Here is a 140,178-nt window from a genome sequence, read left to right on the forward strand (position 1 = left end):
AGAGACAGAGAGAGAGAAAGAGAGAATGAGTGGAGGAGGGGCAGAGAGAGAGGGAGACACAGAATCTGACACAGGCTCCAGGCTCTGAGCTGTCAGCACAGAGCCCAATGCAGGGCTGGAACCCATGAACTGTCAGATCATGACCTGAGCTGAAGACTGGAGCTTAACCAACTGAGCCACCCAAGCACCCCTAACTTGTGCTTTCTTTTTTGGAGGCTTATATATTATTCATTCAATTTCTTTAATAGATTCAAGGCTATACTGATTATAAATTTCTCCTTGTGTAAGCTTCAGCACTTTTCTGTATTTCTATTTTGGCCCATTTCATCTAAATTATCAAATTTATGGGGCACCTGGGTGACTCATTTGGTTAAGTGTCTTACTTCAGCTCAGGTCATGATCTCACAGTTCTTGAGTTCAAGCCCTGCATCAGGCTCTGTGCTAACAGCTCAGAGCCTGGAGTCTGCTTCCGATTCTGTGTCTCCCTCTCTCTCTCTGCCGCTCCCCTGCTTTTGCTCTGTCTCTACTATCTCAAAAATAAATAAACATATAAAATTTTTTTAATTATCAAATTTGTAAGTATACAGTTTGTTGGAGTTTTTCTTGATTATAATTTTGATGTCCAGGCATCAGAAAATTTTAATTTAAATCCATATAGTTTTTTAGTGTCCTTTTAAAAAGAATTTTTTTTAAGTTTATTTATTTATTTTGAGAGAGACAGAGACAATGCTAGTGCGGAGGGGCAAAGAGAGAGGGAGACAGAGAATCCCAAGCAAGCTCTGTGCTGACAGTGCAGAACCTGACACTGGGCTTGAACGCATGAATCCTTGAGATCATGATCTGAGCCAAAACCAAGTGTCAGACATTTAACCAACTGAGCCACCCAGGAACCCCTTTATCCTCTTTTTGTGTATTGCTATATCCTAGATAAATTTCTTGGTCAATTATTTTACTTTCCATTATTCCACATGGGAATATTAGTATGTGTGGTGAGTGGGATTAGATTTTGGAAAGCAATCATCACATATCCGGTATTAAATAAATTCTGGGCAGGGAGTTATGTCAAAATGAAAGGCTGACATTGTTCCTTGCGGGAATGGTTACAAGTGAACACAGCAGGGTACTGATATAGTAGGATCCAGAAACATCTTTATAAATTAGCCAATCCATGAGAATTTCCCTTGTGCTGAGTTGGGGCTAGGGGCATGGGGAAAACAGGGACTGAAAACGGTGACTGGTGGTTGGGAAGCAGAAGTTAACAGACCATCCTTGCACTGTATCCTGAGTTTTCCCTTAACCATTCTTAGAAACCAGAGCAGGCCAGGGCACAGCTAGAGGGGATGCAAGATCACCTCATCGGAGCACAGAACTTGACTTCTTTGAGCCTCTGTTAAGAGGTCTAGGAGGTAAGGAATAGGGAGATTCCATTCTTGTTTTGTCTTCAGACTTCAAGAGGTCAGCATCTAAGATTTGTGCCTGAGTTTGTAGATCCTTAATTGCTCCAATCTAGTGTTTTCAAGTTTTTCATGTTGTGAAGATTATTGGAATTCACATCCATGTACATATAACCTCCTGCATTTGTACTAGTTTCTTAACACATTTCTAGAAGTATACTTCTGGTTCAGCAGTATACACATATTAATTGCTATTGCCAGGCACGTTTCTGGGTCATGAAGGCAATTGCAAGTCAAATTTAATCTCTTATTCTCTTGTCGCTATTCTTTGGCTCTAACTGGACAGTACTATATTTCTCTGGGAATTATGGGTGGCTGCTGGGGCAGTGGCAGAGAATCTCACAGACCAAGTCAAAGAGGCTAAGATGCTACTCCCAAATACAGGCAGTGCAAACACTTTACATTGATGGTAGACCAGATGCCTGCCACTCCACTTGACAAGCATTTACATGGAATCTAATCTGGCAAGGAATCCTGCACATCAGGATGCGAGACTGAGGTTTGATGAAGCAGTCTAGAGGATGGGAGTAAGTACTGGGGATTGGGAGTATTTTTCACATGATAAGGCATTTGGCTGATGAAAACACTCAGGACCCAAAGGTAATGAAGCAAGTCACTACTCCACCATGAATTATATTATAAATCTGCTTTATTGCATTGGAAGAGAGCAAGGAGAAGAACACATGACAGGGACACAAACCCTGTTTTTCATAGAGCTGATCACTTATGCTTTCACAAGCACTGTGAGGGAAGGCCTCACTACTTGAGAGATGGGGAATTCATGGGCCCGTGGAAGCAAGAAGAAGTTGCTGTGTCCTGGAGTAGGACCCAGGCAGTGACCTTTGGATGGTGAGCAGTGGAAGCTCAGGTGGAGCAGGTATAGGCAGTGATGAGAAATGAAGGCACTCAGCAGTTTCTGCTCAGAGTCAGAGAGTAAGAAACCAGAGACCGGAGAGGAGAAGCAGCCTGAGAGAGGGCAATCCAGTTGCAGATGGGACAACGTGGGACCAAGAGCTGATGGCAGGACTTAGTGCTTGTAGCTCTTCCTGCTGGAGGATGAGGTGGTGGTGTATTTGATGGTGGAACTGCTGCCCCCAGAGGAGCTGAAGCCACCCCCAATGCCTCTGCCGCTGCTGGAACTGAAGCCAGCTCCCAGGCTGTGGCCGCTGCCATAGGAGTAGCCGCTGCCTCCGCCCAGGCCTGCACCACTGCCCACACCGCTGGCACTGCCATAGCCGCCAGCGCTGCCATAGCCTCCGGAGACGGTGGACTGCACCACAGCTGTGAAGGGGAGGGAGACAAGGACACATAGGACACAGTGAGCTCATTCTGCCAGTCTGAGTCTCATCAGAAGGGCTAAGGGCAAGGGAGAGGGGCAAGCCGAGTACTTACAGATGTTGACTTGTCCAACACCTTCCCCACTCAGCCTAGGAAGGGAGAAAACACAGGGACCGTGAGACCTCAGACAGCCACCACTGGACCAGAGTGGGAAGCCTCGATGTGAGGATAACCCATGAGCAAACTGCCTTTTAAGATTCTCTGAGAGTCATGATTGTGGCCATAACTAGAATGCCTTCAACTTGTGCTCATGGCCAGACATCATGGACATGTATTCAGAGGTTTGAGGAGCTTGTGTGAGTTACTCACCTGCACTCCTCGCCCTCCAGCAGCTTCCTGTAGGTGGCAATCTCCACGTCCAGGGCTAGCTTGACATTCATCAGCTCCTGGTACTCCTTCAGCAGCCGGGCCATGTCCTGCTTGGCCTTCTGCAGAGCATCCTCCAGATCAGCCAGCTTGTTCTTGGCATCCTTGAGGGCCATCTCCCCACGCTGTTCAGCATCAGCAATAGCGGACTGCAGGTTGGCACACTAGAGCAAGAAGATAAGCAGAAGGAACTCGTAATGTAGTTCTCCAGGAGAGTAGCCATACTTCTTTCTAGTGAGGAACAGTTCCAGAGCCCAGATACGATGGTAAGGGACTTCTACCACATTTTTTCCCAGTCTTTGCCTGTTCTGCACAATTTATGTAGTCTGGGAGCCACATGAGGACATATATGCCTTTTTTAAACCACCTTCTCTGAGCGCTGGGTGGGAGACCCTATACTGGACCAAATACCAGCATAGTTGAAAGAAATGGACCCACTCAGTTTGTTTTGAGTGCTGTCTCCAAAGCCAGACCAGAACCTTTTCTCATGATTCATGTGGATGCCCCCTAATTTATACAAAATTACCAACATCTTCACTTAAGGCTATGAGTTTCATTTCTGGCCATTGAGATCTTGTCCTCCTCACTCCTAAGGTCTTCTAACATGCTTGGGCAACACCGATCTTCATCCTGGGTCACTGCTCAACTTCTGTTTCAATTCGATGTTGAGCAGATTTAGAACAATCTTGCCCCCCCCCACTTTGGACCTCCCCTTTTCTTTCCCCACTTGTTTCTTGTATTCCTAAACCAAGCATTCTCCTTAAGTAATCTCTTTCAAAAGTCCCGGGATGATCTTTCTACACTCTGACTAATTGGGATTGCTCTTGTCATGCGGTTGTGTCATTCTGTAGGGTTAGCACTCATCTGTCCTCATATGTGGGAACTCACTGAGGGTGGGAGCCACATGCACCCCTCTCTTTGCTCTTCCCCCAATTCCCAGCATTTCCCAAATGGTGGCTGATGGCTGCCTGGTGGTTGAGTGAGGAAGCGATGCTTGTCTTCTCCAGAAGCCCCCACCGTACCTGCTTCTTGACATGGTCGATCTCGGATCTCAGCCTCTGGATCATGCGGTTGATCTCAGCAATCTCCTGCTTGGTGTTGCGCAGATCATCCCCGTGTCTACCTGCGGTGACCTGCAGCTCTTCATACTGGAGTCCAGAGGGAGAGAAGGTGGTGCATGTGGGTTTTCACATGCTAATGGTGACCTGACTTCTCAATCTGGCATTTAACACACCCAGAGCTAGTGACTTCTCACCAAGGCATTTTAGAGAAAGTTGACGGGGCAAGGTCACTGAATACTGTACACTGATCACAGCCCCTCTTTTTCATGCAATGCTGGCTGCCTAGTTCAGTTGGAGGCCAGCAATGTTCTGTATTATGCTTCCAAGGGAGCCAACTCAGGGTGAAGACAAAAGCAAGGATCCCTATCTATGTAGCTAGCCTCCTGCAGCGGGGTTCTTTGACTTACTCAATAAGCACATAAATTCTGTGAATGCCTGCTCTGTGAGTGCAGGGTTCACACCTGTGAGAAATCATCAGCTTCCTTGAGGTGATTTTCCCAGCGAAGGGGGTAGGCTTGCTGGTGTCTAGGAAGAGGACACAGGCAATCCTGGGCACCTGTCAACTCAAGGCTCACCTTGCTCTGGTACCAGGACTCAGCCTCAGCCCGGCTCTTCTGAGCGATCTCCTCATATTGGGCTTTGACTTCAGCGATGATGCTGTCCAGGTCCAGGTTACGGTTGTTGTCCATGGACAGGACCACGGAAGTGTCTGAGATGTGGGTTTGCATCTGAGCCAGTTCCTGCAGAGCATAAGGTCATCAGATCATCTTTCCCTTTGCCTTACAGACGTACCCCACTCCGGGATCCTCCACCCTTGGCAGAGCCCCATCACAACAAAAAAAGAGGAGTGGGGATGCTTACTGCTTCATACAAGGCTCTGGTGAAGTTGATCTCATCCATGAGAGCATCTACCTTGGCTTGCAATTCAACCTTATTCATGTAGGCAGCATCCACATCCTGGGGAACAAGCCAACACCTTGGAGTCAGCTGAGCCTTCCTTCCCAGTCTGAACACCTTTTAGTCTCCCCATCTACTCCCCTCTTGGATGTGTGCAGGGGCCAAGAGTCCTTTCTTTCTAGAAAGGAACATGAACCCCTGATCTTCAGCAGCTCACCTTCTTTAGAGTCACAAATTCATTCTCTGCTGCTGTGCGCTTGTTGATTTCATCTTCGTATCTAGACACAGAAGAGGGTAAGACATAATTGAGCCAGTGGCAAGGATGATACAGAAAAAGTGTCCTGGAATCCCAACTTTCCATAAAAGAGATATACCCAAAAAGAGCTTCCTGCCAGTGAGCCACAAAAATGATTTTTGGGGGTCCCTAAATTGTTTTTATCTTTTTCTCTCCCCATGCACCTCTATGGCCTTTTTGCTATTTTGGGTTGTTTTCGGCAACAATTGTGAGTTTCATTTCCATGAACATGTTTTGCTATGGAATCAGGCCCACATCTTGACCTAGTCACCCAATAGTCTTGATGTGTGCACTTCAGGGAATGGAGCCCTTTCTGTCCTTGTGCTCACTTGTTCTTGAAGTCCTCCACCATGTCCTGCATGCCCCTGAGCTCTGTGTCCAGGCGGCCCCTCTCCCCCAGGATGCTGTCCAGCTGTCTCCTGAGGTTGTTGATGTACTGCTCAAACAAGGGCTCCAGGTTCTGCCTCACGGTCTTGGTGCCCTGCTCCTGGAGCAGAGTCCACTTGGTGTCCAGGACCTTGTTCTGTTGTTCCAGGAATCGCACCTGGAAGAAGACAAGATTGTTATTTGCCAGAGAAAGCCCGGGAGAAAGAGATGTAACCTGACAGGTGCCCACGCACTTTGGGTAGTCGCCCAGGTTGGGCTATTACAGACCATGTACAGAGGGTCAGGCTGACAGTGTTGCACCCCCAACCCTATTTCGTTCCAACCTCACTGGTCTTAGTGTGAAATTCTTCCATGGACCTATGACATCTTCTCACCAACTAAGCTATTCGGCCCATCAGCGTCTTTCGACATTTCTTCTCTTTTTATTGAAAAGCACAACCACACATCTAGTTAAAAATATTTCTGGGGTGCCTGGGTGGCTCATTCAGTCAAGCTTCTGATTTTTGATTTTGGCTCAGGTCATCATCTCTGTGTTGTGAGATCTAGCCCCTGTCAGGCTCTGTGCTGTCTCTCTACCTGTAACCCTCTCCTGTTCTCTCTTTCAGTTTCTCTCTCTCTCTCTCTCTCTCTCTCTCAAAATACTTAAATAGACATTTAAAAACATAGTATTTCTCTGTTACAAAGTGGAAAGTTATATTTAAATTGTACCTCAGGTAAAGGACTGTTAAATGTGCAGAAACTAGTGATTTAATCCAATTCAGTTAATTAGTGGATTCCATTAACTTCTGCTTTAGTGCATGATTGCCCTGTATAACAAATGCCCTAATGGTCATGCTCTATTTCTACACATTTTGCATTTCTATATTTATGTAAAGTTTGTGAGACTTTTGTTCTAATTCAGCCAGAAATCTTTTTCTTATTTCTATCTTTATCTAAATATTTCTGACCCTTTTTTAAAATTCATTCAGAAATCTTTTTCTTTTCTTTCACCTTTTTCCTCATGTCCAGAGCCCTAGAACAGTTTTCCACTGGAATTATTATTTAATCTCTTAGAATATTCAGCAGGTAAAGCTGACCGATTCTATTCTCTCATTGCCTTATTTTGCTTCATGGATAACAGAAGTTGAGTATTGTTCCCTGGCTGGGTTGAAGGACAATTAAGAGACCCAGTGGTTTCAAGTGATTTCCATCGCCTTCTGCCTGTTGTCAACATGGAGGCCATCTGACATCCCAGGGGAGAGCTCCTCTGAGTCCCCTTCTCCCTCCCTCCTGAATCTCACCCCAGTAGGATATTCATTGATTGTCTAGTCTGGGGAGCCTGCCATCCCAGTGGAGGCAGGTCTTCCTGGCTCACCTTGTCGATGAAGGAGGCGAATTTGTTGTTGAGGGTCTTGATCTGCTCCCGCTCCTCAGTCCTCACCCGCTGGATGGTGGGGTCGATTTGCAGGTTCAGAGGAGTGAGGAGGTTCTGGTTGATGGTGACCTCTTGGATGCCTCCAGGGGGGCACACAGGGAAGCCAGAGCCCCCATAGCCACCAGCAAAACCAGCTCCACCACCGAGCCCAAAGCCACCACCAGCTGCGGCACCAAAACCAAATCCACTGGCAGCTCCACCTCCATAGCCAAAGCCACCTCCAACTCGGCCACCATATCCGCCACTGATGGCACAGCTGCCCCCTCCGATGGAGATCCTCTTGGAGCCGCCCAGGCTATAGAGGCTCCTGCTCCCAAAGCCAGCTCCTCCACACACTCCACCGAGGCCACCAGTGCCCCTGGAGCGGGACACAGAGACACTGCTGAAGCCAGAGCGGCAGACCCCTGGGACTCTGGCTGAGCTGGTGCTGAAGCCACGGTGGCTGACGCTTTGGCTCCTCACGGTGGATTTGCTAGACATGATTGCTGAAGAGGGAAGGCTGAAGAAAGCGTGAGAGGCTGGAGGGTAGAGCTGAGAGGAGCAGATCTGTGAGATGAGCCTCCCGGCAGCAGTTTATATATGGTGAAAATGGGCTGGGCTCCGTCCTGGAAGGTGAGCTTGCAGATTGGGAAGGGCTGATCTTTACAAATAGTGAGATCACTCCCAGCCTCTTAAAGGTATGAAATATGAAGATTGCTTCTTTGGCTTCCTTTAGTCATGGAGAAATTCTCCTGCCTTCCAGCCTTGATGATCCCAACACAATAAGGCTGCGTATGAATTCACTGAAGTCAGGAATTAGTCATGTTCTCAAACAAAGGAGACAAGGAGCTGATCTGTGATAATTGTCCCTTCCTTCTGCTTACTCAGACACTCCTCTGTGTGCCCCCTTCCCACACAGGTTTTCTCCTCTACCAGCAACACCCTTCCCATCAGGTTGCGACTGTCTGAGTTCTTATAGGCATTTGCCCAGAGGCCTGAGCAAGAAGTGGCCTGCAGTGTTTTTTCACCATGTTTGTACCTGTCTCTCTGGAGCTTCTGGCTGTTCCTCCTGATGGCCTGGGCATGGAAATGGTGGCTATATTGGGGACATAACTCCCTTTGAAAGGCAAAGGAACTGGAGAGTTGAGTTTTTACACTGCCAGATGAGCATTTTGTCTCTGTCCTGTGTGATAAGCTGCCCAACTGGCAGTTTCCTGAAAGGACAGGAGACATCACCAAGGGCCACTCTGCCCAGAGGCCTGACCTCTGCACCCGTCTCCCCAATGCTTGGTCTTCCACTGATCTGATTATTATGCAAAATTTTCTCTCCAACTGGAATCCATAGACACCTTTTCTGTCCTGTTTTGAAATGTTCACTTAGAGCTTAACTTAAGGAATTGAAAGTGAGTAAGGACAAAAATCATTGAGGAATCACTGAATTTTGATTCCAACAGACTTTGACGTTTCTTAGGAATCAAGAAGCAGACTCCTTAATGGGGTGTGTACAGAAAGTTGAGGGGCATATAGAAACAGTGAATCATACAAATGTGTCCTTACATGTGTGATGATGTCACAAGTAAATTCAAAATTTATATTTCTTTTTTTTTTTTCAAAATTTATATTTCTAATCTCAGCACTTGCAGTCTGAACTGGCTACACACCTCAGAGGGAAATAAGGCTGTGAAATGAGTGTGGTATTTGGTCTGGAGAGGAATGAGGTCCACAGAGTAAGCACTGAGCACAAGGAGTGTTGAGAGCAATTGCGGGCATTCTGTGAGAAACACAGGGTGAAATGGCAACCAGCAGAGAAAGGAGAAACTCACACATTGAGATGACCTGAGTAAATCTCCTGGTGCTATCTTATAAATGTCCCATCTCCCCAGTGTTTTGGGGTGCACAATATCAAAGGAGGTGCTATCAGAGCATCTTTCAGGAAAGAGATACCTTCTCAAGATGATGGAAATGGCTCCCTTCTCTCCACCCTGGTTGCACAATGGCTGACCAAGAAATGTGCTTCCACCCAGTTCTGGGAAAGATGTGTTCCTTCCCATGGTGCAGTGTTCTGATCTGCTCTACTCTCTTGGGATAAAGGCTTTAGGCTTGGCATAGATGATGCCAGGAAGGGTAGGAAGGGTTGGCAAGTCAGGTGGCAGTAGCATGCATTTTGCCCAATATTTATGTCTAGAGCTGCTTTCACACTGTAATGGTGTAGTTGGGTTGTTGCCACTGAGAATGTATGGCTTGCAAATACTAAAAGATCTACTTTTTAGTAGTACTAATAGTAGATCTATTTGGCCCTTTAAAGAAAAAGTTGTTCAACCCCTGGTTAAGAGCATGGGCTCTAGGGGTGCCTGGGTGGCTCCGTCATTTAAGCGTCTGACTTTGGCTCAGGTCATGATCTCATGGTTTGTGAGTTCAAGCCCCACACCAGGCTCTATGCTGATAGCTCAGAGCCTGGAGTATGCTTCAGATTCTGTGTCTCCCTTTCTCTCTGCCCCTCTGCACTTTGTCTATCTCTCAAAAATGAATAAACATTAAAAATTTTTTTTTAAAAAAGAGCATGAGCTCTGGAGACAGAGTGCTCAGGTTCATAACTAGGTTCCTATGTGTTTTTGAAAACTTTCATTTTTCAGCTGTAACCTGGGGGCGAACATAGTACCTACTTCACAGTGTTGTGAGGATTATAGGAAGTAACATAAAGGCGTTAGCACAGTGCCTGCACAGAATTTCTCAATGAAGATGAGCTAATACCATTATTATAATGGAAGTATGAAGAAGCTTGATGAGTTCAGGAACTCATGAGAATCTTCAAGAACTGAAACACAGATGCAGCTGTGTGTGTGGCAGAGGGGGCGGGGATAAAAAAAATGATAACAGCATTGCAGATTTGTGTCATATTGGTAAGGATCTGGAAGTCACAGGTGGAGTTTGCACTTCTTCCTAGAAGCCACTCAGAGCCATGGAAACCAGAAGAGCAACAGTAGCAGAAGTATGATTTACAAGCTTGTTGGTACTCAGAGCAGCAGGACAGGGGAAAGCTCTGCTCCAGGGTGGAAGCAGCTCCTTACCCAAATGGCTGGAAGGAAACTGTGGCCAGAGAAAAGGAGGATCTGGGTCTTTGGTGGGAGCCCAGCAAGCTGCCTTCTCTGTCCTATGGAGTCAGTCTCCTCTGAGCCACCTGCTGTTGGGTCGGTCCTCTTCTGTCCTCAGGGTTGTGAACGCAGGGACAGGCTGCTATCAAGCAGCACATGTGACCAGATCAGTGCCTCCTTTGGTACTGACTATATAGCTTTTCCAGCGTAGGAGCAGACTCATCTCTGAATATGGGGTATAATTCAATTGCAGCAGGAACTTTACATTCAACTATTTAGCCTGTCAGAGGATGGTTTAACTTGAACATATTATCAACTTCCCAGCTTGCCATGTGCACCAGATAGCACCAGCAGTATAAAGTACTATGTTTCATTTCCCAACACAAGTATTTCTCCTATTTACAGATTGATAAGACATTCTATATTATATTATATTATATTATATTCTCTCTAATATATCTAAAGATCTCTTTCCCAAAAATTGTCATCACTACCTGTCAGGGAATAATGCCCCGGGAATCAATTCTGGTGACCCTGACCATGAGTGATGTCAGCTAGAGAAAGATTCATGAGAGCTGCCACAGGTTCCTATGACAGTGAGGTGGGCGAGTTAGACAGAAGGGACCCCATGGTGAGTCCCCTTGTGATTTTACTCTTTTCTTATCCCACCACACTCAAAATGTCAAGTTTGTACTTGATTCATTTGCCCTGGATTCTTTATATCTTTGGTTGCAGGGAGGTGTCCTGTGTTCTGGAACCCACTTTTAGACTGCCGCCCTGGGTCTAAGCTGTGCTTTTTTTCTCCTCTAGAGTCCTGTCCTCTGCCCTCTCCTCTTGCTTCCACTCTCAGGAGAGGGCTGTGTTCATAGGTAGTGGGGACCCACAGGGTGGTTAGAAATGGATTTCTTCAATGAAACCTCCCCAGTGTTCCTGAATCATGTCCCATGGTGAAGCTCAGGGGAGTTATATTTTCCCAGAGAAGCAGGGTGGAGAAGGCCAGACCTTCATAACAAGAGTCAAACAAAGGGTGATAGTTCACGCAACTATGTGAGAGAAACTAAAGCAAGCAACCTGAGTAACGCCGATGACAGTCAGCCTCCTCCCCAGCAGGCTGCTGAACCCAGCCTCTTCTTTCTGCCAGGACAGCCTCCCTTCTGTGGTGCCTTCTGATCCTCATGGAATGAAGAAGGCCTTTGTTCTGGGGCCCAGGGGTTAACTTGTACTCCTTGCATTTTTCCCAGCATGGAGGAAGGCAAGAGGGAAGTCCTGGAGATGGAGCCCATGCAAAGTCTGCCTTGTCTTTCTGACTCCTTGGGTGGAGAGCTGGCAGATGAGACTGAGGGATACAATATTGTCATAATCCATCAGAAGTTTAATACTAAGTGCCTAATCCTGCAAGCCTCAGTGCAGAATGATGCTGTTCAGAGGGAATCCCACAGACTCAGTCCCATACCTACAGAGGACCCACTGAAAAAAACACATGCAGCCACATGCATAAAGATTGTAGGCAGTAGCACCAAAGTTGGAGTAGAGAGTGCAGCCTTCTAGGATATACACAGAGGTTCAGACAGTATTGAAACTTTCAAAATTGTATTACTTAGTTACTAGGCTGTTGTGAACATACAGTATGCACTAAACTGTAGGACTTCCCTTGTATTTCTCAAGGTTCATACACACGATTTTGGCAGAGAACACAGTGACAGGATCATATATCAGCAAAGGCAGAATGTCTAGTTAATGATGAATACATTGGGTAATTAATTTATCCCCAATTCAGGATAATTTGGAGTAATTCTGACCCAAAAAACTCATCTCAAAATCAGCCGAGTCTTAGTGTGAATATGCTAGAGAGCAAACATAGCTCAAACATTCTCCTCTGAGATTTCTTGGCATTTAGTGGCAACTTCATCTGTTAATCCTTTGTAATCTCACTTTAAGCCTAGGGTTGGGATTAGTGACAGATCAATATTCTGGCACAAGTCCATGGAATTTATGAGGCAAAGGAGACCTCAAGGGGATCTGATAAATTTAACTTCCTTCCCATTTTCCTCTGCCCTTTCCTCAGCTGCTTCCAGAAACAGCCTGGATTTTTCCAAAAGGACAAAGAAGAACATTCAATATGGAATGCTTGGACCCTGTGGCAGAAACTGTTGATTGGGTAAATTAGATTCCATTCCCAATTCCCTTCTTTCTCTCCCATATCCACTATAGAAAACTTGAAGGGTGGAATATTCTTTCTTGTAAAATGTTTTTAAATTAATTGAGGCATAATTTACATACAGTGAAATGCACTGATCTTAAGTGTGGAGTTCAATCAAATTTGACAAATTCATGCACTTTCATAATCCATACAATATCAAGATAGAGAACATTTCCATTATTCTAGGACATTCCCTTGTGTCCTTTTTCCTATAATCCCGCTGTCCTGGGCAATCACTATTTTTAGATTTTTTCCACCTTGGATGAATGTGTTTATTTTAGAACTTTAAATAAATGGAACCAAACAGTATGCACTTTAAAAATACATATATTTATTTGTTATTATTTTATATATTTATATGTCATTTATATGTGTGCATCTGGATTTTTTAATCAGCAAAATGTTTCTGAGATTCATCCACGTTGTTGTGATAGTTCATTGCTAATTAATAGTTCGTTCTTTTTTATTGCTGAGTGATGCGCCATTGTATGAATATACCACAGTTTCTTTAGCCATTCTGACTGATAGGTTCCTAAACTATTTCCAGTTTATTACCATCTATAAAACAGTTAGCAACATACTCATGAGGCTTTGTGTGGACATATGTTTTCATTTTACATAAATAAATGGCTACAAATAGAATTGCTGCATCAAGAGGGAATGTACAGCCAGCCCAGCCAGGCACATCTCACATGTACCCTTCCCCTACTCCTTCCCCCCTGACATGGTAAATACATTTTAGTTTTCCAAAATGATTGTACCATTCTTAAAAATATACTGTAATTTTTTAGAGGAGTTTTAGGTTCACAGCAAAATTGAGCAGAAAGTACAGAGTTCCCATGTACTCCCTGAGCCCTCGCAGACTTAGCCTCCCTCACTATCAACATCCTTCACCAGAGGGGTACGTTTGCTACAGCTGGTGAATCTATGCTGCTATAAACATTAAGTGCAGGTTTTTGTATGGACATAAATTTTCAGCTCATTTGGGTAAGTACTGCAGAGGGTGATTGTTGGATAATACAGTTAAGAGTGTGTTTAATTTTGTAAGAAACCGCCAAACTGTCTCCAACATGGCTGTATCATTTTGTATTCCCGTTAACAATGAATGGAATTCTTGTTGCTCCACATCCTCCTCAGCATTTGGTGTTGTCAGAGTATTGAATTTTCACTATTCTAAAAGGTGCGTGGTGGTATCTCATTGTTTTAATTTGCATTTCCTTAATGACATATGGTAGGGGCATCTTTTCATATGCTTATTTACCATTTGTGTATCTTATTTACCATCTGTATCTGAGCTGTCTGTTAAGATCTTTAGTTTATTTTTTAATTGGTTATTAGTTTTCTTATTGTTGGGTTTTAAGAGCTCTTCATATTTCAGACAACAGTCTTTTTTTTTATTGGATATGTCTTTTGCAAATATTTTCTCACAGTCTGTGGCTTGACTTCTCATTCTCTTGTCAGTGTCTTTGCAGAGCAATAGTTTTTAATTTTAATGAAGTCCAATTGATCAATTCTTGCTTTCATGAATCATGCCTTTGGTGTTGTATCTAAAAAGTCATTGCCAAGATTATCTAGATTTTCTCCTATTTTATCTTTTAGGGTTTTATAGTTTTGCATTTACATTTTAGTTTATGATGCATTTTGAGTTAATTTTTGTGAAAAACATAAGGTCTATATCTAGATTCACTTTTTGCTTATGGATGTCCAGTTGTTCCATCACCATTTGTTGAAAAGTCTGACTCTCCATTGTATATTGCCTTTGTTGCTTTGTCGAAGACCTGTTGACTTTATTTGTACAAGTATACTTCTGGGATCTTTGTTCTATTCTGTTGATCTATTTATCTATTCCTTCACCAATAACACATGGTCTTCATTACCATAGCTTTATAGTAAGTCTTAAAGTTGGATGGTGTCCGTCCTCCAACTTTGTTTTTCTCCTTCAATATTATGTTGACAACTCCAGTTCTTTTGCCTCTTCATGTAAACTTTAGAATCAGTTTGTCAATATCCAAAAATGACTTGTGATTTTGATTGAGATTTCATTGAATCTATACATTAGGTTAGGAAGAACTGATACCTTGAAATTTTTGAGTCTTTCTATTCATGAACATGGAATGTCTCTTCATTTATTTAGTTTTTTGACTTTGTTCATTAGAATTTTGTAGTTTTCCTCATATAGATCTTGTATACATTTTGCTAGATTTATTCCTAAGTAGTTCAGTTTTGGAGGTGCTAATGTAAATGGAGTTTGGTTTTTCATTTCAAATTTCAGTTATTCATTGCATATCCTACAATCTTTCTATAATCACTTATTAATTCCAGGATTATTTTTTGTCAGTTCATTTGAATTTTCACATAAACAATTAAGTCTCCTGTGAACAAAGATAGTTTCATTTCTTCCTAGTCTATATACCTTTTATTTGCTTTTCTTGTCTTATTACATTAGCTAGGAACTCCAGTGCAATGTTGAAAAGGAGTGGTGAGAAAGGACATCTTTGCCTTGTTCCTGATCTTAGTGGAAAAGCTTCTAGTTTCTCACCATTAACTGTGATGTTAGTTGTAGATTTTTTGTAGATGTTCTTTATCAAGTTGAGGAAGTTACTCTCTATTTCTAGCTTGCTGAGAGTTTTTAATCTTAAATGGTGGAGGATTCTGTCAAATGCTTTTTCTGCATCTACTGACATTATCATGTGATTTTCTTCTATAGTCTGTTGATGTGATGAATTACAGTCCTTGATTTTTGGATAATTATCCAGCCTTACATATCTAGAATAAGTCCCACTTGCTTATGGTCTATAATTCTTTTTGTTATAATCCAACTTGTTAATATTTTTCTGAGGATTTTTGAATCCATGTTTATGAGAGATTTTGATTTATAGTTTTCCTATTTTGTAATGTCTTTGTCTGGTTTTGATATGAAGACAATGCTGGCCTCATAGAATGAGTTAGGAAGTATTCTTTCTGCTTCTTTCTACTGGAAGACACTGTGGAGAATTGGTATAATTTCTTCCTTAAAAGTTTCATAGAATTCACTAGTGAACCCATCTGGGCCTGATGTTTTTATTTTGGAAGATTATGAATTGTTGATTCAGTTACTTTAATAGGTAGATGCTTATTGACATTGTCTATTTCTTCTTATGTGAATTTTGGCAGGTTGTGTCTTTCAAGAAATTGGTCCATTTCATCTGGGTTATAAAATTTGTGGACATAGGGTTGTTCATAGTATTCTTTTATTATCTTTTTAATGTCCATGGGATCCATAGTGATGTCCACTCATTCATTTCTGATATTAGTAACTTGTGTCTTTTCTCTTTTTTTTCTCCTTAGTTAGGCTGGCTGGAGCATATTAATTTTATTGAACTTTTCAAAGAACGAGATTTTGGTTTCATTGAGTTTTTTTGTATTAATTTGTTGCTTTTACTTCATTTATTTCTGCTATAGTTTTTATTATTTATTTTCTTCTGCTTATTTTGAAATTAATTTGCTCTTCTTTTTCTACTTTCTACAGGTAGAAGCTTAGATTATTGATTTTTAGATGGTTCTTCTTTTCTAACATATGCATTCAGTTCTATAGATTTCTTTCTATGCACTGCTTTTGCAGCATCCCACAAATTTGGTAAGTTGTATTTTTATTTTCACTTAGTTCAAATTATTTTTAAAATTTCTCCTGATATTTCTTCTTTGACTTTTGTGTTATTTAGAAGTGTGTTGTTTAATTTCCTCATAATTGGGGATTTTTCAGTTATTTTTCTGTCATTCATTTCTGATTTACTTCCACTGTGGTTTGAAAGCATAGATTGTATGATTTCTATTCTTTCTATCCTGCCAATGTTTCATGTAAGCTTGAGAAGAATGTGTATTCTGCTGCTGTTGGATGAAGTATTTGATAGATGTCAATTATATCCAGATGACTGATGGTGCTATTGAGTTCAATTATGTCCTTACTGATTTTCTGCCTACTAGATCTCTCAATTAATAATAGAGGGTTGTTAAAGTCAACAATTACAATAGTAGAGTCATCTGTTTCTCCGTGTCATTTATCAGTTTTTGCTTCATGTATTTTGATGCTCTGTTGTTGGGTGCATACACATTAAGGATTGTAATATCTTCTTGGGGAATTTATCCCTTTATCTCCTCTTCTCTCTGCCCCTCTCCCTGCTTGCATTCTCCCCCCCTCAAAATAAATAAACAAACATTTTAAATAAATAAATAAATAAACAATCATTTTCTCTTTCACATATAGGACAATATAATACAGCTAAAATTGAGTTTTGTTTATGATCTGAATTAAGACTCATGATACATTTTTTTTGCCATATGGAGAGTCAACTGACTTTGTAGTATTTGTTGTGCAAAACCACTCTTTCCTGATTGCACTGCAATGGCAACATTGTCCTAAATCAAGTGAGTCCCTATGTGGTTTGTTTCTAGATTCCATATATTGTTCCACTGGTCCATTTTTCAGTCATTTTCACAACACTACACTCTTATTTAGTATATTTTTATAAAAGTCTCAATATCTGTAACTATAAGAACTTTGTCTTTTTCAGGTTTTTTTTTTTTTTACTATTTTAGATTTTTTTCATTTCCATACAAATTTTAGAATAGGTTTATCAATTTCCCCAAAATACCAGCTGAAATTTGATTGAAATTGCTTTGTTTTTTGTTTGTTTGTTTTATTTAAATTCAAGTTAGTTAACATACAGTGTAGTCTTGGTTTCAGGAGTAGAACCCAGTGATTCATCTCTTACATACGAAACCCAGTGCTCATCCCCTAAAGTGCCCTCCTTAGTGCCCATCACCCATTTAACCCATCCCTCTACCCACCTTCCTTCCAGAAACCCTCAGTTTGTTTTCTGTATTTAAGAGTCTTTTATGGTTTGCCTCCCTCTCTGTTTTTATCTTATTTTCCTTTGCATTCCCATTTGTTCATCTGTTGTGTTTCTCAAATTCCACATATGAGTGAAGTCATAAGATATCTGTCTTTCTCTGAATGACTTATTTCTCTTAGCATAATACCCTCTAGTTCTATCCATGTTGTTGCAAATGGCAAGATTTTATTCTTTTTCATTGCTGAGTAGTATTCCATTGCGCATGCGCACACACACACACACACACACACACACACACACACACATATATATATATATCTCACATCTTCTTTATCCATTCATCAATTGATGGACATTTGTGCTCTTTCCATAATTTCACTATTGTTGATTTTGAATCCATAGTTAAATTAGGGTAAATTGACACATTTACAATAATGAGTTTTCCAATCCATGAATACTGTATATACCTTGCTTTATTAGTTTTTAGTAATTTTCAATAAGGTTTTGTAGTTTTCTGTGTATAAGTTTTGCATATCTTTATTCTTATGTAACAGATATTTTTGATGCTACTAAAAATGGGATCTTCTAAATTTTGTTTTCTAATTGTTTCTTGCTAATATATAGAAATACAATTGATTTTATATTAATTTTCTGGTAACCTTGATAAATTCACTCATTAATTCTAATAGCTTGAAGAATCTTTTGATTTTCTGCATATATAACCATGTAATATGCGAATAAGTGCAGTGTTGGTGTTAGTGTTGTTTTTGTTGTTGTTTTTCACTCCAATATTTAAGATGTTTATTTCCTTGTCTTGCCTTATTGCACTGGCTATGATCACCAGTATAATGTTGAATAATTGTGGTGATCATAGCTATCCTTGTCTCCTTCCTAGTGTCAATGAGAAAGTTTTGATCATTCAGTATTAAGTATAACATTTGCTGTCTGTTTTGTATATGTTCATGGGGCAAAGGAGACCATTTGATTTCTCTTTTTATTCTGTTAATGTTAATGTTATACATTATATAATTGTGGTGGGTTTTTTAAATGTTGAGCCACCCTTATTATAATGACCTTTGACAGCTTCTAAGCCCCCTATACATCCATCTTCCCCTTTTCCCACATCTGAGAAAACTGATAAGAAAGAAGTCTTGATGTTCTTTCCCTTTTTTGTGACTAGTGGGAACTTCAAGCCATATGTGGGAATCCTCAGCCTGGCATAACGCCTAGCCACCATAAAAACCCTACTCCATCTCCATTCCTTGCTCTTTCAAGCCATATTTGAGCCAGTTTAGGAAGCCTTCCCTTCTCTCCCTCAGAAAGCCTTATTATGTGAGTAATATATTTTCATGCCATCCTGGTGTGTATGTGTATTGTCATAAGTATCAATAGTTGAATCAAATTTTGAGTGGAGATCCATCCTGCCTCGGTAGGGTGGCTATAATAATTGGTACTGTGAGCAGGATGTCTAGATGATGACTGTTACCACTGAGGTCCTTCTTTTCTTGCTTTGTCTCGCAGTATAGCTCTGCCATCTACTTGTAACCATACAGTTTGAGCTATTGCATTTTATCTAGTGGTTCTTTGAGTTGTGTTGCTGCCTGTTTTCAGACTTGCACTTTGAGCTGTATTGCTTTGTGTTACATCTACTGAGTTCTAGGCATCTGTTATAGACTTAACTGACCTATGAAGAAGTTTCAATAATCATCATTTAAAGACAGGAGTATGGGACTGGGGATGACCTCCTTAAAATGGCATTAGGTCATGCACTCAGCTCAGACTTATCTGTGTGTCTCATATTGAATTGTGTTCTCAATTCTCCCATAAACAATGACTGACACTAACATTAAGGGAATGACTCTTACCCTGTGATCATTAGTGTGTGTCTCAAGCAGGTATTAGTCTCCATTCTGTGAAGTGCTCAAGGGAAAGATCAATATATGGTCCCATCAAGGACCTGTGCAATATATGGTCCCATCAGGTGATCACCCATGTGGAGAAAGAACAGTTACTATATGGCATGCTGAGGCCAGATTCTGAAAGGCAGATGGTTTACTAGGACCCTGCAAAATGCCTTTGCTGCTGTTGCTGCTTCCCATGCCCTTATTGCCGAAAAAGGTCCTCATCCTTAGGTCCATATAGGGGTACACACATATGTTATAGCTGTGACACAACTGTGATTCAACTATTTCCATGAGGGAATCCCCTCTGGAGGAATAAATTTATAGACATGAGGAAGGTAGAGAAAAAATCCCTCTCCCCCAAGTACATCAAATAAGCACAGTGAAGAAAAAGAGAGAGAGAGAATGGGAGGGAGAAAGAAAAAGAAGGAGGAAAGGAGGGAGGGAGGGAAGGAAGGAAGGAAGGCAGGAAGGAAGGGAGGGAGGGAAGGAGGGAGGGAGGGAGGAAGGAAGGGAGGGAGGGAAGGAGGGAGGGAGAGAAGAAGAAGAAAAAGCAAAAGAAGTAGAAGATGAAAGAAAGAATGGAATGTAAGAAAGAAATCTGGAAACAGGGAAGAAACAAAGAACTGAAACAAAATCTGATGCCATTGGAAATTCAAAACTTACTAAGAGAATTTATGCATCAAAAAGATTTTTTTAATTAAAAAAAAATTTTTTTTCAATATACGAAATTTATTGTCAAATTGGTTTCCATACAACACCCAGTGCTCATCCCAAGAGGTGCCCTCCTCAATACCTATCACCCACCCTCCCCTCCCTCCCACCCCCCATCAACCCTCAGTTTGTTCTCAGTTTTTAAGAGTCTCTTATGCTTTGGCTCTCTCCCACTCTAACCTCTTTTTTTTTTTCCTTCCCCTCCCCCATGGGTTTCTGTTAAGTTTCTCAGGATCCACACAAGAGTGAAAACATATGGTATCTGTCTTTCTCTGTATGGCTTATTTCACTTAGCATGACACTCTCCAGTTCCATCCACGTTGCTACAAAGGGCCATATTTCATTCTTTCTCATTGCCACGTAGTACTCCATTGTGTATATAAACCACAATTTATCCATTCATCAGTTGATGGACATTTAGGCTCTTTCCATAATCTGGCTATTGTTGAGAGTGCTGCTATAAACATTGGGGTACAAGTGCCCCTATGCATCAGTACTCCTATATCCCTTGGGTAAATTCCTAGCAGTGCTACCGCTGGGTCATAGGGTAGGTCTATTTTTAATTTTTTGATTAATTTTTTCTGTTTTTATGTTTTCCAGAGTGGCTGCACCAATTTGCATTCCCACCAACAGTGCAAGAGGATTCCCAAAAAAGATTTTTAAAAAGGGCATGGATTGGCTTTGTGCCTCTATCATGTAGGTTCTAAATTAGCTTTAACATCTGAAATACACCAATTGGCAAATCTTCATGACCTTAATCCATACTGGAAGTCAAATTACACTTATGCCTCATATCTCACTAAATTTAAACAAGGTACCCCTGTAATCATGGGAGAGTTATTGAACCCAAAATAGAGAACAGATAGGCATGCCTCACGTTAATTAATCAGAGCTACTGACTTGCCTAAATTTCATCTATAGCCCCCTAAAACATCTCACAGTGGTCATGCACATTCAAACAAACTAAAACTAAATTAAGCCCTTGACACTTACACATTGGCTTGACAAAATGGGGCTCCATAGACCTTCCCCTCTATGCTCCAATGTAAATTAGAACAAGTCCTTCAAAGAGTGAAAACCATTATATGGGATCTGTTTAGAGAAGAGGGATTATGCTTACTCGTTCTCCATTCAAAAATCCAATTTGGCTTGGTTTTAAAGTTGGAAAGAATAAAGTTACCCCATAGTGGATTACCACAACCTTAATGTCATGGCCACACCCATTAAGGCCCCCTACTAATATTAATGAAATTGCTGACTCTATCCAATCAGCAACTGGTAAAGACTTTGCTTTCATGGATTTGGCCAACAATATTCTGTTCAATACCCATTCCCACAGCCTTTCATTCACAGTTTGCCTTCACCCCTGAAGGGGGACAACACATCTTTAACTCAGATGCTCAGGGAATGCCTCCTTAACCCTGCATTGCACACAATCTTTGCAGGCAAGATCTTAAATGTATGTGACTTTCTCTAGGAGCACAAGTATGATATTACACTGATGAATCCTCCTCTGAAAAAATCACTGGACACATGCATTCAGGACATGCAAATACGAAGCAGCTCACAAAAAAAAAGAGGATGGGCCACTGCTCCACACATAGTGCAAGTTCCTGCCATCTCAGTTAAATACTTCAAATTATCTGGTAATACAAAGGCCACATGGACACTGTCAAGAAATAGCTATTGACCCTTTTAGCACCTACAATACTGGAACAGGCCTAATGTCTTTTAGGCTTTTTTGAGTTCTGAAGGCAACATATTCCTTATTTACAAATCTCACTTAAGCCCATTTCTGCTATTACTTACAAATCAGCCCACCCTGAATCAGGCCCCTCCCAACAAAAGGCTCTAAAATCTGTCCAAATTGCAATACAATGGACATTACCATTTATGCCCTTCAGAGACTCCTTCATTTTAGAGGCTTTAGCAACCTCCTCTTCTGCCTCTTGCAGTCTCTGGACCACTCATGATGGCCACTTTGCCTTCAAGGTCATTCCATTCTCCCCATGAATCATCAGAGGAGCCAATCACATCTGGACAGACTGCCCCTCATGGGGTCTCTAAGCTGGTTGTAAGCCTTGAAAAAACAATTCTGCACGACAGCTTATATTATAAAAGCATTTTTTATTTGAACACACTCTGGAGGTAGTCAGAGCAAGAACAAAATTTGGGCTTAGGATGGGGACCCTGTTCTGAAAGATTTAGATACCAGAAAACTTTGGATTCTTCTCACATCAAGGACCATGCTATAGAGACCTAGAGGCTGATTTGAAGCAGAACATAGAATCATGACATGGGAGACTAGAGACTGGGGAGTGGACCCTTCCAGAAACCAAAGAATGCAGTTCTGCAATATGCTTGCTCTAGACTACGCTCCAGAAAAAGAAAAATTTTGGCTTGGCAACCACCTGGAAGAGGCGGTCACCACAGGTCTGGTGGCTGCACTTGAGAGGCAGTGACTTGCGGCAGGCTCTTAGCTCTTGAAGCTCTTCCGGGAAGAAGAGGTGGTGGAGACAAACTTGACACTGGAGCTGCTGCCCCCACCACTGCCAAAGCCCACCCCCAGGCTTCGGCCACTGCCTGCACTGAAGCCAGAGCCCCCCACACTGAGCCCACCACCGAGGCCAACGCCTCCACTGCTGCTGGAGTAGTAGCTCCCACCGCCACCTCCTCCAAGACCACCGCCAAGACCACCGCCAAGACCACCGCCAAGACCTCCACCAAGGCCACTGCCAAAGCCACTGCCGCCTCCGTAGCCAGAGGACACGCTGTTTGTGATGACAGCTGCAGAGAAATGGGAGAGAACTTGGTAAGACCAGCTGGCTTGATTGATCCTACACGTCCAAATTATTTGATACTGCTAATGTTAGCACTGTACCTGGCCCCTTTCACAAAGTAGCAAATGAAGGCCCAGAACTAATCCATTTAGTTAAGTCCCTAACAGACAGTTGGTGAGCATAGAAGGCAAGGGATGGTGCTAAGTCTTCAGCAGGTAAGGACAACAACAGGGAAAGGTTACAAGATGTGTAGGATATAGGGCCATACCCTTTAAGAAACAAGACATGTGCCATGTTGGTTCATGTCTCAGTCTGTGTTCTTTCCCCTCTACCACCTGCTTCCCACTAAGTGTATTAAATACATCATATATTGGGATGGGAGTTACTAGTATCTAGAAATAGTAGGATTTTGACTTGGTGCAAAATAGCCCACGTTATCATCATTGTTAATGTCTGTTCAACTTTACTTACAGATGTTGACTGGTCCAACTCCTTCTCCACTCAGTCTAAAAGGAGAAAAACTAAAGTCAGAGTTTTAAACTCCCCAAAAGACAGTAGTAGTCCATGTGGATAATTCCCATAGTCATGTTTAGAGCTTGTTTTACAAACAAGGAGACTGCATGCCCAAAAGCTGCTTAAATCAGAGAAAGAGATAGCCCTCTAGAGTGACTTCCAATGAAGAGGTGTTGACCTAAAAACAGGTTATGGGAGGAAGATTGTAATTCACATTCTCCTCCACCCATTATACAGAAACTATGAGTAAGAGGCTGTGGGAAATATGAATATATATGAAGCAGTTTTGGCCTGGTAGGAGCTGACATTCTCTGAGGGGACTTGGCATGGACAGAAATACTTCTAACAGGAAGGACACAGTGGATAGTGTCCGAAGATTGCAGAAAACGGGGTAGTTTGAGAATCCAAATGCAAGTGAATTCAAGTCAGCTGGAGTAATTATGAAACGCTTCCTGAAGAAAAGATACTTGAAGAATGAGGAAGATATTTGTTGAGTTGCTTAGCTGTTTGAAAGAGAGGAATCAGGGGCGCCTGGGTGGCTCAGTCGGTTAAGCGTCCGACTTCAGCTCAGGTCACGATCTCGCGGTCCGTGAGTTCGAGCCCCGCGTCAGGCTCTGGGCTGATGGCTCAGAGCCTGGAGCCTGCTTCTGATTCTGTGTCTCCCTCTCTCTCTGCCCCTCCCCCGTTCATGCCCTGTCTCTCTCTGTCTCAAAAATAAATAAACATTAAAAAAAAATTAAAAAAAAAAAAAGAAAGAGAGGAATCTGATGCTGGGAACAGGGTCAGAAACATTGTATAGGTCAGCTGTATGCCTTGGTGTCAGATTGAAACTGGATTAGTGAAGAATAATTATCATGCACAAGACAGTGGTCACTTGTTTGTGTGATTTACACCCCGTAGTGGAGGAGAAGCTTCATATTATCAAATGTGAGGCCATCCTGAGCCTGTGAAGTGAGTCATTATGTTGCCCACCTGCACTCCTCGCCCTCCAGCAGCTTCCTGTAGGTGGCAATCTCCACATCCAGGGCCAGCTTGGTGTTCATGAGCTCCTGGTACTCCCTGAGCAGCCGGGCCATGTCCTGCTTGGCCTTTTGCAGAGCATCCTCCAGCTCAGCCAGCTTGTGCTTGGCGTCCTTGAGGGCCAGCTCCCCGCGTTGCTCAGCATCAGCAATGGCATTCTGCAGATTGGCACACTACGGAGGGAAAGAAGAGAGTGGGGACTCTTTAGTAGCTGAGCTAGGCCTGAGGTATCTCATTCTGAGATTCCAGGGAGAAGCCAGTACATTTGTCCTGGTCATTGTGGATTGTAGAACATTGAAATGCTGGTACTTCTCCCAGTTCTGTGTGCGTGTGTGTGTGTGTGTGTGTTTATAAAAAGTAAAACAAAACCAAACAGAGGTCTCCCAACCTCTCCCTACCTGCTTCTTGACATTGTCAATCTCAGCTCTAAGCCTCTGGATCATCCGGTTCATCTCAGAGATCTCTTGCTTGGTGTTGCGGAGATCATCCCCGTGCCGGCCTGCTGTCTGCTGCAGCTCTTCATACTGATGCCACCAGAAAAGAGGAAAGATCCCAATCATATGAGGGCGGAAACATTTTCCCAAAGCTCACAGGTAGGAGCTACCAAGGTGGCAAGTAGTGTAGTTGTCTGGGCCCTGGTGCTAGTTTCAGCTTTGTCCAGGTGGACCTGGTCTTAGATCATTTTCCCTTTAGCGCCTTTGCTTTCATAGAGACATAGGTGTGGGATTCAGAATGAGATTCTCCTTAAGGTTCTTGAATTTATATGGAAAATACATGCATAATTGTTCCCACAAGTCATGCAAAGAGGCCTCAGCAGGTTTCAGAAGCCCCACCCTTAGCATTTTGTCAATGACCTGGAATCCTAGACATGTGTCCATCCCCTCACTCAGGATATATTCACCACAGCACCCACCTTGGTCTGGTACCAGGACTCAGCTTCTGTCCGACTGCGGTTAGCAATCTCCTCATATTGGGCTTTGACCTCAGAGATGATGCTGTCCAGGTCCAGATTCCGGTTGTTGTCCATGGACAGGACCACAGAAGTGTCTGAGACATGTGTCTGCATCTGGGACAGCTCCTGTGGGGAGATTTGAAGTCAGCATTAATATCAGGTCCATTCAAATCTTCCATTCATTGTGGTATGTCAGCTTGAGAAAAGAAATAAAACACCTACATCAAAAATTTAGATAAGTTAATAAACAATCCAAATCATTACTCCATCTACTTAAAAAAAAACTTTAACAACTCTGAACCTCCAATAAACCCGCATCATGTAACTTCTCAGACTCACATCTTCTTGGGTCATACTTTATTTTAAAAGAATCTAGCTGTGTGGTCTGCATGCTGGGAGAAAACAGAGAGGGGGTGGCACTCCTGCAAGGGGAGGTGGCCAGAAAAAGAATACTTGTACCTCTAATAACTCACTCTAAACCTCACTCTGCAAAATGACTGTTGAAGAGGTCTTTTGCTTTAAATTTGACTTTCTTTTTTTAAAGTGTTGGCTTCATAAGTAACAAAGTGTGAGTAGTACCAAGGGGGGAAGGAGAGACAGAGATGTGTCCACAGCCTAGGAATCACTGAGGTCAATCCTGGAGCCCCTAATTTTTGGTGATGTCCCCCATGTCTCTGGGTCCCAAATAGGGGGCATTTCCTACCGCCTCAAAGAACATCTTCATGAAGTTGATCTCGTCCATTAGGGCATCGACCTTGGCCTCTAGCTCCACCTTATTCATGTAGGCAGCATCCACATCCTAGAGAAACAGGGATGGTTGGCACCACACCCGATTTTTACCCTGACATAAATGAATGACACCATAAGACAGCATAGCCATAGGCTATAGGCTGTCTTCTACCCACGCACCTTCTTCAGCATCACAAACTCATTCTCAGCAGTGGTACGCTTGTTGATTTCATCTTCATACCTGGTGGTAAAAAGGATAGGAAGTGCTGATCAGGAGATGAGGGACAGGTAAGGCCTGGGGTCTTTACTGCATGAAGACAACTGTGAGCCTGCCTTCCCTCTAGGAAGTGTCTTCTCGCATCATGAGGGCAGAGAGTGGGGGAGCACTGGTAGTCTGAACCCCTGGGCAAAGTCCTCACCCATAAGGATATCGGTTTTTCTGTAACTGCCTACCAGATAATCTTTATATTATTGCTACAATTCAGTGGTATCAGGAATATTCCTGGAAAGAAGCTGTGCTGTTTCTCCCCAACTCCACCTCTAGTCAATTTCCCTACTGCTTTTTTTTTTTTCAGCTTTCATGGCCTTGTGAAAAAACAAACCAAAAACTACCAACCCAGCTGCTTGTTCACAAGGACTAAAGAAATTATTTGAGCCACTTATGTTGGGTTATGTCCTCAGTTCCTGCTTTGGGGGCCACCCATCAGAAAGCCCATGTTGTATCCTTCCAGTGTCCTGGGGAGAAAAGCCCCAAAGAGCAAGGATTACATGATGTTTATTTCGCCAGGTGGTACCAAGGGCACTGAGCTTGCTGCTTTGGCTGGTGGCTATGTGCCTTACCAATGGACTGAACTTGGGCCTGGTACTTTCTAAACATGGGCTGGATTTTTTCCCTAGTACTTCAGGTGTCCATAGAAAGGTATACACATCTAGCCCGTGGGGAAAGCATAAGTGGCAGGCAGTCTGGTTATGAAGTGCATGTGGTGCCAAGAAGACACCACCCGCCCCATCTCTTCTCCCCACAACCCACTTGTTCTTGAAGTCCTCCACCAGGTCCTGCATGTTCCTCAGCTCTGAGTCCAGGCGGCCCCTCTCCCCCAGGATGCTGTCCAGCTGTCTCCTGAGGTTGTTGATGTACTGCTCAAACAAGGGCTCCAGGTTCTGCCTCACGGTCTTGGTGCCCTGCTCCTGGAGCAGAGTCCACTTGGTGTCCAGGACCTTGTTCTGTTGTTCCAGGAACCGCACCTGGAGAAGGCAGAGTGTGAAGGTGGAGAAACTTGAATTTTGTGTCTCGATGGTCAATTCACCAGTTTTCCTCCCATTTCATGCTGCCCTCCCCCCCCCTCACCAGGCACCGCCATGCCTGGCCCTGGGCCCCAGGAGGGGAGGTCCAGAGTGAGGTGTCCAGAGTGAGGTGTTCTATGGGAGACAGGACACACAGCCTGCACCGTGGGCACAGCTGGGTGGTGCATGGCCTGGTGCAGGGGTGGCTGTGAAGGTACTCAGATGAGTGCCCGATGAACTCATCTACTTTTCTATTCAATCAGCCCTGTTACGTGAGGCATAGAATTCATCTCTCTGTCCCGCAGGAATCAAGGAGCCCTTTCGGGGTAATCTCTGAAGAGCGAAGAAATAGAAGCAATAAGACCCGCTCTTCTATGCTGCCAGTCTAAGAAAATGGGCCACAAATCCAGCACACAGAAAAAACCATAACAGACACCTATGCAGGTATTTGCACAAAGTCAGAAAACCTCCCTTCTTCCCCCTTTCTTTGGCATTTATATATACACTCATATTGTTTTTTTCAAAAAGGACCCCGGCTCACCTTGTCGATGAAGGAGGCGAACTTGTTGTTGAGGGTCTTGATCTGCTCCCGCTCCTCAGTCCTCACCCGCTGGATGGTGGGGTCGATTTGCAGGTTGAGGGGAGTCAGGAGACTCTGGTTGACGGTGACCTCTTGGATGCCTCCGGGGGGGCACACAGGGAAGCCAGGGCCACCAAAGCCACCTCCAAAGCCAGCGCCGCCACCGAGCCCAAAGCCGCCACCGGCTCCGCCGCCAAAACCAAATCCACTCCCGGCTCCACCTCCGAAGCCATAGCCGCCTCCAGCACCTGCACCAAATCGGTTCCTGAAGCTGCCACCACTAGTGCTGATGGAGATCCTCTTGGAGCCTCCCAGGTTGTAGAGGCTCCGGCTGCCATAGCCACCTGCTCCACAAGCACCCCCTAGGCTGACCCTGCCGAAGCCGCCACCGCCACCCCCGGACCGGGACACGGAGGTGAAACTGGTGCGGGAGACAGACGGGGTAATGGCAGAGGCAGCGCTAAAGCTACGGCCGCCCCCACTCCGGAAGGATACACTCGACTGGCGAGACATGATGGCTTGTTCCTGGCGGAGCAAGAGTACCGGGCACTGGGGGTCGGGAAGTGCTGACGAGAACAGAGCTCAGCAGGACGCAGAAGGCTGCTCTGTTACCCAGGAACTTCAATCCCCCCTTTTTATCCTCTAGGACTGGGTTGGGCGGGAGAACTGTCGAGCTGTGAATGATGAAGTGGGCTGGGCATGCCTGGGGGGCAGCTGTGAGCTCACCGTCACACCTGCACAGTGGTGTGGGGTGCAAACGTTTGCTTCCTGGCAGGCTGTGCTCAGTTAGGAATAACCTTGCCTTGCAGCGCTGATGTCTTGGCAGAAAGCTGGCGATGCTGCCAGCCAGTCTCTCTTCGCCATGGGGGCCCGGGGCTGTGAGCACCAAGAAGGGCACCAGAAAGTAGGGGGGCATTTGGCCGCTATCCTAAGGGGTGCTTACAGGACCAGGGATACTGTCAACCATCTCAGCACGGTGTACACAGTTCACGAACTGGAGGAAAGTGAGTCCCCACTGGCAGGGAACTGCTTTTTTTACTCTTTTAGGCAGGAGGTTGCTGCAGGGATTTGGGCAGTTGGAAGGGCATCTGTGGCCTCAGAGCTCAGCTACGTGCTAGAGGGGAAAATAGACTTCTGTCCTTTGCTGCACAATTTGCTTTCTTGGGGGAGGCCAAGTTAGCATCCCAGAGCCCACAGGGCAGGTTCTCTGGCAACGTCTGCACCAGAAAGGCTCCCCAAGCCCCAGGCTCCAGAAACAGAGAATGTAGGGTGTCCTCAGCCCCTGGTCTAGACCTCTTTGCGCCTGCAGGGGCAGGCCTGTCGCTCCATAGCTCCTCCTGATTCGAGATTTTCTGTGGCTTTGACCTTTCCCCTTGCTCTTCGGCCTGGGCAGGACCCCATGAGGGTTTAGCAAACCCAAGGGGCCCATGAAATCCCTCACAAGAGGTCCCTAGACTCAGCCTGGCAGGCACGTCTCTCTTCAGAGGGAGCTGCTCTGCCCGTCCCCCTCCCCTCAGCCCCCCAGGTGTGTTCCAGCAAGCCCTCAGTTATTCCACTAGGGAAGAAATGAGTCATCGTATCTGTTGATACAGGCTGAAGGCTGCCACAAACACATACCTGCAGGAGCTTCTAATCTCATCAGGAACATGTTGAGAATCTGTCGGCCTGTTATAACGGCGAACCACCCCGTTGCAAGCAGCGGGGACTACTGTGGTTTCTCTAAGCGCCAGCCCAAAGTTTCCTTGAGGGCCAGGGGAACAGAAAATGGAATCCCACGGCTATGGATTGTCCTGCCAGATAGGCCAGGCGGAGCAGATTTGGGGTGGGGGGGGGCAGGCATAGCTGTCTGCCACAGTCACTTTAGACAGGACCCCTGCAAGCCCCCTCTGCTGTGCTTGTCCAGGGGGGCTGTGGCACCGCATGGAGCAGAGGGGGTCTGCTTAGGCTTAGCAAGTGTCTATCTTAAACCACACCCTTCCTTTTGGCCGCAGACCTGAGTGGGATCACCTCTCGGCCTCCTCCAAATAGAAGCAGGACTCTGAGTCAGCACAACACTGGGTGATTAAGAGCTGGGGCAGGGTGGGGGGCACCCCTGGGCTGGGGCTGGAAGTCGGGGATGGACTGAGAGCCTCAGGGCTGAGGGGCTACATTCGCAGGAGTAAAGGAAGGAGGACCCAGCCCAGGCTCAAGAATCTCTAGTTCGCTACAGGGAAGCCGGAGCTGTGGGAAAATAACTCTGAGCTGCTGGGAATCAGCTAAGATGTGCTAGTTCACCAGAGGGCTGTGATGAGCAAGCAGTGGACAGGTAAATCCAGACAGACAGACCGATGGCCAGAGCTCGCCTCACAGGTCTTGGGCAATGAGGTTTGGGTTGCCTCCCCTGCCTGGAGAATTCCTGAGACTCTCAGAGATTAATTTTACTGAGCTCGCCAATTTCACACATTGTTGCCTCTTGGGGAACGGATGTGAATGTCTTGGGGACCCGGAGACATACTGGGGGACTACTCCCAGCAGCTGATAGATCAGGCCCAAGCGGACAGCGGGTGTCTGGGGAGATCACCATCAGGGTATGCACCCACCCCCACCCCCACCCCGCCCCACACAGGTTCTGGGTACAGTCTCCGCTGCCCTCAGGGCAGCCCCACCCCTCCTGAGACACTGGAGCATTCTCTTCTCCCCATCCCTCCTCCTCTGGGCTTTGTTGAGGAAAAAGAAGGCCTCGGTGGAATAGGAATGCATTCTGGCCAGTCTGAGAATCTCTAGAGTGTGCCAACCTCGGATTCAATGCCAGGGACCAAGGGTGTGTGGGTGGCGAGTAACTGTGGCAGGGAGAGTTTGGGTGCCTGACTTGGGGTGGGGGAGGGTGGGGGAAGCAGCACTTTTCGGTCCAAGCTTTGTGGGAGCCCTCCCCTAAGCAGGTAGGCAACCCCTCCTGCTGTGCCAGACCCGGAAAGCTATAAATAAGGGGGGAGCCAGGCACCAGGAGCAGCTCAGTGTGGGAGAGTCCCAGGCCGGCTAGCATTTCACCCTGGCAGGAAGAGAGGGATTACACGGAGCTCACCAAGCTTCTCTGCTGGGCACCCACAGAGCGAGTTACCAAGTATTGGCAGCACACGTCTCTTAGCTTTTCCCATCAGCAGACGACAAATACAGGGCTAAATGTGCCGCAGTGGATGGCCCTGTTGGCCTCCCTGCAGAGGGAGGCAGAACACACTAGCCTCCATCACGGAGGTGTGAGGGGACGTCACATCTGGGCAGCATTTCCTAAACAGGACATGCCCCACAGAGCGGGCAGGGAGAAGCATAAGTCCAGGTGTCCACGGGCAAGGACTAGGCTAAATCCCACGATTCCAGCCCAGGGCCCCATCCGTGGAGCCCCACCGCAATGTGGAAGAGACAATGTGAGGAGTAGAACATACATGGAACAGAAGATGGTTTGCACACACCCTCGAGGTCTCCCCAAGCTAGACACTCCCCAGGGTTAGGGAACACACCTGGCTCACCTTCACCTTGCCACCACACGATCTGCCCAGCCTTACACACTGGAGGTGCTCAGCAAACAGTTTTTGAATGGAACTGACAGGCATAAGGCATCTTCTCCTTCCACTCCTTCCCCAGATCTTTGTGTGAGGCTCTCCCTTGCCCCGTGCCAAGTCCCAGAGTCCTGTCCACCTGCGTCTATCCCCAGGTCCATGTTCAGAAGGTGGGTCTCTTGTCCCCTTCAGCCTCTGAGGACAGAGCTCATGACTCTTCATCCCATGGACTTTGCTCCATTCCTGTCCCACCACCCCAGCCCTGAGAGCACCTGAGCTCACTAGCAGCCCCTGTGCCCTGCCCCAGCCTCCACGTCCCCCTCTGGGAGAAAGAGAAAGTTGCAGTGTCCTTCTTGCCTTTGCTTTTGCAGACTTTCTATCCCATGCCTGTTCAGCACAAAAAGTGGGGAGCCATAGTTAGGGCATGAATCATCCTATTCACTGGGCAGTGTTTGGCAGCCCCATCTGGGAGCGCAGAACCAGATCCGGCGGGATGGGGACTTCGTGCCAGCCCCAGCACCTCCTCACAAAGCCCTGCCTCAGGGAGGAACTGAGGGAAGAATTTTCCTGCCTCCACCCAAGGTCAGCGGAATCCTGCCTGCACCCCAACTGTGGGTCCCAGCTTTGATCTCAGCTGGATTCTCAGGATTGCAGGGCCATAGAGGACTGGGGAGCCCAACACCCCACCCCTCCCTCCTGTGGCCCCGTGTGCCCGCACTTCCTCATGCTGCTGCAAGCGCCACCCCACCTCTCAGGGACTGTCACCCCCCACATCTGCAAACAGACCTGGGTAGGGATGCGAATGTCCACAAGCAAGCGCTCCATCTTGGCTCAGGTGGGTTTTGGAGGTAGGGCCCTGTTGCTGTTATTTGGGTCATGGTGACGAGTGGGCCCTTGGGGTTGACTCTTCCTGTGCAAGGGTTTCACACAAATTGTGAGCTGCAGCATGGGTGGAGAAGCCTATGCGCCCACTGTGGGCCCCGTTTTGGTCCTCAGGCAGCCCTGGAACTGCTGGGACCCTGGACATCCGGGCCCAGCCTTGCACTGCAGTTCCCCCCGCGATGCTGGGAGAAAACAGGGTCTGCACAGGCAGTAGGAAGGGGACTGCATGAGCTGGAGCTGTGATTGCGAGCTGACTAGGGTTGGCAGGAAGGGTGGGGCAGACATGCAGGGGGCCCTGGGGAGCAGGCGATGGGCGCCTGTGGGACTGAGCTCTGAGCTGCCCTCTGACAGGCCCCTGCAAGCCTGGGGAATGCTCTTTGCTCATTTGAAGGGTGTTTTGCCAATGGCATACCAAAGCCTTTGAAAATCCCCCTGGGTTGATTGAAACTCTGGGCTGGAAATCAACAAATACTTTAATTAGTCAGAGGGACTTAAAAAGGATATACAGCAAAACGCTCTGTGCTTTGCTTTCTCATGGAGGGTGGTTTTATTTTTTATTTTTTTAAATAAACACTTCTGTAGGCCTTCCCACATGCAAGGCACTGTCCTACGAACTTGGCATCTGTACATCTGAAATGGTGAAGAAGCAAAGAAGGGCTTTCACCACTTTCTTGGCATTTGCTTTGGTACTTACACGTGGGTGTGAGTGTGCCTGGTACTCTGGAAAACCGCAGTAACTTCTCTATGGAGGAGAGGCAGGGACACGACTCGCTGATAGCAGGCTTCTCTCCTGACTGGGTCCGAGACTGCAAGGAGACTCTCTTGCATCCCTAACCTGCCCTGTCCCTTTTCTCCCTGCTCTTTCCTACACGCACCCCCCCCCCCCCGCCCCGCTCCGCCTCCACAGCTGCCAGGAGGGGAGGGAAGGCGGAGACAGAGGCTGGAGCTGTCCTCTGGAGGTTCTGCCTGGTACACTGCCTCCTCGTCCTGCCCTAGGGCAAGGTATGGGGACAGAGTCTGGTTTCCATTTGCCACCCCCAGCCCCCCACCGCCGCTCCCAGCTGTGACCTAGCTAGCTATAATCACATGGAGTGAGTGGGCCCAGACAATGAGGTTGGGGAAGAGGGAGAAGAAAACCCAGGGCCATCTCAGGAAACACTGGGTGTTGGGACATTCCTGGAGGCACACCGATTCCTGCCCAGCCCAGCCATACCCTCTGCATGTTCATAGATCCTGTCTTCACACCCCATAGGCACACAAACTGTGGGCCTTGCTCACCACCCGCTGGGACTGACAGTCACTGTTGAGTGCTCGTGAAAAGAGGTTAGCTTTTTCCAAGAGAGACACAGTGTCCCAGGCAACTGGGAAAACACTTGTACCAACCATTTACTAATTTCTTCATTCACCACAAGTGCTTTGAGCAGTTGTGGGGGACCATGCACTGGGCTGCCACCGTGGGGGTGCAGCAGTGAAGAGGACAGGCCCGTGGGGGAGACCCAGGGTCTGAGGACAAGGCTGGGTCTCCCCAATCTCCTTGCCAGGCTGAGGACGGTGACCTATATCATCGCCTGGGGACAGTGGGTGGTCGTCAAGGGCTGGAGGGAGACTAGCCTGTGAGCCAAAGTCAGTGCCAAGGCCCTTTTAGCCAAGGTGTCTGCCTGTTACAGGCTTGGTCCCTCCAGGCTGTGGGTGCCGGTGCCAGATGGAGAGAGGAGCAATTGATGGAAACCCCTTTCTTCCTGCCCCTCTCCCATCCCTCTTCCCACCAATAGAAGGATTGAGAATCACATGTGAGCGTTGGCCTGTGTCTAAACCACATCATGCCCTCAGCTGGCTGTCTCCTCAAATCCATACCCTCTGGAGGAGTTGCCAAGGGCTCCTTTGTCCCTCATCCCACCCAGTCTCTGGGTTCCTGTGGTCATTCAGCCTCAACTCTGCTGTCCAGTCAGGTGGATCCATTCACACCCCTACCCCAGGGCCCGGCTTTCATGCTAAGAGGGGCTGTTACACTGAGTGTTGCCTCTATCTTTGTCTCTGTCTCTCTGTCTCTGTCTCAGACTCTGTCTTGGTTTCTCTGCCACAAAACACGAGGCAAAGACCCAGAGGCCTCTCAGGCAGTCTGTTCCAAATGGGTGTCTGACAATGGCTAGCTGGGTGCCTCTCTGAAATTGGACTTTCCATGATCCCCAAACAACCCAGAACATGGGCTGAGTCAGTGCCCAGGGTACGTTTTGTGGTGTGGTAGAAGACAGTAACAACAGGCACACTTATATAGCACTGGCTGAAGGCCAAGCACAGTTCTGGATGTAGTAACTCATTTAATTCTTACACCCTCATTAGGTGGGCCTATTATTGTCCTCATTTTACAAATGAGGAAATTGAGGCCCAGAGAGGTTAAGTAGCTGGTAAGTGATAGAGCCTAGATAAGAACCCAGGCAGATATGACTCCAAAAGCCCTTGTCTTCACCATTATGGACATTCAGGTTGTTGGCTCATGACCCCGACTTGACCTGAGGAGGCCTTCGGCAGTGGCTCTGGTCTCCAGCCAGCCTGTGAGGGCAGCAAACACAGGGGGCCTTAGATGCCATTCAGCAGTCAGCATGTGTCAGTATCCTGCAGCAGTCTTGGGGGAGAGGAGACTCTAACCTTGACTAGGGATAGAAGGGTGGATCCTTGTGGATACCCCTCCCCTCTCTGGACTGCCAGACCTGGGGTGAGGCAGCTGGGACTCTGGGGCAAGACTGCAGTGGATTGGGGTCATCCTACACCATGTCCCTGGGGAGATGAATCTTAGGGATTACCTACTATCACTCCTCTCCCTATGTCCCTGGCACCAGACATGGGGCAAAGGCCCAGATATCTCTGCAGCAGCCTATCCCAGATGGCTGAGTTGTGTCTGAAAACCACTTATCCAATGCTGCATGTGTGGCCCAGTGTCTTTGTTCGGGCTTCAGCTTTTCCTTCTATTGCTCATCTTTCCCACCCTTGAAGCTCCCTACACCAGGATACCAAAACAGGGCCCCCCAGAACTTTGCTCTGGATGAGCAGAGGCCACAAAGAGGAGCGGATAAGAGGGAACGACCCAGCCTGAGGGTTATTTGGCATTTTTGAGTCTTTGGGATGGGCTGGGCTACCAAGTGGACTCATAGGGAGTAGACCAGCTCCTTCAATGGGACCACCCCACTCAGAAAAGAGATGAACCCCATCTCACTCGGATATGTGGCCTCATTTCTTTTGGTGACATTGGGTCTGATTTCCTCCAGCTCTTCTTTGAAATAAATAGCTATCAGAGTCTCACGGTGTGCCTGAACTTGTGCTAAGATTGAACGTGCATTGTTTTATTTACTACTTGCGTTACCATGGGTAATAAGGCTATTATCATCCCTGTTTTCTGAACCTCAGAAACTAATTGTGTCTTGTCTAAGGTCATACAGCTAGTAAGTGTCAAACCTGAGATTGGATCCCCAGTCTGGCTGTTCCTAGAGCCCATGTTCTCAACCAGCACACAAGCCAAGCACCTGAGGAGCCAAACACCTCCGTGATCTCCATCAGCAGCCCACACACCAAAGCCTCCTCAAATAAACATACCACCTAAATGAAAACAGCGTGCTTCTCTGCACACCAGCTCTGAGACCAGTCTGCTGTGCCATTACCTCTTTCCAATCAGATCACAGTCTTTAAGCCCCAAGCCCTGCTCATGCAGAAATTCTCGAAGCATCACTAGGGCCATCAACACCATGATACCCCCACAGGTGGGACTTCCTGACTCTTTGTATCTATGAGGCCTGAGTGTTCTCCACTTATCCATCAGCCTTCCCAGACAGGGTATGTGCCAAGGAGTGAACAAAAGCTCCATTCACGATGACCCCTCCTCCCCCACCATGCCCTACTTTTCTCCTCAGCAGTCCAGGAACCCAACCGGTTTGAGTCTGCCCTAAGGGTTTGTCCCACCCATCGACCTCCTTACTCTCCAGATCTCCTTGGAAAGGGCAGCCTCACCATTCAGGGCTAAGGAGACACTCGGTGGCAATCGATGCTTCACTGCCAAAATGTCATGACCTATCCAGCCTCTTGGGCAGTCCCCAGCTTCCAGCTAACCTGGGCATCCCTGAGGGCTGGGGCTCCTCACTCTGGCACCAGCCACGGCCTCCTGCAGGTTGGCACGCTGCCTTCCACAGAGAACAATAACGTGTTATGGTCTGCAAGACCTCAGACATAACATGGCTCCATTGTTCTGAATCTGGAAAATGATCTCACATTATTAACCCTGAGAATCAAGTTATCCCCAGTCACTTGGTAAAATGTTGCCTTCCTTTGCTCAAGAACACACAGAAGCTTTCTAATGACTTTGTTCTTGCCTCCTTATTCCTCTGATCCCCCTACCTCATCATCCCTACTACCATCTGTGGTGGGCTCAGGTTATGCTATATGGCAAAGAAAATTAAATTAAATTAAAGCTGCAGAAAAAAATAAGCCTGTTAATCAGCTGCCCTTAAAATTGGGAAATTACCCTACGTTATCTAGGTGGGCTCAACATAATCCCAAGGGTCCCTAAATGTGGAGGAAGGAGGTAGAGGGGAGGTCTGAGTGACGTCAGGCAAGAAGAGCCTGACCACTGTTGTCATCTGTGAAGAAGAGAGAACAGAACCTGTGAGCCAAGGAAGGTAGGTGGTCTCCAAAAGCTGCAAAATGCAAGGAAGTGAATTCTGCCCTAGAGCCTCCAGAAGAAACGCAGCCCTGCCCACACCTTGATTTTAGCCCAGCGATACCCCTTTCCAACTCTAACCTCCAGAACTGTGAGATAATAAGTTTGTGTTATTTCCACCAATGAGTTTCTGATAATTTGTTACAACAACAACAACAACAGGAAACAAATACACTGTCTATATCCAGATCAGCTTTGGCCAAGGAACCTACTCTTTGTCCTCCACACCACACCCAGGTAACCCTCTCCTCCACCTTGTCCTGCCTCCTCCACCTAGTCCTGCCTATCCCTCCCGCTTCCCGGGTTCCGCTCCTCACAGCCCACCTCCAAAAGTGTCCATGGCAGAGAGGACCACCTTAGGTCTCATGTCTTTGCCCTCTCCATATGTTGTGCCACCAGGAACAATGTCCACGGAGCAACAGTGAACAGGCTACATTCAGCATCCACTGTGGTTCCTCTGCCAAATACATGTTTTTTTCTGCTCCAGGGTTTGTATGCATTCTAGGGTTTTGTCCACTGCTCTCAGGTGAAGAGTTCACTCTGGATGGGTCCCTGTGTCTATCTTCCTCAGTACTGACTTTCCCTCCCAATCCCTCCACATTTCCTTGCCCCGAGGTATAGCAGGAGCAGTGCTGGCTCTTGACAGTTGCAGGTTCTCACTCATTGGCTGAGGGTAGGAAGAACCTGGGCTGAATTAGACCCATACTTTGGTTACTATTTGATTGAGTGTGAACCATGAAGTTCATGTCTGCTCCATCCTGGAGCCTGGCCTCTGGTAGGGGAGAGGAAGGGAAGCAGTGGGCAGTGGGGTGGGGTGGGGGGCAAGGTTGCTTGGTAAAGAGCACTCCACTTTGCCAGGTTGTTTTCAGGGGATTGGTCTTTGGTCTTGGCAGTTCAGTGTCCTCATTTCCTGGTCACCTGAATTCACCCATTGCAGCTTTTGTTCACCTTGGGTTCTCACCCCATCAACTGCCACCAGCTATAGGTCGTCACGCTGGTGTGGCCAACAAAGGCAAGGTGGGAATTCATAGGCAAGAGTCTCTGACAGTTGGTGAGGAATGTATCTGTCCTGGAATGTGACATCACAACTGATGTCCTCCCTGAGGACCTTGGCCTGCTGGACAAATGCTGACATTTACCAATGGTCCAGTTCCTTATGAGGGAGGCAGGGAAAATGGCCCCACTCTTTCCCAGACAGTCCCCAGAGGGACATTCCCCAAACAGAATGGGTTCTGTCAATCTTCCCAAAGCCCCATAGTCTTCTTAGTTGGCAGAAAACAGAGAGTACCCTTTGTATTAGGATTTGGATGAAGATTCTACTCCTTGAGAATGGGGCATGCCTAATAGGTTTATCTCATAATGACCTCAGCTGGGAGTGCAAGCTACAGACTGTCCTTCACCTGAAAATAGCTCTGGCTCCTTAGGAATTCTGCCCTCCCCATCACCTTGCACCCTCTTGAGGATTCCACAGCCTGTGTGCTCTCCACATTCCTCCAGGGAGATGAGTGTGGCTGGCTCACAGCTCTCCCACTGATGGGGGACAGCCTCAGATGGAAGTAGAAGGAACAGAGTAAGTGATGTCTTGGGTTTTCTCCCTGAGGAAACCCATGCAGCATGAGTGTCCTACCACCCAAACATGGGGTTCAGATTGCCAAACTGGGCCCCACCTCATGAGTCAGTTGGGCAGACACCTCCAAAGGCCTCCAGCACCATCAATTACCTGCCTCAGTCTGGTGTGGGGATCCAACCTGGACCTCAGGCTGGACAGCAGGGTGGCCATGTTCTTTATTCTTACACACTCCACTCTAGGCTGTGGCTGTTTTCAATAGACCAGAATCCCCAGATGTCTGAGGCAGGGTCTCCATCATAACATCTCCTAAGGGCTGAGGGAAGGAGCACCTTCTGTCAGGTTCCACAGAGCCTCACTCTACTTGCTCTCATTCATTCCCAACAACCAGAGTTGGCCTCACCTGGCCTGTGGAGCATCTCCCCTCAGGCACGCAGCTGGGCCTTGGGAACACGGGCCACGAGTCCCCTAGTAGACCCTCTCCACAGCTTCCTCTGAGAACATGGCAGTCTCATCTCTCTCACCTTGCCTCATTGAAGGGTCATACTGTACTTGCTGGGAGGAGCCAGAGGGCGTGCCCTTCCCCAGCCCTACTGGAGACCAGTGAGAAGACCACTCTCCTCTGCCCTGGGGTCCATGTTCAGACAGTTTCCATTAGAAGAAAGCCCTTCCTCACTGTGAGTTGAAATCGCCTCCCCGCAACATATGCTTCTTGGCTGTGGTTCTGCTCTATGGAGTGACACAGAAGAAGCTCAAATTTCTCTTTCCCTCTGGCAAATTTTTCCATATTTGGGGACACTTCTGAGTCGCTACCCCTTCTCTGATTCAGAGGACACTGACTCCCAAGGAGAAAAATGTGGTGCCATCCCAAGCTGTCTACACTGCTGCAGCTTGCCCGATGGTGCACTTCTCATAGCCCTCGGGAGCTGGCTCAGCCCTGGCAGCCAACCCAGACCTATGCTGGGATTGCAGGCCTCTCCAACCAGTACCTGTTTGTCCCTCTCTAAAATGAATATGACTCCTTAAGTATTTCCCCAACTGCAGCCATTCAAGTGTTATGCCAGGATTTTGCTCATATCTACAAACGACCTAGACTGTTATTCTCTATAATATTTTTTCTTTAGATTAGCTTGCAAGTTTACCTAATATATTTATTTTATAAGGGGACTTTTTCACTGTTGAATGACATCTTTTCTAATACACATCGAAATAATGTCAGTACTATAAAACAGGCTATGACAAAGGCTGGAATGATTTTGTGCACCAACAGGGCTGGCCTCTCTGTTTTGGGAAGCAGCCTTTCACATGTTTGCAGGGAGGGAGCTATGCTCCAGGGTCCTTCCTGCTCATCTCATCCCCTTCCTCAAGCCTCTGCCCCAGACTAGCTTCCTAACGTGCCTCTCGTTTCCAACTTCTGGGTTGTCCAAAACAGGAATAGCCCCTTCCCTCTGTTTTCTGGCTCCCTGCTTTCATTCTCCACCACGAGACTGAGACCTTGCTCACTGCTTTCAAGTCTCTTCTCCCATGAAGTGAGGAGACCCCTCCATGGCACTTAGGACAGGGCTGGGGCAAGGGGCTGATTTATGTCTTCAGAACGTCCAGCTGCAAACCTGGACCAACAGGTACACCTGATCCAGAGTCAGGGAGGTGGCAAGGCCATTTCTGTAATTATACCATCGGGTGTCTAGAAACCACAAATGAGCACTTAGAAAGCCAAATTACAGTCCTTACAGGGAAGGATGGTGAGTACAGCAAGCAGCAGCCTCTGGCCAGGCAGTCAAAACAACTGGGGCTGTGGCCGATTCAGCCCAGGTGTATTCTGGGGAAGAGAGCGGTGGCTTAGGCACCTGATCTTACCCTGCCCCTATGATAGGTAGCACCTTCCTAGAGATGCTGAGAACCACTGTCACTAATCTCAGGCAGGACCCAGGAGAAATTCCTGAGAAGCTTCTCCTCTGGAGGCATTTGCCCCCTCCCCAGCACACCAGGCTTATGATCATGGCCACACCGGCTACACCCCAAGGACAACCTTGACCATGTGGACATCTGGGCCTGTGCATGGCCTTGAACATATCTGGCAGTCCTGCCAGTTCACAGTGCTGGCTCCAGCCTCACCCTTGGCCCTCCCACACCCATATCATTGGCTCCATACAGAGTCCCCAGCTTCTCTGGAACACCTCTCCCAATACCAGCATCTCTGAACTTCCCCTTGAAGGCAGAGCCAACCCCTGGAACAAAACCAAGAGGGGTCAGTGAGATTTCCTCTGCCTCCTCTCCAGCACACGTGCTCCATCCAAGTAGGAGAGAATGTGGGGGCCACTTGTGATTTGTGACCCAAATGAGTTTCATAGTCTCTCTGGCCCTGAGTTTTTTATTTCTATAAAATGAAGGTGCTAGTAGAGTTGTTGATGAGGATTTAATAAGGAAATGTCCTTAAAGAAGCTAGTTCATAGTCTGGTACCCAGGAAGTCCTCCACAGGCAATAGCCATTATCATTATTCCTACCTCCAAAGTTTCTCTCTCTGCCTCTTTCCCATCTCCTTGACAGGCCAGGTGCCGCCCCTTTGCTTCACCTTCCTGTCCTTTGACACCCACGGCTTGGCGTAGGTGCCTAAGTCTGCCCCAGTTGGTGTCCCAAATGTAGGTCCTGTGTCCAGAAGCACCCTGACCCTAGGCGAAGGGGAGCCCTGCCTGGGACCCTTCTTTAGCGGGCCCTGCTTTGGTCCCTTCCACACTTCCAGAACAAGAAGTCTCTAGGGTCACTGGGACAAGCTTATCTGGAGCCACACTCTTCTTTCAGGCAACTGAACCCCCAGAATCCCCTACCCACTGCCCCCAGCCCACACCCACGCCTGTATGGTCCTCTTCTTCTGGAGGTCCATCCTCTGGAGCACAGACTGCCTTGCTGGTGGGTGCCCTTCCAGGCTGTCTGCAGTTGTAAGCCAGGGTTTGTGTGAGGTCCTTGCAGTGAGGACGGAGCCAAGGGTCAGAAGAGAAGGGCAGGCTGGGGAGGGGAGGAGTAGGAGGGGTCTCTCTGTACTGCCACATTCAGACCTGGAACTCTTAGGAGTCCAAGAATATTCCAGTTGAGCCTGGCCTGCTGGTCAGTCTGTTGGGGACCCAAAGCCTGGATGTCTCAGCCAGCACAGGATCACCTCCACCAGCTTCTGTACTGCTAGCCATGGTGTGTGGCAGGGAGGGAGCTACCTCTGGTGCTTGGGGCTCTCAAGAGGTCAGACAGTGAGCCTGCTGACTGTATTCTCCTTGGTATTTCAGATCTGTGAGCTAAAGATTGGGATGCAGAGAAGTTACTGGGGTCTACCCCTGCAACAGCAGAAGCAAAGCTGAGGTGTCCAAATATCCAGACCCTTTCTCAAAGACTAATATAAACTACTTACTTAATCAGATGTTCTCATTGTTTTTTCTTAGGCATTTCATAGTATTCTCCCCATATTCCATGTCATTTTCTGACAATACCTTTCTGAAAGTCCTGGACCCATGCATCTGGGAATAAGTTGCTAACTGGGATAATTACACGAATGTGTGAATTTGAGCACAAATGCATAAATTACAAATATGCTTATCTATATAAAGTCAAGGGGACCTGATTTTTCCATCTGCTAGTGACCATAGGCAAGGTCCTTAATACCTCTAGCCCTCAGGTTCCTCATCTGATAGATCTCTAGATAAATTCTAAAAACATTTCCACCTCTAAAACTTTGGTGTTGGGGCGCCTGGGTGGCTCAGTTGATTGAGCGGCCGACTTCGGCTCAGGTCACGATCTCGCGGTCCGTGAGTTCGAGCCCTGCGTCAGGCTCTGTGCTGACAGCTCAGAGCCTGGAGCCTGTTTCTGATTCTGTGTCTCCCTCTCTCTGACCCTCCCCCGTTCATGCTCTGTCTCTCTCTGTCTCAAAAATAAACGTTAAAAAAATTTAAAAAAAATCTATTAAAAAAAAAAGAAAAAAAGAAAACTTTGGTGTTTACCTTCTTGCTCTTCCTTCCTTATTCTGCAGTCACACCAGGGCAATCATCTCCTTCCCAAAGTGTCCTTCACATTCCTGCCCCTAAAACCCAACTTCATCCAGGAAGCCACCATTGCACTCGTCATGTAAGAAGACCCACCTCGGCAGGTGCAAGTGTGTTTCTCATTCAACACACAAGGAAACTGAGGACAAAGTGAGGCAATGACCTAGAGACAGAACAAAAAACCCTTCCACCTCTGGGGTCCACAACCCTCAGGGCCACCATTATGGCTTGTGCAAGTTATTGTTTCTGTGAGCATCAGTGTCTCCCTTCCATCACAAGACCTCTGAGGGCCAGAATCTTAATCCCACCCTCCCTGCCCTGCACCAGCCCTCCCACACAATCCCTGTGCCAGATGGGATCTCAGTGTTTTAGTCAGGGCTCTTCAGAGAAACAGAATAGGAGATGGATGGATGGATGGATAGACAGATAGACATATTCAGCATAAGGAATTGGCTCACATGGTTAGGAAGGCTGAGAAATCTCAAGCTCTGTAGTTGGCAAGACCAAGGCGAGCGTGGTTCCAGTGGGCGTTTAAAGGTCTGAGAACCAGGATAGCTGACATGCCAGTTCTGATCTGAGGGACAAGACCAATGTCCCAGCTCAAATAGTCAAGCCAGCAAAGTTCCTTCTAACTCAGCATTTCTGTTCCATTTGTGTACTCAATTGATTGGATGAGGCCCATCCACACGGGGGAGGACCATCTGCTTTACTCAATCTACAGATTCAAATGTTAATCTCATCTAGAAACACCCTCACTGACACACCTGGAATAATGTTTGAGCAAATGTCTGGCACCCCATAGCCCAGTCAAGTTGACACATAAAATTAACCATCACACTCAGTAAATGTCTATTTGGTGCAACAAAGAAAAACTCCTTCTTGATTCCTGCCAAAAACCCACTGTCCCTTTTGAAGACTCCCTTTATTCTTGTCTCTGCACTGTGTTGTGCTGGAACAAGTTCAGCTGCCTTACAACAGCCAACTGTTACAGTTTTAAAAATTTTGTGGGCTGCTTGTTACATATAGCCAGATTTCGAATTAAATTATCTGAACTTACAATTAAATAAGTTAAATTAAGAACAAAGGTAAGAGGGGCGCCTGGGTGGCTCAGTCGGTTAAGTATCCGACTTTGGCTCAGGTCATGATCTCGCGGTTCACAAATTCGAGCCCCATATCGCACTCTGTACTGACAGTTCAGAACCTGGAGCCTGCTTCAGATTCTGTGTCTCCCTCCCTCACTGCCTCTCCCCCACTCACACTCTGTCTCTCTCTCTCTCAAAAATAAATAAGCATTAATTTAAAAAAAAAAGAACAAGGTAAGAAATGCTTCAGACTTGTAACCTCCTAATTATTTTACTATTACCTAAACTCTAGAGCTTACTTACGTCTCCTGAATCTGTATGATGGAAATACTATACAATGATTTGCTGGTGCACATCTCTGTGACTCTGTAATCAATGACATCATGTTGGTAACTTGAAATCACCATTGTGGGAATATTTACACCCAAGGAATCACCAAACACCACATATGAGAGCTTCATTCATTGTTCTATTTTTATACTTTTAAAATTAGATATAGCTGACATGTAACATTAGTTTCGAATGTACAACATAATCGCCAAACATCTGAATATATTTTGAAGCAATTTACTGGTTTGTTGATTGTGTAAAGCTACCCTGTTCATCACAATTGTCACTAGCCCCATGTGGCGTCTGAGCACTTGAAATGTGGCTAGCCCAGATATGGATGTATTGTAAATGTTAAATCACACTGGATTAGAAAGACTTAGCATGGAAAAAATGTAAAATATGTCATTTACAATTCTTACATTGAATATATGTTGAAATGATAATATTTTTATATATTGGGTTAAGTATATTATTAGAATGGATTTTGGCTGTTTTTTTTTAATGTGGCTACTAGAAAATTTTAAATTATATGTATGGCTTGCATCGCACTTCTGTGGACAGCCCTGGTCTAGATTTAAGTATTGGAAAAAATGTTGTGTGGATTAAACTTAAAAGTGTATCATCTCTGTAGCCATTACATTGTGAACGGCAAAAAAAACCAAAACAAAACAAAAAAAAAACCCTGACAGCATAACCTTCTGGTATTCAAAAACTATTATTTGATTCTCTGAAATAATCACTCATATCTTTGAGGAAAGAGTGAGGCTCCAGCATTCATCTTCATTGCTGTGTTTTCATCCCAACCAATAAACTGAAAATAGGCACCAGAGTTCATGTGGGGGCTACATTTGCTCGTCAGTTGCAACCACAGGCTAGCTGTGGACGTGGAGCTTTGCAAAAACCAATTGAAAGCATTTTGCAAGAGTCAGTGGCTTTCTAGAGTTTACCATAAAGAATATTTTATTATTATTGTAAATATTATCAGTGAAACTTGTGATAAGCCTACGTACAGCAGCATCTGGCTGGCTCAGTGGGTGGAACACGTGACTCTTGATCTTGGGATTGTAAGTTCGGGCCCCACATTGGGTATAGAGATTACTGAATGCAATAAAATCTTAAAAAACAAAACAAAACAAAAAAACCTAAGTACATACATATGTACATATATGCGTGTGTATATATATGTGTGTGTATATATTTATGTGCACATATTTTTTTTTCAAAGAGCTAATAAAGTTTTTATCAGCACACGGCTGATAAAACTCTCCAACCTTTCTGCTTCCGCTAGCCCACTTCCCGGGCCCTGCCTTCTGCATTACTGCCAGATTTTCTACCTGCCCCCCCAACCTTCATTTCTGAATTTGCAGGCTTCAGAGATGTGGACTAGAGGCCCCGCCCGACTTTGTTCCTCTCAAGATACCTTTTTTCAGTGTGTTCTCCTCTTACCCATCGTGGCTGGCATCTCAGTTTCTGGACCCCAGCCCTGAATGGTCAGTCACAGTGCCACCAAAATCCTGTTCCTGGGCTGGACATTTAGTGGGAGCCCTGCCTGCACTCTTGCCCTGAGACTCTAGAGGCAGGAAATCATCTTGGGCAGTGACTCCCAACACCACTACAGGGATGTAAGATGGCAACAGCCGTTCCCAGTCCCATGGAAGATGGGTCTGAAGTGAGGCGGAGGGGTGGCTGAGCCACAGAGAGGGGCATGGTGCAGGTGGATGGTGTTCAGAGTGCTGGGGACACGGCTCTGCACATTTCTTGTACCCTCGTATCAAAAACAGTGAGTTCAACTTAGAGCAATTCTGTCCTAGATGCTGCACAAGAAAACATTGCCCCTCCCATGCTCTGCCTGCCAAGGAACCCAGAAGGACACATCGGCCAAGACTACTAAGAGGCGATGGGCACCTGAGGGTAAGACTAGCAATCCTGTTTAGGGTAAACCACAAACAGCAACATATACATGTCAGGGGTGAGGCATGGCTTCAGGAGATTCCGGGGGGGTGGGGGGTGGGTGTTGGTTCAAGGACAGTGCAGGGGCCAAAGCTCCATTATGGTGGGGAGACACTGAGTGGGTAGCCATGGGCTCTGAATATCAGGGTTAGCTCCCTGAAGGAAGTAGAGTTCAGAAACATGGGCTCAAACACAAGAGTCTGGGGTACAAAGTAAAGACAGGGAGACAGGCACTCTTGCTGCTGGGAAATCAAAATGGGATCGGAGTCCCCAGGGAAACCCTAAACGTTACTGGTGGTTTCCTAGGTAGTGATCATTGTCTCAATAACAGTAATGAGAATAATTAATAATAATAATAGCAGCTAACATTTATTGTGGGGCCGGCATTTTACGTCTCAACTGCAAGGGTGTCAGGGGATAATTGTTCTTCTTCCCTTTGTGTAGAAGAGGAAACAGACGAGCGAGGACAATGAACTAGCTGTGGAGCGCAGCGTTTCTGAATGGCGCCCGGGACTGGAGCCCTGGCCCCGCACCCCCACACGGCCATGGCATTGCCTCTGCAGTGCTGTCACCTGCACCGCTCTGAACTCCCATGCTGCGTTTCTACAGGCTTCCCCTTCATGGTTCCTTTTGATGATTTTCTAAATGTGCAGTTGACAGAGCGGTTTTATTCTTGTTTAGATGACGACACTGAGACACAAAGAGGCAGCTTGAAGCACTTTTCACTAGTCCGGAGCTAATGGAGAAAAAGAAGGGCAATGCAGCAGGTTTTCATGTGGCTAACTTTATTTAGTCTAAAGGATTGAACTTACTTCCGAGAGGTGTCCTTCCTACTGTGAAATTGTCCTTTTCCTTTATGAAATGATGAAGGGAGTGGATGCTATGTGTTGCTTTCCTTTATGTCCCATTTTGGCAAAATGAAAGGCTGTTAGCCCTCGCCTCTGATTTGCAATCCTAATTGATGGTGCGCTGTCAGGGTCCGGCTCTGCTGTCCTGGAGCCCCAGGGCTTGCTGGGTGCTCTCTCACGGCACACCTCTTCCAGGCTGGGGCATTTACTCAGGTGCACTTTTGCCGCTAAGTATGAAGGATACTCACAGAGCAGTGCCCAACCTGCCTTCCACCAGTTGGGAAGATGCCCTCCATTACCCCTGCCTCCGGAGGAAGGGGTCTCAGAGAGGACGATGGGCCTGGCTGATCTGCCAGCTGAGAATGTGCAGAGGGAACACCCTGGGTGTTCTGGCTTCAGAGAGTGCAGTGTCCCCATCAACCCTCTTTCAAATCTGCCTCAGCCTGCCTGGGGCCCCTTCTCCCACACCCCACTAATGTTCCACTTGCTTGCTTGGGGGCGGATGGGGGGGAATCAAGCAGAGATCTTCCCACCCTTGGCCCATGTGTCCTAAAAGCCACGATACATCCACCTTTTCTTTCTTTTGAGGATTTTCCATGGCAGCCTGGAGGCTCTTCTCTCCTGATTTGGCTAGATTCCAAGACAATCAGGAGCTATTTGAGGGGCGTCTGGGTGGCTCAGTCGGTTGAGTGTCCGACTTCTACTCAGATCATGATCTTAGTTTGTGGGTTCGAGCCCCGCGTCGGGCTCTGTGCTGACAGCTCAGAGCCTGAAGCCTGCTTCAGATTCTGTGCCTCCCTCTCTCTCTGCCCCTCCCCAACTGGTACTCTGTCTCTTTCTCTCAAAAATAAATAAACGTTAAAAAACTTTTTTTAAAGAGCTATTTGAACAACAACAAAAAAATCAGGACCACGTGAGGGGAGCAAGTTCCTAGAGGATAAATGTTTTCTATCTCTTGCAAATGGAAATTATCTTTGGGTTACCTGTGCTTCTGAATACCTGTGTCATGGCTCATTCTTCATTTTTGTTTTTTTTTTAATTTTTTAAAATATTTATTTATTGTTGGGAGAGAAAGGGACACAGCATGAGCAGGGGTGGGGCAGAGAGAGAGGGAGACACAGACTCCAAAGCAGGCTCCAGGCTCTGAGCTGTCAGCAGAGAGCCCGATGTGGGGCTCGAACCCACGAACTGTGAGACCATGACCTGAGCCAAAGTCGGATGCTTAACCGACTGAGCCCCCCGGACATCCCTCATTCTTCATTTTTGGATGGCTTTTTCTCCCTCCTCCACTAGCACTGGGGAGAGATAGTGACTGTATTCCAGTCTAGAATGGGGGACTGTATTCCAGTCTAGAATGGGGGACCAAGAAATAGCTGAGGCAGAGGGAGAGACTGGAAAAATATTTTTCTTCCCTCAAGCTGTACTGTGATAAGCCCACAGCCGACTGAGGGAACATTAGAGAATCGGGCCAGCAAGGTTGGGTGATGGGACCTGAGAATCTCCAACCCTGAGAAGGCCGGCCACTGAGGGAGCTAGACAAGAAACCATCTTTGCTGCGCACTTGACAGGGAGCCGAGGTCCTGTGTCCTTGAGGGGACGGTGGTCAGACTCAAAGCAGAACTTTTCTAAGGCCAGGTTGTGAGACACGAAGACTCCGGAGTCTGCTCAGAAGGTGCCATAGAAGAGCAGAGATGCCTTTACCTGGAGTGGTTGCAGAAGTGGTGGCTGTCTTCAGCCGGCTGGACAGGCTAACGTGCCATTGTCTGGAGAAAGGACAGTGCCCGGAAGAGCCCACTTACCTGACAGGGGCCACCTCCTTCGTGCTCCTCCAGATTCTTCCTGCTGGTCTAGGATTTCATTTTGATACTTCTGCTCCCACAGCCCAGCCAGCTTCTCAGGATAAAGTGCCCACCCCAGTCTGCCTCAGCTCCATTCCCTTCAAAAGTAGCCTTCCCCGCACGCTGGGTCCACACTAGCCCACCTTCATCACCTGCTTGAGGCTCCCCCCTTGCCCCGTCCTGCTCCTTCTCCAGGGCCAATGCTACCAGCTTCCCTGGCCACCTCTGGCACGGGAGACCAGGGCTTCAAGGGGAGCTGGATCTATGTGCTGCTCTGACAGCCCCCCCAAACATTGAGGGGATCAGTCTCTATAACTGGCAGGTGACAACGTGGCCACAGCCTCACTGGGGAAATCTGAGATAGGTTACGTGGCAATTCATAGGCGTAAAAGGAACCTAGCCCGGTGCCTAGGACATGGAGGTATCAGTCTTCAGATGATGGAACATGATGGAAGTTCCAGCAAACAATGGGCAGGGAACCCACAGGACATCAGGGAAGGGTGGGAACGCACAGCAGCTGGGTGGGCAGAGGCAGATGGTTCCCACACCGGGAGGCAGGGCGGTGATGTGGAAACAGTGTGGGCTTTGGAGAGACAGACCTCATGGAATCCTGGCCCCGTGTGCTGGCTCTGTGACCCTGGCTGCAGCAGGTCTCTGTCTTAGGGAAAACAACACCCACCTCAGAAAAGTGACTCAGGAGGCGTGCCCAGCTCTGGAGATTCTGGTCCACAGTAGGTGCCCCATAAACATCGGTTTCTAATCCCTCTTCTCAGACCCCTGTTTGGTACTCTGGACCCAAAGCATAGGAAAGGGCTGGGGTACTGAGGCTACACAGAAGGAGAGAAGGAACAGAGTAGTGATCAAGCCAAGAGGGCTCAGCCCCCTTGGTGGGCACCCCAGGTTCTATGTGGGACCCCTTTTGTTCTCCTCGCCTTCCAAAGATGGCCTGAGGGTGCCAACCTCCACATCTATGGCCAACTTGACCCACGACAGTCCCTTGCAGTCCCCCAGCTGGGCTGCTGCTATATCTGGCTTGGCTTGCTGCAGAGTCCCCTCCAGTGGGATGTCCCAAGGGCCTGCTCCCATCAGTGGCCATGGTGGCAGCCGGGAGTCAGAGTCCCATGGAGAGGGGGGTGGTTAGTCCACCAGCCTGTGCTCAGTGCAAGTGGTGTGCTAGGCACAAGAGTGCAGAGGTTAGGACCACTCAGGCTTTGGGGGAGGTGATGGAAAGGACAAGTAAGGTGGGTTGGGGACTTTATTCATTTGCACCGGCTTTTCCTCCACCTGTATCCTTCCTGAGTGGCTGCTCCTGTCTGTAGGACTAGAAGCTTCCTGAATGCAGGAACTGTAACTTTGCTTTCTTTTTTCTGCATCCACTCCACAGAGCATCACATAGCTGTGAGGAGAGGGAGGCAGAACAGTGGCACAGATCCAGAGGCAAGATGTGAGGCTCATTGCAACACTTTTACACACCTGTAACCGGCTCCCTTTCCTGCCCCTCACCCTCTGTTGGTGCCCCATAACCCCTGCCACCCTGTCCCTCTGCACATGGCCATGTCTTACCTGACACAAGTCTGGGCTATTAGGTGTAAATTTCCTCATTGCCCCACCCCCATGTCCCTTTCAGAGCTCATGCTGCCATCTTAATGTGTTGACCCCATCTCTACTCCCTCTTTCTCAGACCTTGCTACATTTACTAGAGTTTGGACCTCTTTCTCCACTGATTACATTCTCAGCTCTGGACGCTCATTAGAATCCCTTCCGCAACTTTTGAGAGATGCCGCGAATGCTTGGGCCCCACTCCAGTAGACCACCATAACTGGTTTGGGATAGTGGCTGAGACATCAGTATTTTAAGTTCCTAGGTTATTTAAAAAAATTTTTTTTAATGTTTATTTATTTTTGAGAGAGAGAAAGAGTGCGAGTGGGGGAGGGGCAGAGGGAGTGGGAAACAGAATTGGAAGTGAGCTCCAGGCTCTGAGTTGTCAGCACAGAGCCCGACACATGCCTCGAACTTATGAATGGTGAGATCATGAGCTGAGCAGAAGTCAGTCGCTTAACTGGCCGAGCCACCCAGGCGCCCCTCCCAGGTTATTTTTGAGCCTTTGTGAAGAACCACTGCTTTTGGCAACTGTGATCAAATGACCACCTAGACTCATGTGACTTCATGGCCACCCTGCCTGTAAGTCATTAGCATTATTCCATTTCCTCAGAGCCCTGCTTGTATCCCAAGTCATCCAGCAACTCTTACCTGGTCTGTCGCTCACAGCCAGCTGAGATCCCTCACTCCAGCACCTGCCAAGCTCCATAACTTGAGTCTCTACTAACTTGGGCCTTGGTAGGTGCTCCTGACTGTCTCCTGCAGGAAGCTCCTCTCAGCCTGCAGCACCTTGATCTGCTGCTTTAGAAAATGAACTCAAAACCTAGGATAACCCTGCCCACACAGGAGACCCCCATGAGCCAAAGGGCACAAAGGGATATGGGAGAGTTCTTCACTTCCTTTCCAAATCTGGATGAGAAACCAGCAGGATCTAGAGAAGCAGCCTCCATCCCCCCCCCCCCAAACCCGCCCCAGCCCCATTTGAGAATCTAGAATTCTTCTAAGCCTCTCAGCTGGAAAGGTCTTTCTGCTATCCCAGAACCTCAGTTCTTACTGCTGCAAAGGTAGCAGAGGCAGCAGGTGTATGTGGATCCTCTGCTGAGGGACAGTTCTGAAAGACAGTGTCTCTACCCAGTTCTGAAAATACACACACACACACACACACACATACACACACACACACACACACACACACACACACACACACACACAAGCTTCACCATGTTGACCAGTGAAGCAAACTTGCTGCTGAGTCTTGATCTGTTCATCCTCCTCCACCCACATGGTGGTGTTGACTTCCAAGTTGAGAGAGGTGAGAGGCTGAAGCTGATGGCCACCTCCTGGGTAGCAGGGGTTTGAGGCTGGCCCTGGTGGCCTTGGGCTAAGCCCCAACCACTACTCTAAAGTTCTGTCTGCCAACCCAGCCCATTCATCCCTTTCTCCAATCCCTCTACCTCCAATTTTGTAAGCTCTTCAAGCCCCCAAGGACTTCCTGACTGAGGTTTGGCAGCTCATGCTGGTCGCTGGGGGTAGGGGGGTTGTCTGTCTTCCTTACACCTCTCCTCACCCCAGGGTAGACAGCCATCTGGGTGGGAGCCAACTGTACAGTCACTAAAATTTATAGCCTACCCTGACTCCCAACTCACTTCACCCAAGTCCAGTCTCAGGCTCCAAAAACTTGTTCCCCATCTGGGCATCCTACAGGCCCCAAGTGTGGGGTCCCTATAAGCTTCACCCTTTCTGAGCGACCCCTCTCCCAAAAGGCCAGGCCTCTGAGCAACGAGGAAAGAGTTGAACAGATACAGACACCTGACTGCCAAACCCCTACCTTCCCTCTAGGAAAGAACCAGTTCTTAGATGGAGGCCAGGGTCCCAGTCGGGAGCAGGACTATGTCTGTCAGTAGACACAGGTAATTCTTTTGCTGAAAGCCACAAACCACACTGCACACACCCCCTTCCTCTATTCCTCCTTTCTTCTCTCCCTCTTTTTCTCCCTCCCTCCTCCCAAAGTCAGCCCATGCTTTATTCCCCTGCAGCTCCAACACTGCCTAGCCCCTGGGCCACGTGTGCTCTGAGAACTCCTTTTCCTGCTCCGCAGAAAAAATTAACATAAAACTGTGGGCTGCACAGGTAATATGCAGTGTGTACTGTGTGTGTGTCTGTGTGTGCCTGTGTGGTCCCTGCTCCAGTGAGTACCCAAGGAACTGAGTATGTGCACACACCTTGACTACTCAGACACCAAGCCATCAGATTGTGCTGTTTATTGACGATGCGATAGGAGGGTTCTAAGAAGAAAGGGAATGCAGAGGGCCTCCTCTTCTCTGCTTCTGGACACAGGAGAGTGAAGAGAGATGCTGAGTTGTACTGGGTCCCGCTCAGAGTGAGCCATGAGATGGAGCCAAGGTGGGGTGGGGACTGGCTTCTCTTGGTTGTTGTCCTTCAGTCCTCCTTGTCTTGAACACAGAACCAGCCACTAGCCTAGGCAGGAGCTGGGACAAAGGCCCCAGTGTGAGAGCTGGGGCTCGGTGTGAGCTCCAGGGAGCCAGACAGAGTATTTAGCGACTGAGCTGGAAGCTGTTGTAGAGGGCAGAAGTCTGGGAGCCTGGAGCCGAGTTGATGGCATAGGTGGGGGACCTCAGCCAAGGAAAGCAGTGCCAGGCATATGTCAGGAGGAATTTCCCCAGGTTTAGTCATCCACACCTGTCCAGGCTCAGGAAGACACAGGCTGGGAGAAGTGGGTGGCCAAGGCCAGCACTGGAGGTACAAGAGCAGGGCTGGGTAGAGATGGGGCTGCTGGTGGGCTGGGGAAGAGCGTGTGTGGGAGACAGCTGGGGATGCACGGGTGGCAGGAGGGCATCGGACGGCCCTCTCTACCTGCTGGCTTTCTTGGAGGACGCGCTCTGGCTGGAGCCCTTCCCCAGGGTATCCTTGTAGTCGCTGGTGCTGCCCCGGCTCCTGCCCTCCCCACCGCGGACACTGCACACGCCCGAGATGCAGCTGCTGCTGTTGGCCACGTAGCCGCCGCTGACAGAGCTGGGCCGGAGGCCATAGCCACTGCTGCCGCTGGTGCTGCTGATGATGGCTGTAGAGGGAGAGCAGGGTCAGCTCCCCTCAGGGGGCAGAACCAGAGGACGTTACCCTTCCCTGGGACAGAGGGGCCTCTTGGGACGATGGGTTAGGTGAGGGCTTTGGTTATAGCCACATGCAGTTTGGATAAGGAGGAAGCAGTCCTGGGCTGGGATCCAGGAGACCTGATTGCTGGCCATGCCTCTGCCATCTGGCTGTTTGGGCTGTTGGGGCTGTAACCCCAACCCAGGGAAAATACCCCAAAGACAGCTTCCCCCATGTCCTTCCCTTGCCTTGTGCAGCTTAGACTGGCTGATTCTTAACTCCCAGAGGCCCATCCCTTTGGTACCAGCACACCCACCTATGTTCTGGATATACCCCTCCCCCTTCTATTAGCCTTTTTGCTCAACTTCCCAGCCTCCAACCTCTGCCTCTGGCTAGCTGTCCCACAGATGGCATCTTTTGGAAGCTCTGGTTTAATTCTTAGTCCTACTGAGAAATCCAGAGATCCAATACTGTCAGCTTGCTTAGCCTCAGAGGTTCCCCCTTCCCTGATCCCCTCAGCCCCCTCTATTTCCCCAGCCCAGGGCTGGTCACAACTTGCAGCTCTGGTGTCCCGGGCCTCACACACACTCATCCTTTGTTTCCCCTTCCCTATAGCGATAGCCGTCCTAGCTGCCATCCCCTGGGAATGGGGAGACAGAGGGATAAGGAGGAAGCAGTCCTGGGCTGGGAGCCAGGAGACCTGATTGCTGGCCATGCCTCTGCCATCTGGCTGTTTGATTTCAAGGTTTTTTGCTCTCTGATCCTTAGGTGCTCATGTATACACACAGTGGGGGGACTAAGGCCCTTTCTGGTCTGCAGATTCTACAGCTTTAGGTCCAAGCATACAAGTACTTACAGATGCTGACAGGGGAGGGAAATTCTCCTGACATCCTGTTAGGGAGAGAAATAAAATAAGACCAAGCAGCCATCCAACCCACAATCTATTGTCCTCAAAGCCAGTGTCCCCAACAGCCTGACGTGGGTTTCTGAACCCAGTGGGCACCTGTGGAAATTCCAGGGCTTCTTTGGAACAAGCAGAGCTTGGAAAGCTCTGGGCGCTGCCGCTGAATCTTTGGGGTAACCGGGCAACAACCCAAGTCAAACTGCAGTCAGCACAAGGTGCACACGTAAGGTGTCATGCACACTTCCCAAGGTCAGGCCCAGGCACTGAGTCTTTCCTGTCTGCTGAGAACAGTGGGGGAATGGGAATGGCTGCCCTGGGACATCTCTGACAAGTTCATCTTATACCTGGACAGATAAGGAAAGTGGAACTAGACGGTCTAACATAGTAATGGGTTTGGGTTCTGGGGTTTTTGGTTTTGGTTTTGGTTTTGGTTTTGGTTTTGGTTTTGGTTTTGGTGGGGGAGCTGGGTGGTGTACTAAGTACACCAGGCTCGAAGGAGCTAATCCCGGAAGCACAGCGCCTGGCATGAAGTGAGCGCTCACTCCAGGGCAGGTGTTATTAATTACTGTTATTATTCCCATCATTGCCACCCCTTCACCACCAAGAACGCATCTTATTCTGGAGAGTGTGCTAAGCTTTCCGCTTTCATCCTTCTCAAATCCCCGGGGCTCTCCTGCCAGAGCACCCACACACACACACCTGCATTCCTCGCTCTCCAGAAGCTTGCGGTAGGTGGCGATCTCCATGTCCAGGGCCAGCTTCAGGCTCATGAGCTCCTGGTACTCCCGCAGCATCCGGGCCAGCTCCTCCTTGGCCTGGTGCAGGGCGGACTCCAGCTCGTCCAGCTTGGCCCGGGCATCCTTCAGGGCACTGTCGCCCCGCTGCTCGGCATCGGCGATGGCCGTCTCCAGGTTGGAAGCCTAAACAGGGAGTTAGAGAAGTTCAAAAACTGGAAGGGGTAATTCGAGTCATCCAAATCCAAATCTCACTAGCACTTGCTGATTCCCGGGGAGGGATGCCCACCTCCACCCTTCACACCTCCCATTCCTCTTCTAGGCCGGGGCCCTTCCTGGAGCTGGCTATCTCCACTCGTGTTTAGGCATTGGTAGTGATGAAAAATAGCACGTCCTCCCCTCCTGCGATCGTGGCCAATTCAGTACCACGTCGGTTCATCGCAAAAACATTTACTTGGCCACCCATGTGCCAAGGATACAAAATGAATAAGAATGTGATTGGCTTTCTGCTCTGGAACTGTTTAAAGTCTGGGAGGAGAGACCATTGGAATATGGTGTTGTAGATACAATGATAGTGGCCACCCAGGGGCATAGGACCACCGACAAGGAGTGCAGGGAAGTAGATTTCCCAGAACCAACTATTATTTCCCAAGTGCTTACCATATGTCTGGTACTGCACTCAGCCCTTTATATGCATTTTATGTACCTAAGCCCACGTAGTCCTGTGCAGAAGGGATAATGAACTTGTCCCACATCACAGAGCCACTAAGTGTTAGAGCCCAGGGGGAGATGGAAAGATCACTAGACTGGGAGCCACAGTTGATTCCGATCACAGCTCTGCCACTTGCCAGCTTGCAACCCTCTTAACTTCTCTGAGCCTCAATCTCATCTGCAACAATGGGTAACGTTTGCCTCATAGAGTCTTTGGGACGATTCAATGTGATAAAATGATAGGAGCTGCTGCTATTGTTATTATACAAATGCATCTTGTCTTCTCACCTTAAAGCTGAGACTGCAGCCTATATTCTTGGGAGTGGTTCCAAGCAAGGCCTTAATAAAGCACTTTAATGAGTGCTGTCTGAGCCCACTTATCAATCATTTAATCCAAAAATGTTTATTAAGCTTCTACTATGTGCCAGGCACTATGCTCCATGCTGGGAAAACAATGGGGAACAAAGCAGCCAGCTCCCTGCCTTCTTCCAGTCTAGTGGAAGACGGGACAGGCTGGTATCAGGCAATTGTCAAACAGTGACAAGACAAGAGAAGTACAGGTGCCAGCAGAGCATGTGAATAAGAAAGAGGGAACAGGGGTGTGGGCCTAGTCCATTCTGGAGAATGAGAGTAGGCTTCCTGTGGGAGAGGCTTTGAAGCAGAGGTCCTTGGGGTGAGTAGGAGATGAGATGCCTCAGGGATGTCTGCTCTAAGTACTCAAGACAGTGACCTCACTGTCTCCTTTCTTCTCGTGGGCAGAGATTTGGGAGGCTGATATCCTTGGCCAACTCATCCCCCCTTCAATTTTGCCCTCCTGCCCTGGGCCATCAGTAGCCAGTCCCCTCACCTGCTTCTTCACATTCTCAATCTCTGAGCGGATTCTCTGGATGAGCCGGGTGAGCTCCGAGATTTCGTTCTTGGTGTTTTTGAGGTCATCCCCATGCCGGCCAGCTGCCAGCTGCAGCTCCTGGAACTGGGGACCCCAAAGTACAGAGCTATAGGTAAGCATGATGCATGTGTCATGGGAGTACAGGATGTCTGGGATTGGTGATGTCATGGGGGAAGGGCATGTTGGACACTTAACTGGACACGGTCGCTGTTCTGGGAGTGTTCGGGCCCAGCCCTCATGCCTGCTGGAGTTGCCCTCCCTGGTCCTGCCTCAGCCCAGCTCACCTTGGTCTGGTACAGGGCCTCAGCCTCAGCCTTGCTCTTCAAGGCAATCTCCTCATACTGGGCGCGGACCTCGTCAATGATGCTGTCCAAGTTCAGGTCCCGGTTGTTATCCATGGACAGGATGACGGACATGTCGCTGATGTGGGACTGGATCTGAGCGATCTCCTACATGGGAAACAGGGCTGGTCTCAGAACTTGACTATAGGAGGCCAACACCACCCCTCACCCACCGCCACCAAGCAAGGTTAGCAAATCCAGGAGACGCTAACTTAGAGGCTCTGAACCAAGGCTGTTGCTCCCTGGGCAAAGTGAGCTCCCTTCAGGCCCCAGACAGACTCCCACCACCATGAAGCCAGGACCTGGACTATTTCCTTCCCACCCAGAGGGTGCAGATTAGGAGCTTCTTAGGGCTAAAATGGGAGATGAATGGCCAACCAGGGGGCCTCCCTGAGAGAGGGGAGCCTCCTCTAGCCCCCAGAACAGAGTTTTACCCGCTGGCTGCCCTCAGAGGGGTGGGTGGAGAGACAGACTTACGGCTTCATAGAGGCACTTGAAAAACTTGATCTCCTGATCCATGGAGTCCACCTTGGCCTGGAGCTCCTCCTTATTGGCATAAGCTGCATCCACGTCCTGAAAGATGCCCCCACCATCCCTCGGTCACTACCAAGAAGAAAACACCAACCCCAGCCTGGGTGCCCTGCACATGGAAATAGCTTCCCTCTTCTCTCTGAGAGGCTCATGGGAAAGGACAGGAACGAACAGAAGGGCCAGTCCTGCCCCATCCTGAGAATCTATGCTCTCAGCAGGAATGGGGCTCCCCTCTGAGGAAGGGAGCCCCAGCCAGACAGCTGGAACCCCAGCCATCAGTCATCCTTCTGACGTCTGAGTCAAGCCCCATGGTCTCTGGGGAGCCCCCGTGTGTCATCCTCTGCTGTTCTTTGTTGTGGACAAACCCTGTCCACGTGAAACACTCAGGAAGGCCATTATTGTCTCTGCCTTTTCATTCCTTCTCTGGGTAGTCCATTGTGGTTTTCCCTGGCCCCCCTCATTATTTTGCAATTGCCTCTCTTTCACCAAGAGCAGAGCACACTGGTAGGCTCAGCCTTCCCTGGTCCCAGGCCAGCCCCGGACTCAAGGCCTGCCTTCCCCCTCACCTTCTTGAGCAACACAAACTCATTCTCTGCAGCTGTCCTCCTGTTGATTTCTTCCTCATACCTGCAGGAAAGCCAGGGCTCAGCTGGTCAATGCGTCTCACTTAGAACCCTCTCACGGAGAACCCTCATCCCTCAAGGAAGACTCTGAACAAGAGGCAGTGTGCCCATTTGAGGGGACAGATGCTAATGGGCCACAGAGTATTGGGCTGCTGGGGCTGCCAGGCAAGGGAGGCTTCCTGGAGGAGGGGACACGGTAACCAAGTTTGAAAAAAGGAGATTGTTGAAGATCTAGGTACAAAAATGAGGGAGGAACACGTGGACCAAATGCTCTGTGAGAAATCTCAGAGGGAGCAAGGAGCAAATTTGAAAATTTGAATCAAGCCTTTCAAATGAATGGGGGTGTTTCCTTAGTTACTCCTCTTGGCTATTCGGGGAGGTGGATGGGTGTAAGTCCCCTTTACCAGTGAAGACCCAGGAGCTCTGAGTGGCTTACCCAAGGTTTCCCTCACCCAACCAGACATAATCCTTTGACCACCGTCCAGCTACCTGGACATCTGTCCTATGTGCCAGATCAGAGGCTGGAGAATCAAGTTCCAGAGTTTTGTGGGAGTAATTCTGCCTGGTATGACAAGGAACATTGCCCCTCACCTCCAACACCTTTCAGCTGGGGTAGCTGCCACTCCTGCAGAGGGAGCTCAAAGGGAAAGGGGCAGCTGTCCAGCTGCAGCGAGATCCCTTCCCCACTCACTTCTTCTTGTAGTCCTCCACCACGTCCCGCACGCTGCGCAGCTCCGAGTCCAGCCGCACCCTGTCCCCGGACAGCGTCTCCAGCTGCTTCCGCAGGTTGCTGATGTAGCCCTCGAGGATGGGCTCCAGGTTGTTCTTGCAGTTGTTCAGGTCCAGCTGCTGTAGCAGCTCCCACTTGGTCTCCAGCACCTGGTTCTGCTGTTCCAGGAACCGCACCTGGGACCCAAAGAGCAGAAACTGTTGAGCCCCCCGTGGAAACAGTCACACCTGTCTTTCACAAGGCACTGTGCAAAGCACTCTGCCTGCATTTTCTCCTTTTCTCCTCATGACAGCTGCATGAGGTGGGCAAATCGTGAACCCCACTTAATGGAGAGGAAACTGAGCCATAGAGAATGTAGCCTCTTTCCAAGGTCCAATGGTTTGGTAAGTGAGGGAGCCCAGACATGTGTCCCTGTAACTCATGCACCCAGTCGCTCAGAACCCACTATGGCCAAACCGACTCAGGGCAGGTGTGTGCCTAAAAAATACTAGGACAGAGTCAGGCTGCGTCCATCTTTGGAAAGCTTGACCTTGCTGAAGATGGGAGTCTGTCCTTCATTTTATAACATGTCAAGTTCAACAAGGCTCAAAGGGCTTCCAGGTAATCTAAATGTCTGCATCAGGCTCCAGCTCTTTCACTGCCCATGTCCTCCTCCCTCAGCCCTAGTTATGCCCCTGAGAACCATCTTCCACAGGGCAAAAATGGCATATGGGGCATGATGGGCAGTACTCCCATGCCACTGTGGATTCGCTGGGCCAGGAAACTGACCAGAGGGAGGGGATTTACTTATTGCTCGCTTGTGTGGTTTGGGGCAGTACAATTTTTTAAATGTGACTTAATCCACATGAGCACAGCCAGTGTCTAAACTTTTTTTTTTTAATGTTTATTTATTTTTGAGACCGAGAGAGACAGAGCATGAACAGGGGAGGGTCAGAGAGAGGGAGACACAGAATCTGAAACAGGCTCCAGGCTCTGAGCTGTCAGCACAGAGCCCGACGCGGGGCTCGAACTCACGGACCACGAGATCATGACCTGAGCCGAAGTCGGCCGCTTAACCAACTGAGCCACCCAGGCACCCCAAGCACAGCCAGTGTCTAAATAAGATTGTGTTCCTTATCGTCATAAACACAGGACCTCAGAAAACCATCAGGGATTCAGTGTCGAGATGAGATCAGCCACCAAACTGCTTGCCCCCAGCAGATTATCCAGTCTTGCTTTGGTTTAACCAATCCTGACTCTTTCATGTAAATTCTTAAGACTAAGCATTAACCACAGAGTAAAGCCTACACCCAGGACACCACAATTCACATCCGGACCACACACTGGCTAATCGGGACCACTGATAAGATATACCCGTATTTTCTGGCTCCCTGGCGTTAGGCGACTGTGCTCCTCTGGACACTGAAGTTATTTGGAAACTGTCCAGGCCTTTGAGTTGGCTTCTCCCTCACTTCAGACAAACCACCTTTGTTCAGAGGTGACCGTCTTCATGAAGAAGGTAACTCTTCTTTCCATGTCTCCAGACTTTGCCCCTTAATGGGGTTTGACCAGCCCAGCCAAAGGTCAGTCCATTCCCATGTGACCCCCAAGCCCCAAACCTCAGAGCCCTTTGATCTTCCAAATGTGAAATGGTTTGGAGGAATAAAGAGCCACAGAGACAGTGCTGGCCCCTGAGGTGAGCAAGGGATCCTCTGAGCAGGCGTCTAGAGCTGGGGGACGGGAGTAGGCTCCGATGGCCACTGACCATTTCAACCATAGGCTTTGTTCTGGGCTGACCCGTCCTTGGTGCCTAACTGCCACATAGCCAGTGTAGCCCCCCATCCCCAGTACAGTCTCACTTTCCTTCCTTCCCATCCCCGCCCCAGATGCCAAACCCTGGCATGGCATTTATCTCCATGCTTTTGCTGACTCATAGAATGGGAGTAATAATTGCTCATCTACCAAAAGTCAGGGGCTTATCTGGACTGCATGATGCCTTGAGGCCTATTCCAGACCTGTGGTTCCTCCTCTTCTCAACACCCCTCCCTGATCTCTCTGAAGATAAAAATGATAGTAACAATAACCACCATTTGGGAGTACGTGTGCGGCACTGTACCAAGATCTTCACAAGCATTTTCTTTTATAAACCTGGTGACAAACCCCGAGAGGTAGGCTATTATCTGCATTGCAAAGATGACATAGAGGCAGAGATAAATAACTCTCTACATGGCTGGCTCTGTGGCTGGCTTAGCCAAGACAGCTGGAAAGTGATGGGGCCAGAGTAGAAGCCAGGTCTGACCTCAGAGCAGTGTGGAGACATCTTTCCCACTGCACTCTTCTGCCTCTGGCTCTCCTTAGCCAACTAAAAAAAAAAAAAATTCCCATGGCCGAGCCACCCCGGAATGACCACACTCTGATGCTTCTGATCCATCAGTCAAATGACTAGTGGAGGAGATCTGCTCGCAATGGATGGGAAAAAGACAAGCTTTCCTGGTTGCTCTGGGGCAGATTCCCTCTCACTGGCTTTCCCCACACACAGCCTGCATGGACCCCAGGCTTAGCAATGGCACCAAGCCGACCCTTGAGTAAGAAGCAGGGATCTTCCCTTTGGAGCTCCTGCCAGTACCCCCCATGAGCCTCTGCCAGCAGAGACAGACCTACCTCTGTCTTCTCTTAGGAAAGATTATGCAAGGAACCTTAAACAAGTCACCGTGATGAAAGAAAACACCTGTTTTGTGCCTCCTCATAGCTAACCTGAGGAGAATCAGTCTGGAGACATGGAAAGAAGAGTCACCTTCTTCATGAAGACGGTCACCTCTGAACAAAGGTGGTTTGTCTAAAGTGAGGGAGAAGCCAGCTCAAAGGCCTGGACAGTTTCCAAATAACTTCAGTGTCCAGAGGAGCACAGTCCCCTAACCCCAGGGAGCCAGAAAATACAGGTATATCTTATCAGTGGTCCCGATTAGCCAGTGTGTGGTCCGGATGTGAATTGTGGTGTCCTGGGTGTAGGCTTTACTCTGTGGTTAATGCTTAGTCTTAAAAATTTAAATGAAAGAGTCAGGATTGGTTAAACCAGAGAATCCCTTCTCTGTAACAAAAGCTCATGTTCTAAGAAGAGAAGAGAAGTTAGACCCACCTTGTCGATGAAGGAGGCGAACTTGTTGTTCAGAGCCTTGATCTGCTCCCGCTCTTGGGCGCGCACTTTCTGGATCTCAGGGTCCAGCTCCACGTTGAGGGGGGCCAGGAGGCTCTCGTTGACAGTGACCTGATGGATGCCTCCAGGTGGGCACACAGTTGAACACACGGGCCCCAGGGCCACACTGCCAAACATGCTGCCAGCAAAGCCACTGGCCCGGCCCCGGCCAAATCCATAACCACTCTTCCCGCTGCCGCTGGCCATGTTGAGGGAGATGTTCCGGATGCCCCCCAGGCTGTAGAGGCTCCGGCTTCCGAAGCCCCCACTGAGCCCTTTGCCCCCTGCCCGGTAGGAGGACGAGCTGCCCCCTGAGAGCACTGCTGAGCAGCCGCTGAAACCCCCCTTGGCGGCAGCCCCTGACTTGCAGGTGAACTGGCGGTTCATGCTGCTGGTGGAGATGGAGGTCAGATGCAGGAAGGGTGAAGGCCAAGTCCCACACGGGCTCTGCAGCTTGCAGTGAGGACTGGCAGGGCACCCTTCCTTATATGTGCTTGGCATTGGGGCTCGTGGATGGGCAGTCAAGAGCTTAATTCATGGGTTTGGCTTGCCTGGGAGCAAGAAGTCATTTTCTCTATGCTGAGCTAGAGATCAAGCCCTCCCCACCTCTGAAACAACATGAAACCTTCAAATTGCTGGGCTTGCAAGCCTTGCTCATGTAATTTGGGTTTTAGCTAATTAACCTGCTGTTATAGGGTAATTTGCCCCAGGCCCCAGCCTCTCCAGGGGGATGTCACTGGCACTTCACCATCCTGACTAAACTTCTCTGGGTTATGGGCTTTCTCCTGGGGGCTCAGGGAGCTGGAAGGGGATGGGCTTTCCTGGACAGAGTAGGCTCCTGGGTAGAGTGTCTGGGGGCTCCAACCATAGGTGTGTCCTCGTCTTTACCGGAAAGAGACCATTCATTCTGGTCTCCTGGAGACACACCCCACTGATGGCCTCTTCCTCTAACCCAGAGAGGACAGTGGCCCTATGTACTGGGGTGTGAAGGATGGAGTGACCCTCATGAGGACATGAGGGGTCATATGCTTCCATCAGTTCTCCAGGAAATGGGGTCTCCGCACTTCATGACTCTCAAGCTCCAATAAGGCAGGCTGGAGGCTGTGCAAGGCACAATTGATGTCTAGTAACAGACACTGGACAGAATGAAGAAAAGGAGGAGGGAGTTGGAGCAGGTGGCTGAAAATTCAGGGAGTCAACTCAGAGGAGGCAGGGAGATGGCAGAGAGAGGCTCACCAGGGCCTGGAGGCTTCAAGGAAGGACTCCTGGGTGGTCCGTTGGCTCATTTCTGTCTTGTGTATCTGTTAGTAAGAGCAGGAACAAGCTGAGGACAGGAACCATCTGTTTAGAGTTCAAGTGGAGGAACTGCTGTCCAGGTGAAACTGAACTCCTATGCGTCTCTTCAGACCCACACAAGCCCAGTGAGTACCTTGCTGTCCTGCTCCAGCCTGCGATCCTTGCCCCAGACTCTGCCTGCTGTCCCTGCCATCTCAGATGCCTGACTCTTGACCCGGGCCCCAGTCCTCCCCTGTGAATGCCATTGCTGCCAAGACCCCTGTTCTGCCTGTGTCCGGCTCTGTCCCCAGAGATTGCCTTTACCCAATGATCTCTATTGGGACCCCAAGGTGGGCCGTGACTCTTGGCTGGGTGAAGCCACTGGAGAGAGAAAAATCTGGAACCAAGCTGGTGTGGGGCTCTCTCACTCTGTTTAGGAGTTGGCCTGGAATCCATTCCCTCTTCCTCCCCCATACTCCTCCTTACCCACCCCGCTGCCATTTTGTCTTCCTGGCTTACCAGAACTTTTCTCTTCCTCCCTTCTCTCTTTCCCACCTTGTGTCTCCGGCATCCATCCATCTTTCCCTCTTCCCCTTTCACCACCTCTGCTCTATTGTTCCCTCTCCCAGAGGTCTTCCTGGGTCATCCAGCCCATATCTGAGCTCCCCTTTATCTCCCTAACCCTTAGCATGTTCTTAGTGTGTTCTGGAAGGACAGTGGCTCTGTGGGCAGCCCCCATGAGGTCCCTCTGAAGGCTGTGTCACGTCATCTCAGTTTTCCTTTGTAAGGAAAGTAGAAGGTTCTCCAGATCAGAGACCACCTAGCTACTCCTCCCGCCCTCCCCTATCCTTCCTTTTCTCCCTTCGGTAAACCTCTATCTCTATTGAGAGCTTCTGTGTGCCAGGCATGTGCCCAGTGTAGGGGACATGGGGGCTTGTGGTCTAACGTTAAAGGCCTTTCCCAGCTCTTGGAACCTGTCCTAACACGATGTCCCCTCGATGGCTGGCTGTGTGTTTCTGTGACATGCATTGCAGCTCACCAATCCAACCTTCAATGTCCCTGCAGCTGCTGCCCTGCCTTGTCCTCTCTCCCTGTCCTTGATGTTCCCTGCTTCAGCCAAGGACATCTCCCCAACAGGCCTCATCTTCAAGTGCTTCCGCAGTTCTGCCACACTATCCCTAACCAGCCTGAAACACCTTTCTCCCCATGCCTTCTCATCCATATCCTCTGCTCTTTCAAAATCCTGCTTAAAACCCTGGTTCAACCCCATCTCCTCCTCTGTGTGCTGGACCCCTCTGTCCATTTACACCTGTACTGCTGTGTTCCCTGAGGGCCCAGGACCCGGGTGAGGGTCCCATGTCTCCCAGTTGACTCCTCCCCCTGTACCTCTCCTCAGGACCCAAGACCAGCCTCTGGGCATCCCTTCCTAACTGCCAGAAGACTGGCAGTTGTTGGAGAATTAACCAAACAGCATGGATGGTGCATCTTCAGGGAGCCCTTGGGCTTGAATCCACCTAGAATGCCACCAGGTAGGAGCCAAGACCAGGAGCTGGCTCCAGGGATCTGGATCCCACTCACCACCCAGCAGCGCTTAACCTCTCCAAGCCTCAGCTTCCCCAACACAAGAGGGATAATAAACTCCTGATGGGGTAGCTGTGACGGTCCCATGGGAAGCACTCCGTATATGCCTGCTACTTATTCAGTGTTCAGTCGATGTTCTCAAGTACCAAAAGTACAGAGTAAAGTAGAAGTTAGGAATCGACCTGTCCTCTCCTGTTCTGCTCTCTCTCCTCCTTCCTCTCCTCTGGGAGAAGATGTTTGGATCATTACATCTCCATACAGCGTCAGATGCTGTTGGAGGACAAGAAGGGGCTGCTGTCCCCAGAGATCCTAGGCTCGAAGAATCAGTCCACTCAGACCATTCCTGATCATGGAAAACTCGCCACTAGAAATAATAATAATAATAATAATAGTAGTAGTAGTAGTCACTGTCTACCGAGCACTTGCCAAGTACCAAACTCAGTAAGAAGCACTTTTCAAACATTACATTTATTGCTATTGATCCACTTATCAGATATTTACTGAGCACCTACCAGGTGCTGAGTGGGGGGCAATATAAAGTATCCTGTCCTCAAAGCACTTCGTTTCTGGATCCATCCAAATGCAGGTGTCTCTGGGAAAAGCATCTCATCAAGCTATTAACAAGTCATTAACACTTTAGCATGAATTAGTTAATCAGATACTAGCCATCAGGAATGGAACACCCTATGTTGTTGATGAGGATGATGATAGGAGAGGAAGGAGGAGAGTTTGGGGCCACCCACAGGAAGGGTGGGCCCAGGTAGGGCTCCTGGAGTGCATGTGTTTTTGCTGGAGGAAAAAGGGAGGGACAGAAGGAAACCAGGATAGAACCACAGTTCAGCAAGGTTATGAAGGCCCTGCCCTAGGCTTAATTAAGACCTGGGGAGACTTAGGGGCCGGATGGAGCAGAGCCCCCTGCTTCGGGAGGCCTTGGGGCAGGCAGGAGAGACAGGCTACAATTTCCCACATCTTGTGTCCCAACTGCACCTTGCCCTCACACCCTTCAAGGTACCAGGATCACTGAGTTTTCTAGCTGGGAATTATATTCTGAGACAGGCATGGACATCTCTGAGCCTCAGTTTTACTCATCTGTGAAACAGTCGGGAAGTGTCTCAGATCAGAGAATCAAACCCCCACATTACCAGGAACATCTAGCTTTCCTTAAACATTCAAGGAAATTTTTAATTGCCTGTTAAATAAATTACATCTGTACGGTTTTATAGCCAAAACAAGTTACTTTATTTACACAAAGAATTTAATTACACAGCTTTTTGTGTGTCTGATCAGTGTGACACACTCGTTGTGATCTCTTGGCCCCAGTCAAGACCCATTGGCTCCCTTCTGGGGTCTGATAAACCTCCAGAGAAAGCCTCAGAGGGAGAAGGGAAAATCAAGTACAATCCAAGAGGGTACTAGAGATTGAAGGAAAAAGGAAAGCCACAGAGGGGAGGCGAGCCCTGGGGACACTGAATCCACAAGGGCTGCCTGGAGGAGGGAGTTTGGGTTCTAGTCTGTTAAGGGAAAAAGGTTTGGGTGGGCTGGCAATGGGGAATGGCAAAAGCAGCCCAGGAAGGGCATTTGTAAGGAAAGGGCCCTCCAGCTGGAGCAAGCACTAGCAAAGGGCGAATATGGGTGATGGTCCCTAGATCCCAAGCTGTGTATGTAATAGGGAGGCATTGAAGGCTCTTGAGCCAGGTAGACCCTGAGCAATACAGTTTGAGGAAACAGAATGTAACTACTGGGTGGGTAGGAAAAGTGGGGTGGGGAGAGGCTGGAGGCATTGAGAGGGGCAGGGTTCTCGGAGAAAATAATTGTCTCCAAAATTAGAGAGAATGAGCTGGGTTGTTTGGATGACATCAGCTCCGATCCTGCCAGCCCTCCTCAGCAGATGGACTCAGGAAGTGAGCGTGCGGTCTGTGGACCCCCCACAGGTCCCCCTCGAACCCTTGTACTCCCCGCAGTTTCAAGCAGGTGCGGCACTCAGGCCCAAGGTGGCTGGATGGAGCGCAGTCCCTGGGGGACTTGGCCGCAATCAGAGCCACTCATATGGGGGCAGGACAGCTGTTCAGCAGGTTTGCAGCTGGCAAGGCCAAAGGTGAGCTCACCCCAGAGGAGCTGGGGTATAAAGGATGGAGGAGGGCTGTCCCGCCAGGCACTCAGCTCCACTCCCACTGTGTGGTGTGACTGCCAGAGAGGCGTCCTCCTCGTTCAGCTCTGTGGCCAGGAGCATCTCCCTTGAGCTTTGCTGGCCATCTCCTTCCTCCAACCCCACTGAAGCCTCTGACGAAGTGTGTGGATTTGGGAGTGTGAGGAACCAGGTCCTGGTCCCGCCGGGTGAACTTGGGAAGGTCTCCCAACTTCCTAAGCCTCTGTTTCCACATCTCTAAAAAGGGGGATGCTCATATGTGCTCCACCTGCTCCCAGAGGTGGACGGGAGACACCTTGTAAATAACAACGATAATGATGGTACTGATCCTACTAATAACAGCTAACACACACTGTGACCTCTGCCAGGCACCACTCTAAGCCGTCCGTGTGTGGTAGCTCATTTAGTCCTCACAGCAGCGTGTGAGGTGGGCACTATTATCAACCCATTTTACAGATGAAGATATTGAGGCACGAGGAAGTTAAGCTCGTAAGTAGGGGAGCCAGGGTCCAATCCGGACGGCCTGGTGGCCATCTGCACTCTTAGCCTCTACGCTGTGCTGGCTTTCCTGTGTACAAGTGCCTGTCCTATTCCAGGTACGCAGGGCCAGCTCCAGCCTCCCCTCAAGTTCCGGTTCCTGGTCCCTGCTGTCCCTCTGTCATCTCAACCTCAGTGGGAAAAACGGATTTTCTCCTGTTCTTCTTCCTGCACAGACCCTCCAGCCTGCTGTATCTGACTCCTGCTCTCCTTCTCACCCTTCTTTGCTCTTCGGAAGAACATTAATGTAGTGTCAGGACTCAGGTGAAGGTAGGTGGCGGGGGGTGCTTGTGAGGTAGCTACGTGTTTCTCACATATATCGGCTTTTCCCTGATGTCATGTTCTCCCAGCCCATGTGGGAGGACGTGTGTAGGTGCACATCTGTGCGTGAGTGGTCGTGAGCATGGACATGGGCAGAATGGGTGGCCAGCCAGCAGGGAGTGGCCTGGCTGTCCCAGTGGTGTGTGGCTGACATCCACTGTGATGGGCTAGTGCCTGACTGTACTGGCTGTTACATATTTTGGGTATCTTCTGAAGACATGGGTCTGTGGGCCAATGAGCATGTGTCTGTGCATGTATACACTGGTTTCTGATGACAAGGGGCCCCTGTTGGACTAGCTCTCTGTTCCTCTCCATTGGTGGCACACAGGTCAGTGTCCCATTTTCATTATATTGGTTTTCAATAATAGCCATGAGGGGCAGCATGGTGACTCCCAGCTGGTGACCATTTGAGGGAATCAAATTCATTCATTCTTTCAACATCCCTGAAACCACAAAAGTAGGAGAGGTTCTGGCTAGCTGGGCCTGAAAGAACATCTCTTCCCGGGGGGATGGGGGCAGTAGGATGGACAAGGTGACTTCTCAAGGTCACAGAGCATCCATTTCACCAAGAGCTTCTCTGCCAATGCACACGGACGAATCAGTGAGAGCCGCACATGATACCAAGTTTGGAAGAGAGGGAGAAGGTTTGTGAAGATGAGAAAACAGGAGGGTTCCAGGCAGAGGGAAAAGGCACAGGGAGGAGAGGTGGGGGAGAGCAGCTGTGGCTCCAGGAGGCAGAGCACACACACTGACTGCCGTCTTCTTAGCAACCGCTCTGGGCCAGGCATTGGCCACATACTGGGGACAGAGGAAGACAGGCTGGCAAATCCCCTGGGCTTGTCCTTGACCAATCAAATGGAAGGTTAGTTATCTCTGTCCCCCTACTGGGCCCGACTGCTCCCCCATCTTTATCACAGGTTGCTATTTGCCATATGGTGGGAAAGGCTGGGAGCAAAGTCCAAGGACATGGTCTCTTTGGTCTTTTTCTTGCTTCCCTCCACCCCCAAATTTTACTTTTTATTTGCGTGAGAGTCCCATAACATAAAAGTAACCATTTTAAAGTGAACGATTCAGTGACATTTAGTATATGCACCATCACTCTGGTGCAACCATCACTCTGTCTAGGTCCATACATTTCATCACCCCAAAAGGAAATGCAGTACCCACTGGCAGGCTCTGCCCCTCCCCCAACCCCTGCAACCAAGTCTCTATGGATTTACCTATTCTGGACACTTTGTATGAGTGGAATCATACAATGTGTGACCTTTCATGTCTGCCTTCCTTCACTTAGCACCGTGTTTTCAAGATTCGTCCATATTGTAGCACGTATCAGTACTTCACTCCTGTTTATGCCTGAATAACATCCCATTGCAAAGGATATACCACAATTTTTTTTATCTATTCGCTCATTGTTGGACATTTGGGCTATGTCTTACCCTTCTAGGCTGCTATGACAACGATAACAAACACCACAGACTGGCACCTTATAAACAACAGAAATTTATTTCTCACGATTCTGAGAAGGCCTTCTGAGTCCTTCTGAGAAGTCCAAGGTCAAGGCACCAGTATGGTCGCATTGTGGAAGAGGCCCTCTTTCTGGTTCATAGCCACCTACTTCTCACTATGTCCTCCTATGGTAGAGGGGCTAGGGAGCTCTGTGGGGTGTCTTATTAGAACACTGATCCCACTCACGAGGGCTCCCCCCTCATAACCTAAGTACCACCCCATCTCCTAACATCACCGTATTTGGGGGTTAGGATTTCAACATGTGAATTTGGGGGACACACAAACACTCAGACCACAGCAATGTGTTTCTGCCTTTAGTTATTGCGAACAGTGCTGTGATAAACACGCATGTACATGAATTTGCTTAAACGCCTGTTTTCAGTTCTTTAGGATATACATACCAAGGAGTAGAATTGCTCATATGACAACCCTACATTTAACTCTATGAGGAACTGCCCAGTCGTTTCCCACAATGATGAACCATTTTACATTCCCACCAGCCATGTACAAAGGTTCCAATGTCTCCTCAAGCTTGCCAACACTTTTTATTTTCCATTATTTTTTTTATTACAGCCATCCCCAGCGGGTGTGAAATGGTACTTCACTATGGTTTGGATTTGCATTTCCCTGATGACTAATTGTGTTGAGCACCCTTTTATGTGCTCTTTGGCCATTTGTAGATCTTGGAAAAAAGAAGTCCATTAAAGTCCTTTGCTCAATTTTTGGTTGGGTTGTTGTCCTTTGTTGTTAAGTGCTACGAGTTCCTTACATGTCCTGAATACTAAATCTTTAGCAGATGTTTGATTTACAAAGATCTTCCCTTATTCTGTGGGTTTTCTTTTCACTGTCTTGATAGTGTTGTTTCATGTACAGAAGTTTTAAATTTTGAAGTCCAACCTCATCTATTTTTTCTTTAGGTGCTTGTGCTTTGATGTCATATCTAAGAATCCTTTACCAAATCCAAAGTCATGAAGATTTATTCCTATGTTTCTTCTAAGAGATTTATGGGTTTAGCTCCTATATTTAGCTTGTTGATCCATTTGATGTAATTTTTGTATATGACGAGAAGTGGGCGTCCAACTTCATTCTTTTACATGTGGCTAGCCAATTGTCCCAGTATGTCTAGGCATGGCATTGGCATCCTTGTCAAAATGGCCATAAATGCATGGGTTTTACTCCCCCAAATCTTTTGAACGTATTTGTGCTAGGTAAAAAGATCCTAGGAGCATTATCTCCTAGGTGCATCTGTTAGGTAAAGCTCCCTTAAGTGTAAAGCCCAGAAAAGAATAAGGCAGTCCTTGCCCTTGAAGCCCCCAAGTCTGGCCCTGATGGAATCAGTCACACAGAGAGAACATCTCAATCACGTGTGGAAATGTCACGTTGGAGTAAGCAATGGGCACTGCAAGATCCTAGAAAATAGGCACTCAGCCCAGCCTAGGGATCCATGGAAGTTTCCAGAAGGAGTGGGAACCTGAATGGAATCTCAAAGGAGCATTAAGAGTTGTCCAGGTAATGAAAGGTGCAAATGACAGTCCGTGCACAGAAGCTGTGTGAGTACGAGCATCACCTGGATAGATGATTCAGCTCCTAAATACATCTTCATTGGAGGTCTACACAGAGCAAGTAAACCAGATGCTTACCCTCCCAGTGTGGACACTCCCTCATTCCCCGGGGCTGCTCTCCAACCAAAAATTCCATGCACACCTGTTCCTTCTGGTCTCTTTGTCCTGTGTGCTGAAGTCAGACCTACAGAATTGAAGTCGGTCACCACTGGTCCTACCTCTACGATTTCTCCTTCTTGGGCTTCAAGGGGATCTCCAAATTGAGTCCCAAAGCAACAGCACAGTCACCCCTGTGCATTTCTCAGGATCTTAAGTCAGCCCCAGATAACAAAGAATCTGTCCATTTCTCAGGTGGATAAACTGCAACCAAAGGAGCTTCCCCTCTGCTCTCCTCAACACCTCAGCACAGGACATGTTGCCTCAGTCCCTCAAAATCACATCTACCTAGACTCCTTCACTGTGCACCCAGGACTGGGCACAGCACCCAGGCCTTACTACCCCATGGCCAGAGGTATGCCTGCACTGTGGCCCTAGAGGAGGTAAACCCCATGAATGGCTCATGGGTTCCTCTGAAGGCTGTTTCATGTTACAAATCCCATCCACCCATCCCCTCCCCACAGCCTCTCTTACTGGGTCACTGGGAATTTGGTCTTTGGAGAAAGGCAGAGCATCAGTGCTGGGAAGGGCTTTAGGGGTTCATGACCCACAGAGTCCATGGATAGGCTTTGTGGGTTTGCAAACCTCTGAACATGCAGACACATTTCTGTACCTTTTTTCAGGGGGGATGGTCCACAGCTTTTATCAGCTGGTCTGAGTGCAACAGGTGATGGTTAGTGGCTGAGCCAGAACAGAGCCCCCATAACTCCCAGGGCACTATTTCTGGTACCCACAGTGATGACAGCGGTGACATCAGAGAGAGACATTTGGGCAGAAAGCCCACCAGACTCTTGGGCTCTTGTGCTTCCCAAGGTTTATTGCATCTTGGCACACACAGAAGGGGACCTCCTTAATACATGAAAGGCACAGTGAGGTCAATGGAGGTGGCAGCTTGGGACGAGAGGTCCCGCCCTCGCAAGGCCTGCCCCTGTTACCCTGAGGGCTGGAGGGGCAAACATCTCAGGCACATTTATGATACCAGATAGATCAGAAAGCCAACCAGAGGGCTGAATTCTGCAGGCCAAAGCTGAGGAACTCGGAACCCCATCCAGCCCCACTGCTCACTTTGGAAAATCTAAGACCTCCCACTCTCCACCAAAATAAGCACACAAAAGCTATCCCCAAACCTACCGTGATGGTGTGCTTTAAGTTCTCTCTCCAGGAATCTATGTGCCTATCTTTCTAGTTATTTGATTAAACTTTCCTCCTCCTCCAGGAAGCCTTCTTTGCTTAGCTTCTACATCCTGGTCTCTTCTCAGCATTGTTGCCTGGGACTGCCAGTCCCTGATTTGTACGAGGACATGATTTGCATCTATGTCCATCTGTCCCATCAGCCTGCGATGACCTCCAGAGCAGCTTGCTCTGATCTGCCTCCTGACTTTCTAAAGGCTGGTGTATGTGGGTGGGGCGGGGCCCATTATCATTAGGAGGTGAGCAATTTGGTGAGATTGACACACTGACAAGAGTGTACCTCTGATATTACTCAAGGGCAGTTTATTGAATGTACAGCAGGAATCCAGAGTTCTTAACTCAAGCAAAGAAGGGACTGGGTGTGACCATTTTTAGGAATATTTACATCAAGAGCCATGACTTCTGGCCTGGGCAGTACCATCAGAGATAGATCAAGCTCCCCCCACCAAGCACAGCTCATAGCAATAAGAATTGAGAATCACAAGCACAGCAGGATACAGCCCCAGAGAGAGCACTCAAGATAAGCCACACACCCACAGTCCTCAACAAAAAGGCAACATAATCATGCTGCCCTCATCAAAAGAACCATGGGTTCAAAAAAACTCCCTTTGTGAAAGAGGCAGTGATATGCCATGGAAAGTATATAGACCCTGGAGTCAGCCAGACCTGGGCTTGACTCGTGGCCCTGGTACTTCGTGGGTCACAGGGACAGATTCTACAGCCTCTCAGAGGATGGGGCTTCTCCTCTGTCCTGAGGATGCTGGTTGCATCCACCCAGCAGGTTGGGTAAGAAAGACCGGCATGAGGGGAGCCTGGCACATAGCAGGTGCTTAGCATATGGTTGTAGCTATTACCAGTAAGGGAGGAGTGGTGGGTGACCCAAGGTGGCAGGAGATCCCTACGTTCTCTGTCACTTGGCTTTGTAGAGACAGATACAGCTGGTGGTCTGAGAAAGGACACCTTTTCTCCTAAATAATGGAGTCATTCGGCAAAGACCTTTCTGAGGGGACAGGCAAGGGCTGGCTGACCGCTTGCCTCCTGGGTGCACATGGAATGAGCCTCAGCCTCAGCACACAGCAAGACTATTCCCCCCTCCCCTCCCCTCCCTTTCCGCCACCCCCTTCCCCTCTTCTTCCAGGGAGAACCAGAGCTTCCCAGGGCCAAGAAGGTAATTGGAGCCTGTGCCCCAAAGCCTCCTGAAGGCAGTAAGGGGAAACAAGAAGTCAGAGTCCACGTGGTACCTGAGGAAACAGGACAGTCAGGGGAGACACGGCACGGGTGGCCGAGTGCACTACAGACAGTCACGGGACTCGGGGGTGGAGGGTGGGGGACAGCAGACAATTCCAGGTAGGGTGGTGGCCAGGATCTCTCTTCTCCTAGGTGCCGGGGGGCTTATCGGGTAGCTTTCCTGGAGGGGGCGCTCTTGCCCCGGGCATCCTTGAGGTCTCCCACTCGTGCCCCTTTGGCCCTGGACTGTCCGGCCCAAGTGCTGCTGGAGCTGCCCGCCAGGCCACTGGGCCCCGTGTCAACACTGCCAGAGGTGCTGGGGTGGTAGTAACTGTTTCCACCGCTGCTGATGACAGCTGAGGAGGAAGGGCCGAGAACAGAGAAGAAGGGCAGTGAGGGTCAGTCAGGAAAGAAGCCATCCCCCCTCAACCCCCAGCAACCTTCAGCAGCCTGGAAACATCACAAAGACCCACAGACACCCTGCGATGTGCCAGGCTCCGCGTGAGGCGAGGACCACACAGCACAGATGCGATCCCTGTCCTCCTGGAGATTCTTGGACTGTTTGGCCCCCAGTGTACATTCTTTTTTTTTTAACTTGTTATTTAAAGTTTATTTTATTTATTTTTGAGAGAGAGAGAGAAAGAGAGAGAGAGAGAGAGAGAGAGAGAGAGAATCCCAAGCAGGCTCCACACTGTCAGTGCAGAGCCCGATGCAGGGCTCGAACTCACAAACCGTGAGATCATGACCTTGAGTCAGCCGCTTAACCAACTGAGACACCCAGGCGTCCCTGCCCCTGTGCGCATTGTTAACCCTCTCTCTGGATGACAACGCCCTGGGAAGAGACAGGAAGGAAATTGGGTAGGCATGACTTCAGTCACTGTTGCCATGGGACAAAGGGAAATAGGTTTCCTTTGAAGCCAGAGAAGCTTCAAAAGACAGTTGCAGAAATTCCCAGATTGGGGGTGGGGCAGAACCACTAAAGGAGGTGGCATCGCCCTATCCTGGTGTCCACAGCTTTCCCATCCAGCCAGAGTCCCCACCCAACCCATCTCTCAGGGACACTTACAGATGCTCACAGACGATGGATTCTCACCAGACATCCTGTAAGACAGAAAGTTAGAGAAGGATAAAACCTCAAGGAAGTGTCTACATTCAGCTAAACCTGGATGGGCACCTGCTTTAACACGTAGATTATTTTCATTCATCCTTAAAACACTCCTCGAGATGAGGATTATAATCTCATTTTACAGGTAAGAACATAAAGATGCAGAGACGCTCAATGATTTACCAGGACTGCAGAGCTTGTGCGTGACAAAGCTAGTGATGAAACCCAATCTGGGGTTTCTGTGTGACCCCACCTGGTATTTTCAGAGCACCCCTCATGCTATTTGCTTCATGTTTGACCTCCATCACAGGAAGGAAGGGAAGCTGAGCTCCCCAGTCAAACCACCACCTTGTGCTCATGTTGTTCATCTTCCACTTCCCAAATGTCCCCAGCCTAGCAGCGAGCCACCCACAGCCCCTTCTCCCCTGCTTCCCCCCGCCCACCCTCCCACCTGCACTCCTCGCCCTCCAGCAGCTTGCGGTAGGTGGCGATCTCCATGTCCAGGGCCAGCTTCAGGCTCATGAGCTCCTGGTACTCCCGCAGCATCCGGGCCAGCTCCTCCTTGGCCTGGTGCAGGGCGGCCTCCAGCTCATCCAGCTTGGCCCGGGCATCCTTCAGGGCACTGTCGCCCCGCTGCTCGGCATCGGCGATGGCCATCTCCAGGTTGGCACACTGAACGCCAAAGACCAGGGAGATCATCAGAATGCAAGATAGTTTTTAGATCTTCTGGGTTAGGTAGCACAACCCCCATTCTTTACAGATGAGGCCCGAGGTGACAGCAATTAAAAGCTGCAGAGCCAGCACTAGACCTTGGGTCTCCTCTATTTTCTGTCGCAGATGGATATTTACAGGAATTGGTGTGAGAAGCTGTTGAAGCAGTTACATTTCATGAGTATAGGAAAAAAACTTTGATGCTCGCAAAGTTGTCTAGTCCCTGGGGTTGGAGGCCACCAGTGGCTATAAATTCAAAGGACACCAGGTCCAAGAGAATCACGCTGAGACCCCAGCCAGAACGCCTCTAAGGAGCAGACAGCATGCCAAGGTGCCACTGTAGTCAGATTCCTGCCTGCAGGACAGCTCCCAGTCAGGACCCTTGCTACCTGTTAGCACCAAGAGCAAGCATTTCTGGACCCATCCAGCACTCTGCAGGGAGTCTGGCTCAGTGCTCCCCACTTGGCAGCCTGAATTGGGTGAAGGAGGCTTCCCTTAGAGCAGGAGATTAAAGGCCTGAAATCACAACTACAACCTCAGAAACTAGATTCTGACAAACACCTAGCAGCACTGTGATGCCATGTACTGATGGGGAGGAAAACTGTTCCCCGGCTCCCCCACATCGCCTGGAGTAGAGGCCTCAGGGAGGAGAGTAGGCTCTGATCTTTCAGTTTGGTGACTCTGTCACTGGCAGAGTTGACCTGGTTCTTTGGGGAGGACCAGGACAGGAAGGATTCCCCACCACCTTAAAATCAGCTCCCCACTGACATGGTGTTTAAGTCTTGCTGCTTCCAGGTGAGACAGGATCCCCCAGCTGAAGTGGACATCCCACGTGGTACAGGGCAGGGCCACCCAGGAGGGCTTCATCTGCTGTTGTCCTCCCTCCGTCACCAGGACTACGCCCCACCCGGAGGGCAGGAACTTAACGTGGCCATGGAGGGGCCCGGGATGCATTCCCCACGCATCCCACATGTGTTGAGTGTCCATTGGGAGGAGGAGGTGTGGGAGCTGCCGCCAGAGGGCACATCTGAAGGGTTGTACAGCAGGTGTGTTTCACATAGAAAAGGTCTGAGAAAGAGGGAAAAAAGAAAGAGGAAACCTGATTTCTAATGTTGGCTCTGTTGATGACCAGCTGGAGACCTTGGGCAAGTCACTTTCCCTCTCCAGCTCATCTTCCTTACCTATGAACTGGGAGTCAGATGAGGTAAGCTCAAGGCATTTCCCAATCCTGAGCACAGTGCCAGCTCTGACCACAGGGGTACAGAGGCAGGTGGGAAACAGGGACAGTGGATGGCTGAGGGGTTCCCACGCCCAGGTTGGGAGATGTGCTTTGTGCAAAAGGGTGGGCTCCAGTTTCTCCATCGCAGGGGATGAAATTGAACTTCACCAAGAACTTGACAGTCTTTGTGAAGTTGCTGCCCACCTGCTTCTTCACATTGGCAATCTCACACCGGATCCTCTGGATGAGCCGGTTCAGCTCTGACATCTCGCTCTTGGTGTGTTTGAGGTCATCACCGTGCCGGCCGGCTGCCAGCTGCAGCTCTTGGATCTGGTTTCCCAGAGATAGAAAGTTGGTTATGAGACAGGACTGCATCCTCTGTCCCCCGACTTGAAGTAGGGGAAAGGTCCTGAGCAAACAATCCCATGGCTGGGACCAACCAGGGGAGGTGGTTCCAGAGCAGGAAGTGATAGAGTGGGGGCCTGGGCACCCTTCCAGGGGTTTTGTGGTGGTTCTGGCCCAGAAGTCCACCCCCTTCTCTAAGCAGAGCCTGTGTGCTGGGTCCATCATTTCTCATTGCTCTGCTTGTGTTCTTTCCTCAGCTGGATGAAAGAAAGACGTAAGTCACATTTATTAAGCACTTTCAAAATCTAAGAAGTGCTTTCAGCTTGTTTAACACCTCTTTACAGAAGCATCTGCATAGGCCAGGCTTTGCTCCAGGTACTGGAGGACATAGCAGTGAGCAGGATAGGTGAAGTCCCTGTCCCCACAGAACATAAATTCTCCCATAGCCCTTTCTCAGTGACAAGTGGAGAGCCAGGAAACTGATGGCTGTGTGTACCCTTAAGATGGCGGGATTGTTGGCTCGGGGCTTATAGCTCATATCTTCCCCTCTCCCCTTGCCCAGTCCTCCAGAGAAGAGGACATATCCATGGACAGGGGACGAGGAACCTGTGATCTTTGCTGTTTGTGGGATTTAACAAACATGACAAGGGGGGCCAGAGCATGGCAGGTGTGAAGCCCTGAAGAGCACCCAGGTAGAGTCTCCTCCAAACATAATTGCCATTGCCCAGAAGGTGCCTAGACTTTCACTTCCTCATCTTGGAAGTCTCCCCACACTGATTAGGAAAGAGCTCGGGGCTTCCTCTTCCCTCCCCACCCCACCCTGGGTCTTCCCTAGTTACTCTCCCCCATATTTGTTACTCTTCTGCCCCATAATGACATGCCATAATCCCTGGAAACACATTTGTTTTACAGCAGGAACACCTCTCTTCTTTCTTCCGTCAATGGATTGCCTGTCCCTCTCCGTTGAATATGCCCATCCACACTAATTTTATGTTTTACCTTGGATAATAGTCTCTACTAAGAATTCTTTTCGAGTAGGATGTGGTTAAAGCATTAGTTGTAACCATTCTTTCTTTCAGCACATCTACAAAGATGGCTCTTGAATTCACTGGCGGAGGTGTCCCTTCCCAGGAAAGGAGAGGCTGGTGGAGGACAGCGATCCCCCTGGTGCCCACCTTGCTCTGGTACAGGGCCTCAGACTCTGCCTTGCTCTTCAGGGCGATCTCCTCATACTGAGCTCGGACCTTGGCGATGATGCTGTCCAGGTCCAGATCCCGGTTGTTGTCCATGGACAGGATAACAGAGGTCTCGCTGGCATGAGTCTGGATCTGGGCCATCTCCTGAATTGAGAGATGAGGAGAGTCAGTGTCACCCAGCCTCCCTCTGCTGCTTATTAGTCTTCTGGGCTGACGTGGTGGGAAGAAGTGCCTGCTCCAGATCTGTCTGTTGGAGCTGAGGGAGAAGGCTCACAGCAGCAGGATATACCCCACATGGGCAGCAGGCAGTCAACGGCATTTCCCATAACTCACAGGGTTAAGAACCTGTGCTTGAGTAGAACTTCACAAGGTCATTTTTTCCTGCCTGCACACAAGGTCACTATCATAGTCCAGGTGGGCTTGTCTCTTATGTATATGGCTTCTGGGGACCAAGATCTTACACTTCCGTGGTCTCGCAGTGCAGAGTTTTGCACCTTTCTATAAAAACAGGCTTCATTCTATTTATTCTAAATCCTTCTAATTGGTATCCCAGGGAAGAGCCAAGTGAAGCCTCCAGCTGGCAAGAGGCAGGGTGGGGAAAGGGTAGGAGTATCCTCACCGCGTCATACAAACACTTGAGGAACTTGATGTCTTTATCCAGAGAGTCTACTTTGGCCTGAAGCTCCACCTTGACCGTGTAGGCTGCATCCACATCCTGCCAAGAGGTGCCCAGAACATTCAGTCAATACCATCCCATCTCATCAGCTTTCCCTGTCCCTGATCCCAGAGCCATCTGATTTCCTATTTTTTTGCCTGCAAATGGAAGCATATGGTTGAATAAAATCACTTAATATTGCTTTTTCTCATACTCACTTACTCTCTGAAAATAGGGAAAGGGGAATGTTGCTTGTTACACTGGAGAAAAACAATGCCCAGAGAGGTAGAATGAGTTTCCCCAAGTCACACAGGAAGGTCAAGCTGGACCAGAGATTCCTGACTCCCAGGCCAGAATTCTCTGCTGTCTGTCTCTCTGCCCATCCCCTGGGTGTGTGTCCTGTCTCTCCAACTTGCTAGAGGCCAGAACAATGACTCTGTCCCCATTTAGGCGTAAGCCCCTCCCGAGGAGGCCTGGGCTGGAGTCCTGAGTGGAGGCGGTTCAGATAGGGGTGCAAGAGACCAAGGTCCATAGGCTCTTCTCTTTCTTACCTTCTTGAGCACCACAAACTCATTCTCAGCTGTTGTGCGCTGATTAATCTCCACCTCATACCTGGGAGAAAGGAGAGAGGATAGCAGAGACCTCAGTCCCACTGGCCAAGTAACCTTCCCTTCCCACTGTCCGGGCAAATGCTTGGGTGCAGAGTCCCTGCTGGATCTCCTAGCGTTGCACAGGCTGGGAGTGGCAGGACTATGTCCCTGAGTTGCCTCATTTATATTCCACTCTCTGGATCCCAGGAAAATATCCCAGTGTCCATTAGGCTCCCTAAACTGGCCACTGAACCAGTCGGTGGATCAATGAGCATGGAACTCCTTCCAATCAACCAGATAGGACGTTCTTATCAACAGAGCAAGCTGTTGTGCCACAACCAGGGGAGGGGTGTGAGCCCCTGGCCCTGGTGCTTGCTCCCTCCCCACCGAAATAGTGGCACAGAGATTGGGTTTGCCAAGAAGCCTCTGGGAATATGACCTATGACCTTGGTGGTCCGTGCTCACCTCTTCTTGTAGTCCTCCACCACGTCCCGCACGTTCCGCAGCTCTGAGTCCAGCCGCACCCTGTCCCCGGACAGTGTCTCCAGCTGCTTCCGTAGGTTGCTGATGTAGCCCTCGAGGATGGGCTCCAGGTTCTTCCTGCAGCTGTTCAGGTCCAGCTGCTGTAGCAGCTCCCACTTGGTCTCCAGCACCTGGTTCTGCTGCTCCAGGAACCGCACCTGGGACCACAATGGAGGCTATTGTGTCCATGGACATGGGCCATTGACTCCCAGGTTATATGAATTTTTCTAAAGTCATTTGGCTTAAGTGCTGACTCTCCACTCATGGGATTCCATGCAAACTAGACCTTTACAAGTGCTCATTCCATAGCCTTCTGGACAAAACCAATCCCTGAAATCTCGAGGAAGAAGGAAATTCCATAGCTTTCTTCCGTCCCCTGACTCAGCACCTGGGAGATGCTCCCCTGATGACTCAGTCAAGGGTTTCTTCTGTACTGTGAGCCCTCCCCTCCCAATAGTGCTGATCCTACCTTGTCTTCTTTAAAGAGCTGGAGATTCATCAAGTTGTCCTCCAGAAACCCAGCACTTCTTTCTCAAGGTGGGGCTATGCTTCACTCAATTCTCCACCCTTCTTTGCAAAATCCCCCAAGAAAGCAGCACATTCATTCATCTCTTTGTGCTACCTAGCTTACAAGATGTTATGATCAGGGAGCCCTTCCTGACACCCAGCTGCCACCTTTCCATCCACTGTGCCCTGTCTACTCCCAGGCAACAGGGATTTGTTCCCATCTCACTGGACTGTCTCATCCTCCTCCTGTGAGACCCACCTTGTCGATGAAGGAGGCGAACTTGTTGTTCAGAGCTTTGATCTGCTCCCGCTCCTGGGTGCGCACTCTCTGGATCTCAGGGTCCAGCTCCACGTTGAGGGGGGCCAGGAGGTTCTTGTTGACGGTGACCTGGTGGATGCCCCCGGGTGGGCACATGGATGGGCACACGGGCCCCGAGGCCACACTGCCAAACATGCTGCCAGCAAAGCCAGTGGCCCGGCCCCCTCCATATCCAGAGCCAGGCCCAAAGCTGTAACCTCCAGTCCAAACACCACCGCCAGCTGTATTGAAGGAAATACACCGATTCCCTCCAAGACTATAGAGGCTCCGACTGCCGAAGCCAGCCCCAGGTCCTTTGCCAGCGGCACGGCAAGAAGCCATACTGCCCACAGCCTTCCTCAGCACCACGGCTGAGTGCCCACTGAAGCCACCCTTGTCACCACCAGCCTTGATGTTCAGCTGGCGACTCATGGTGGGAAGGATGGAGTTGACAGAGCTGGAGAGAATACCAACGGATAGAGAACACTCTGACGGGGCACCCAGAGTGCTGCCTCCTTTTATCCTGTCGAGCCCAGGACACCGGAAAAGGGCGTCTCTCCACTATCTCCTTTCCTAGTGCTAAAGGGCCAGGGGCCATGGGCAATTTGTAGAATAGAGATCTCCAACCCTTCGTGGGAACAAAGCATTTCTGATAGCAAGCGGAATATGCTGTCCTTGCAGACTGGAGTGGTCTAATCTGGCATTTATCTGTGCTCTTAATTAAGGAGCAGGAAACTTATCCCCTTCAGAGATCTCCTAGCTTTATTTTTCCAGGGCTTCCTCCATTTTGTTTATCTATCAGTGAGGAGCAAAGGCAATGCCTGGCTTTATCCAGAGAAGACCCATCTGAAAACCCAAGGTTTCCTCCCAAGAGAACCCATCTCCCATTATTGGGTTGGTGGTAGTGAGGAGCCGAAGTGTTCATGCCAGAGAAGAGGAGACTTGGAAAGAACATGGTGTCTTCAAAGATCTAGATCCAAGACAGAAGTTCCAGGAGTCATTCTTTGGGTCACTGTCGGGACCCCAGCTGTTCAGCAACAGAATGAACCATAGGAAGATAATGGAAGCAACCACACAGAGTCTGCATGGCCCTCAGCAGGGGTATTGTCTGGGGCTTTCTGTGGGTGAGGCCTGCGGGGGGGGGGGTGGTTGGTGGTGACCTTGATGTTGCCTTTTCAACAGTAAAAACCTTTTCAGGCAGCTGGCAGTTCCCGCAACCACGTTTTTGCTCCCGAATAAGGTTGTCCACCCCATACTGGGTCTCCCCAACCCCTGTGATCCCTGGAGAAACACTCCACACCCAGGGACCAAGCTGCAGGAGTCCCTGAGTTTGGGGTGGACTGTTCTGTCAGTTTCCTGATCATTTCAGTTCTGTCAGTTTCCTGATCATTTCAGGAAGCCACTCAATTAAGGGGCGGGAGAGAGCAGCTCTTTCTTAGTTCAGGTAGTCCTGGTGGGGTGAAATGTTACAAAATTCCTTCAAAAACAGGCATCTGGTAGCTATCCTGATGCAGGACTGCCGGAAGCTCCTTCTCCAGGGACCCTGTCTCCCCAGCCCCCCACCCTCCCATCCCCCATCGCCCCAGCAGGGCCTCGCCCCAGGGCATGGGGTGGGGGGGGGCATAATGTAAGTGGTTTCTTGTGGCTTTCTAAGCCATATTGCAGGTGCTGGTTTGTGAATGAGTCCCTTGACCAACACACAGCCCCAGCCACCAAGGAGCTGCAGACCAATAAGAGGAATCTCCGTAAAGAACTTAATCTGGGGCCAGAGCTCCAGACAGAACAGCACTGTGATGCTGGGGGAAGCACGCTAATTTTGACCATAGATTTCAGGAACCTCCAGAAGGCGGGGCTAGTGCCCCCCCCCCCCCCGCCAGCACTCTTGGGGGTGGGGGCTGGTTCGCAGCAGCTGCTCCCAGGGGACTGACATATGACTTGTAGTGGCAGCAATGGTGGCAGCGATAGAACCCACCCACCGTAGTAATAGTGACAGAGCAGACAAAAAGAGTTCGCATCAATCGTTCACACCGCATGTGCCCAGCATTGTGCTTAGGACCACCAGCATTTCTACTTTAACCCTGACCTTCCATACTTTTCTTGACAGGTGAGAACCGGAGGCTTAGAGATGATAAAGAATTTGCCTGAGGGCACTGGGCTAGGAAGTCAGAGCTGGCACTGGAATTGGAATGCGTCTGGTCTCAAGGCCGCGTTCCCAACCAGCAAGTAATGGGATAAGATGTCAGCTAGCAGCAAAGACGCAGGGCTTTCTGTGCTGGGGGCTGGGCAGTGATAGTGATGGCGGTGATGACGGCCACGGGCTGGGGGTGGTGACGCAGAAGGAAAAGGAGGAGGCAGAGGGGACTTTCCGGACAGGTGTCATCATCGCTGCCACGCACAGGTGCCCCTCCCAGCGAATTCTAGGGAACGTAATTGCAGGGAATTGTCTCCGACCCACATTGTGGGAATCTCTGGCAGTCCCGATCTTTGCTGTGATGGCCACCTTCTAATCAGCCACCACGCTCCCCACCCCAGTCTTTGAGTTCACTGGGCTACTGAGCATGCCAAAGTCTGAAGAGATCAGTTCATTCAATAGCCGTAAAATTGAGTTCCTACTGTGTGTACCGCTCTCCGCTGGACAGTGAGAGAGAAACGTCTAAGACACTCTCCTTCTTCTCTAAAAAACTGAAACTGAAGTGGAGACAAAATACAAGCGTGTGAAACTTGTCTGGTTGTTGCTCTTGCAGTTTTAATGCCACATGCCTGCACTGGATTATGTGTGACTCCGACAAGCAGTTACTGAAATTCCGATTAAAAAAAAATCAGAATAAAATACGTGGGGCTTGGGGCTCCCGGGGGGGTTCAGTCGATTAGGCACCTGACTTCGGCTCGGGTCATGATCTCGCGGTTTGTGAGTCTGAGCCCCACGTTGGGCTCCGAGCTAACAGCAAGGAGCCTGCTTGGGATTCTCTCTCTCCCCCTCTCTGCCTCTTCCCCACTTTCTCTCTCTCTCTCTCTCTCTCAAAATAAATAAATAATAAAAAATATACATGGGGCTTTCTGAGGTGGGGGTCGGGAAGTGAGAGGTGGGCCAGGCTGCACAGGGGCAAAAGGGACAAAAAGGGAAAGACGGTGGAGTGGCCGGGACACCTGCCTTCTCCCTGCGGACAATGCGGCATCGTGCGAGGGTAAAGAGGGGAAGAGACGTCACGCTTTAGGTTAATGAGCAGTCTCTGTGTTGCATGAGAACTGTCGGGAGACAGGTATCCCGGGGAGCCCCCAGGGAGCTGAGCCTGTAGACACCACGGTCTCCTCCCATCTTGGTTAAGGATACTTCCCGAGGGTAAGAGGCCCACTCTGCAGGGCACACCACACTGGAGGTAAATCAAAAGCAGGGCCTTGAATAATCTCAAATGGACATAACCAAAGTCCCGTCTGCCTGGCTTGAGAATGGATATTGAAGGCCATTTTCCTCTAGTCCATTGGCCTTTGGACTACCCCTCAACACAGTCTAGGGAAGCAGTGTTCTGTAGTTAAAGGCCATTAATGGAGGGAAGAAGAAACCTGAAGGATCCTTGAACGAACTTTGGGGCTGCAAGACTTGGGGACACACCACAGCACCTTAGAAATGGCAAAAGCACTTGAAACTGAATTCCCTGATTTCCCTTTAAAAGTGAGCTCAGTGCAGAAACCTAAGACTCCTGACCTGTCTGAACCAGTTTGAAAGGAGGCTGTTTTTCCATCCTTGTCCAAATTTAGCCAGCCCCAACAATAGAGTTCATGTGCTTTTCTGCCATCCTCACCACACCCCCTCCCAGCACCCTTCCCCTCCCTGACATGAAATGCTCTGCATCCTGGAGGATCCCATCAGACAGCAGATAGAACATGCACCTGCGAGGTGGGGCCCAGCCCACTGCAGCAATCTGGGGCTCCAGATGCAGGATGAGAGGCAGAGGGGCAGACGATGTGGAGGGAGTGAGACAGAAAGTTCTGCGTTAGGAAGAAGGGGCACAGGATATAAGGGAGAGCACCCCAGACAGGACGGCTGGGAGAAGTAGCTGAAGACCATTTTGTAGGGTGACCAACGATCCCGGTTTGCCTGGGACGGGGCGGGGTTTGCAATACATGCGTCCTTCAGTGCTGCCCCAGGCAGTTCTGAAACACCCGGACGGTTGATCACTCTAGCACCCTCCATATCGCACTGTACAGACTAGCAAATTCTCCAGCAGTTTGTAGGGGTCACTAAAGTTGCATCTCCCCCAGTCTGTAAAATGTCAATACCCAAGCAATTCTCTGGTCTCTCTCTCTCTCTCTCTCTCTCTGCTAATCCCCCCAACAGCCCCCTACCCAAGTGTTAGCATGAATTCCCCCTACCCCAGATTATTGAGAAGACAGGTAGCTAGATGACATCAATTTAACTTTATTCCACACTCACTCACTTAAACGCTTGCCCTATTATAAGGTGCTGTGCTGAGCGAAATCCCAGATGGGCCATCACCATGGTCCCCACTGCCATTTCTTGGTGCCACGTTAGCATAGAAGACGCTGTACAGGATGCCTCTACTGACTACAACTTAACAGAGGATGTTTAGTGACTTGAAACTTCTCCCTGCTAGTTCTCATAGAACTTTCTACAGGCACGCCTCGGCATCTCTCCACAAACACCCTTCTCTGAGTCGAGGGCCTTCCCCACGTCCCCTCCTCCGCACCCGCATCTCTTTCCTTCTTGCTGGCATAGTCCAGCTCAGGAGGGGCGTGACTCCTCCTTCCCTCCTCAGGAGAAAAGCGGCAGGGCAGTCCCGTCCCCTGGGTGCACCACTGGATTTCAGCCCCACTCGCCCCCTCACCAGGTCTCGGTGCTGGGCACAACCCTCATGGCCCTCAGGGCAGCCTTGGGTGGCTTGCCTGAGTCCCAAGGATGGGCTCATGATGTACGGTGAGTTGGAGCCTCTGGCCAAGTCTCCCTCCTCCCAACAGGAGGGTCGCCAGAGTGTCCTGGCTTCCCTGTGAGTTCCCTCCTGCTTCTCCAGGGCTGGCTGGGCTCTGTCATCCAGTCCCCTGGGTCTCTTCCTCACTGAGCCCCTGGGAGAGGGCGGTGGTCCCCCAGTTCCCACCCCTGTCCACTCTGGGCTCTATCCACAGGGAGCTCTGTCCTTCCCTCCTTCCCTCTGACTGGTTCTGCAGTCTGGTTTTCGATTTTCGCAGCCTGAGTACCCTTTTGCCTTCAGCATATCCCGGACTGTGTCTCACTAAACTCCTCCATTCTTGTTTCCTTCTCTCTCTTCCTACTCCCTGGCTCCTAAGCCTTTAATGGCTGGACAGACCCCCAGTCCTTTAGTGTCGATCAAGAACTCGGTAGCTCTTTATCCCCCCCCCTTTTTAAAAAGAAAAGCTCTCTAAACTCTCTACAACTCCACCCCACCACCCACCTAGTCATCACAGGGCACTTTCCTCTCAGCTCAAGTGCACAGAGGTATGTGCAGACAAGCGCAGTCTTGCTCTGGAAGAGGACACATTTTCTTCCATTTGCTTGTTTGAAAATACCACTGGGCCCCCATTCCTGTATTACTTCATCTGTCTCCTTACCTCAGACCCCTCCACCCCAGCCGCTTCTGGAAGAAGTTTGCAAGGTATTTCCTGGTCCCCTTTATTGCTCGATTCTTTTTTTGAAAGACAATGGAGAGGCTGGAGGAAATGAAATGTCTTAATCTTTCCATCTTGACTGTGAACTTGGGTGCTTGATCTGCCTCTTCCTTTGCCCATTTCCAAAGCAAACAGGCTGGGCTGTGCAGTGGGCTGTAATTAAGCCACTCATCACTAATGACATGCTCTCTATCTCCCATCGGAGCATGGTGCAGCCCTGCCCAAATAGGAGGGGAAACCCCTCCCCACCACCATCCGGTTCCTAGGGAGAAACAGGAGTGAGTAGTGAGCTGGGCCTGGGGGGGGGATGGGCACCTGCTTCAGGTGTGGGGGGAATGGCCATCCCCCTTCCCTGTGCCCTAATCATACCTGAGCCTGGGGGGTCCTGGGGAAGGGCGTTGGGAAGGGGACCGGAGAAAGGAAGAGGCATCCAGGCAGGACCGAAGCACTAAAGGGTCTGGGGTGACCATAGGCAAGGTAGGAAGTGGGAGGAAAAAATATAAAAACGGGACATCTGGAAAGAAATACAAGAAATAAGAAGCTGTTGTTTTAGGAAAAGGAAGCTGGAAAAGACTGGGTCAGTGGGGGCGGAGGGAATGGGTTGGTCCTGGGGGGAGGGGCTAAGGCATATAGAGAGGGTACAGGAAGAGTCCCTGGAGGCAGAGGCTTGAACTGAGCTGTTCCAAGAAAGGCATTTCCATCCAGCCCCAGCCCAGGTGGAAGGGGACAGTTACCTGCAGGCTACTGTGCTGGGAGGTCCTAAGTACCACTGTCTGGAACGCCAGCCTGGCATGGACCTAGAACCTCAGGCAGGTGGGGCTTCAGTGACGCCCCACGTTGGCACCTGAGGCTGGGGTCAGAGCTCCATTCAGAGCTGAGACCTGAGTGAAGCGTCTTTATAAGATTCTGTCAACCCTCCCTTCCAGAGCAACAGGACTGGAGACCCCAAGTCCCCCTCTCCTCAGTGTTGTGGGCTCCCACTGAGGCAGGTGAAACTTTATGGCCAGGGTTCTAGGTGCAACACACAGCTGTGGGTTCAGGAGGCTGGTTGTGAAAAGAGACTGCAGATCGGAGAGTGGGGGACGGGGCCGCACACCAGGACAGGAACGGTCTGGAAGTGGGAGCCAGTGAGCACAAGAGACGGGGGCACACTGGTTCCCATTAGGGAAGAGGAACAGCTGGGCAGCATGGAACAAGGGTGGGGGCCGCATGTCATAACTGAGAGCCAAGGAGAGGGCTGAGAAGGACCAGCGGCTGTGGGAGAGAACCTTCTAGAAACCGATGTGAGCTGGAAGGGCTGAAGGGAATAAGAAGGGGAAGAGCTGCTGGCCTGGGATTGGAATCCAGCAGGGAATCCAGCAGGGATTGGAATCCACACAGTGAAACAGCTGTGCTCAGGTGTAGACACCGAGTGCTCGCTTGTTGAGGGCTTGCTGGGTGCATTTTGATGCATTTCATCCTCACATCAGTCCTGTAGGTAAATACTCTTATTTTTCCCACTTTACAAATGAGAAAACAAAGGAGCAGGCAGACGGGGTTGCCGAAGTCACAGTTTTATAAGTGGCAAAAGAAATACTCAACTGGCCAACTGCAGACTGTGCCCTTCCACACAGGGCGACTTCCTGCACACAGGTCCCCTCTAGCCTGGGTCCACTGTGCTATGGTTCAGGTCACTTGTTGGGAGCAGCTTTAATCTGGAACTTGGTGCTGCATCTGGAGTGTTTGGACCCCCTGAGAGCCCTCCTGGGGAAGATGGATGGATGGATGGATGGATTGGAAGCAAGAAGGAAGGATTCAAGCAACAAGCCTCTAAGAGGGACCACATCTACACAGGGGTGTGGTGTGGACGTTTACCAGAGGGCAGCGATGCGCGAGGCCATGGAAAGTGGTTCACAGGAGAGAAGAGACTCTCACTGTCTCTGGCGGTTCTGGCAGCACTTGCCAAATAAAGTGATTGTCCTACAAGCAGTTGTCATCCTGAAGGTGATAAAAGTGGTGGAGGCCCTGGAAGAAAGATTGGACACAGCTAGCAAAGGGCAGCTGGAAATCTCAGAGCAGCTGCCAAATGTGACATAAAAGGTCTTTAAGATGCCCTTTCCACCTCCTCCAGGAAGCCTTCCCAGAATGTCTGTGTTTAGCTCTGATCTCTTCCTTCCTCTGTTACCCCTTGGCTGTGCCTTGCCAGCACCTCCATGCCTGTATCATCTACTGAGAGAGACAGAGACAGAGAGACAGAGAAAGAGAGAGATCTCAGAGGGGGCCACCCTGCATCAAGGCAGGGACTTTCACACAGTGCAGATGGGGCTGGGGGAGCGTATTGCTGAGGGATGAGGGTTTCACCCCCAGGACCTCCAGATCAGCACCAGGATTCTCAGGCACTCATTGAGGAAGAGCTGGCAGGAAGCCCCAAGATCTCTGAGTAGAGATGAGGAGGTTCAGGCTTCGCAGCCAGTGCCCCTCACCCTATGTGAGTGAGAGGTCAGAGAGGAGAGGGAGGGGGCAGGAGCCAGGGTCTGGGCAACATGGAGGCTGGAGCCAGCCTGGGCACGCCAGGGAGTGAAACAGCATCTCCTCCAGCTGGCACCCTGTGGCGGGCACAGAGCCTTGTTCCAGATCGTTCCACACCCTCTGCACTAAAGGGAAGTCTCCTCTGGAGCCGTGGAAAAGGAAGGTGCAGTACCTGGGGATGCTGGCAGAGGGCAGTGTGTGTGCACAAAATCCAGGCTCCAAGGAGTTCTCTCTCCTGCTTAGAAATCAGCAGTTCGTGACCGCATGGGAATGTGTTTCAATGAGAAGACCCAGTGCCCCCTGTCCTGCACTTAACCCCTCTCAGCCAGGTCCTTGGGCACAGTCCTGCGGTGGACTGATGGGTCGTGAACCAGTGCAGAGCCGGCATAGAAGGCCCCTGCACGGGCAATAATATTGTAACAACCAACATCTGTTGGCTGCAAACTATATTCCAGGCAAACTGTAGTTCTTCCATGATCCTTTTTCATTTATTCCTCTACAATGAGAACCTTGTCAGTAACGAAGTGTCCTGTCTGGAAGTATGGGCTCTGCAGCTGGGCTGGCGTTCGGTTCCCAACGCTGCCATTTCTTAACTATGTGACATTGGATGGTTTCTTTCACTCCTCTGAGCCTCAGTATTCTCATTAGTAAGATGTGCATTATGATCATTGCATCTTGTAGCAATAACACCTATATCAGATTGTTGGAAGAATTAACTGAGTTGCCGGACGTAAAGTGCTCAGGAGAGTTGGGGTCGAGAACAGTGCCTGTCATAGGAAAGGCTCAGTGATGGCCAGCTTGTGTCGATCCTATCTTGCAAGGGCAAGATCTTGCACGAGGGCCACAACTAGCCATTAGAGGAGCCAGGATGGGAAGCCAAGCTTATGACACTCGACTGGTATGCTAGCAGGGGGACCGTTTGCCTGAGACAGGCTGGCTTATGCCTGTCATCTGACCATCCAGTTTAGCAAATGTCCAGATCCAAAGGGTTCCAGATTGGTTGATAAGTTATATAAACTTCATATACATGGATGTCTATAAAACTCAAATTTATTAACACAAGTATGTTTCATTACTCACAAACCAAGTCATCAGGGCACCTGTGTATACCCCAAGCCCCTTCTCCCCAGCGAAGGTGGACTAGACTAAGCCATGCATTCTTGCAGCAAACGTGTATTGAGTCCCAACTGTGACGCAGACTGGGGACCCTGAAACACGGGGCTGAGAGGGAGTGGGGTGAGGTGACACACGTGTGTGCAACTACCAGGACACCAGGAAAATAAAGCACCAACTATAATGCAGATTCTGGAATGGTGCTGTGGATGTGTGGGGCTGTGAACCAGGGCAGAGCACAGAACCATCCAGGCCTCCATTTGCTGGCCTATAAAGTGAGGAGACAAGGAGAGATGCCTGGGTGGCTCAGTCAGTTAAGCATCCGACTCTCGATTTCAGCACAGGTCATGATCTCACCTTTCGTGGAATCAAGCCCATGTCGAGCCCCATACCGGGCACCATGCTGACAATATGGAGGCTGCTTGGGATTCTCTCTCCTCTCTACGTGTGTCCCCTACTCACATTTGTGCTCTCTCTCTCTCAAAATGAGTAAATAAACATTTTTTTTAAAGTAAGGGGACAGGGAGAACTGTCTGGCCACCAGCTCTAATGTTCCCTCTCATTTAATGTTCAATGACTTTGATGGAGTTTGCCAGGAGGGACCAGAAAAAGCATGAACGTGGGAGGTGGCATTTCAGCCAGGCCACAAAGGATGAGCGCGGGCTTTCCCTAAATGGGGCACGGGCACCTGCAAGTGAAAAAATTGTATTTGCAAAGATCCTTGGGTATGAAAAGTCCTGGCCCGCTGGAAAGAAAAACCAAGGTTAAAGCTAGGGATGATGTGGGAGAAGGCATCATTGGGTACCTCGAATGCCCCCCTCAAACGAGGCTCATCCCTGGAAGGTGGTCTCACTCTTAGCACCTTGCTGGAACCAACGGTGGGAACTGATTCCGAGAAAACAACACCCCTGCAGAGACACGCGCATGCCTCAGAGAGCACCCTTCTTCCTTCACTTAATTTCCACTCATGGCAATAATCACTGCTTGCCGTGTGCTATGGATGTCTCTGTTAGTTGCGTGGTTTCACTCTTCCCATAGGCTGTAAGCTCTGTGAGAACACAATCTGTGCCTGTTTGTTTACTCCAGTATTCCCAGTACCTGAAGACTGGTTTGGTGAGCCGCTACTTTCTGCACCCAACAGATCCGACGCATCCAGAAACGTACACACAGGCAAGCCTCAAACTTTGGGGTGGAAAAGAATTGGCTGGAAAAACAGAAAAAGGCCCTCTGTGGGGCAGCGGAGTTAAGGTGGGTTGGCAGGAGAGTGAGGACATAAGGAAAAAGAAGAAAATAAGAGGCACTTAGTGTGGGTGCCTTTGACAACCCGGGCGAGAAGCCACGCCAAAGCTCGCGTGCCTGAGCGTCCTGGCGTGACCGCGATGTGAGCCTGTCTGCAACAGGGGTGATAATGCCCACCTCACACTGTGTGCACAGGTGCCCCAGTGCCCCGGAAGCAGAGCCTGTCCAGAGGCATGTCAGAAACAAACCCCAGCTGCTGACCAGGAGCCGCCCTCAGCAGTACCTACTTGGCAGAGACCCACGTCCGGCCTGGCACCCCAGAATTAGACTGAGGAACTTTAGAAGGGGCGCTGCCAACGTCAACTTCCTGGGCAACAGATTCAACACGGGAATCAAATGGCACTGATCATTTATTGCAGGAGAAGCGGAGAACCGGACATGACCCGAAGCAGAGGACAGAGAGACCCCCTGGGCCGCAAAGGCCCAAGAAAGGCATGGGGACAGAGGGGCTCACACCTGCCCAAGGGGGGAAACATCCTACGTAGATGTGTTATCTCTGCACTGGGGGCAGCGACCCAATGATAAATGGCCAAGGAGGAGGTCACCGAGAGCACTCGTGACCGGACTTCCCACAAAAGAGCGTGCACCACCCGGACCACAGGGACAGGGGACGGCTCAGGGACTGGGGCTCCAGAGGAAGCACTTCAGGGCTGGGACAGGGTGGGGGTGGGCAGGGAGTGGGGGTGGAGCAGACGGGTTCTGCAGCTTTCTGCACACAGCCCTTCATCTCGAGGCCTTTTTGGTTGCACAGCTGCTGCCTGAGGTCTTGGGCAGGGGATCCTTGAACTCGCTGCCACAGTTGCCTTTGGTTTTGACGTCCACGGCCGCAGGTTTGAAGCCGTAACCGCTCGAGGCGCCGAAGCCCACGCTGAAGCCAGCCCCTCCTGCCCCAGCACCAGTGCTGCTGATCACAGCTGGAAGGGGGCGGGGAGAGAAGACCCCCCGGCCTGTGGCATCCCGGCCACTCCTTCAATTTCCTCCCCCTGGGGACAGATTCTCTCTGCAGTGTGCTTTTAGTTTACAAAGAGGTTTTCAGCAGCACTGATCATTTTTTAAGTATTTGGCCGCACGTATTAGACCCTGTCCTATCCGTCTGCGTCCATCCACCAGCGACAGACTTAGAGCTCCAGCGAGCTCTGGCAGGGACCTTCCCCCACAGGAACAAAGACCCTTCGGTGCAGCCCCCAAGGAAGGGGCTGCTGGAGTACCCCCCACCACCACCACAGTAACTCCCCTGCACTGTCTCTAGCTTTCCAGCCTGTTTCAGCTCCTTCCACTGTCCTGCCCTCAGGCTCCCCCCAGCCCCCTCCACCCCCAGCACCACTACCCAACCCCCCCTCCCCCCGCCCCACCGACTGCAAGCTAGAGCCTTGATTGTGCGCTGGTCTCAAGATCAATAGAATGTCTCCAGGAAGCCTCATGCTTACAAGAGGCGTTTGGATTATACACTACTGGGCATCATTTGATCGTTCCATGGATTGTGCTTCTGTCTTTCACGGTATTATTATTTTTCTCCATCCGCTGCTTCTCATTGGCTACTAAAGCCTCTTCACACCCCTACATCTGTCCTGAACCCTCCCTGCTGTCCTGACTTCTCTCTGGTGTCATGGAATTGGAGGCTCAGACTTCTGGTAGGTGACCAAGGGCAGAACCAGGTCCTGGTACTTACAGATGCTCACGGAACTGGGGTGTTCCCCGGACATCCTGGAGAGAGAAAGTGGGGAAGGCAGATAAACCCTCTGTAAAGCAGCACTGCATCTATCCAGGGGGTCACAGGGATGCCGCTCAGAATGCACACTGCCCATCCATCCCTTCTTCCCACACACCACAGTGGGACCTCTCCGGAAAGGAACAGAGACAAAAAAATCTGCTGTGAAGGCTCCCTTCTCCATCAGAGCAGCTCTGGAGTGGTCTGGTGGCTGGAGTGATCATGTCCCTGCTCCCCTCTATTATGCCAGTGGTCTCACACAGTCAAGAGGAACGAGCTCACATCCTCGCAGGGCCTCAGGCTTTGCCAGAGTTACCTCGCACTCAGATGACTCTTGGAAGCCATCCTGCCCGCCCCCTCCCCCGACTCACCCTCAAGTGCGCAGCACAAAGGGCCAGGGACACTCTGTTTTGCAACCGCTACAGATGTTAATATTTCCTCTCCCACTACCTCTCTGGGATTTTTACAACTCAGTCCTTCCTAGAGTCTAACTTTGGTCTTTTCTACTGCACCATGTCAAACCCATTGCCTCAGTAGGACCTGAACCGACCCAAACTGTTTGCCCTGAATCTTCCTACTCACGCAGACAGGGAACTGTTCCAGATTAGAGATATCTGGCCCCCCACCTGCACTCTTCGCCCTCCAGCAGCTTGCGGTAGGTGGCGATCTCCACGTCCAGGGCCAGCTTCAGGCTCATGAGCTCCTGGTACTCCCGCAGCATCCGGGCCAGCTCCTCCTTGGCCTGGTGCAGGGCGGCCTCCAGCTCATCCAGCTTGGCCCGGGCATCCTTCAGGGCGCAGTCGCCCCGCTGCTCGGCATCGGCGATGGCCGTCTCCAGGTTAGAGCACTGCAGAGCAAGTGCATCCAGCGCTTTGAGCCAGAACGCAGTTCTGAGATCCTGCTCAGACACCCTCCCCTCATCTGGTCCTGACCGATAGTAAATGCTCTGAGGTCCTCCCAGTGTCCCCCCCCCTTTGGACATTGCTACAGATCTGTCCTTTCTCCTAACTCCAGCATGGCTCACCTCCGCTCATGCGTTGGCATGTGAAGCTGGAGCTTCCCTACCTTGGGAGAGAGGAGGAAGGGCACTGAGAAGGCGAGCTCCCTGGGCCTGTGGCCCCTGCCCTCCCCCTCCTGGTCTGTAACACTGGCTGCAAGATTCTAATGCCAACCCAAGACAAAAACCAAAAAAAAAAAAAAAAAAAGGGATTAATAAAGTTCCTTACTGATGAAATTTCTGTTCAGTAAACCTGCCACACTGAGTCTGGCCTCCAAAATTCCACAGAGCATCACACTAGGGGAGTAATAGCCTCAAAAGATACTCTTGTTACCAGGTTTCCCAAGCGGGCAGGCAGCTGCTGTCAGGTGGAAGGCTAACGTGCAATACAAAACTGCAGATGAGGCTCTGGGCTGCGGCCATGGGACGGCTGCCGTGGGCTTTTGGACCTCTTAGTCTTGGTGTGTGTTCCATCACTAGGCCAAGGTTTTGGTGGGATCTAAAACTCTGGCTTCTCTTTTCTGGTGTGTCCCCTTCCTCTGCAGTCAAATTTGCTTCACCCCAAGGAAAGCAGCTGATGCTAAGGCCAGACGGAATTCTAGATTGCGGTCCAGCCGGCGCCACCCCTGTGCCGGGCAGGCCCCCAGCCGTGCAAACACCCACAGTGTTTCAGGTGAGTGGCTCACAGCCTCAGGACCCAGCCACCCGACCACAGAAGACCACGTCCCATCCTCAGGACTGTGGAGGTCTAATCAGTCAGGGCATGGCAATACACTCTGTTGGGCTGGGGCAGGGCCTTCCTGTCTGAAAGGAAAGTGTGCCAAATTCTGCCAAACTGGCCTCTGCTCCTTTTCACTGACTGAGGTCCCGCACGGTGAGCCCAGGAGGCTTCTGGGTCTCGTGAATGTGACGTGAGGGGAGAGGGCATGAAATTTGGGCATCCTTGACAACAATCATCCCATGGATCCTGGGGTCAGCAAATGTCAAGACAGTCTGCAGGTGAAACTATGTGCTTCTTTGGTGGGAAGGCCAGAGGGCCAGAAAGCACCCTGACTGAGGGCCCTCTGGAGGAGCTTCAAGGGGACCAAGCATCGAGAGTGACCCCCATGGGCTCCCCCACGGAGGACATCTTCCCTGACCTCCTAGGTGGTGTTCTGATTGCAGACGTCACTTTCTGGTAATAAACTCACCCAACCGTAAACACACGGCATTTTGCCAGCTACACATTATAATCTGATACCTGAGGGCAGCTTCAAACACCTTGTTGTTTTTCTTTCGTGTATGCAGAACTTGATTAAATGAAAAACACCATGAGTTCTTGTGTAATGTGGTCTTTTTTCTTTCAGCTGCCAGGAGCCTGGTGCACAGGAGTGTGTGTGTGTGTGTGTGTGTGTGTGTGTGTGTGTGTAGGGAAGGGAGGGGCCTCTAAAGAAGAGGACAAGGGGACAGGGCCACTTGACTTGTCCAGGAAGCCTTTGTGCCAGCCTCCACCAACTCTGGGAATTTCCTGGGTTTGCTTCCTACAGACTCAGATAACCCAAATGATGCACCTGGGGTCATGGGGTCACTCAGTGCCAGGCCACCACACACAGCACTGCCACAGCAGGACGAAAACACAGAGCAGAGCCCTGGGCCAAGTCTATTTGGAAAGCTCTTTCTCTCCCATTCTCCTAAATTCCACTGCTGGGCTCTCCTTCCTCTGGCACCGATTCATCATCACATGAAACCTCCTTTTCACCTACTGTGTCGGGTCTAAACTCCACTGCCCGGCTTCACAGGTGCCCATAATCTGCCCTGTGCTACCCGGTGGGGTCCCGCCCCCTCGTACCCCACCCATCATAGAACTTGTGCTTGAGCTAGGTGCCTCTCACCCCTGCACACATGCCATGCAGCGCCCACCTTGGATCCATTGCTCATGCCGGCTCCCTCACCAGGACCCCTTCCCTCTCCTTTCTGCCCATCCCCTCCCACCTCCTGTAGGAAGCCTCCCTGGGGTCTTCATTCCGCTCTGGCCACTCCAGACCCCTACAGCCCTTAGGAAGCATGTTTCACAGTGGGTGGAATGCTTCATCCTTCTATACGGGTTCAGACTATTCTCTCCTCCTGGACTGTAAATGCCCTCAGGAGGGACCATGTCTTATCTTTGTTCCGTATTTAGTCTCATACACTTGGTGCCCAAGACAGCCCGTCAGCTGACTCATTTCATGGAACCCACCTGCTTCTTCACATTCCCTATCTCTGAGCGGATCCTCTGGATCAGGCGGTTGAGCTCTGAGATCTCAGCCTTGGTGAGTTTGAGGTCGTCCCCTTGCTGGCCCGCTGTGACCTGCAGTTCTTGGATCTGACGTGGGGCGAGAAGGAGGAGCAGAGGACCATTGGGAATTCACCTCCCAAGGGTCCTGAGCATGGAGAGGGGGAGGGGGACCACATGCTGTTCTCACTGCCCAAGCAGCAAAGGTACTGGGAGGAGAGATGGGGGGGAAGGGACGGAAAAGGAAGAGAAAGCCCACCCTTTCCTTTCAGACAGGAAGGCCCTGCTCCAGCTCAACAGGGTCCTCAGGTCCACAAGGGTGAGAGCCTTGGTGGAGTTCTACGAAGTTGGGAACACAAAGAAAAGCCAAGATGGATGGATTACCCACAGAAACTGACAGAGTCTTCCCTGGGTTGTGGCTCATGTGACCTCTGCTGTCAGCTAGGGCCAACAGCCAAGCCCATATATGCCCCTAACACATGCCAAAGCTGTGGTTGCCCTCCCTGGACCACAGGGGGGCATTTCCACAAGGCTCAACTCCAAGACAAAAGAGGTCTCAACCCAGCCCAATACACACACACATGCACATGAACACACGAGGAGAGAGTGGCAGCTGTAGTCACTGGGCCTTGCACACCCGGCACACAGCCCACCTTGGTCTGGTACAGGGCCTCAGCCTCGGTCTTGCTCTTCAGGGCGATCTCCTCATACTGGGCACGGACTTCATCGATGATGCTGTCCAAGTTCAGGTCCCGGTTATTGTCCATGGACAGGATGACAGATGTGTCGCTGATGTGGGACTGCATCTGAGCAATCTCCTGGACAACAGTTAGGGAAGTGGAGCCAGTTAGAGGATCCCCATGAAGAGAGCACATCTCCCAACCCTCCCTGGCCAATCCCTCACTGCCCTCCCTCAGCCTTCCGCAGAGCCTACCAGTGCCGGTGTGTGCCAGGCACGAGGGGAGCGCGTTGGGCTTTCAGTCCCAAGGTGGGACTGCCCTCTCCATCATGCACTCAGGCCTGCACCTACCCCTATTCCACACTCTATGACTTCATCCGGAATATTAGATCTGAGCGTGGCACACAGAGCTTCTCTAGGATCACCGACCACCTTCCTTTTCCCCAGGCCCCTCACGGTTTAGTACAACTCAGGCCACGCATCCAGCTCCTCAGGCAAGACCCCCGTGACCTTCTCAGCACCCCCTGAGATTTTCCTCATCCTTCTCTGGGAACCTTCCCTGGCGGCTCAGGCAGAACTCCCTATACCTTCCTCTGCTCCCCTCTAGAGCTCATCTGCAGGTTGTTTTCCCTATCGGACTGCGACTTCCTGGAAGACAGGGATCATTTATTCTCCATCAGGCCCTCCTCAAGCCCACCTCATTGCTCAGCAAACGTCAGCTGCACTGAGCTGCCAACCTTTGGTCGACACATCCATGTAGGCCGAAGGCCAGAAGCCACTTGTGAGTGGCACAGACCACACAGGAGAGCTCAGCGATATCCTTACCCCTTCATAGAGGCACTTGAAGAATTTGATCTCATCCGTCAGGGAGTCCACCTTGGCTTGGAGCTCAACCTTGTTCATGTAGGCGGCATCCACATCCTGGGGGACACAGAGAGGAGCCAGCTGCCTTCCCCTGCCCTCCCTCCCTGCCACAATGAGCCTCAGGTTCCCTACGGGCTCTACTCCCCTCTCCCTGGCCTTCACAGGGAGGCCCGGCTGCTGACAGCAAACCAACCAATGTGCAGGGCGATGGCCGTGCCAGAAGTGTGGCGAAATGTGTGGACTGGAAGCTGGCAGGTTCTGGGAGCATGCATCCCAGGCAAGGGGACTTAGGAGAGCAGGGAAATTAGAACCCCGGTCACCCTTTCCTCAGCCTACCGACATCACTGTGTCAGGTGTTCAGGGAGCTTCCCTAGGCCTCCTCCAGCCCTTCCTGCTCCCCTCTCACCTTCTTGAGCACCACAAACTCATTCTCAGCAGCTGTGCGTCGGTTAATCTCCACCTCATACCTGTGTGCGGCAAGAGAACGGAGGTGGCGTTGCCATTGGGATAATTCAGTTCTGCAAATGCTCCCTGAGCAGTTGGTGATCACCTCCATGCCCAGAGCTGCATGGCAGTGGCCTACAAACTGGGGTTCACGTACCCTTGGGGCATGCACAGCCTTCTAAAGGGGACGTGACAGGAACAGGTTTAAAGGAATTCACATCCAGCTCCTTCGTTCACATGTGACCTATCCTGCCGTGCAGCTGCCCTAGAATGCACCTGTGGGGGGCTTCACTGTCCCTCCTCTGTTTCACAACTACCCCCACCCTCCTGACAGCAGAAAGACGCACCCCTTCTGCCATCCGGCCCCTTAGCACAGTGCATTAGCCCATGGTGCAAAACGTCCCAGGCACCAAACAAAACACTATCCCCACCTTCGAGTTGTTTCTACTGGGTTTTTTAAATATATATACATATTTCTGTTCCAGATGAAGCAAGGTCTTAGAAACAGGATGCTTGGATAGGGCTGGGATGTTATTCATGCAGATATATTATAGATTGGGGAGACAAGAGTATAGATGACTCAAAGACCTATGTCACCTCTTACTGTTGTCAAAGAATGTTGAATAATGAATCTTAATTAATGCTAGAAAATGGCTTGTTTCCATATGATTTAACACGAGCAATCCATTTCAGCTTTTTCCTTCTTCCTAAGGCATGCCGCTGGCTGCCAAGGGGGAAAAAGGCCTGCTGAATGACTCAAGTAGTACAGGTTAGTGAAGTGGGTTATTTTAAAATGTGACTGGAACATTTTCTGAACCCGCCGGATTTTGTCAGTCACACTGGATAAAATACATAAAAAACAGTTGATATGATTTATCTCAGATTCTGTGTGGGTTACTTAAAAGACAATTGAATACTTCTTTTTATCAAATAGTTGTTTCTATTACAATTTATCATTATCTCACATTATCTTATAAAATATTCAATCTTTCTTCCTCCCGTTAACAAATAAGAGTATACCCTAGTTGCAGACCAATTAGTTTTTAGCCTATCTTTCTATTCCATAAAATACATAGAAAAAGTTTGATCATGATGGCTATCAAAATTAATCACATTCATTTGGCCATAATTTTTAATTAGGTACTTCTAGAAACCAAACAGCAGAACATACACATCTACACACTTTTATAAAGAAAAAGAACGCATTTCATAGCACTATTGACTTTGGAACTAACTTATAATTTACAAAATACATTATAATGCATACATAAAAGTTAAGCTACAGCCAAATGCATATTGATTTTTTGTTTCAGAACACAGATATATTAATTATATTAAATCTCTATCACTTTAATCTTGAATGCTTCCAATAACCTACTGTACAAGATGTAGACTTCCATTTCTTGCCAAGTGGATTTTACAATAGTTCCCAATTCATTTCATTATTTCATTTCATCCCCACGGTAATCCTGCGAAATAGCTTCTATTATTATCATCTCCCAATTTTATACATGAGGCAAAGTCATAAAGCTAGTTAATAGTAAAGCTAGGATCTCAGTGACATCAGGACACCAGGCCTTAGTGTTGCCTAGCACTTTGGTTCTTTTAAGAGCTGTTAATACATTACTTTCTGGCATTACCCTCTCTCAACAGCTCGTGCACGTGGCGAGGCAGGCAGCAGTATCTGAATTTTATAAATATTAAAGCTGAAGTTCTCAGAGGACTCAGTGACTCATGGTCATGGTGGTGACTCCAGAACACCTGGCTTCCCTGGTCTGAAAAGCCCAGAGGCAGCATGATCTTTGGATGCTTCTGACCTGGACATCTGGGCTCTGCCTGGAAATCCCCTCTTTTCCTCCAGAATTCTACCCAAATATCCAATGGGGTGGCATTTCCATCTTAATGCCACTCAGTCTCAGTTCACACTGTATTCATTTCCACTGCCTGGGGGGCTCTCTGAGCGTGTTCTTTAAGCCTGTCCCCATAATCTGTGTGCTTTCAGGACTATAGACTATGTCACCTCCTCCCTCAGGACTCTTCGCAGGTCTCAGGGCAGAGTTCTGCTTGGGGCTACTTCAGAACAGGGGTGGACAGGCAGATTGAACATGGAGCAAGAGAAATCACTTGGCTCTGACCATCTCCATCCCCTTGAATTGTGGAAGAAGTCATCTTTCCCTAGAGATCCTGGCGCCTGAAAGCCAGCTTCCAAAATACCAGATCACACTGAGCCGGGATGGCTCAAGCCTGGGGGAAATTAATGGGATTCAGCAGCACAGATATGCTGCAGCATGAAAAAAGTTTTTAAAACCCTTGTTTGCTCAGCTTTAGGTTTTGTTCTGGGATTGGCGTGCTGGCTCACATCCTAGGTACTCCCATGGAATGCCCCTCGCACAGGAGGAGCTACAATGCCATCTGGGCTGTCCATCTGGTTTTGAGACAGCCCTCTTGTCCCCATGTCTCCATTTCCAATGTGAGAATGGGCACACCATTTCCTAGGCGATTCAGGGCACCACTTTGGGTAGAGATCCTTTCTCTTCCTATGTCTCAACCTGTCTGGATCTCCCTCCCTCCCCAGGGGAAAGGAAATCGCACATGGTATCAGCAAAGGACCTAAGAAGGCAAAAATGCTGGCTGCAGATCGAAACCTCAATCTGTCCTCAAGACCCTCCAGTGGTGGATTCTCTGCCTCTCCACTCACCTCTTCTTGTAGTCCTCCACCAAATCCTGCATGCTTCTCAGCTCCGAGTCCAGCCGCACCCTGTCGCCTGTCTGTGTCTCCAGCTGCTTCCGGAGGTTGCTGATGTAGCCCTCATAAATGGACTCCAGGTTCTTCCTGCAGTTGTTCAGGTCTAACTGCTGCAGCAGGTTCCACTTGGTCTCCAGCACCTGGTTCTGCTGTTCCAGGAACCGTACCTGGAACCCAAAGGCGGTCATAGCACAGAATCCCCCTTCTGTTCTTGCCTCTCCACAGTGGGGAGAGAGGGCCCCAGAAATCAGATACAGTCGGTCTTGGATGGGAGGGAGGAAAGAGCAAGACTCATCAGAGAATGGATTCAGCCAGGGGGACGTGCCTTTCTGGGTCTCCAAGACGAGAAATCAGATTGAGTCTAAAAGAAATCGGGAAGTAGGCTTACGCAGTGCTATAACTGCCACCGTGAGTTATCATGTGATGGAAGTAGCTTCTTTTGCTGTAAATGCTGGTGTTTTCAGAGTGAAGAAAGAGGGGAAGCAAGGGAGGAACAGTGCAGGGGTGGGGAATGGCATTGGAAGGCCACTCTGGCCATTAACACGTTCTCTCTTATCTGCAACCTAAGTTGCTCTTGGTTGGTTGGTTTCTTCGGTTTTCATTTCAAAGCGGGTTCTCACATCTTTAGAAGGTTCCTTCATACTTGACCAAAAGTCTTACATATTTGGGCTCAATAACTTCAAGCCTCTGCTACTCGCTAGCCTTCCTCTTCTTCCCTACCTCTAGCTTGAGGGAGAGAAGGAAACATGAGGGGGAAGAACAGACTTTGAACAGGAAAATGAGCCCTGTCCTCTGGGACAGTAGCTCTGTTTCTTCCAGTCCTTCCCTCTCCCTTCCAACCACTCCCTTCCTCTTCCTGAGCACAGCGGTGAGGGACACAGTCCTCTGTTGCTATTCTATCAGCCTGGGCACGTTTACTGGCCTCCTGCCATGTTGGTTTCCTCATCCGCAAGGCAGAATGATAACACAATCATGGGTTGTGTGTTGATATATGGGAACCCCTTGGGACAGCACCAGGCACTGAGTAACATCAGCTCTTGTCAGTATTATGTCCCCTGTGACTCATGGCCTAGACCTTCTGCCCCAGGTTGGCTACAGAAGCATATTCCTTCTCTCCTCTTCGTTCTTTGGGGTCACTACCTCTGAGTCACCAAAGACAGCTTCCCTTTTAACCTCCGCATGCTCCCATCCCCACAGACACATAGAGAATGCACACCTGTAACTCGACATGCCCTCCTTCTCAATCTCCCCTCTCCCCCCCCCCCCCACCACCCAGCCCCAGCTTTCAGTCTTCTGGTCCTTTTCTTTCATCTCCTCTAGACACCTTCCTGGCTTATATCCCCATCCTACCTCCTACTTTGTTAAGTCCTTTCCCTTCACCAAGCATCACGTCCTGTGATACTCCCTCATCAGTGTCCCTCTTGTGCTCCTGTCCTGGATATATGTACCCATCTCCTTGTGTGATAATTGAGAGCTCTCAGAGGGCCATTTCACAAGTCTCCTGCCTGTGGCGCACCCCATTCCCACCCCGGGTCTTGTCCACAAGGATAAAATGAAGCTTCTGTTTACCATGGGTCGTGGGTTGGGGGTGGGGGTGCCTAGCACTGTTCCAAGCACTTTAGAAACATCCAATTCACCCTCACATCCTCATGTGGGGTAAGAGCCACAGTGTGCCCATTTTACAGAGGAGCCAAGGGAAGCCCAGAAAAGATAACCGGCTGGCCCAAGCTTTCACATAGCTGTCAGTGGCAGAGCCAGCACCCCGGCGCACACTGGTCACCAACGCAAGGCGCACAGATGCCTGAGGACCCACCTTGTCGATGAAGGAGGCGAACTTATTGTTCAGCGCCTTGATCTGCTCCCGCTCCTGGGCGCGCACCTTCTGGATCTCGGGGTCCAGCTCCACGTGGAGGGGGGCCAGGAGGCTCTTGTTGACGGTGACCTGAGGGATGCCGCCGGGCGGGCACACGGACGGGCACGCGGGCCCCAGCCCGGCGCTGCCGAAGACGGTGCCCACGAAGCCGCCCAGCCGGCCGCCGGTGCCGGAGCAGTGGCCCAGCGCGTAGGCGCCGCCCCTGCCGGCCGCGGCGCACAGAGCCAGGCGCCGGCCGCCCCCCAGGCTGAAGAGGCTCCGGCTGCCGAAGGCCGCCGTGCTCTTGACGCCGGCCCGGAACGAGGCGGAGCTGCCGCTGACCCGGCCCGCGATGACGGCCGAGCAGCCGCTGAAGCTGGGGCGCTCGCCGGCGGGGCGCTGGTGCAGCTGGCGGCTCATGCTGTGGGAACCGGGTGCGGGCGCGTGCGGAACGCGGGATAGGGGCGCGGAGGGCGGCTGCGCTGGTAGGCCTGGCTCGCCCCCCCGGCCCCTTAAATAGGCGGCTGGAGGCAGCCTAATTTGTAGGTCGGGAACACCTATTAGCCACCTGGGGCCTCTCCGTATAGGAGATTACCACCCCTCCCTGAGATTTGTCTCCCCCCCTCCAACCGTGAACTCCCCATGAATCCCCTATAAAATGGCTCGGAACCCCGCATTTGGTTTGCTCACCTCCTGCATTATAATAATTTGGCTACCTTATCTTCACTTGCTGTCCTCCAATTACTGGGGTTATCACTGTCAAGATCTGTGGTGGAAGCTTCCAGTGGGTCTGGCTGGGGTTGGGGGGTGGAGGGGTGTGGTACAATGGAGCAGATGGCCAGGCGGGTTCTGCTTCCAAAGGACATGAACAGGGTCAAGAATATTCCAGAGAATCATCCTTAGCTTGTGGGCTGCTGCTTTCCCAAGGCTTCTGGATAAAGACGGCTCTGACCTGAGTACTGGAAGGAAGTCCCAGAGGGTGGAGATTTCTGGTCTGTCTACAAGGAATTCTATGTCTGTTGAGGCAGATCAGACACAGTGACAAAATTAAGGCCAGTGGGAGCTCTGGTCACAAGAGGTGGAGGGTGAGGACTTTGGGCCAGAGCTAAAAGGGTTCTCCAAAAACATTTCTGGAATAAAAGTGAGGGAGATGCTAGAGGAGATGGAACAAGAAAGCTTTAGGAAGATGGTCTTTCGTGGGATTTGTGTGTTTTCTTTTACTTTGATAGCAGAAGATGATCATTCGTCCCATGCAAGGAACCCCTGATCGGGACATTTGCTGCCTTGGCATTTCTGATTCTGGATCAAAATGTGACTGATGATTAAGAACAAGTCGAGAAGGGCTGAGGAAGACTCCTCCAATCTGAAAAACTAAGAACTAGATTCTAGAACTTCATTCCAAATAAGTTCAAGAGTATCTTTTCCAGTCGAACCCAATTTCCTTTTTCCAACTTAAGTTGCCTCTAATTCTTCTCTTCTGTTAGAATCGGCCCCTCTCAGGGGCACCCGGGTGTGTCAGTTGGTTAAGCGGCTGACTGCAGCTTGGGTTTGGCTCAGGTCATGATCTCCCAGTTGGTGAGTTCAAGCCCAGTATCTGGCTCTGCATTGACAGCCTGAGTGGGCTTGGGAGTCTGTCTCTGCCCCTCCCCCACTCTCACTCCCTTCCCATAATGCCCTTCTGACACCCTGATGGGCTTCTGCTTCATCACTCTTATTGCTCAGTCTGTCTGAGTCCTGAGTATGTGTCCCATTTCCACCATCAGATTAGCAGGTCCTTCTGGATTAACCCTTCCCTCCCCTGCTCACCGGTGTTCAGTCCCAGCCTTGGCACCAGGGACATTCAGGATGAGTGTGAAACAGACTGGTGCTTAGGACAAGGCTCATTGCTGTGCCCTCAGTTATACCCTGGAGCCTGGACTCCCCCTTGGAACCCTCGTGGAATGGCCAGATGGTACCCGGGCGTAGTTGAGTGACACAGGCTCCAGTGAACCAATCAGAGCATAATAACACCCAAGGTGTTTACCCCACAGGGAACAAGGCTGTGGGACACTGGTGAGTGATACAGATGGCGCCAGCCACAGATAAACAGATAAAGGAGTCTAGAAGGTCGTGGGTGAAAAAGAGAGTGGGCTCTCTATGCTGCCTCAGGGGAGACACTACAGTCTATTCCCTCTCATGGAGAGGGGCCATGTCAATGAAGCTGGGTGACCAGCAAGCCCTTTGAGAAATTCAAGGTTAGGCTTTCCATTATTTCATGAGATTGTTTCTTATGCCCCATAAATGTAGCCAGTTTTTTGTCCCCCACAAGCACAAGAGAGAGTTTATTAACTCTGACCATTGAGAATAGAAGAGAGGAAAAGTATTTATTGAAACAGAAGAAACTTACATAGGATTGGGTTTCAAAGGGAGCCTTTGAAGTCTCCTTTTTTTTCTGGACACTTTCTAAGAAGTTGAGACACCCAGGCATCTGGAACCAAGCCACTTCTGCCCAAGGTCAGGGAACAGGCAAGATGACCTTTTCTCATCTTCCCTTGAGGGGTTGACCGGCCAGATGAATCAGGAATTCCTTTGAAGCCCCAGGCTTACCTTCCTTACAGATTATGGAGAGACAGAAGTGATACAACCAGGTTTGGAAGGCATGGGATGTGTGGGGATGTGGGCAGGTCAAAAGGTGGCTGAGGTCTGGGAGGAGGGCTTCACATTGGAGGTGCCTCTGACAGCAGCCTACTGTCATTTGGGCTCCAGTGACTACCTCTGCCATTAGTTCCAGGTGGGAGCAAGACCTGGGATGGTAGACTAAGCCAGAAGCATCACCCTTTGAAACAAGAGCTCAACAACAAAGGATGGACGGATGGATGGATCCTTGAAGCAAGGCTTTGCAAACATACTGAAATTAAACTGGCTCTCGTTTGCCCGGGAACCGCAGTTCTTAGGAGATTAATAGCTACCGTGTAGAAAAAAAGCATGGGGATGGATTCTTTGTTGGGTTTAAAAAAAAAAAAAAAGGTTAAGCAGGCATCATACTGTGGGACTTTTTAGATCCATCACTATGCTTAGGAAAGCTACACCAAAGGATGCTGCGAAACTCAGTGTTTTCCAAAGATGGTGACTGGGAAGTGTTTTTTTTCTATTTTTTAACATTTCTAAATTTTCTCATGTGAGCATATCATGTTTTTATAGATGAGTTATTGGAAAAAAAAAAACTAGAGAAGAAAGGGAGGTAGGCCGATTCCAGTATCAGAAATAAAGCACTGTTTTTGTCCAAAAAAAAAAAAAATGTGTGCGTGCATGTGTGTGTGTGTGTGTGTGTGTGTGTTTCCCAAGCTTTTGCTTGACCATAAAGACCTCTTTTTGGCCAAATATTTTATAGGAACCAGCATTTCAAGGAATGTGCTTTAAGACACACTAAACAAGTTATCTCTATTTCACATTTCCCAAATCCAAACAGTCTTCCAATATCTCCTTAAAAACATGAAGGAGAACTAAATATAATTATCATAGCGTGCAGCCTCATCTGGTCTATAGCACTGTGCCTAACATGACATTGTCAAAGTCAAAGGGAAGTTATTTGCTTGGACGAGGGCACATGTGCTGGTGCCATCTCAACACTGCTCATGGGGAAAAGAATTCTTGAGCTGGTCACCTGATTGGTTGGCACCAACCAAAAAGGTTGTGCCAGAGACTTCTAGTGCTTATCAAGTATCCTCCTTCTTGTCCTCATTTCCCAGCCTCCTTTGGGGTTTGGTTGGGGCTTGGGACCCTATTGGCCAGTTAAATGTGAGTGGTATCTAGGATGAGGCAGTTAACAGTCCATGTGTCTCTTTCACCTCTCATTTCCCCTTTTCCAGTAAGTAACCTTGAGGCCACATGTCCCATGTGGCCAGGCTCAAGACAGAAGCGCGTAGTTCTGTGGGACACCCACTGGGAGAATCATGTGGGATTACTGCCCAAATCGGTCTCGGACTATGAGTGAGAAATGAACTTCTATTGTGTTGAGACACTGAGACTTCAGAGTTTGTCCATTGAGTCAGTCAGTGTTCATATTCTGATCTAAGCATACGATGGTAGAAATATCTCTTAATAGCCAATGCGTTTTCTCTTTAGTTCATTTTCACATTTTCATCAAATAATCTGATTGCTATCAGACCTTCTGCACTTCACATCTCAGCCTTTTTGAAAGACTAGTCTATCCTAATAATGCTAAGAGTGACAGTAGTAACAATGATATAATAGCAACTATTTATTGAGCACACACTATGTGCCAGATATTGAACAAAATAATAATTCTCATGCATTCTTCAGCTAAACTTAATTCTCATGACAACTTTATGCAGGAACTTCTAATAGTAACTTCTTTATACCAATGAAGAAACTGAGATTCATGGAGCAAAAGTGTTTTGCTTAAGTCACATTGTGAGTGGCGGAGGGGGACTGAAACCTGGGTCTGTCTGATGCCGAAGGTGTTGGCTTCTCCTGTGAGCACTACGGTGTAAAATCCCAGCTCTGTAGCCAATTGAGAGGGCCTCTCTGATGTGGCTGCTGCCGCCCTCCCCAGTCCCCCAGCACCACGGCACCCTCCCTCTCCACCTGCTGTAATCCCTCCAGCAGCCTCCTCTGACCTCCTTGGAGCTCCTCACTCTCCTCTGTTCTGTCTCTGTATCTCCTTTTGTTACCAGTATCTCACTGTGTTACAGTTACGTTTATTACCATCATGTCACCATCAAGGGCATGGACCAGGTTTGCCTACCACTATATCCCCAACAATAACTGTGTGCCAGGCACATGCTAGATACTCAACAAATACTCATTGGACTGATTATAAGTTCTTTACTGGCCCCAAGAATGTATTCTCTGAGACTAGCTATTCTGCCAGCCGATTCTCCTTTGGGCAATAAATAAATTGGCATATAGTTTATGAGATGGTCTCTTTAAATTTTTTTAATGTTTATTTATTTATTTTTTGAGAGAGAAAGACAGAGTGCAAGCTAGGGAGGGACTGAGAGAGAGGGAGACACAGAATCTGAAGCAGGTTCCAGGCTCTGAGCTGTCAGCACACAGCCCAACGCAAGGCTCAAACTCATGAACCGTGAGATCATGACCTGAGACAAAGTCGGACGCTTGCTTAACCGACTGAGCCACCCTCAGGCACCCTGAGGTGGTCTCTTTAAAGTTTGGAACTTGCAAATTGCTTTGCCACCACTAAACACCTCTTTTCAGTGAGCAGATTTAGTCAAGTGTTTGAGCCAAGAAAATTGAGGACAAGATCCTGTTTCCACTGACATTTATTAAGTATGAACTTTGTACCAGAAGTTACATAAGACATGCTTACATTGCCTCATTTGGGCATAATAATCATCCAGGGGTGATTGGCTGCCTATTTTATAGCTAAATAAATGAGGCTCAAAAGCCTTGAGAGCTTTGCTTACAATCCCAAGTCAGTTGCAGAGTCTGAATCTGAATTCAAAACCATTGACTTGAACTCTAAGATTCTCTGGACCCACAGTGACCCTGTTCAAATGCACCTGTGAGTCACAGCCTGAATGAATGCCAGCCTCTCACTGGCTCTTTGCATCCTGACAGCATCATCATGGCCTGGGAACCTGGCAGAAGTCTCTCAGCACAGGAGTGTTTTGGAAGCTGAACAGTGTATATAACAGAGATGGCACATGCTTCAACACAACTCATACACAAATGCATTCACTTCACCAAAGACTGATGGAACACGGCTCATTGTTTTAAAGAGAATCTACTGTAGGGGCACCTGGGTGGCTCAGTCAGTTAAGCGTCCAACTTCTGTTCAAGTCATGATCTCATGGTTCCTGAGTTCGAGCCCCGTGTCAGGCTCTGTGCTGACAGCTCAGAGCCTGGAGCCTGTTTCGGATTCTGTGTCTCCCTCTCTCTCTGACCCTCCCCTGTTCATGCCCTTGTCTCTCTCTTCTCAAAAATAAATAAATGTTAAGAAAAAAAAATTTTTTTTAAAGAATTAAACCAATTGGGGGCGCCTGGGTGGCTCAGTCGGTTGAGCGTCCACTTTGGCTCAGGTCATGATCTCACAGTTCATGGGTTCGAGCCCCGTGTCTGGCTCTGTGCTGACAGCTCAGAGCCTGGAGCCTGCTTCCAATTCTATGTCTCCCTTGCTCTCTGCCTCTCCCCCACCTGCACTCTGTCTTTGTCTCTCAAAAACAAACAGACATTGAAAAACAATATTTTGAAGACCATCTACTTCAGCATTTTTCCAGAGATCAGGGAGCAGCCATAACTCGAGCCCCAGGCTTTCCAGAACTGGCTTCCTTCTGTCTCTTGATCAATTTTAAATCCTGCCACAAGATAAATGCTGCCTCCCTCCCCCTGCTGATAAGCAGCACGTTCTTCAAGATTGCCTGTTCACTGGAGCACTGGCTTGAGAAAAACATGACTTGAAGGCACAGCTACTGGGGATGGGGTAAGAAATGACTCCAGGGTATCACAAAATCCGGGGTATCACAAAATCCAGTGGGATCCTGCAGTCCATGCAAGGATCTTTCTCTCAGATTAAAAGATACTCTGGGGTGCTGTGGAACACACCAGACCTCCATGCCCCAGGTTTCAGGTCATTTACCTCCACAGATAGAAAATATGTGGTCTGAGGGGCTTCTGGGTGGCTCAGTGGGTTAAGCGTCCAACTTCAGCTTGGGTCATGATCTCATGGTTCATGGGTTCGAGCCCCATGTCGGGCTCTGTGCCGACAGCTCAGGGCCTGGACCCTGCTTCCTCATTCTCTCTCTCTCTCTCTCTCTCTCTCTCTCTCTCTCTGTGCCTCCCCTGCTCTCTCTCTCTCTCTCTCCTTCTCTCTCTCAAAAATAAATAAACATTAAAAAAAAGAAGAAGAAAATAGGTGGTCTGAGATGAGGATTCCCCTAGAAGAGAGAAGCAGCCTGGTCCTGCATGAGTTTTATTAAGTTTATTGGTGAGATGCGGGAATTAGAGAGGTAAGACCTGAACAAGGACAGGAACTCACATATTGAAGGCACAAATCCCTTCATGGATAAGACCAATCTCCAGGGCTACTCCCAGCTCTGTAAACGTGTAGGGGCCACGCAAGATAGAACCCGTAACCTAGTGTTTTGCCTGAGCTGCTGTTGCTGTAACAGGAGACAGTCTTTGTGGGTCTGTCGGTGGCCCTGTAATCTCATGAACCCAGGCAGCATGTAGCCAAATAACTCCCTAAGGCCAGGCTGTGGAGGGGGGAACTGCTGAGAGAGACCTTTCTCTGCAAGGGGCTGTGCAGGCCAGGGAAAGATCTGGCCTTCCTGGCAACGCTTCAGGAAGGGGAGCCTGAGTTAGGGAGTCTCTTAGTATGGAGGCAGCAGGATGGGCTAGAATCCAGATTCTGAATGAAGGAAGACTAAGGCAGGAGGTAGAAGAGAGGGAATGTCAGTGGAAAGGAAAAGCAAGAAGGAGACGATGATAAATGTGATGCAGGAGTTTCCTGGAGAAGGGAGTCCAGAGGAAACCAGGGTGAGGTGGACAGTGGGGAAATACACTTTCACTTTATCTTGTGGTTTTCTTGGTGGGGGAGCTCAGAGCTGAGGTCTTCCCCTGGGCGTCCTTGAATTCGCTTGCACTGCCCAGCCTGGTTTTGGCCTCTCCGCGGGGGCCACAGTTCCCACTGCCAGTGACACAGCCCCCGGACAGCATGCCGTAGCCCCCCGAGACAGAGCTGGGCCGGTAACCAAAGGTGCCAGAACCGCTGAAACCAAAGCCAGCTCCTGTGCCCGTGGTCCCGGCCACCGTGCTGCTGATGACTGCTGTGGGGGTGGAGGGAGGAGTGATAAGTGTATGTCCCAGGACAGGGGTGACACCAAGTCCCCTCCAATCTCCCACCCGCAACTAGCTTAAATGTCTCCCTCTTAAGCAAACGCTTCACATCAACTGTGGACACTAAGGATATATGCTCAATTCCTGAGCAGCTCAGGCACTGGAAAAACTAGCCCAGATCCCACAGGATCCCCAAATTGGGTGTGTTCTCCTTCTCTGAACAAACAGGAGTACCAAGAGTGTCTCCTGAAGCATCACATAAGCCAGTAGGGCTCTCATTTAACTTTAGAATATGCTCTTAATTTTTTTCAAAGAACTTCCGGATTGCTTGATTTCGGGAAGGTTTGCTGGCCTGTCTTAGGAGACCAGGCTGACCGCTGTGGAGCCAGCACTCACACTGGTCATGCACAGCGTGCCTGAGCACAGGTCTCTGCTTGCAGTGAGGAGGTGGGCTCTTCCTGCTCACAGCTTCCATCATGCAGGAGAGCTGTCGTGGGACGGGGGAGGCAGAAGAGGGTGGGCTGAGAGTTTTGTCCCAGCATAGGTGAGATCTCTGGGGAAGGGGCCCATGTGAAATATCAGAATGTGACGGGAAGCTGCCAGTGGGAGCTCCACGGAGGAAGAGGGAACAGGTCTTAGCGAGGAAGGGGGTTGTGACCAGGTGATCTACCAGGCAGAGCCCATGGGGGCCCGGAGGCAGGCACCCATTTCCTCTGTGTTCATTAATGGGCTACAAATATTCCCCCAGAGGCATGAAATACTCACAAATGCTCACAGAATTGGTGTGTTCTCCAGACATCCTGTGCAGAGAGAAAAGGGGAGGTAAGTCTCCAACGCTTGGAATCCAAGTTCCCCACACCGCAGCTTGAGATCATCAGCCACATGAGCCCAGCCTCCACGAACCCCTCCAACTGGCCAGATGTCATCATTGCACCTGCATGTCTCTGCTCTGCCCCGCCCCCCAGTCTACCCTTCCCACGTCAGACACGTGCCAACCTGCAAACTTGGGGCCCCCAACAACAGCACCTCTCAGGGCCCCTCCTCTGGGTTCCTCTTTATCCCATTTCTTCATTCCTGGGAGGCTACTGCCTGAATAAATACACATGTGGAAATACTGGCATCAGAAGGTGCCCCTAAGGAAATAACCGTCTGATTTTAGGACCAGTAACTTCTCCTCTGCTGGTCTCAGCACTACAATGGTGCTCAGTTAGAACAAGCTTTTCACATGTCAGTGTTTCACGTACCCCACTCTGACGTGCTATGAACCTGTACGACTCACACTGTTACATACTTAGTATTTTTCATGGACTCTGCCTTTTATACCAAAAAAATGCATTTCTCTTAACAAGAAGTTTTATGGGGCTCCTGGGTGGCTCAGTCTGTTAAGCGTCCAACTCTTGGCTTCGGCTCAGATTGTGATCTCATGGTTTTGTGAGGTGAAACCCCACATCGGGCTCTGCACTGACAGTGTGGAGCCTGCTTGGGGTTCTCTCTCCCTCTTTCTCTGCCCCTCCCCTACTCACGTGCTCGCTCACTCTCTCTTTCTCTCTTTCTCAATAAATAAATTAAAAAAAAATTTTTAAGACATTTTCCTTCACCAGGGTAAATAGAAAACCAACACTACCTGATCAAAAAGGATTAAAAAAAAAAAACGGTAGCAGTAAAAATAAGTATAATGAAAATAAAGCAGTTTAAAACTTTAGGGCTAGATATTGTTGCCTTCCCGAGGCTCTGAACCTGGGATCTAGTATCTCTTTACTTATAGGGATAATGGCAAGGGTCCGAGCGGTGTTAAAGACACAACAGAACCATCCTGAGACTTTCTCCCTGTTGTGGTCTGGAGACTGGCAGGAAAACTATAAAGGAGATTGCTGTCTCATTGACCAGATGCTGTTTAAAAGCTGTTTGTCATGACCTGAAAAGCATCTCCAGCCACTCCAGCAACCTCCCCCACACTCTGGGAAACTGAGTCAGAAAAGTCCAAAAGTTCTTCCAGCTCTAAGACCCTCCCCGCCCCCCCACCCCGCACCTGCACTCCTCGCCCTCCAGCAGCTTGCGGTAGGTGGCGATCTCCACGTCCAGGGCCAGCTTCGTGCTCATGAGCTCCTGGTACTCCCGCAGCATCCGAGCCAGCTCCTCCTTGGCCTGGTGCAGGGCGGCCTCCAGCTCATCCAGCTTGGCCCGGGCATCCTTCAGGGCGCAGTCGCCCCGCTGCTCGGCATCGGCGATGGCCGTCTCCAGGTTAGAGCACTGCGGGACAGGAGGTAGCATTTTCCCCTGAGTTCTAAGGGCAGCCACTCCAAGCCTCACTTCACCCCTCATCCCCCGTGTGCTGACTGTGGTCGGACCCTCCTCTGTCTGGCCCCAATTCCTACAGCAAAGCCACATCCATGGTGATAGATAGAGTCCCCCCAACTGGGTCAGGGGAGATTCTTACTCTTAGCCACTTGGCTTTCTGAAAAGACCTTTCCAATTGTTCCAGATTTCAGATGGGAGATAAGTGTGGAGGATGAGATCGGGGGCTCCACCTGAGAAAGTGGGTTCTGAAATGAAGGATGTAGAGTAGGAGAGAGGTCTGGGGGAGTATGTGTGATAGACCATTCACACCTCCCTGGAGAGTGAGCCAGGAACTTCCAAAGCCCCCTTTACCTGCTTCTTCACACTCTCAATCTCTGAGCGCAGCCTTTGGATAAGCCGAGTCAGTTCGGAGATCTCATTCTTGGTGTGCTTGAGGTCATCCCCATGCCGGCCAGCTACTAGCTGGAGCTCCTGGAACTAGAAGGACAGGGGGCAAATCAGAGACCTTGACTCAGGCCTGGTGGAGCTCAGCCTGGCAGACCATGCCTTTGCCTTCAGAGTGTGACAGAGGTGGGTAGGGGTCCCCAACTTCACCAGGCCTGTCAACAGCCCCCCACTCAAACATCTATCTGTTCATGGGATTTATTTGTTTGTCTTAAGCACAGTTCTCTCACTGATGGTTACATTTGGACATAAGGACTGTTGAAAGTCTTCTTCTCTCCATACTGCAACCATATAACATACAACTCCAACTATGACACTGCTCTACTGATAGCCCTTCAAAGTCAAGGTCAAATTCAAACCATGAGCATGGCATCAAGGTGCTTTGAGATTTGCATCCACCAGTCTCTCCAGACTCATCTTTCGCTACCCCTGCCCATCTGCCTCTACACTTGTGTTGAACTGTTCCCTAAAGGTCCCTGTGCTCTCAAGTCTCTGAGACTTTGCATGAGGCTCTACCTCCACCTGGAAAACCCTTTCTCATCCATTTTCCCTTTTTCCCTAGCTAGTTCCAACTCCGCCAAAGCAGATCAGCTTCCTCCGGAAGGCCTTCCTTGATCTTCCTTGATTGGGTGTACTTCTGGTTCCGTAGTTCCTACCACTCCAGTTCAAAGATCTTACCACACTGTACTATAAGCACACCTTTCTGTGTCTTCCCCATCAGACTTAGCATGACTGGATGACAGGGACCTGTATTCTCTGTGACTTCCTGCCCTTCATAGCTCAGCTGGGCCCTGGGCTACTGGAACTGTTTCTGGGAATGGAGGAACATTGTGTGTGTGTGTGTGTGTGTGTGTGTGTGTATGTCTGTGCGCGCGTGCGCACGTGCGTACGCGTGTGTGTTGGTATATTCTGCTAGTCTAACACCACTAGCCATGAATTTGAGGTCATCTACTAGTTTGGGATCACTCCCGCCTTGATGTCATCCATTGAACAGTCAATAGAGAATATTTTAGTTCTACCCCAGAATCTGGCTTATGAGGAACTTGGAAAAGTGTGACACTCAGAACTCTGGTGACTGCACACTGCTTCTCTCTGTGTAACTGGTGCTTGGCCTTATGGGTTGTCATATCTGACCCTAACAAGGCCCTAGAGTCAGGATTCCTCTTAAAAATGCCAGGTCCCCTGGAAGACAAAGAGGCTTCTCACTATGTTCCTGTGTTTATCTTTGGTACTAATCTTGGGATGATAAACACTGGGGCAGGACAGGTGGTCTTTCCCTGCTTCTCTGCAAGTCTATGTGAGGAGGATGGCCCTCCCTACGAACGGACAGGGAGGGAGGCACTAATTCCCTAAGTTCTGACACCAAGCAGGCTCCTTCTGAAGCAAACAGACCAGTGTCCTTCTCCACTCTGTTCCTGGCCCATCCTAAGTCGTCACTATAAATGCTTCTTAACAGAGTCATGTCCTGATCTTTTGTCTGAACACTGTGGAATTTGTAGTCAGTCATCTAGATTCAAATCCAGCTCCATTTATTCCCAGCTAAGTGACCTTGGCAAATTACTTAAATGCCCTGATCCCTGCCTTCTTCATCTTTGAAAGGGGAAGAAGAAGAAGAAGACCTTCTAATTCTGTTGCTAGAACTACACTAATGAAACTCTGGTCAGTAAGGGCTTAGCTCCAATTGGAGACTTGCAGGTATGGATAACCCCATACTTCTTCTGGAAGGAGTTTGGGGTTAAGCACTGGCCACTGACAATCCAGAGTGCCTGGGCCACATGGCCGTCCCTGAAACTGGCTTGCAACAGTCACGTGGAGGGACTTGGGAACTGGAAACTTGGGTTTGAACACTTATCAAGGAGCCCTGGCCTGTGCTGTTGCCTGGACCTCCCTCTCTTCCTCCCAACCCTGCTGACCACATCTTTCCATCCCTATGGTATCAAGGAGGCAGGGGGAGAGATAAGATAAGGTCTCAAGTGTGTGAATTTCCCCTGGGAAGGAACCCGATAAATAGCATGGAACAATTAGGAAGTTGCCATCTGATCTGAGAAACTAAATTATCTAAAGAATCATTTCCCCACCCATGACCCATTAAAGGAGTTAAGATCATACTCCCCCTTTATCCTTGTAATTGGACTTGAATGAAAGGTAGGAATTACCTGATCTCAGATGACATTCAAGAGACCCCCTAATTTATTGTAATTAATGGAAGAGTTGAGATGCTAACTACCCATGTTTTCCTCCCTCTCAGACTCAGTTCAAACCCTTCAGCCTTCAGGAAGTCAGTACTGACCTGTCCCACTTGGCCCCCTAACCTCTGTCTCCCCAGCATCCAGGACTCTGTTTATGCCACATTCATTTGCAATCAGCCATGGGTGTCTGTCAATGGCTGCCCCAGTCTTTGTGGATCAGTCCAAGAGCTTCATCTTCTCCTCCCTTTGGGAGTACCCCAGAACCCAGGACAGTGCCATGCTCCCAACAAATGTGTGGACCATGGTGGGCCATGGACTCTGAGGAGGTGTTCAGCCCACCTTGGTCTGGTACAGGGCCTCAGCCTCAGCCTTGCTCTTCAGGGCTATTTCCTCATACTGGGCGCGGACCTCAGTGATGATGCTGTCCAGGTCCAGGTTCCGGTTGTTGTCCATGGACAGGATGACAGATGTGTCACTGATATGGGACTGGATCTGAGCAATCTCCTACATGAGAAGGAAGGAAACATGAAATGCCATTTGTGGATGGAGGAAGGCCAAGGTGATGACCCTTTCATAGAGAGCCCCTAGAACCTCCCAAGTAGAGACAAGCTGTATTCTCCAAAGCCCCCCAGCCCAGATGTTTCAGTGCCACGTCTGAAAACTGCTGAATGAGTTGGAAGCAGCCCAAGAAGAAAACAGCCCATCTATCTGTCACTTGAAACAGGTCAGGAGTCGAAAATATAGAGGAGAAACAGCCTGGCCACCACACAAGAGACACTAAGGACACAGGAGCCCACATATGCTTGGCCAACAGGATCAGGCTTTAAGCCAGATGATCAGAGGTAGTAGAAAGGGTGTGAGGACTCCCCCACATTTATCCCTAGAGATTCCTGTTCAAGACCCAGGGAGACACCCCAAGTGGCAGACAGAAGACAGGCAGAAATGAGAATATCCTTAGCTGAACATCAGTGTATCAAGGACCCATGGCTTCCTCAAAGATGTGAGACTGTGACTGGGAGTCCCAGGCTGGGACTGATGGTCCACATAATTTGAAGGCAACAGGATAGATGTCATGCTTTCCTTTGATCTACATGCCCCCCAGCATCCAAATGCTGGAGATCCCCTGGGCTCTTAAAGTTACAAGGAACAAATAGCCACTCATTCACATGGCTGTCTTCCAGAAGACAGAGTTAGGGATGGGGCTGGGGGATGGAGACTTACCCCTTCATACAGACATTTGAAGAATTTGATCTCTCCATCCAGAGCATCCACCTTGGCCTGCAGTTCCACCTTGCTCATGTAAGCCGCATCCACATCCTAAAGGAATCCAGAGACCCCCTGATATCGCCCTTCTTCAAGCCCAGAAAGTGCTCTCCCAGGAACTGACACCCAAGCACCAACACTGAGATGAGCTGCCCCCGGGAATGGAGTGAGGCCTCAGAGGGCAGGAACATAACTTCCACCCAAGACTCACTGCGAGCTTCTGGAACTCATCTGCCCCCATCCAAGATGGAATCCTGTTCCTCCCCCTATTTCTCAAAGAGAGGCTACGGGAGGGAGAGCTATCTCCTATAGGGGGTCATTTGGCAGTCAGAGCCCAAGGCAGCCACAGCACTTTGCCAGAGACAGGCAGAGCTGGAAGGTAAGCGTGCAGCCCTCCCCAAAGCACGTCCTGTTCCCCAAGCCAAAGTGGACATACCCTGGACATTGGCTATCCACATCTGGGCTCCCACCCATCGACGCCAAATATAAAAAGCTGACAAGGTAGGGGTGCCTGGGTGGCTCAGTTGGTTGGGCGTCCGACTTTGGCTGAGGTCATGATCCCGCAGTTGGTGGGTTCGAGCCCCGCATTGGGCTCTGTGCTGACAGCTCAGAGCCTGGATCCTGCCTTGGATTCTGTGTTTCCTCCTCTCTCTGTCCCTCCCCTGCTCATGCTCTCTTTTTGTCTCTCAATAATAAATAAACGTTAAAAAAACATTTTTTTTAAAAGCTGACATGGTAATGTATTCTAGGTAAACATCTAGGTGTCCCAAGATATCCCAAGCAACACATCCTTCCATCTTCTTCTGGCACTTCAGATCCTGGTCGTTCTACAAGGAGCACAGACCCCAGTTTCCTCTCTGTTACCTCCCCCACCCTCCATGCCCCACCACCAGGTGACAGGAATATATATGCACCTCCTCCTCACCTTCTTAAGCACCACAAATTCATTCTCGGCAGTTGTGCGCTTGTTAATTTCCTCCTCATACCTATAGGAAAAGCATCACATGAGCAAGGTATGTGTGTGTGTATTCTCATCACAAAAGCAGAAAAGAGGTGTCCACTCTATGTATCTTTTAGCAGCTATTATTCTACATCTTTGCAAATCTGTCCCACTCACTAGGACTATGTGGCCAGTGCTGTAGACAGGGTTTGAAAGTAACTCCCTCCCAGGTCAGGGGACCAGATGATTTTGGGTCTGGATTCCCCCTGATGCCTGGGGAGTAACTAGGTTCTTCCTCCTCCCATTCAGTGTCCAAATCACAGGAACATGCTGCTATCCCTTGTAGCCATGATTCTTGCATCACTCCAGCTTCCTGATACCTTGCTAGTAAACTCACCCCATCCCAAAGTGTGAATCTAAAGGAACCTAGAACTGTCCCCGGACAGGAAGAAGGAGCATGGCCCAAATGTCCAGGACCTGAAGACAATGAGAGAAACTCCAACTCCCTGACTTGCTGGTTTGGGGAAGGGGTGATTCCTGGAAATTTGGGGGACCTCTGAGCGAGCTTAGGAGCTGAGAGGCTTTCTCAAGTGGGAAGCAGAAGGGAGTGTGCCAAGGAGGTGGCCACTTGCAAGAACAGCCCTACCACTGCCTGAGAGGCTGACTATCCACTGTCCAGACTGCCCAGTCACCCAGAGAGGGCCCTCATCTTGCCAAGGCAGGGGAACTCAGGATGGGCCACTGTCACCCAAGCTCAGTGCCCCTGAGCAAGTGTCCCAGTGCCTGCTGGGGAAGCCCAGCTCTGGCAGGCCAGTCAGCCCAGGCATGGGGTCCTGCTCACCTCTTCTTGTAGTCCTCCACCACGTCCCGCATGCTGCGCAGCTCCGAGTCCAGCCGCACCCTGTCCCCGGACAGCGTCTCCAGCTGCTTCCGCAGGTTGCTAATGTAGCCCTCGAGGATGGGCTCTAGGTTGTTCTTGCAGTTGTTCAGGTCCAGCTGCTGTAGCAGCTCCCACTTGGTCTCCAGCACCTGGTTCTGCTGTTCCAGGAACCGCACCTGGGACCCAAATCAACAGGCACTCTGTCAATAGGGAGGGCCTGTGGGGTTTCCTTTCCTGGGCTGTGGTTGTGTTGTCCTACACTGTATTAGCTTAAAGCGTAGCCCTCCGGACTTAGAAAATGTCCCTCACACCCTTCCCCATCCAGGGCCCTTTGTCTGACTGAGGTTCTCTTTGTGGGGACAGCCTCTGATATTGGGCAGGGGCTCATCATCTTTATTTACCACTAGTAAATGTCTAAATCTGCAGGGACCTGTGTCCATGGGCAGCCAAGTCCCTAGATGTGTAAGCTGGCCTTGTACTGGCCTTCACACTCTTGGGCACCTCTGCTCAGGGCCAGGTAGCCTGGCCTGTGCTCTGCCTGCTCTCTGTCTCCTCCATCATGGCATCTCCCAGCCCAGCCAGAGGCAAGCACTCAGTTGACTGGGGATCTTGGGCCCTCCCATGTTGCTTTCATGTCCAACTCTCTGGTCTCAGAGCATTAATCTGGGGGAAGAACCAGCATTCTCAAGCTGTAGCTTACAAATACCATACCATTCCCTTATTCAAAATGGTCCAGTGGTTCCACATCACCTGCAGAGTCCAGTCCAAATTCCTCCTTGTGCTCTTCACCATGTGCCTACCCCTCCTCCCCCTCCTCCACCACTCACCCAATACTCATACAAAGGCAAGTTCTCCCCATTCTTCAAACAAGTCCTACCATGCTACACGGGACTTCTCCCTCTCTCTAGGTTTCTTTTCCCCACCTCTATCCAGTGAACTCCTATTCACACTTTGCCACCCTACTCACTGCCACCCTTGGTGAGCTTCCCCTGCTCCCCTGAGCTCAGGAAGTCTCTATTTCTCAAGGCCCTGCTACCCCTTTTTTCCTCAGGGGTTCTCAAACACAAGTGGCCATCAACATCACCTGGGGGCTCCTGGGCCCTACTGCCAGAGCTTGCAATTCAGTAGGTATGAGTTGGAGCCTGAGAATGTTCATTTCTACAGGTGCCCAGATGATGCTGATGCTGCTGGTTCAGGGAAAACTTTTGAGGACCACTGCTCTAGTACATTGCTCCTCCCCATCTGCCTTCCCCCATAGATTGGGTGTATTATAGTCTATGAGTCCATCTTTCAACCAGGATCTGAGCTGCTCTGGGTCCCATGAGAGGAGAGATTGGGTCTCATGGCTTTATAGAAATCCTTGGCTGCCACAGGACTCTCCTTTGTCTGGCTTCCTAGTTTCATAAACTGTCATTCTCCTACTTCTCAACTCTGAGGCCACTTGCCCTGCTTCTTGGGAACATTCCCAAATTAAGCTCCCTGGCTCTTCCTGCCCCTCTGTCCACCCCCACCCTCAGCCCTGACGTCCAGGTTGGTCCAGTTCCTCCCTACTCAGTTCTTGCTGTGTCTGCATCTTGGGGAGGCGCCTGTCTCAGATAGAAAGCCACCTGAGGGCAGCAGAAGTAGAAGAAGGAAGGGGGTCTATGCTTGGCTTGCTCCAAAGAGACCCACCTTGTCGATGAAGGAGGCAAACTTGTTGTTCAGAGCCTTGATCTGCTCCCGCTCTTGGCTGCGCACTTTCTGGATCTCAGGGTCCAGCTCCACGTTGAGGGGGGCCAGGAGGTTCTTGTTGACAGTGACCTGGTGGATGCCCCCTGGAGGGCACACAGTTGGACACACAGGCCCAAGGGCCACACTGCCAAACATGCTGCCAGCAAAGCCACTGGCCCAGTTTCGACCAAACCCATAGCCCCCTGCCCGCCCACTGCCGCTGGCCATGTTGAGTGAGATGCTCCGGGCGCCCCCCAGGCTGTAGAGGCTCCGGCTTCCAAAGCCCCCGCTGAGCCCTTTGCCACCTGCCCGATAGGAGGACGAGCTGCCCCCTGAGAGCACTGCCGAGCAGCCACTGAAGCCCCCCTTGGCGGCAGCCCCCGACTTGTAGGTGAACTGGCGGTTCATGCTGGGGAGGCCAGAGAGATGGAATAATACGCTAACCCTTAGCTGAGATGCAATTCATGAGCCTACAGTCTCAGGCTCCCCCTTTATAAGGCTCAGGAGGGAACCACTGCCCTAATTTGAGGGTTTAGTTTGCCTGGGAGCAAAAAATCATTTTCTCCTAGCAAAATCAGAGACACCAGGTAAATAACTTGAAAATCCCCAAAGTGCTGGGTTTGCATGTCTTGCTCATGTAATTTGAGTCTTATCTAATTAACATGGGATAATTAGCCTAACCAAATTATCCCTAGAAAGATCTTGGCTGGGAGATTTGTCACAGCCTCGGTTGCCCTTTCCCAGGGAGTGGGGAGGCTGGATTGCAGGGGTGCAGAGGAAGACCTTTAATTGACAGAGTCATCTGTGAGAGATCTCACAGCTCTACCGGCATCAGATCAGGGACCCTGGCTGAGCTGCTTTTATGTGGTTAAGAAAAAGCTTTGTGGCCTGGCTTCCCAGGGCTCCTGGAGACAGTTCTCAAGGCTGACCCACTAGGAATCCAGGGCCTCTGCTGTGCCCTCCCAGGCAGGTCTTACACTCCCCTGTGCAGTCAGGCTTCTTTGTTGCTGTGCGTTCCCGCCATCCCACCCTTGACCTTGAAATAATGGCATTGCTACCATTCACAATAGCCAACACTAGTAAAGCACTTTACAGCATTAAAAGAGCTCCTTGCACACTGAATCTCACTGAGTCCACCCAGTCAGCTTGGGGAGGAGTATGATAACCCACATTTCACAAATGGGAAAACTGAGGCTCAGAGAACTGAGGATTACAAACATTTCATGAGCCCTTTCTTTGTAGAATCCCAGAGGATGCAAACACCCAACAAAATGAAAGCCTTCACTTTGAGAGTCCCTGGTCTGGTCTTCTGACCCTACATACAGAGCTATGAAGGCCATATTTGTCCATCTGTCTGTCCACCTGCCCACTGACTTACCCATTCATTCATCCATCCATCCCATAACAGCCCTCTGTTAAGGGCTGACTCTGTCCCAGTTACTGTGTTAGGTTCTGGGGTCATAAATTTGTAAGACAGAAGCCTAGCTCACAATTCTAGGGGTGAGGACAGACACTCACATTTCATTAGAGCCTTGACAACACCAAAGTATGTGACCCAAATGTTTCATTGTTCCCAAATCCCAAGTATATTCACAGTATATAATATCCTCCATAAAAATGCAGTCATTTCAGCAGCCAGAGTGCTTGAATGAACAGTTTACCAATCCCTCTTTTCTACTTCTGTCCAGATACTCTAGCCCTCTTCTGAATTATATATTATAATACGCCTGTGTTATGTCTCTACTGTAGAACCAGGCAATTGCCAAATTCAACCTCCCCTTCTCTTTTTATACAAAACAACTATTTTTAGTTAAGAATAATCATTTTCTAGGGAACCTGGGTGGCTCTGTCAGTTAAGCCTCTGACTTCAGCTCAGGTCATGATCTTGTACTTCGTGGGTTCAAGCCCCCATGTCAGGCTCTGTGCTGACAGCTCAGAGCCTCGAGCCTGCCTCAGATTCTGTGCCTCCCTCTTTCTCTGCCCCTTCCCTACTCATTGTCTCTCTCTATCTCTCTCTCTATCTCTATCTCTATCTCTATCTCAAAAAATAAACATTTGAAAAAAGAAGAATAATCTTTTTCTTCGATGATGTCAATTTCACACCAGTAATAGCACTTGGCTTTCTTTTCCATCTTTCCATCTTTTCCACTTTCTTCACTTAGGCACAAAGGTTTTATCCCTTTGCGAATTCTTTATAAAGCATGATGAGTGAACACCAACAAAGCTGTATTGTGATGAGGATACAGTGTCCCAGCCAGAATCCCTCCCTAATTGGCTCCTTTCAGCACACCAGTGGCAGAGTAGACATGATTCAGACCCATGGCAAAACTACAGACTGCTGTCACAAGCTTTGAGATCCCTCCCTCAGGGCTGACAGCCAGTGGCTACGCTGTGAGCATCAGCTCTGCGTGGTGGTGTGTGAGTGCTAACTGGCAGCCAGCCTCCACTCTGCATGGCCTTCACTTCCCCTCTCCCACCACAGTCTTTCCTCCCCATGAACCTGCCATATGGATACCCCGGCAAAACTTCTCTTGTCACATCTCAATTCAACTCGCCTCTCTGGTCGGTCTCCCAGACTGTATCTATTTTTCCACATGTGTCCCCAAACTGTACCAATCTCCATCAATAGCCAGAAACGTTCCTAAGGATGAGACCCACACCCTATCCTCCCTGTTTCCATCCCAGGACCACAGGAGTGAGGGACTCTCTCCTGAGAGAGAGGAATGCCCCCTTGAAATCATTCCTCCTAAGGACAGGATCCTTGGCATCTGTCTTTAAAACTCTCTTAAGTGGGCCACTTCTGCTTCACATCCTGCTACTGCTCTTGCCAGGGGAAACTTGATGCCAGCTGAACACTTACCTAACCTTCACCCACTTCCCACAGAGGTCAGTGCTGCCATTAGCCTTTGCTCACCTCTAGGCAGGCATCTCTGATGGGTGCAGCACACAAGAAGCAGGAAATCAACCTCCCATCACCCACAGAGGCAGTAAAATCATGTTATAGAAGAATATGTAGGATCTGTAATTCAGAAAGATGGAATAGACATACTTTTCCTTTCTTTTGATGCTGCTAGAGCAGAAGAAATAGTGTAAACACTCTTCTTCCACTAACTATAACTAAAAACCTGAATACTATATATATATATATATATATATATATATATATATATATATATGACATGAGAAGACTCTGAAAGGTGGAGAAAAAAAGTTATACTGGATAGGGATCTTGGGAGCCAAGGAACGGCATGGTGGTGAATTCTCTGGGGTTCCTATTTGTTTCATACATCCCAGACTTGGGGCAGAAGAAGGCAACAGCCTGGAAGGGCACAAATTTTTTCAAAAACCCTGCAGAAGTCTAACTCTCTGGAGAGAAATATTCAAGAATAGGGCAGCCTAGAAAGACAAAACTCAGAAACAGAAACCACTCTATTCTAGCCAAACATTACAAAGAACACTGAGGTCCCACCCCCACCTACTCCAACAAAAGCTGAGCAGGAAGCCTAGATTCACCAGCCTATAATGAGGCACCTCAACTGCCCCCTTCCTCTGGCAACTGGGTGATGCCAGGGAAGGCCAAAGCAGAAGCTGGGACTTTCATCCCCACAAATAGAAAATTGTCCCAGGTCCATCCAACATCAGTGGATACCACATGGGGATCCCTGACTCCCACCCTCACCTGGCAATAATATAGTGGCACCCAATCCTTTCCCCTGCTAGGGCAATGTCAGAAGAGGACAGCTAAAACAGAAGACTTAAACAAGATCATAACATAACCTAATACACAAAATGTCCAGGTTTTGATAAAAAATCACTTAGCAGACCAAGAATAAGGAAGATCTCAAGCTGAATGAATAAAGACAATTAAGAGATGTCAACCTAAAGTGACAAAGATGTTAGAATTATCTGATGAATATTTTAAAGCAGCCATGATAAAAATGCTTCAAGAGCAATTAAGAACATGCTAAGCAGATGAAAAAAATAGAAATCTCAAAAAAGAAATACATATCAAGAAGAACCAAGTGGAAGGTTTAGAATTGATAAATACAATAACCAAAGTAAAAAAACTCAAAGGACGAGATTAACAGCAGGATATAGGGACTAGAGAAGACTGTGAACTATAAGATATAATAACAGAAATTACCCAACCTGAAAAACAGAGAGGAGAGAGAGACAGAGAGAGAGAGAAAGGAAAGAAGGAGAAAGAAAGAAAGAAAGAAAGAAAGAAAGAAAGAAAGAAAGAAAGCTGGAGGGAGGGAGGGAGGGAGGAAGGAAGGAAGGAAGGAAGGAAGGAAGGAAGGAAGAGGGAAGGGAGGGAGGAAGGAAGGAAATGGGCATCAGGGACCTGAGGAACTGTAACAAAAGATCTTACATTCATGTTATTGGAGTTTTGTGAGAGACGAAAAAGGACTGGCTAAAAAGTACTCAAATCAGAACTAAAAATTCCCCCAATTTAGCAAAGGATATAAATCTAAATATTCAAGAAGGTGACAAATCCAAACAGAATACATCAAAAAAATATACACCAAGATATATCATAGTCAGAATTCTGGAAACTGAGGATGAATTAAAATTATGAAAGCAGGAAAAGAGAAACAACACTTTACCTATAAAGGAAACAATTTCAAAGGGCAGCTGATGCCTTGTCAGAAACCACGGAAGCTAGAAGAGACTGGCACAATTTTTTTTCAAGTGCTTGAAAGCAAAAAACTGTCAGCACAGTTTCCTATACCCAGCAAAAATACCCTTCAGGAATGAAAGGGAAATCATAACATTCTTAGATGATTGAAAACCAAAAGGATTTGTTACCAGCAGACCTAATTCAAAAGCATGGCTAATGGAAGTTCTCTAAGTAGAAAGTAAAGTATAATAATAGAAATCTTGGAACATCAGGAAAGAGGAGAAAGAACATGGTAATAAAAAATATGAGGAAATACAATAGACTTTCTTTCTCCTCTTGAATTTTCTAAATTATGTTTGATCATTGAAGCAAAAATTATAACACTCATGTGGTTCTAAATGTATTTAGAGGAAATATTTAAGAAACCATATTATGAAGGAGGGAGAGAAAAGGGATATAAAGAGCTAAGGTGTCTTCACTTGAACCAGTCAAATGATGACAGCAGCGGACTGTTATAAGTTACGTATATATCATACCTAGAGCAACCACTAAAAAAGGTATACAAAGACATATACTCTAAAACACTATACATATATCAAAATGGGCTCTTAAAAAATGTTCAAGCAGCCACAGGAAGGCAGGAAAACAGAAGTGAGAAGCACAGAGAACAAAAAAATAAAATGACAGACCTATGCCTTAACAGATTGATAATTACATTAAATATAATCTAAATACACCAGTTAAAAGACAGAGATTGTCAGGGCTTATTAAAAAACATTAGCCAACTATATGCTATCTACAAAAAAAAAAAAAAAACCTTACCTCAAATATAATAATATATCCAAGTTAAAAGTAAAAGGATGGAGAAATATACATCATGCAAATATTAATCAAAGGAAAATAGAAGTGGCTATATTAACATCAGATTAAGTCATCTTTAGAGCAAAAAACAATTGTGGAACATAAAGAGGCATTATATAATGTAAAAGGGCCAATCCTGCAAGAAGACACAGCAATGCTAATGTGTATGCACAAAATGGAAGAGCTACAGAATATGTGAAGAAAAAATGATAGAACCAAAAGAAGAAATAGACAAATCCACAGTTAAAGTTAGAGATGTCAGTATTCCTCTCTCAACACTTGATAGAACCACGAGAGAAAAAATCATCAAGGATATAAAAGAACTCGCCAACACTATCAACCAATAGGATCTAATTGGCATTTATAGAATACTCTACCCAACAAATGCAGAATATTCTCTCCACATTAATAGTCTCAAAACAACACCTGGCACATATTAAGTGCTGGATAAATGGTGCAAGATCAACATACATAAGGAAACTGAGACACAGAGAGGTTAAGTTACTTGGACAAGACCACACAGCTGGAAACTGGGAATGGAAGCCAGGCAGCTCACTGTAGAGCCCACACTCTTACCTACTATTGCCTGAAATCTTTTTAAAACAACTCAACCCTGCGATTTTTATTCAAAAGGCTTGGGGTAGAGCCTGAGCTTATAGAGTTTCTTAAGCTCCTTCATACTTTCTTTTCTTCAGAGACTGAATCCACACTCAAGGTCCCCACCTTTTAAGGGCACAGCATGATATGGATTCCGTTGTGCAGAAGTTTCCTTCATAGCTACAGTTTTCTGCAAAGGAGGCTTGAAAATGTAGTCTGTATGTATGGCCATGTACTCATCTGTAGTTTCTATTTCTGTAGGAGAAGAGGGGAGAGGGTAGTAGGGGACAACTGGCAGGCTCAGGCACGTTCTGTCTGCTAGATAAACACTCTTGCCCCTTTATCGGTCTACTGTTTTATGCTGCGGGATGGAGTCCAAATTGCTGGAGCTAACAAAGTGGCAGGATGAGCCACCATCCCGGTTTGCCTGGGACATAGTGGGTTCTTAGGACATGGGATGCTCAGTTTTAAAACCAGAATATCCCAGGAAAACAGAGCAAGTTGGTCACTCTACCCAGAAAGGTCCTCATCAGCCTCTCCTGCCACACCTCCTCCCAGCTGCCCCAGATTGCACTTCTGGGAAAGAGACTGAAGGGCCAAGCTCTTGTCAAACTCCTTCAATCCTTCGACCAATATTTATTGACCACCTACTATGTGCCAGGTACTGCTCCCATCACCGGAAGATAACACTTCTGTCTAAAACACTCCCTTAATTCCTCCTTAACATTTAGGTTTGAGGGTTCAGCTTGAGGACTCTTCATCAAGGAAGTTCCCCCCATCCTGCTAGTCTGGCCCCTTGCTCCTGATAGGGACTTCCCCTAGATAACACTTATATCCCTGACTCTGCACATTCTCTTGCCTGCCTTCCCCATACATAGGTCCTGGTCCTCTTTTTGCATCAGTATCAAGGACAGGATGTAGCACATAGTAGGTGCTCAATAAATGACTGTCGAATGAATGAATGAATGAATGCTGCCTCTCTAGACACCTAGGGCCTGCTCAAACAAGGAGCTATGCCCATCCCCTGACTGGCCATGTTCCCTCCTCTCAGCGCTCCCAACAGACCTCATGACAGGGAACTGATGAGACTGTCCTCCTGATCCCATTCCACTGGACTCCACGCATGCTGTGCTGGGAACGACATTCTGGTGGCAGAGTGCCCTTGTGACCTGAGCCCCCAGGCTGCGGCTTCCCACTCTACACCTGCTGGCTGTTACCTGATAATAATTCTTATAACAATAACGATAATAATACTATTATTCCTTAATTGGGCAATAATGACACCTGCTTGGCTGCCAAGCAAGGCTCGGGGACCTGAAGTTAATTGTTTTAAAAACGGAAGCTGGGCTTCTTCAAAGAGGAGGGGAAGGAAGAGTCATTTTTGCCCACCTTCCAAAGCTAAATAGAAATAACACATGCTTCCGTCAGCAGAGGTAACCGAGCGTCCCTCTCTGACCCTTCCCCAGCCTGGGCTCAGGGCAGCCGTGCCTGGACTGGGCAAAGCTAAGGAAAACTAGTCCTTTTTTTCTCTGTCTTTCTCAATAGTAGGGCAACCTCCCCACTTTGCCCTTTGGTCCAGAGGTCCAGAGGGAAAGTTCGGAGGAGGTAGGGACTCCAGCATACAGGGCTGGGGCCTGTACTATCACATGCACTCTGGTGAAACACTCTAACCAGACACCCCCCTTCCCCACCACTGACAAAGCTCAGGTTGTGTTTCAGGAAGAAGTGAGTTAAATAATTGCCCAGCATCCAGATGGTAAGGTTGACACGGGTCACTGCTGATGGACGCTCACTCATTTTCTCTCCTCTGAGTCACCCACCTACCCTCCTCGCCCTCCAACAGCTTGTGGTAGGTGGAGAGCTCCACATCCAAGGCCAGCTTGGCCCCCAGCAGCTTGGTAGTCACACAGCAGCCGGGCCAGGTCCTCCTTGACCTGCTGCAGGGTGGCCTCCACCTCGGCCAGCTTGTCCTGGGTATGTTTGAGGGCCGCCTCACCCTTTTGTTCTGCCCCCAGGAAGGTGTTTGCAGGGCAGCACTCTGCCAGGACCCATCAGCAGACAGTAAGTGGGACACGGAAGACCAGATACCTACCTCCTTGCTGGGCTTCTCTTTTGTCCACTTTCATAATTTATTATGGAAGATGTGCAAATATAGAAAAATAAAGAAATAAAACAATCTATCTTAACCCGACCCCCTCAAAAGCTACCACTGCCATGCTGGTGTCCCACCTGTTTCTTGAGGTTGGTGATTTCTGCTTGAAGTCTCTGGATGGCTGGGTTGACCTCTACCTTAATCACTTTGAGGTCATCACCCTTCCTCCCGGCAGCTGCCTGGAGCTCCTGACTCTAAAACCAGGAAAAGGCAGGAGTGAAAGGTAGCACAGGGAGAGCCAAACCCAGGGCAATTCACCCCAGACCTCAAAGCTTCACTCATCCAGGACTCCTGTGCCCTGCTCCGTCTGGTCATTGTGGACGAAACCAACCCATAGAGGAGACATGTTCCTGTCTGCTGGTAATGCAGGGTCTAGCTGAGGAAAGAACATTCCTACCACCATAGATATGCAATTGCCAAAGATCACAGAGCCAAATCCTGGACAGGAACACATCTCTGGTCTGTCCTTCCCAGCCAGACTCTGATAGGGGAGTTGCAACAGGCAACCCACAATAGGAAGAAGGCAGCAACTATTTCATGTTGTGGACCTGGAATTATTATTGATGTTAAGGAACTGCCTTCAACTATGTTCCACTCAGGGAGGTAGTTGGAAGATCAGGCTCCCTGAAGATGTGCTCCCACAGATGTGTGGCAGGAAAGGCAGTGGGAGCATGTGCTGGTAGAAAGAAACCAGCCTGGGTGAGACACGAGCTACAACGATGCATGGATTGAAGAGCTGGCTGTGCAGGTTTGAAAGCCTTGGTGTCTCTAAAGGAATCTGGGTCTGCGGTGTTGGGTCAGCTCCCCCAACATAGGAATGGTAAGACCCCAGGAAGCCTAGAAATTTCCAGTGATGGCTGAGCCAGAGATTTCATGGGCTCCTTCCCCACTAATCTCCAGGACAAGACATATGAAGGCAAGTGGCCCTACCAACCACCAGGCCAATGGAGCAGGTCAATCTCTATTGTCAGGGATGAGGATCCTACATGCTCTCTGGGCATAACCCAGCACAGGACAGTTCTCCAGGTGGGCATCTTGGTCTGGTACAGTGCCTTGGCCTTGACATCAGAGAGGATGCTGTCCAGGTCCAGGTGCTGGTTATTGTCACCACATTGGCACCATTAGACTGTCTGCTGTTCCTGGGCCAGTTCTTGTCCAGCAGAACAGGGATCAGTCCTCTGGAAAATCTCAGTACCCACATTAAGAGGTTCCCTGAGTGCCCTCACCAGCAGCCATGTCCTCAGGGGAAGACCAGGGGAACTTTTCTCTCTTTCTAAGTTTTCCAACCATCCCAGGGGCCTCCCAGGGAGCTCAGACCCCAAACTCATTGCAGCATAGAAGACTTGGAGGAATTCAGTTTCCTGCTGCAGGATGTCCACTTTGGCATTGAGGTCCACTCTGACCAAGCAGCCACTGTCCACATCCTGAAAGAAAGGAAGCAATGGGTCCAGTGGCCTCAAGATGCCAGAGGGAAAGTGACATTGAGAGGGCAGGCACTGGGGGAGATTAATGAAGTGGAGACAATGCCAGGTGGATTTGATATCCTATGAAATTGAAAAACAAGACTTTGGAGCCAGAAATCAGGGTTGCCTTCATTCTTAATACTTCTGACAGTCTTGCCTGAAGCCCAGTGCTGACTTGGAGGTCATTTGCATTGGCCAGGGATGCTTCACAGCTGAGGAAAGTGAGACCAGTACAGAGAAGGTTGGAGAGCATAATGTTGTAAGAGCCCTGTCCCTCAAGACCTGAGGGACAAAGCCAGCTGCCTCTCACCTTCTTCAGCACCATGGAGTCACTCTCAGCCTTTGTCCTGCTGTTGACCTCTGCTTCACATCTGGCAGGAGTCTATAGAAGAGGAGACTATCAGTCTCAAGACATTCCCTTTTCTCTGCTTTCCTACACTCTGAACACACATCCACAAACAGATTCACAAGTTCCTGGAAGGAAAGACCAATTCTATGCCCTAGCACTGTTCTCACACCAGACCTGGGATCCACACACATTTTGGCCCAACACCAAGTGTCCCACCTTCCCCCCACCACTCACTTCTCATACTCTTCCATGGAACCCTGGGTGACCTTCAGCTCTGCTTCCTGCCTCATCTTCTCTGCTGAGAACTTGTCCACCTTGACTTAGCCCTCAAAGTTGGGCTCCAGGCTGGAGGTGCTGTAGCAGCACCCACCTGGTCTCCAGAATCTTGGTTTCACTGCTCAAGGAACCGCACCTGAAAACAGTAAGTCCAAGGGCTCAGCTCCACAGGACAGCCACAATGGGCTTGGGCTTGGTGAGAGTGACAAGTGACTCCAGTTTGGTGTTAATCCCAACATGCTATGCTAGAGATTAGTTCACCCCATTATTTGTAGAGATTTCTGGTATGTTTACATAGAGGCCCAGGTTTCCTGATGTAGGATAAGGACTGAGCCTTTGGATGTTTACCAAGTTCCCTAGTTGATTCTTGTTTGCACCAAAGTTTGAGAACCACTGGCCTGCATCATTTGTAAGAGATGTCAGGAAAAGACTCATCAATGAGCCAGCAAAATAACTCACTTTCGGGAATATTCTTTTACCAAATAGCCAGAGTTACTTGATGTGGACAAAATATTTCCTTTTTCCCATGATTCTCTCTGTATTCTTGACATTGCAAGTGACAGCCACAATAAGTAGCAAAAGAGAAAAATTTCATTGATAATCAGTATCTTGAATTTGAGCACCATCTTGGTAAAGCTCACGAGACACTGTCACCCTGCAGCAAACCTCCTCCCCTATTCATCCCTCAGTTTCTGCCCCTACCTCTCACCCCAGCAGCCCTTATCAAGCAATGAAGGAAGAACATAGTTTAGTTTAATGTTTTCCAAGACGGAGCTTTAATCAAGCAGGAGCCCCATACAACTTATCACCTTTTTTTTCAACTTCACAGAGGTATAATTGAGATATAATAAATGGTAATATATTTAAAGTGTACAACATGATGATTTGATTTATGTATACATTGTGAGAGGATTTCCCACATTTGAGTTAATGAACACATCCTTCACCTCACATGTTTTCTTTGTGTGTGTGTGTGTGTGTGTGTGTGAGAGAGAGAGAGAGAGAGAGAGAGAGAGAGAGAATGAGAGAGAGAGAGACTTAAGTTTCACCTTCTTAGCAAATTTCAATTACACGACAGACACAGTGTTACCAACTACAATCATCAGGATAGAACATAGCTCCTTACTGCACCATCTACGCTGGTAAAGCAGCCTTAAATCCAGAGCTCTGGGCACATTCACCAGTTCTACTTTTCTTCTTACTGGCTTCTTCTTATGTTTTCCCAGCTCCCAGTCTATGCAGTAGTGCTAATCCATAGTTGTTCCTCCCTAAGAAAGAGCACCCAGAGAAGGGTGGGGCCAGGCAGAACCACAGCATTCTTCCCAGACAATCCTGAGCGTCCCATTGGCACAAACCCAAGATGCAACCTCCCTGCCTGCCTCATCTTTCCCAGGGCTATTCACAATAAACCTCAATCCAAGGTTGCTCTAGGAGCGCACTGTTTGGTGCAGTTAGTATAAGAAGTCTGACTTCCTTTTGGTGCTAAGACGAGATGAAATCTGAAGGTCAGGATTCCTCTGGGCTACGAATATAGTTCACCACTTACAGCCTGGCCAACAGAATTTGAAAAACACCTGGTCAAATCATTTGCAATGGCCCCATGCTCCTTTTCCAAGAGCCCATTAACTGGACAACATCTGATTTTTTGTGGTCTCCCACTCACTGGCTTTCAGAGTGGAAATGCCGGTCTGCAGAGAAAGAAACTCCAAGACCCAGAATCACATGGCAACTTATGGGGAAGAAACCATTTGCCAAAGTCAATGTGTACACTTACAAGATATCCATTGACTATTTTGACTTCTTTAAAACTGAACCTGTCAGCCTGTTCTGATTCAGTATACATGCAGAACAGATTTGCTTTATTTCAGGGTAACACCATAAGGCCCTAGTTTGATGGGGTGGTGACAAGTAGCTGAAGGTCAGATCCAACCTCTTAGGGAGGCTTGGAGAACATGAAGAATAAAGTAAACACCTTCCTCCAGGGCCAATTAAAAGAGACAGAAACTGGGCTATCTGACCTCAGATAATCTAGACCAGCACAGTCCAATATGGTAGTCACTAGCCCATTTCTGTCCTAGGAGAAAGATCTTTGTGCAGATCCCTGAAGCTATCAAGGGCTGGTTGTCTGACCCCCCAGGCATGAGCACTCACCTTGTCAATGAAGGTAGTGAACTTGTCATTGACTTCCTTGATCTGCCCCCTCTCCAGCTGCTCACCTCCTGGGCCTCAGGGGCAATCTGCACATCCAGTGATTCATTACAACTTCTTAGATGCTCCCAGGGCAGACTGTTGGACATACAAACCTCAGCCCCTCAAAACCACCACCAAAGCCAAACCCAACAACACCGAGGCTGCCCACCCCATAAGGCCTATCCCCATAGCTCCCCAGACTGCGGCCATGGCCCAGACCTCCAGCTATACTGATGGAGATGCTCTTGCTCCCACCAAAGCTAACGAGATTCCGGCTACTGTAACCTTGCAGACTGGCATGGCCTTGGCAACAGCCACCACTCTTACAGATGGACAGTGAGCTTTCTGTCCCTCTCTAGCACCATCCTGGCAGGATGGCCAAGCCTCTGCCAAAGCTCCTGCTCTGACACTTCAAGGTATAGACCTGCCAGCTCATGGTGACGCAAGGGACGTGAGTGGCGCTGAAGAGGCGGGAAGAGGCTGCCTCAATGTTTCTCCACTAGGGTGCAGAGGGATCCCCTCATATATCTCCTTGAGTTGCCAGCTGGCCAAGGAAAAGTTCTTCGATTTGGTTCCCCTGAAGGTGAAAGTGACAAGAAAAAAAACGATACCCTCTACTTGGGGGCAGTATGTCAGATAATTATCGCTTAGTGAGCAGGTGTTTCTTATTATTTATGTATCAGCTATCTGTTGACCTGTGCAATACAAGGGGTGTATGATTACATCCAAAAAGCTCTCAGATAAGGTGTTTTCTTAGACCATTGTGTTTCAACCTTTTTAGTTTTTAGAAGAGTGGTATTGAAGCTCAAGGTACATCTTCTAGAGGCTTTAGACAGTGACACTGAATTAGAAACTGATCTGGAAAGAATGGTGATTCAGAGAGACCTATTCGATGGAGTTCTCGATAATTGGTGGGAATCACTTCTGCTTCTCCACCCACCCGGCCAGATATGTGTGTGTGTGTGTGTGTGTGTGTGTGTGTGTGTGTTCCCAAAACAGATGTGTCCAAAACAGAATAGAAAGTAGTTAAATAAACTGCATCCATAAATGGAATATTATTTAGATAATTTAAATGATGGTTACAAGTTTTATGCAAAAGAATATTTTTTTTTCTGTTTTATTGTTAACTGAGAAAAGGGGCAATCAAGATTGAATAATCTTGGAATTAGACCTGGAATAAGATTGGAGATAGAGTCTGAGAGCAGCTATATATATATATATATATTTTTTTTTTTTTAACTAACTAAAGCTAAATACATTTATTATTTTTTTAATGTTTCTTCATTTATTTTTGAGAGAGAGTGTGTGTGAGTAGAGGAGAGACAGACAGAGATACACAGAATCCAAAGCAGGCCCCAGGCTCCGAGCCATCAGCACAGAGCCTGACACGGGACTCGAACCCATGAACCGTGAGATCATGACCTGAGCCAAAGTCAGACAGACGCTTAACCAATTGAGCCACCCAGGCACCCCTAAAGCTAAATACTTTAGAAAAATATGTTCAAAATATTATACCTATATTTCAAAGTCTCAACAATAGTTATTTCATGTAATGGCTGGTTTAAAATTTCTTTCACCTTTTACATTTCTAAGTTTGAAATAATGAGCAGGTGTTATTTTTGTAATACAAAGTATCAAGTGCCGTGATGTTCCAAACCCCTCTGCCGGGAAATGAAACAGCCCTTCCTTTAGCAAATGCTCAGGCAGGCCAAGGACACTGGTCTCTTCTTTTGGTCACCCCGTAATTATGAGGGCAGCCACCCAAGGGCATATTGTGGACTCAGGCTCCTCTTACTACCTGTCACCCAGGCCAGGAAAATGCAGGTTACCACACTGACCAGCGGCCCCATCTCAGGCCCTTAATTCCCCTCTCCCCCCTGAATCTGCAGGTGGGACAGCAGGCACCTAGCACACGTGAGCATTCACACATGCACAGGCAGGGCTCAGCGATCTCTCCCAGTTGGCTTCCTCTCCAGACCCAGACTGAGAAGCTGAGATGTCTCCCCCACCCTCTAACCCTGTACCCTCCCTGCTCGGCCAGGCCCCACCCATTGTACAAACAACCCTAATCTGATCACCGGGAGGAGATCCAGGCAAAGGAGGAAAACAGAGTGAGGTATAATGGAAGTGACGTGGGATGTAAGATCTATACCTCCAGTTCTTTATTCCACTCCCATTACTTCCCAGCGTCCTATCTGTGGGCTTTTCGGCTTCTGTTTTGTCACCTGCCCAAATGGGGTGATAATAACATCTGTCCTTGCTACTTAACTAAGGTGTTACATAACCCATTCAAGAGAATGGATGGGGCACCAGGGTGGCTCAGTTGGTTGTCAGGTCATGATCTCATGGCTCATGTGTTCGAGCCTCACGTTGGGCTCTGTGCTGGCAGCTCAGAGCCTGGAGCCTGCTTCAGATTCTGTCTCCCTCTCTCTGCTCCTCCCCTGCTCGCACTCTCTCTCTGTTTCTCAAAAATGAATAAACATTTAAAAAATTGTTAAGATAAATGTTACGCCCACGTGTTTCTCCAGCAGCAATAATAGCAGCACCCCAACACTTACTGCCTGATTATTGTGCTCCAGAGGGTGGTAAGCGCTTTACAAAGATAATTTCATTTAAGCTTCACAGCAGAGCTCTATGGTAGATAGTACCATTATCTTCAATTTTTATAAATAGAAACTAAGGTTCAAAAGATTAAGGGGCTTGCCAAATAATACAACTATTTAAGAGGCAAAGGCAGGATTTGACCAAGGCTGACTGATTCCAGAACTAAATATGTACATGTCAAACTGATTCAGATATTGAACCCATAAAACGTGAGGAGGCGAGGATTGGGATCCCTGCTGGGAGGTGGTGCATTTTGACCACCAGCCCAGCCCAGGCCCACTGGACGTGAGAACTGGAAACGAGGGGGTCTGCAGTGGAGGGACCGGGTTTCCCAGGCAGAGGCAGAACATGATTGTGCAACGCCTTCTGTTTTGTCCTCTTCCTTCATAGACAAGGCTGGGATTCTAAAGGAAGTTCTTGAGCACTCCAGGTCCATTTGACCCTGGATAGATCTCTGTGGAAGGTCATGAGCTGGAGAAAGTGCCCTTCCAGCCCTCAGGAAGTTTCTAGTCAAAATAGTCAAAGAAAGAGTCAACTGCAGTGGGTGCCCAAACTCTCTTCTTCTCCCAGCCTCTCCCCATGCACCTTAAAGCGCCCTCCTCTGGACCTCCCAGGCTGAAATCCCATCCCTGGTCCAGCCCTTTCCCTGTGGCTACTGGCTTCGTCTCCCTTCAGACCCTGCACAGAATCCTGCATGTTCCTCATGCTCTACTGCGATGGATATTTGGAGAAAAAGTAGATCTTCTTGGCTTTTTTTTAATTATGAAAGAAATGTATGCTTTGAGCAAAAACTCAAACAATGGGATAAAGTATAAAGTACAGAGTAAAAGTTAACCCTCTTTACACCCTTTCACTCTGTCCTGTCACAGGGTCACTACTAGCCCTTAGAGCATACTATGAAAATTAGACATCCCTCCTGCCACATGGGTGCAAAAATACTCAGTAATCCGGCAAACAGAATCCAGTAGTATATAAAAAAGGCTAACATAGCATAACCAAGGGGAGTTAATTCCAGGAACACAAGATTGGTTTAACATCTGAAAATCAGGCACCTGGATGGCTCAGTCGGTTAAGCATCCAACTTCAGCTCAGGTCTGATCTCATGGTCTGTGGGTTCTAGCCCTGCGTCGGGCTCTGTGCTGACAGCTCAGAGCCTGGAGCCTGCTTCAGGTTCTGTCTCCCTCTCTCTGTTCCTCCCCTGCTCACACTCTCAAAAATAAATAAACATTTAAAAAAAAACCTCTAAAAAATTAAAAAAGAAAAATCTGAAAATCAAGCAGTATAATTCACTGTATGAAGAAAAAGGAAGAAAAATTATATGATCATTTGAAAAATTTCAAAAAAGCACTAGACAAAATTCAACTCTCATTCAAGATTTAAAAAAAAAACCCACATTTAATATTATAGATAATGGTGAACACACAAATGCTTCCCTATAAGATCGGGAACAAGGTAAAAATGTCCACTTTGCTACTCTATTCAACATTATACTGTTGTACCAAAGGTTCCAGCCATCTCAATGAAGCAAGAAAAAGAAATAATACCAAACAGTCTGAAAAAGAGGAGACAAAATCTTTATTCATAGACAACGTAACTGTGTACATGTAAAATCTTAAGGAATCTACGAAAAAGCCACTAGAACTAATATATGAATTTAGCAAAGTCAGGGTCAATATATTTTTTATTGTATTTCTGTATACTAGCAACAAATAATAAATTTAAAAGTTTAAATATCATCTGCAACAGCATAAAAACATGAAATACTTGGGGATAAATGTAACACAATATGTATAAGACCCATACCCTGAAAACTACAAATCGTTGCTGAGGAAAATTGAAGAAGATGTATTAATCATGTGTTTTATTTTCTGTGTTGTATTATGTTTCAACATCTTCAGGCTGAGGAGAGCCTGTTTTCCTGGGCTTGGCCCAGAACAAGTCTTTCATATGCAAACCAACCAATCCTGAGTCCTTAGCCTCTACTACATCCTTATCAGTCTCTCCCACCCCAGAGCCAACATTTCCTTTGCCCTAAATCATCCCAGGGCCAGATACCAGGGAGCTAGAGACCACCACTATGCCCCAAAGCCCACAGAGTCATTCGAATTAGCCAGTCCTAAACGGTTTCATCTGCCCTGCCCTGCCCTGCCTTGCCTTGCCCATGGAAACTGCAATCCCATGGCCTTGATTTTGCCCTCCTTTCTGCTTCCTGACTGACATTGGTGACTTCCCCTGTGACCCTATGTGGTCTGCAGTGACCCTGCCTCTGACCTGGGAGTATAATAGCCCTTTGCCTTCCAAGCTCCAGTCTTATTTCCTCCCAGCCTAGTGGGAGGCCAACTCAACAGCACAGATGGGGCTCTTTTATACTGAGCTGGAGAGATATGCAGAGATCATCTCATTCTATCTCCTTGGAAGGAGAAATGACCAGTCTGATACAGCATAGCAATTCCCCCCAAGGTGAAGGTCAGCATTAAAGTCTCCCAACTTCTAGTCAAAGGCCTTCCCCTCCTCACAGCAAGTAGGAGCATGAATGTCCCGCTCAGGTGGGTTTTCTGGAGGTGTTGAGCTGTCCAAGCACTGTCATTTGAATGGACAGGGAAGAAGGAGTGTGGTAAAGGGGTAAAAGGAGGAAAGAAGTTCATCTGAATTCATACGAGGACTCACAGGTAGAGAAAAGGAGGGAACCACAGGCGGGAAGGTGTCCTAAATTGTCTGCCACATCATCAGGATGTAAATATTTAGCCCAGTTCCCTATGGAAATAGAGGTTGTAAAACCCTTCTGCCTGTGCCCATCTCCCTTTTGTAGCCCAGGACCTGGTAAGTCAGCTACCAGACCCGGTGGAAGACGGGCAGAGGCCCTGGTAGGAGGGGTGTGACCCAGATTCTAGACTCTCCTAGATACTAAACTCTCCTAGATTCTCTCCTCCTGTGACACTTAGGAGGAAAGGAGAATCTGTTCCCCAAAGCTGGTCACTCATTCCATTACCTGCTTAGAGCCAGACTTCGTTCAGGCTTCAGGCCTGTGCCCCCCTGAGCTCATCTACACAGCTCATTTTGCCATTAGAGTCCAACATGAAAGTAACCTGTGTTTGCATGGATCTGAAAAGAAGGGCTACGTCTCAGGTAGAGTAGAAGCAAGGAGAGTGAACCATAGAAGGGGCTGGAAACTCACAGCACCGATAATCTGAGCAATTAAGGTAGCTGGGAATAAAAGCTGTCACCTTACCTGCTTCACCTTCTTTCCCCTCAGAAAGTTATCAGAACAGCTCACCATTCCCAAAGCCTTGAAACAATACATGAACTGGGAAGCAGAGGCCAAGTTTCTATGCCCGCCCTGGACTTTATCGGTTTCCTTCCCTAAACTGAGGATTCAGAATCACAGCCCTAAATGTGTGGGACACTAGACCCTGTTTAGGGCCTTGTTCATGCCTGCATAGTAAATATACCCTAAAACAGCCAGGCCCCCACATTTCTCCTTCCTAGTAGGCACCCTCACCTCCACAGACCTCTCCCACCTAACCAAGCTCTGGGAGCTCTCAGGGTCCATCTCTGAGCAGCACATCAGCCCTGACTGGCCATCCTCGTGTATTATCACCTTGCCCCCTTCAGCCTTCAGACCTCTTCCTGTCTCGTACCCTCAAACCTGGGGCCAGGTGGTCTGGGATCAGTAAAAAACATCTATTCTCTATTAATGCCTCCCCTACATTGTTCAAAGCCATCTCGACAGCCTCTAGGGATGTGGAAGAGTCTCACAGACTCAACCAAGGCCTCACCAAGGTTTTGGAACTAAAGTAAAATGAGAGAGAAAAGAATCCCCCCAGGATTTTTTTTTATTTGAGTTATTTTAAGACACATCGGCTACATCTGAATACCCACACATATATCTCGACCTGACCCAATCAAAGACACCAACTCCCATTTTGGCAACTCTGACTAGTCTATTACCAACCCCAAGAGCCCAGCCCTTCCTGAGTTACCAGGAAGCTGCAGTCAGATGACAAGGCCTTTGTGGGGAAGAGGCTGAAATCGTCTCCATGACCACAGGAGAAGGCTGCCCTGATTGGGGTGTCCAGAGGGAGGGGCTCCCAGAGGGCTATTGCATGGTTGGGGGCAGGGGGGAAGCGGGGACAAAAGGGCCCATTATCTGCTGAATGTGTTGGAGAACTTCTCTGGTGGTAGTGGAGAAATTTTCTGTGAAAAAAAGCAGTTTTTTGTTTTGGAGATCACTTTATAGTCCTCCAGAGACTTCCCCAGGTCCTCTCCTTCAGCCTTTGTTGAGAACTCCCACTGGGTACTTAGGTCTGGGTACTAGGTACGTAGAGCACCCAGTGACCTAGGTTGAGCTAAGAAAATACTAATTCCGCCTTGGAAGCTTAGAGCTGCAGACAGCCTGGCTGGAACTCAGGGGGGCCAGCTGATTTGTCCTGAGGAGCAGGGACATCAGCTCAGAACTCTTGTCAGAAGGTGGGGGTGGGGTGGCATCTGTGGGAAAATGCTTTTAAGAAGAGTGGCTTTTGCTGGGGAAGAGAATTTTCCACAAATCCCCCTGTCACCCTCCTGGCAATATCCCAGTCCCCAGATCTCACAAATACTTTTCTAAGAACATCACATCCACACCCTGACTCCAGGGCTAGCCCCTCCAGTCTCTGTTCTTCAAGACTTCCAGAAAAAAAAGAAAATACACTGCCCTTGGCTTCTCCCAGCCACACTGCCTCAGGGCCATATGTCCCTGCCCCAGGAAGCTTCGCTTTTATATATTTCCCAATCTCTCCCTTTTCTGGTGTCTTAAATTAGACAGCAATGAGTAATTACAGCTCCTGACTGCCCATTTCTGCCAAGGCTTGACATTAAATGCACATCACATGTTATAAATTGCAGACGAAGTTTATTATGCAG

At 49.0% G+C, this 140,178-nt stretch overlaps 6 protein-coding genes and 1 long non-coding RNA gene across 7 annotated transcripts; 1 reads left to right on the plus strand and 6 right to left on the minus strand.

The window, feature by feature from the left end:
* Positions 1-2,261: 2,261 nt before the first annotated feature.
* On the minus strand, positions 2,262-7,692 carry KRT6A (keratin 6A). The gene is made up of 9 exons (XM_042990828.1): positions 7,153-7,692; positions 5,741-5,955; positions 5,334-5,394; positions 5,081-5,176; positions 4,795-4,959; positions 4,181-4,306; positions 3,102-3,322; positions 2,847-2,881; positions 2,262-2,735 (listed from the first exon to the last, which is right to left on the minus strand). Exons 1-9 carry the CDS (start codon positions 7,690-7,692, stop codon positions 2,482-2,484), a joined length of 1,713 nt encoding a protein of 570 aa, XP_042846762.1. The 3' UTR covers positions 2,262-2,481.
* A 14,395-nt stretch (positions 7,693-22,087) lies between these two features.
* Positions 22,088-28,383, minus strand: KRT5 (keratin 5). Its single transcript, XM_042990829.1, has 9 exons — positions 27,750-28,383; positions 26,955-27,169; positions 26,105-26,165; positions 25,899-25,994; positions 25,157-25,321; positions 24,642-24,767; positions 24,196-24,416; positions 23,182-23,216; positions 22,088-22,717 (listed from the first exon to the last, which is right to left on the minus strand). Exons 1-9 carry the CDS (start codon positions 28,299-28,301, stop codon positions 22,407-22,409), a joined length of 1,782 nt encoding a protein of 593 aa, XP_042846763.1. The 5' UTR covers positions 28,302-28,383; the 3' UTR covers positions 22,088-22,406.
* A 20,812-nt stretch (positions 28,384-49,195) lies between these two features.
* LOC122240359 lies at positions 49,196-61,491 on the plus strand. Its single transcript, XR_006219962.1, has 5 exons — positions 49,196-49,280; positions 49,934-49,993; positions 51,988-52,058; positions 52,185-52,278; positions 61,451-61,491. It is a non-coding gene; the product is annotated as an uncharacterized LOC122240359 (long non-coding RNA).
* On the minus strand, positions 52,895-62,281 carry KRT71 (keratin 71). Its single transcript, XM_015537244.2, has 9 exons — positions 61,838-62,281; positions 58,684-58,898; positions 57,936-57,996; positions 57,316-57,411; positions 56,782-56,946; positions 56,456-56,581; positions 54,863-55,083; positions 54,116-54,150; positions 52,895-53,230 (listed from the first exon to the last, which is right to left on the minus strand). Exons 1-9 carry the CDS (start codon positions 62,279-62,281, stop codon positions 53,019-53,021), a joined length of 1,575 nt encoding a protein of 524 aa, XP_015392730.2. The 3' UTR covers positions 52,895-53,018.
* An 11,181-nt stretch (positions 62,282-73,462) lies between these two features.
* On the minus strand, positions 73,463-80,976 carry KRT74 (keratin 74). Its single transcript, XM_007081354.2, has 9 exons — positions 80,506-80,976; positions 79,683-79,897; positions 79,179-79,239; positions 78,592-78,687; positions 77,952-78,116; positions 76,636-76,761; positions 74,953-75,173; positions 74,463-74,497; positions 73,463-73,752 (listed from the first exon to the last, which is right to left on the minus strand). Exons 1-9 carry the CDS (start codon positions 80,974-80,976, stop codon positions 73,562-73,564), a joined length of 1,581 nt encoding a protein of 526 aa, XP_007081416.1. The 3' UTR covers positions 73,463-73,561.
* A 10,460-nt stretch (positions 80,977-91,436) lies between these two features.
* On the minus strand, positions 91,437-103,065 carry KRT72 (keratin 72). Its single transcript, XM_042992359.1, has 9 exons — positions 102,607-103,065; positions 100,746-100,960; positions 98,010-98,070; positions 97,565-97,660; positions 96,714-96,878; positions 96,025-96,150; positions 93,439-93,659; positions 92,774-92,808; positions 91,437-92,018 (listed from the first exon to the last, which is right to left on the minus strand). The coding sequence occupies exons 1-9, from the start codon at positions 103,063-103,065 to the stop codon at positions 91,828-91,830; spliced, it is 1,569 nt and encodes a 522-aa protein (XP_042848293.1). The 3' UTR covers positions 91,437-91,827.
* A 7,110-nt stretch (positions 103,066-110,175) lies between these two features.
* Positions 110,176-120,574, minus strand: LOC102972277 (keratin, type II cytoskeletal 73). Its single transcript, XM_007081352.3, has 9 exons — positions 120,128-120,574; positions 118,418-118,632; positions 117,562-117,622; positions 116,595-116,690; positions 115,713-115,877; positions 113,092-113,217; positions 112,472-112,692; positions 111,208-111,242; positions 110,176-110,432 (listed from the first exon to the last, which is right to left on the minus strand). The coding sequence occupies exons 1-9, from the start codon at positions 120,572-120,574 to the stop codon at positions 110,176-110,178; spliced, it is 1,623 nt and encodes a 540-aa protein (XP_007081414.2).
* Between the last annotated feature and the right edge of the window lie 19,604 nt (positions 120,575-140,178).

Source organism: Panthera tigris, chromosome B4 (genome assembly GCF_018350195.1).
Source record: "Panthera tigris isolate Pti1 chromosome B4, P.tigris_Pti1_mat1.1, whole genome shotgun sequence".
Taxonomy (NCBI): Eukaryota; Metazoa; Chordata; class Mammalia; order Carnivora; family Felidae; genus Panthera; species Panthera tigris.

Coding starts and splice junctions, on each gene's coding strand:
- KRT6A (XM_042990828.1), bottom strand. CDS start 7,692: ATGTCTAGCAAATCCACCGTGAGGAGCCAAAGCGTCAGCCACCGTGGC. Junction 4,960..5,080: donor CCAGAGCCTTGTATGAAGCA/GTAAGCATCCCC, acceptor TATGCTCTGCAG/GAACTGGCTCAGATGCAAAC. Junction 2,882..3,101: donor CTGGAGGGCGAGGAGTGCAG/GTGAGTAACTCA, acceptor CTCCCTTCCTAG/GCTGAGTGGGGAAGGTGTTG.
- KRT5 (XM_042990829.1), bottom strand. CDS start 28,301: ATGTCTCGCCAGTCGAGTGTATCCTTCCGGAGTGGGGGCGGCCGTAGC. Junction 27,170..27,749: donor TCGCCTCCTTCATCGACAAG/GTGAGCCGGGGT, acceptor TGCCTTCTCCAG/GTGCGGTTCCTGGAACAACA. Junction 25,322..25,898: donor TGAAGATGTTCTTTGAGGCG/GTAGGAAATGCC, acceptor ATCTCCCCACAG/GAGCTGTCCCAGATGCAGAC.
- KRT71 (XM_015537244.2), bottom strand. CDS start 62,281: ATGAACCGCCAGTTCACCTGCAAGTCAGGGGCTGCCGCCAAGGGGGGT. Junction 56,582..56,781: donor AGGCCCTGTACCAGACCAAG/GTGAGCTGGGCT, acceptor TGGGGTCCCCAG/TTCCAGGAGCTGCAGCTGGC. Junction 55,084..56,455: donor TTGAGAATGTGAAGAAGCAG/GTGAGGGGACTG, acceptor CTCCCTGTTTAG/GCTTCCAACCTGGAGACGGC.
- KRT74 (XM_007081354.2), bottom strand. CDS start 80,976: ATGAGTCGCCAGCTGAACATCAAGGCTGGTGGTGACAAGGGTGGCTTC. Junction 78,117..78,591: donor TCAAGTGTTTGTATGACGCG/GTGAGGATACTC, acceptor CTCTCAATTCAG/GAGATGGCCCAGATCCAGAC. Junction 73,753..74,462: donor TCCATCGTCTGTGAGCATCT/GTAAGTGTCCCT, acceptor CTTCCTCCTCAG/CTGTCATCAGCAGCGGTGGA.
- KRT72 (XM_042992359.1), bottom strand. CDS start 103,065: ATGAGCCGCCAGCTGCACCAGCGCCCCGCCGGCGAGCGCCCCAGCTTC. Junction 98,071..100,745: donor GTGGAGGACTACAAGAAGAG/GTGAGTGGAGAG, acceptor TGCCGCACACAG/GTATGAGGTGGAGATTAACC. Junction 97,661..98,009: donor AGTTTGTGGTGCTCAAGAAG/GTGAGAGGGGAG, acceptor TGTGTCCCCCAG/GATGTGGATGCCGCCTACAT.
- LOC102972277 (XM_007081352.3), bottom strand. CDS start 120,574: ATGAACCGCCAGTTCACCTACAAGTCGGGGGCTGCCGCCAAGGGGGGC. Junction 118,633..120,127: donor TTGCCTCCTTCATCGACAAG/GTGGGTCTCTTT, acceptor TTTGGGTCCCAG/GTGCGGTTCCTGGAACAGCA. Junction 111,243..112,471: donor CTGGAGGGCGAGGAGTGCAG/GTGCGGGGTGGG, acceptor CTCTCTGCACAG/GATGTCTGGAGAACACACCA.